At 36.7% G+C, this 104658-nt stretch overlaps 1 protein-coding gene and 2 long non-coding RNA genes across 3 annotated transcripts; 1 reads left to right on the top strand and 2 right to left on the bottom strand.

Annotated features, from left to right (window-relative positions):
* Positions 1–21140: 21140 nt before the first annotated feature.
* Positions 21141–82198, bottom strand: FAM120A (family with sequence similarity 120 member A). Its single transcript, XM_026677225.2, has 18 exons — positions 81340–82198; positions 74731–74977; positions 70739–70821; positions 50850–50978; positions 50461–50557; positions 49020–49117; positions 48617–48897; positions 46235–46322; positions 44279–44503; positions 43415–43589; positions 41722–41971; positions 40616–40730; positions 34047–34256; positions 32930–33110; positions 31129–31266; positions 29711–29852; positions 23593–23689; positions 21141–23039 (listed from the first exon to the last, which is right to left on the bottom strand). The coding sequence occupies exons 1-18, from the start codon at positions 81811–81813 to the stop codon at positions 22728–22730; spliced, it is 3342 nt and encodes a 1113-aa protein (XP_026533010.1). The 5' UTR covers positions 81814–82198; the 3' UTR covers positions 21141–22727.
* A 13015-nt stretch (positions 82199–95213) lies between these two features.
* On the top strand, positions 95214–96282 carry LOC148132026 (uncharacterized). Its single transcript, XR_015747516.1, has 2 exons — positions 95214–95470; positions 95545–96282. It is a non-coding gene; the product is annotated as an uncharacterized LOC148132026 (long non-coding RNA).
* On the bottom strand, positions 96225–96825 carry LOC148132025 (uncharacterized). Its single transcript, XR_015747517.1, has 2 exons — positions 96742–96825; positions 96225–96361 (listed from the first exon to the last, which is right to left on the bottom strand). It is a non-coding gene; the product is annotated as an uncharacterized LOC148132025 (long non-coding RNA).
* Between the last annotated feature and the right edge of the window lie 7833 nt (positions 96826–104658).

Raw genomic sequence — 104658 nt, 5'->3', positions numbered from 1 at the left:
AATGGGATAACACGTGAGTAGGTGATAGATAATGTATCATCTTTAAGGTGTTTCCTTTTTTAAAAAAAATAAACCCATCTATTCCCTTTTAATATGGGGACCAGTGTGGTGTGATGGTTAAGGCCTCAGGTTAGAAAATAGGAATCTGTGAGTTCTCATTCTGACTTAAGGCATGAAACCAGCTGGATGACCTGGAGCCGGTCATTCTCTATCAGCCCTGGGAAGCAGACAATGGGAAACCCCTTGTGAAAAGCTTGCCAAGAAAACTGCAGGAATTTGTCAACACTGATTTAAAAGCACAGGCACAGCCCCACACAGAGTCCCCTTTTAAACAACAGTTCGAAAGTATGCAGATGGGAAGGTAACAGTATTCCTGGCTGGCTTATTGAAGACTGCGTTCTTGCTGGATCGGGAGGAGAAGAAGTGTTGGATTACTTTGAAGATATTTCTCAACGGAGAGAAGATAAGTTTTGGACAGATTTATTATATGTGTACTGACACTGGCTATTCGACACGGACTTTGCAATTAGAGTATCCTCGACAAGACTTGACTGAATTTGGTATTTGACTAATGGACTGTTTATAATGACTATGCTATAATTCTTAAATGGAATAAATTATAATTTTGATAGCACAAGCGTATCTGTATTTTTACTGCGTGTTAACTTGAGAAGGCTTATCTCACACATTTACCTGTCTTCCTATCTGACTTCGCTGCACATTCTGTTTAGTTTGTTTTCCTTAACACCGTTGGGGAATCCAGGCTTAACAGCCTCCTCCAAGCAGCCTGCCCGCCCACCGGGCGGAACCCTTCCCGCTCCTCGGCGGAAAGACGCCCGCCTGCAAACTTTGCCTGTGCAAAGTTTAAGCCTGGAAGCCCCGAAACCCAAGCAACTTCCCAGCAACTTGCGGCTTCCGTTTTCCTCGCGGGCGCTCGCACCTGCACACCGCCGCAGCTCTTCCTTTTTGCCTTTCCCTTCCCGAGGCAACGCGGGACTGCAGCAGCGCGGAACCGCACCAGCGGTAGCAACTCCTGACTCAGGGGCCTCCGAGGGGAGGGAAGGAGGAGAAGGGGGGAAGGGGCGATTCCCAAAAATCTTGTGCTGACCCAGCCCGTCTGTCAAATTTTAAAAGTCAATACGGCCCCCAAGCCAAAAGTTTGCCCACCCCTGGCGTATAGTCATGCTGGCCACATGACCATGGAAGTGTCTTCAGATAATGCTGGTTCCTTTGGCTAGGAAACAGAGGTGAGCACTTCCCCCCTTAGACAGGGGAAACCTTTACCTTTACCTTTTAAACTAATGGCCAATTCCAGCTATGCAATGGGTAAAAAATGTTTATTGACTGGTCCTAAATTTTCCCATATTGAGTTTTACTGCATGATCCTCCTTGTTACATTGTCAGAGATGGATACAGTCTTGGATAATTAAACAAAGTGCAGTCTGCTCTTTTTACTTTTTCTAAGTTGTGCTATCCCTCCTCACCAGCTTTATTGTATTTCATTTTATCTTTTTTTTTTCTTGTAATAACTATTTGGGTTTTTGGCTTTGTTGGAGCTTGTCTTTGTTTTTCTTTTTTTTCTTTGGAAGTCCAATCTCTACGTTTGCTTTTTATTTTAAAGGGAAAGCCTTTAAGTATTAATGTTTTTTTTTTTTTAAGGGAATAGCCTTTTTTCCCCCTTTCCTGGTATTTTTGTTTTTTCATCTACCTTTCTGGTTTATTCTTATGCACTCTTTTCTATTTGAGACCTTTCAATTGGATTAAGGTGTTGAAGAACCTGAAGAATTTTTCCTTTTCCTTTTTTTCTTTTTTCTTTTTTTTCAAGCCTTTTTCTTCATCTAACTATTGATTGGATTAACGTATACAAGAACCTGAAGAAATTTTGTCCTCCCTTTTTTTTTTTTAATCGTTATTATTGGGCTTCTTTTTTCTACTATTTTTATTTTGAACTATAATTGGTTACTTCACAATTGGATTAAGGTTTAGAAGAACCTGAAGATTTTGAATTGCTTAAAATGAGTAGGAAATTTACAGCTCCTGGTTCTTCAACTTCTACTTCTTCCTCTCCACCATCTGGAGGACAACGTTCAATACAGACAATGTTAAAGCAAGAAAAAGAAAAAGAAAAAGTGCAGATGATTATGCAAGGAATTCAAAATATTCAAGCAAGATCAGAGAATATTGAAAAGAGAATAGAGAACATTGAACAAAGAACAGAGAACATTGAACAAAGAACAGGGAAAACCGATGAAAAAGTGAAGAACATCCAACAAATGATGTTGAAGTATGATGAGAGATTCCAAAAAATTGAAGAAGATAAACAAACAGACAAGAAGATTGGAGATATTGATAATAGATTAACAGTGGTTGAACAAGATAAAAGTGGTATGATGAGATGGGAGATGGATAGATCAGAATTCTATCTTAGATTCCAAAACGTAGAGGAAGAAAAAGGACAAAACCTAGCTGAGATAATGATAGAAATACTGGCTGAAGCTTTGGAAATAACCCAAGAGAAGATGATGGATGGAATAGATGAGGTTTATCGAGTTTTCACAAGATATGCAATGAGAAATAGCTTACCAAGAGAAGTTCACATTAGATTTACAAAGAAAGCCATTAAAACGCAAATATTGCAAGTGGCAAAAGAGAAAACATTGAAATATAAAGACAAGGAGATTGTGGTCTTGAAACAAATACCCAGAAGAGTGAGAGAGATGAGAAGAGAATACCGATTCCTGACTAAAATGCTACTTAAAAAAGAGGTGAATTATAGATAGCTGATTCCAGAAGGTTTAATGTTCACATGGAAAGAACAGAGACATAGAATTGACTCAATTGAGAAAGCAGAATTATTTTATACAGAATTTTTTGGAGGGAAAGAGGAAGAGGCAGAAAAAGAGATCTCACTAATTGAATTCCAAGAGGACTGCCAAATGGCGACTGAAAAAGAAGAAGGTGCAGTAGGTGGAAAGGTGGAAGCCAAAGAACAACATGAACTAAGATCTACGAGAGCTGCTAAACTTAACTACAAAATATAACCATGGAAGAGAAAAAATTGATTACAATTAATATAAATGGACTTAACTCAGCCGTTAAAAGAAGGAAAACCTTTCATAAATTAGAGAAATTAAAATTTGATATAATTTGTCTACAAGAAGTACATATTAAAAAACAACATGAACAGTTGTTGATACAGCCAAAATTAGGGAAAATATTTACTTCTTTGACACAATGTAAGAAAAGAGGAGTAGTTTTATATATTAAAGAGACCACCCCAGCAAAATTGATTTATACCGATGATGATGGAAGAATACTAATGGTGGAAATAATGGACAATAATACGAAAACACTCCTGATTGCAATCTATGCTCCGAATGACAAACAAGAAGAATTCTACAAAAAATTACATATGAAAATAATTGAACTGGACTATGTTAATATAGTTATGATGGGAGATTTTAATGGAATTGTAGACAATAAATTGGACTATACAGCACAGAAAACAATAAAGCAAAACAGAAAGACTCTCCCTAAATCTTTTTTTAAAATGGTAGATGAAATAAACTTAAAAGATACATGGAGAAAAAGAAATGCTAAAAGTAAACAATATACCTTCTATTCAAATAGACACTTATCATGGTCCAGAATAGATATGATATGGATGTCAACAGAATTAATATCTAACATTCAAGAAATAAATATTGAGACAAGTATTTGGGCAGATCATAATCCAATGACAATTAAATGGAAAGGGCAAAAAAGAAGATCTAGATGGATATTAAATAATACTATTTTAAAGGAAAAAGACTTCACACAGTGGATGGAGAAAGAATTGGCTTTTTTCTTTAGAGAAAACAAAAAAAGAAGATACATCAATTCAGAATGTATGGGATACAATGAAGGCATATGTCAGAGGCTTGATAATAGACTATACAAGGAAAAGGAATACTATGAAAAGGCTAGCCGCTAAGGCCTTAGAGGATGAGCATAAAAGACTTGAAAAAGAGCTACAGAAAATGCCACAGAAAAAGGACATCAAGCTAAAAATGGATATAATTAAACATAAAATGGGTCAAATAGAAAAAGAAGAATTAGCATAGAAAATTAGAGGTGCTAAACAGAACTACTTTGAAGACGCAAACAAACCAGGTAGATGGTTAGCATACAAATTGAGAAAGGAGAAAGAATCAAGGAAAATATTGCAATTAATAGATGACCAAGGCCAAGCACCTGAATTTTGATCACATGATCACGGAAGATGCTGCAATGGTCGTAAGTGTGAAAAACGGTCCTAAGTCATTTTTTCCTGTGCTGTTGTAACTTAGAATGGTCACTAAATGAGCAGTTGTGAGTTGAGGACCCCCTGTTCTGCACTTCTATCAGGTCAACAAAGCCATTGCTTCTCTATGTCAAAAGCCCAACTGCTGTACAGGTAATCCTTGACTTACAGCAGTTCATTTAATGACTGTTCAAAGTTACAACATCACTGAAAAAAAGTGACTTATGACCATTTTTCACACCCTTATAGGGTCCTCCTGTGATTTATCTTCGGATGCAGGACAACCGATTCACATTTATGACAGTCTCAGTGCCCCGGGGGTCATGTGATTGCATTTTGCAACCTTTCAACAAGCAAAGTCTTTGGGGAAGCCAGATTTATGTAACCATTGCGGTACTAATTTAACAACTGCAGTGATTCACTTAACAAATATGGCAAGAAAACTCGTAAAACGGGGCAAAACTCACTTAACAAATGTCTCACTGTACAACATACATTTTGGGCTCAATTGTGGTCGTAAGTTGAGGAGTACCTGTAGCCTTTCCTTGTAGTGGAATAATTGTGTCCATACTTTCACAAGTTCTGCAGGATCCTTTTTTCAGTTGCTGTTGCCAGAGCCATGCACAGTATTCCAAATGCGGTTGCAACAAAATTTACAAGGTCATTACTACATTGGCAGTTTTATTTTCAATATATTTCCTAGCATTATTTTTTACAGCAGAGGCACACGCTATTGGCTTTTTTCTTCAGCTCTTCACCATGACTCCAGGATTCTCTTCCTGACCGGTCACTGTCAACTCAAACCTCCATTAACGCCTGTGTGTGATTTGGACTTTATATGCCAATGTGCCTCACTCTGCACCTGATTACATTTGAGTTACATTTGGCATTATGAAGCCCATGCATTCAGCCCATTTGGAGAGGTGCTTTTAAAGACCCTTGCTATCTTTTTTTTCCCCTTCTGAGTTACCATCCCCACTAATGTAATGTAATGTAATGAGCAACATTATTCTTCACTCCAGGTCGTTTACAAACAAGTAAGAAACCGTGCTGGTCCTTGTGAAACTCTACATTTATGCATCTTTCCTACTGTCTGTTTGCTGTTTCTTAAGGAAGTTGCTAGTCCATAGCAGTATCTTTTCTTTAATTCCAAGGGGTGCTGAGTGTTGACAGTGAAGGTTTATTGAGAGGCATTGCAAACAAAAAACAAAAAAACCCAACCTATTTGAAAGTTCAAATGCCCTCCCTTTTTTCACCTTTCTTTTGATAACTCCAAACGAAATCCAGAAGAGTTAGTGAAATACTTATTTTGAAGAAGCCATTTTAGTTATTCTTCAGTGAAATTCATTCTTCTATATGTTTGATTTCTTATCTTTAATAATACCATGTATGATGCAAACACTGACAAATCATATTACAACACCATTGTATTACATACAATTTTCTGACCTGCTTCCTAACTGGTTGCACAATACGACTTTTTCTTAATGTTGCAAATTTATGATTTTTAAAATGCATGTATGCCACTTGCCCTCCCATCCATTAGCTAAACATGTTATCTTGGGTGTTTTTATTGGTAGTAAACATTACACTGCAGGACTGCAGGGGATGTTTTATTTGATAGAGTAAAGCCTAACAGTTATGGTGCTCTTAAAAGTAATTCTCCTGGGAATAAGAGCACATAAATTCCTCCTGGATTCACACAGGGGATGTGATCGAAGATTTCTGACGGATGGCTTCACTGTAGTTTTCCACTAGTATCACTGATTTGGTGCCTAACAGAATTCTAGATTTACTGACATGATGATCAGAATTGACTAACAGTGGAAATCTCTCTCGTCTAACCCAATAGGCTGAAGATGCCAGTTGGAATTTTATGACTAAGGAATTATCGTTCTTTGTGCCGTGTCTTATAATTTTAATGGCAAAGACTTTCATTGGTAAAATGGATCTCTCTCTCTCTCTGTCTTCCCTCCCATTTTCTTTCTTTGGGATAAGTTTACTAATCCGTATGTATTAATCGGTGGTGGTATTCTACTGGTTCGGTCTGGTTCTGCTGAGCCAGTAGTGCCGATGAGCAGTGGAGACCGAATCAGTTCTCTCCAATGCTCTGCTCTTGGGCCCACCCGCCCACCTGGGCTCCCATACTAAGCTTTATTTCCTGCTTTTGAAGCGCAGCTGTTTTGCGCGACACAGCAGATTGCCATGCATCAGCTGCTGAAGTGACAGGGAGAGTGCAGGATTGCAGGAAGCAAACCAGAAAGCATCTGCGCCTGCGCAAAGTGCACGTTTGGTGCGTGCACACAGGCAAAGTGTGCGCGCATGCACAAAGTGCGTCCACCAAACCATGCCCACTAAACTGGTGGTAAAAATGTTTGAAACGCATCGCTGGTATTAATCCAATAGCTAAGTTATAAGATGGTGTCACCCTTTTAATATAATATGATAGGGGTGGCAGAATTTCTGGACTTCTATGACTGTATTATAATAAAAAAAACAACCCAGTAATGATTTCATTATGACTGGCTGTGAGAAGGAAATTGATAAATGGATTTTACATAATAAGACTAAAGGTGAACTTTAGTGTGGAAAGAAAAGACTGAATGTAGTCTTTACTTTATATTTCTTCTTAGAATAAATGCTGCTGAAGCTGTTCTTTGATTCAAGCGCAAACTCACATGAATTGCTGATCCACGGTATTTTGCATCAGTTTCTGTCCTTCCTAGTTCATAAAACAGACTCTGATAATGCTCGGCAGCCCTCTTCAGGTTCCGCATGAGAATTAATGCATTTCTTTTTTTTTTAATTAAAGTTTTTTTATTTTATTTAAAAAAAAACCAAATCCATCTTTCAGTTATACAGTGTGTCAAGTGGGTTGACATATGCACATATTATTTGTACACATTTCTTACTAAGTTTACATTCATATTACAACCTATTCAACATTATATAATCATTATAACAATATCATTTAATTTCTTACTTTATTTTCCAACCATTTATAAAATAAATCCCAAATCATATAATACTCCATTTCTTCTTGTTCTCTAATTGCCAATGTTAACCTACTCATTTCTGCACATTCCAATATTTTCTTAATCACCTCCTTGTCCATCGGAACCTTTTCATTTTTCCAATTTTGAACAAATACAATTCTAGCTGCTGTTAATATATGTATAATTAAATATGTTTTTTCTTTACTATAGTTCTCGGGTAAAATCCCCAATAGAAAATAGAAAAATAGAAAAATCTCAGGCTTTAAATCTATATGTTGTTTTATTATCTTTTCCAACCATGTCTGCATTTTTGTCCAATATCTTTTAGCTTCTGTGCATGTCCACCACATATGCTAATACGATCCATCTGATGGCATTTCCAATATTTCACTGATTTGTCTTTAAACATTGCCAGTCTTGCCGGGGCAAATTGCAATCTGTAAAACATCTTATACAAATTTTCTTTGTAAGCTGTTAACATTGTTAGAATTAATGCATTTCTAATCTATGCTTTTTCATTATTTTATTTATCCATTCATTTGAGGCATTATTGCATCTCAGGAGTTCTTCTATGTAAGAGCTCCTGAGATGTAGCAAGAGTCAGGGATTGGAGCTGAAACATTTATGAGTCTTTTAAATTCTTCCTTGCCTTTTTTAGCCGTAAGTGCTAGCTTTCTACCTTTTACAATAACTGTTTCATCTAATTCCTTTTAACGGCTGTCAGCCTGATGCTGAATACATCAGCAGAAATTTCCAAAGATACTCCATTCTACTTGAAGTTAAGAGATAAGCTGTATGGGTGCAAACCATCTTAATGTCCTTAAAACTAAACAAAAATGTACTTGCATTCTGAAAGTAGTGTGTGGAGTGCAGGAATAGGAAAGAGAAACTTTCCTTTACTTTTATCATTTTTCCCACACAGCTTCTCTTCTGCAGAAATACAAAAATCTGCCTTATTTTCTACTCTGTCAAACTTTGGCTGGCAGATCAGTAGCTGCTATACCTAGAAATGAAGGATCTTGCACAAGTAATTCATGCTCTTATCTCCATGTGTGCAGACTAAAGGTAGCCCTTATTTAGCAACAACTGGGACCAGCAACTCAAGTGACATAGTCATTAAGTGAAACTTCAACTGTGCTTATGATCTTTCTTCAGTTTTCCTTTGCTTTACAGAACTACAAAGGTCATAGATGTTAGGATCGGTCACAAAGTTACTTTGTTATTACCACTGTAACTGTGAAGAGTCACTAAACAAAGCAGTTGCTAATCAAGGACTACTTATATTGCAAAAAAAGAGCTCCAATTGGTACTGACTATTACTACAGTTCAATTATTGGCAGGGCTTAATCATTAGGAACACATTACATTGGTGTTCATGGCTCTGTACTGATTACTAATATGATTTGGGTGCAATTCAAAATGATATATAAATACTACATGATTTGGCTCTAAGATTATTCAAGGCCTTCCTTTTGCCATCCAAACTGTCTCATGTAATATATAGGATCAGGAAAGAAAATTGTGACAATCCCAGCTTTTAGGGTAGAATTTTCAATATTTTATTAATTTTAATATTTTTAATAAAGTAAAATAATACTTAGAAAACTTTAGACCATCTTAGTATTGCTGTAATCTTTTATTTTTGTATTTGTAAATTTTTATTTTTATTTATTTCTTTATCACATTTATTTGCCACTCATGTCATATCCAATGACTCTGGGTGACTTCTAACATAAAAACATTATAATCATCCATTCTAAAAAAACACAGTAAATAAAAACATTAACAGATAAAATTATGTACATAAGATGACAGGAAAGGGAGCTGGGCATGGGTGGGTAGGTGGGAAGGTGGTGGTGAATTTTAATTAGTCAACCATTTTCAGTATGAAACTCTCCCATTGAGTTCCAAGCCATCTGGCAGAGCCAGGAGCTAATATATAGATAGCTAGATAGATGATAGCTAGATAGCTAGATGATAGCCAGATAAATAGCTAGATAGTGAGATAGATTAAAAACTAAGACCAAGTAATATATAACAGCAGTGGTCAGTATCAGTTTTAAAATAAGATTATTATTATACACAAAAAATGACAGTGTACACAGCAAACAAGATAACCATGCTGGGTTTCGTATCACAAATCACTAGTTGAACACTTCCCAAGCGTTTAGGATTGCGTGATGTATCAGTGGATTATGCGTGCAGATCCCAGTAAGGTGGCCTTCTGCAGCCGACCAATGGTGATTTTGTCAACGTCAATTATTTTCAAGTGCTTGTCTAGATCTTTAGGCACAGCATCCAGTGTGCCGAGTACCAATTTATTATTATTATTATTATTATTATTATTATTATTATTATTATTATTATTATTATTATTATTTCTTTCGTGAGATTCACAGCCTTTGGGGCTGGTTGGTAGCTCAACAGCTCAAGTCCTAACCAAGGACCTAGGAACTGTTCAGATAGCGTCAGAGGATATAAGCTGTTCCAAGTAGGGTGGTTTTTTTGTAGAATCAGGGTATTCAAGTCTGATAAATTCAAGATTTCCAAATAGCGAGGCAGCTCTTTAGGTATTGCTCCAAGGGCTCCAATTACAATTGGGATAACATACGATTTCTTTTTCCAAAGTCTCTCAATTTCAATTTGTAAGTCCTGATACTTTGTGATTTTTTCTTGCTGTGTGTCTACAATTCATGCATCACGAAGTATTTCAATGTCAATGAACCAAACCCTTTTCTTCTCAATTATTGTTCTGTCAGGCATGTTGTGGGCCAAATGCCTGTCTGACTGAATTCTGAAGTCCCACAAGATCTTGACTTTTTCATTTTCCAGAACCTTCTCAACCTGATGTTCCCAGTAGTTGTTACTATACTCAAATCCAAACTTTTGGCATAGTTTCCAGTTAATAATTTTAGCAACTCGGTTATGGCATTATAAGTAGTCAGTTTGTGAAATTTTGCTGCACCCACTGATTAAATGGTCAGCTGTTTCATCTTTCTCATTACAGAGGCGACATTTGCTGTTGGTGGTGACATGCTGAATCTTTGCCTTCATGCAATTTGGGGCTGAGGCTTGTTCTTGAGCAGCCAAAATAAAGCCTTCAGTTTCTTTTTTCAGTATCCCTGATTTTAGCCAATTCCAATTATTATTATTATTATTATTATTATTATTATTATTATTATTATTATTATTATTATTATTATTATTATTATTATTATTATTATTATTATTATTATTATCCCTAAGAGGTGAGACCACTCCATCCCAGACAGAAGTATATTTATCTTATATTGTTATTTATGCAGTTTATAAACCAGTAACTTATCTGACTTCCCAAAGTATGTATGTTTAGCAAAATCCAACTTTTTATAGGTCCTGTTTACTTCCATTAAATTTTGTTGATTGGGAATCACTGTTATCTTTTGTTCTGAGTCAAGTTAAGGCCTGTTTGTGCCTTAATACTAATTGCTTCAGTGTATTCATCAGGTGGTCTTCTGATTTTCCATCTCTTTCCTTCTAATTTATGTCAGAGAACAAGCTTCCCATAAATGCTTTGCTGGGCTCCCAGACCATAGATAAAGAAAACGTTATTTTGGAAGAGTCATTCCACTTGGCAGTTCAGTTTGATGCCTTCCTTTAATGATAGACATTTCTTAAGTCTTTACTTTTTTGACCTGAGGTATCCTCTGTTTTTCTTACAATGATTAGATTGTAATTATAATCTAATAATATGATAAGAATGAGATGCAACTTCCATGTTTATAAAACTGATGAAAAGTGAGGTAGAAATTCACTACACTTATATACATACATATATGCCTTAAATTTGAAAAATCACCAACTATCATGAGAATTCACGCAAAATGAGGAAATCTTACAAACCTGCCAATAGACAAAAATGTATGTTTTATGAACTGAATAGTAAAAATGTACTTTTTTTTCTCTACAGCTTGTTTGTATGTCCACACATCAAAAATAGGGACATTTTGAAGGAGTTTCTTCTGTATTTGGAGGCAAATAATAAATTCATATTTTTCTGACAGCGAAGTTGGTGGGGGTTGATGGTTGAACAAGTAGGGGATATTTTCAGTCACAGTATCATCACTTGAAATAGCCCCCCTTTAATATTAAATTAGCCCCACTGTGATGGCTTTCCAGGAAATATTAAAAATAGTTTTTAGTTAGAATGGTAAGAAAGTGGTGTCTTCACAATAATGTAGCAATATTATTTCTTCCTATGAAGCTCTGGAAATTGAGTGACAGTGAGACAACAAAATGGGACTGAATACAATGCTGAAGCTAAAGAAGGACTTCTATTAGATCTTTTTCTTATTATTGCTAGTCAATCATTGTTGCTATCAACTCAGTGTCAAGACCTCAGCAGAGCTTCCCACAGAAGCTTTGGTGGCATGGCCTGACATAACTTGGCTCTTAGGCTCTTGATCTCAACTGAATGCACAAGGCACTGTATGGTTTTGGGCAGGAGTGGGATCTACTAGTTCACACCTATTCACTAGAACCGGTTGTTAACATTCTAAGCAGTTCGGAGACCAGTTGTTAGAAGAAATTACTAGCCCAATCCTGTAAGGAAGGCAGGAAGGAAACATTCTGGTGTTGCTTACAGAAAGTGCCTTTCCGTTAACCCTTATTACATTCTTGGCAGGACTAGACTTCCTGTCTCAGGAACTTCTCTGGAGTTTTTTCCCCCCTCCTTTGCTTGTGTGGAGTGACCATTCAAAGTTACAATGGCACTGAAAAAAGTGACTTATGACCATTTTTCACACTTACAACAGTTGCAGCATCCCCACAGTCATGAGAGGCCAGGTGAGGAGATGCGTGTCTCGATATGAGTGATGAGTTGGCCACGCCCAGCCAGTCACATGACCACCAAGCCACGCCCACCAACTAAGCGATGCTCATGGAACTGGTTGTTAAAAAATTTGAATCCCACCCCTGGTTTTGGGTAAGAAGCTTTATTGTCTACTAAAGAGCCACTTGGAATAATATTTTGCCCTCCATTGGTACAAAACTGTAATCCCTTCTTATACCTATTGGATATGTTTCTCTTCCCCTCTCCCTCCATGGATTAAAGATTTTTGTGTTGTGATTTTTAAACGTGAGGCTGGCATAATTGATATCACTGCCCAGAGATTGTAACTTCAAATGGTCACTAAATGTATTATTATAAGTTGAGGACTACTTGTACAGTACTCCAAGTGGAGTCTAATCCTTTTGGTTCATGTTGGTATCATGCAGGGAGCCATGCCCATGATTTTGGAAAAAGTATTCAGAGACTGCTGCACAACAACATGTGCAAAAAAATGCTTTGAGGCCAGGAAATAGGGAAAGTAGGAAAAGACTCAGACTGGCCTCTCCTCGATGCCCGAAATATTAGAAAGGAAAGAGAAAATTTAGTCAGGCATATAAGATTGTCTTAAAATAGCCTATCTCAATAAAGTATAATTCTAATTGTCTTATGGAGTTTGTTTCTTCAGAGCTTTAGGGTTGATGTTATTTTTTTGAGACAGGCCTATAGTTTTTTGTAATTACCTTGAAGATTCTCTGATTAGGTACTACTTTTTCCATTTCCCACATTTGTAAACATATGTATATGGCTGAAATTTGAAAAATCACCAATTTCATGAGAACTTTAAACAAAATGCAGAAGTTTTGCCAGCAGACAGAAATCTCAGGAGGCATAAGTCTTGTAGGAATGATCTGAGATTTAGCCATCTTACAGATTTCAACTAATTGTTTTATGACTTGGATTTTTAATGCCCTGGCTATGATAGTCATAGTTAACAGATAACAGATAATCAGAGTTGGAAGAGACCTTATAGGTCATCTAGTGTTCAACCTCCTGCCCAAGCGGGAGACCTTACACCATTTCTGATAAATGGCAGTCCAATCACTTCTTGAAAATCTCAAGTGATGGCGCTCCCACAACTTCCGAGGGCAAGCTGTTCCATTGGTTGATTATTCCATTGGTTGGTTGATCCATTGGTTCCATTGGTTGATAAATGTAAAAATAAATGGGGTTTCTGAACCTTTGTTTATGTTTCACGTTTACCTAAATGTATATGCATTATTAATTGTATTGTGGTTTGTAAATTGCATTAGAAGGCCTTTCTTGAAAGGCTTTTTGGAAATGTGTTAAAATAAAGATGCAAAGAAATAGTGAGAATGATGCTCATAAAATTAATTTACATATGTGTTTGCCACCTAGCCAATCAAATCCTTCTACTGCTCCTTTAAAGCCTCATCAGGCAGCAAAAACAGAATTGTAGATTACAATGATTGACAAAGTAAAAGAAAAGTTCACTATAAGATGGTTAGCAGCATAGCTCAAAACAATTAACTACTAATTATTAAAGAAGTTGGGATAGCTAAAACAGCTAAGTGCATCCAAGATCAGTTAAGGAGCTCCTGCAGGTTGATTGCTGTCTTGTTAAAGAAAACATTATTCTTCTATCCTGCTAACATCCACACTCCAGCTGAATATCCAATCATGGTGAAGGCTCTTAGGGATTCTTCTTCCAGCATCATATGTAAGCATGAACAATTTATCAACATAACATGGAGATTTATTTAAATCTTAACTCTGCCTAAGGGGTACTGACATGCTGAAGTACTCGCATCAACCGCCTTTATTTTATGTTTCCTGATATGCTCAAAGATCATAATGCAGTTTTTAAAAAACTCTAAAATTTTAAAATGTTTTTTCTAAAAGAAAAAAGACTAATGGTATCATAACAATTCTTATAAACAAAATAGATCATGATTTCTCTTCCATGGTTTGTGTTGTCAGTCTCAGTATTGAACAATAAATCCGGGTCCTTTGTTTAAAAGAGTGCAGAGAAAAGGGCTTGCCAGCGAAATCCCATTTTATTGATTTGATTTTGACCGTCTTTATTATTTTTATAAATAATTCAAGGTGGTGAACACACCTAATGCTTAATCTTTTCATTTAATTTTTGTAATAACCACGATCCATGTCTTTTTTTAAAATCAAAGGCCCATATTCTAAATTCAAAGAAAGGGGAGAAAAATAGAAGCTGAAGTAAATAGGGAGAAAAAATGGATGTAAGGTCTTCCATCTTTGGTCACTTGGTCATATAGATATTAGTTGACCATATTGTTTCTATTCTAAATGTTGGCTTTGAAATGGCTTTCATTATTTCACAAAATTGCCAGAGATGGAACTTGAATAGATGTTTTCCCAACTACATTGTTGTCTTGAAATGACATTTCAGAATGGTATTTTCAGAAAAATCACAGAATCTCCATGGTTAGGTTATTCTTAATCCATAGGCATTATGTAATTATTAGGCCTGTCTTTTCATATTTTTTTCCTTTTTGGTAAAAAGGAAAAAAGAAGAAGCAATGCAATGAAAAAACAAGGAAGGCTTATGAGTGAAGAACAAGCATCATAACCCTGTGAAATGTACTGTTTGCACAACAATATCAACTGAAGCATTTTGTGTCAACCCGGTTGCTTGTTTGCTTGATCTTAATTATCTCAGGGTTTGAAGAGAGAGGGATTTTCCTCTTGCTAAGTGCTTCTCCACCTATCCTTGAATTAGAAAAGAACTACACTAGCAGGAACTTTTGTTTTTTTCCATTATTGATCTCTATCCTCTTATTTTTCCTCATTTTCCTCAAAAGTCATGGGGGACAAAGACTAACAGAACTGATACATCATCAGGATACACTTGGTTTCTCATGATGGAAAATATCAATTGAGTTAGAACAATGTAAGTCTCTTGTGTGTTGGCTGAGGCCAAAGTTAAGGCTAATGTGTGGCAATATGACAGAAAAAAAGATGCCAGGGCATATCCTCCATGCTGCAAAACCAGTGGTTCCCCCCCATCCATGAAAGTGGTACATGTTGGTACACTAAGCACAGCCTGCAGAAACTATCCTTACATCTCAGCAACACCTTGGCAGAGCTTCCTACAAGTGAATGAGGAGTAGTGTCAAGGCAGTAATGGATGGGTTCAAACTGTCTGTTTTTCTCCCTTCCTGTGTTACCACCAATCATACTACTAAATGCAAGAGAGGTGAGGTTGGACTACTCCCAAGTGGGGCTGTTAATCATTGGCTGCTTTTCAAAAAAAAAAAAAAAAAGGTCTCCATCAACTAGAATATATTAAAAGGCCATTCCATGATTTTCAGCCCTGTAGGCCAGGCCTTCAGGATCTTTCTATACTACTGAGCCTTAGTGAATTTGGTCAATTTCACATTTTTCCTCCCCTTTTTATATCTGCAAGTGAAGACGGAGTGAAATGAATCAGACAAATGCTTAGATTTATATTACTACTTGGGTAAGCGAGAAGCGTGAACCCGTAAAATAAATTCAGAAGTGCCAAACTAAGAAAGCAGACAGTACTTTAAAAGGGGTTGGGGTTGGGGAGTGAAATTGGAAGGATCTTTTTTTCAGAAAAAAAAAAAAAGAGCCCTCAAGTAGCAGATTTAAGAGAAGACCAACCTTTTCTCCTTTGCAGAAAGTGCATGCAGCTACAGTAAGGGATAATAAAATTGACCAGGCAATACATTTAAAGAAAATGTTCCTTTGACTTCTGAGCGGTTTATGATTTCAAATCCTGCCATGTGACCCTTCCTGAACCTGGGACAGCCGCCAACGGCATTTGTAAGATTGATCTAGTTGCAATCCTATACGTATGGCTATGTGCATGTAACACATTTATATACCACAGATTTTATATTAGACATTGAATTTAATATCACAACATTTTACTTGTGGCAATGGCAACAAATAGCAGCAACTGGGGAGCAGGACTTGCCTCAAAGGACTAAGTTTAATGGTAGGTCCGGGACTAATTTCTCCAGCTAGAAGTGCTTCGCAATTGCTGGGACACCTCTACCAATTCAATGCCTTTTTTTTCCTTTTTCTTTTGAGCCTTATTGTACTCTGCAGATGCATGAGGGCATTGGCTGATTCGAAACTTTGGAATTCTTTCCATGTATATATGTCAAACCAACTTACATAAACACAATATGCATTGAATTCTCCCAATGATGGGCTAGTCAATTTTAAGGCTTCACAGAATATCAGAATAGATTAACAGAGTTCAAAGGGACCATGGATGTCTTCTAATTCAACCCCCTATAGGAAATTAACCCTATACCATTTCAGAAAAATGGTTGTCCAAACTCTTCTTAAATACTTCCAGTGTTTACAACTTCTGGAGGCAAGTTGTTCTACTGATTAACTGTTCCAGCTAAGAGTAATATATGGGGTCTCTCGCCAAATGATTGATCAGTTGAGCAACACATGTAAAAAAGAAGAAAGCCTTCCTTGCACCTAAACAGCAGTGTGAAACCAAGTGTACGTCCAACCAAGGGAATGATTTCACAGCTGATTTCACAGACTACACACAGGGCATTAAATAAATAAATAAATCTCTGTAAAGCAGCCAATATTTCCAGATTTGTCTTTAATAAATGGTTAGAATCTGGTATGCTACAATGACTGACTATTCCTTGAAAGGAAGAGGCTATTATTACCAATATATACATTTCAGTAGCATAAACTTTCAAGTTAATGAACTCATGAAAAGACTTCGTAGACCATGTCAGAATGGTTTGAAAGATAATGAATGGCTTTTGTCTGTTGCATCCAAACAGTGGTGGGATTCAAATATTTTTACCACCAGTTTGGTGGGCGTGGCTTGGTGGCCTCGCTTTGAGCGTGCGCACACACTTTGCTTGCGCACGCATGCCAAATGCACATTTTGCACAGGCACAGAGGCATTTGCGCAGGTGCAGAGGTGTTCTAACTCACCTCCTGCAAGCCTGCACTCTCCCGGTCGCTTCAGCAGCTGCTGCGCAGCACTCTTCTGTGCCGCGCAAAGCAGCTGCGCTTCAAAGTCAGGGGATAAAGGTGAGTATGGGAGGCTGGGCAGGCAGGTGGGCCCAACAGCAGAGTGGTGGAGAGAACCGGTTTGGTTTCTGCTGCTCATCGCTGCTACCGGCTTGGCAGAACCGGGCCGAACCAGTAGAATACCACCACTGCATCTAAAGTCATATAATGAAAATCATGTAAATCAAGAGTTTACCACTCAACTATGGCATTCTAACAGAGATGAATTGCATTGCACTCCAATATCCTTTATTAACATGAATCCACACAAACTGAGAAGTTTTTTTAACAGGACCAGATTTAACAAGCAAACATATTTAAATTGAGTTCCTTTTCCAGATATTGCTCCTGGTCACAAGAGCCTTTGTCAATGCATTCTCTACAAGTAACTCTCAAACATCTGAGAACCAAAATTCAGATACAAATTTCTTTTTAAAATCATTATTTTGTCACATCCCCATTGCCAAAAGTAATGGAAGTAGTCTTGAGAAATGGATTTCAACTTTTGGGAAGCAAGAGAATAGTAGAATTGTGAACTTTGAGGTTCCCAATGTAGCTCAGAATATGCCTCAGCTGTTCTTTTTATTTTAAATTTTGAATCTCACATCATTTTCAGCTCTATATGGGCTGAATAATTCTTTAAGTGAATTAATCTGTCACTTTCAGTAGTTAAGAGACCAGCCCTTTCTTTAGAAGCATACTTATTCAGCCAGAATAAAGATCAAGGTAAGTCAAAACTAGTGGGAACTTACAGAGGATGTTTGAGGACTATCTTTACCTCCCATATCTTCTGGTTAAGTATATTTTGTGACTGGCAACACTCACAATGGTAACCAGTAGGTGACTGGACAATTCCAATATTGCCATCATAGCATGTTTTTGGAATGCTACAAGAATTTGTTAAGTTGGTGAACTTTAGTAAAATTATTATCTTCCTCTGAAAATGATTCTGTACAGTAGGAAACAGTATAAGGAGGGTCTTAAATTAACCTGACATCTGTTGAGAGGCAAATTCTGCAAAGTTTGGTTCTTCTAGGAAATTCTTGATTTATCTTCAGGGGTGGGATTCAACTGGTGTAACAACCGTTTTGGTGAGTGCATGTGCATTTGAAAACCACCCATTTTCAGCTCTAATACTTACCTTCTACTGCAGCCCCGGTGAGTAAAACAGCTGAGGCGTGGCAATCCGCGCAAAACAGCTGAGCTGCAAAACACAGAAATAAAGGAGACTAGGGCAGGGGTGGGTGGGCAGGGCCAAATGATCACCGGAACTACTGGTTCGCCAAAACCGGTCCAATCCACCTCAGCTTGTCTTGCTGACAACTTTCACCTTCAGACTAGAGAAAAACACAACAAAAATAGCTATCCTTCACTGACACTAACCCAAAAAGACTTAGTTGAGGATATAAAGTAACAGGAATGTTGGGGAAAAAAATGACCATGTAATGCTGGAATTATTAACTTTTAAGGGGAACAAAGTTGGAGTGCGGTTGAATTTTTTCCCCCCAAAAGAGCAATGACAGGAGATTGGGAAAAGAAACTTAAAGAAACAGTAAATACTAAAGCAACAATTACAAAGGAACTCCAAAGGATGGATCGGTGATGGGGGGATTTCAGCAATGCATATCATTGAAATCTCCCTTTCCATCATTCTAGAGTGTAAAACAGTGATTATTTTATTTAACTTTTATTTATAAAATTTAGTCGCTGCCCATCTTACCACAGGATAACTCCAGATGGTTTACCATCATATAAAAGAAAAATATTTATACATCCTAAAAAAATAAACTAAAACAATCCAAATGCTACGATTCAATAAAAGATGGGACGGTGGGAGCCAACCTCATTCCAGGGGGCAAGATGTTTCAGAGGGCAGGTACAACAGCAGAGAAGGTCCTTCTGGACTTCGCCAGCCAGAATAATCAGGGCCTGCAGCATACCTCTTCTGCCGGCACAGGTGGGACAGGCCTATCCCAGTCGGATGAGATGGTCCTTCAAGTAGCCTGGATACATGTCATGAAGGGCTTTAAAGGCGATTACTAACTCTGGATACATGTCATACTAACACTTTGAATTGCACTGGAAGCAAACTAGCAGCCAATGCAGTTTGCAGAGCAATGGTGTTACATGGACCATTCTTTGGGTCCCAAGAACTGTCCATGTTGCCACGCCAGCTGCAGCTTCCGAAAGCTCTTCAGAGGTAGAGAGCATTACAATAGTCTTAACTGTGAGATGACTAGGGCCTGAATGACTTGAGTTATTTTCAGTTACAGGAGAGCAGATTCCAATGTTAATGTTAATTCAAGTTAATTCAAGAATAAAATTAGCCAAGAGGTGAAAAGTTGGGTCTCACTGGATATGTTCAAGAGATAATTTGGGTAGCCATCTGGTAACACTTTACTGAGCATTTGACTGGGGGACCTAAGCAAACTCCAGGATTTGTTCTATTGTTGTCATGAATCTATCAGTTCTAGAGTATTTGTAAGCAGATTGTTAATTCACTAGGCAGCATTTAGTGTTGCTTGTCCACAACAGAATGGTTAGGAACAAAAAGAATGGACTTCTCTTTCACCTTGTAGTGCCACCTCAAATATCTTCACCAAATGGTTAGTGATTTGCTTCAGTGCAGTTTGAAGCAAGGAACAAAAATAGTATGACTGCTGTAGAAACTATACTGCTCTAGTTTGACACAGTCAGCACAAAAATAGCTACTAATGTTTTAATTGAATGCATACATACAAATAGTAACAATTTGGGGACAATGAAACAGAGATATAGGGGATGGGACAAAATACACAATTGAGAATCAAAAACAATATATGGAAGACCATGGGAATGGATCTTTAGCAGTCTTTCCCTTCCTGTTTTTCTCCATCGATAGTCAGAAAACAGAAATGCACTGTACGCATTTCAATCTATTTTTTTCTGACCTATGTTTTTTCTATCAGCCTTAGAAAAGTAGCAGAAAGTAGACTAATTCCAGACAATTATTTATCTATCTAAAGAAACAGCTGTCTTCTTTTTACAGTAAAGATGAGATTCTCACTACCAGGCACTACATTCGTTAAAACTTCTGGCATCCCCAAGAACACCTCCCTTTGAAAATGGCAGCTGCTGCTGTGTAATTAAATTCATTTTCTGTCCCAACCCTATGCACATTTAAGATGTTATCCTCTCCCCAAAATGAGTTCCACATAAGATGAGAAACTAAAGGATCAAGAGGCAATCTTCTGTACCTAGAATTTTTGCAGGTTAGCCTTGTTTCATTGAAAACCATTCACTAGGAAAGTTGCACTTGAGATATGAGCAAAGAAGTCCTTTCTGGATTTCTTTTGAGAATGCCATAGCTTTGCTATTGAATTAAATATAGGAGCACCAAGGCTGTTTTCCGAAATGGAATCAGAAATTGAATGTTTGTTTAGCTTGGGTTCCATAGCAAATTGTGCCGATATGACATGTCCTCTCAAAATCACTGGTTACTGCCAGCAAGATGCTTTATGGCACGTTACGGGACTCAAAATAGCAAGGTTTATTATGCATTAGATTTCCTAGCGTTATGAATTCTAATAGAGAGGTAATGTGGAATTCATTTTTATATCCAGGATATTCAATAATTTTTTTCCAAAATTGCAACTCCAATCTTTTGCTTTGAAGGATGACAAAATAAAAAGTGATTATTCTGCAACAGGAACTTTTATTATTTACACAAAACAACACGGAGAGGTGGTGTATTGATGACCACCCACCATGTTTGCTCTCAAGACAAAAACTCATCAGTTGCAACTGACATCTTGGAAGCTGAAAAAAATTTAACATCTGCTCAACATGGATCTACCTTGTTGTCATTACAACCTTTATTTCTAGAGCTCATTATCAATTACTAAAATTCCTGATGTTTGAAGACTTCAAATTTGTGTGGGAAAAAAATGAAAAAGAAAGAAAATTATTGGGAACAGAAGTAAGACACCATACAAGAAGGTTATACTAAAAGAATAAAGATTTTTATTAAGCATTGTAAGTTGCATTCAATAGCCTTCAAATACACCACACCACAATCCATCTACAACCAATCAAACCCAACAGTAGTTCATTCTTGCACAATCCATGAGTTGGGGCAGAACTCCCTTCAACTTACATTAAGATACCTACTTAGCTCTTGCGGGCAGGGAATGGGGAATTACACCTCATTTCTGATCACTAATGTGTGATGAAGAGCATCAGGAGAATTATATGAAAACGAATATAAAGAAATGATTCTGATTCTGAAGTACATTAAGTTTGGAAACACTAACAAAAACATCAAAATGATACAGGTATATTTGCTTATACTAAATTCTTGATGGGAAAGTTCTCAAGAACAAGCCATTTGTTTCCTGCTACAGAAGGGGGGTATTTCTTGAAGATCAAAGCTTTTTTTGTGTTTTTCCACAGAATTTCATATTTGCTAATATGAAGGCATAAAACAGCAACAGAGAACAATAATGCATACAGCAATGAGTACACCAGGGTAACGTTGATATTCAAAACGGCTAGATAATTTTTTTTTGTTTTAGAATAAATGCAACAGAGGTCAATAATCACAAAATTTTAAGGTTAGAGCAAGATCAGTCAATGACTAAACATAGTTAACATCTTTTATAGGACTATTACTGATTATTAGCTTTTTTTGTTTTGCAAATGGGCACAGTACTTGTAAGAATGGAAGAAAGAGGACAAGAACATGCATAATATTAACTACACACTTTAAAATTATGAACCATGCAGAAGTTTAGCTCAAATAGTAGTACTAATGGTCTACGTCTGATTCAAAAACCACATAGTTCATTGATCACGGATGCATGGTATTAGTCACAAAAAGTATCAGAACACATTGTGTTTCTTTTGAAAAGGTCATTTGCATCTTCTATGATTTTCAAGTTAAATCCATTTTAACTTGCTTGTAAAGTATTATGATGTATATTTAAAATCAGCAGAACTCCAATATTACTCTATAATTTTTTTTTGATAGTTTGCACATTTTAAACATAAAAAGAAACCACATCAACGGTGATGAAATTTAAGAAAAGAAAGAACTGTGGTTGTGCCTTTCCCCCCCCCATAATCATGAAATCAAAGCCTTAAGGAAAGCTTTGTGACATAGTAATGCAAAATCAAATATAATGGCATACATATGGTGCCAAGTACTAAAAATTATACTTTAAGCTATATATACTGAAAGACTGCCAAAATTTGTTTTTCTTTTCCTTTTTAATATATTTCAAGAAACAAAAACTACAAGCTTTTGTTGTAACCAGTTTAAACTTTGTGTATACATCATTTTAAGTGCGGGAGTCAAATGCTCTTCATTCTCTTTCATTTTTATTGTATTGTAGCATTTTGACTACAACTGGTTAAAACTAAAAATGTGTTCTTTAAATCTCTGACATCCAAGAGGGATCCAAATTTCCAAGTCCTCATTTTTCTCTTACGGAAAGGAAAAAATGTACGTAACTGTAGGCTCTCTTTCTTTCCAGATATTCCTAATCCTGACCCTTCCAACATCCTTCACCCTCTATAAAAAATAAGTTTACTCTTCTTTTTTTAAGACAGTAGCCTCAAGAGCATCATCTTTATGGCAAATACTGTCTGCATTTAGTGCATTTAAGTGAGGATTTGTATTGCACATTTTAGAGTCATTACTCAAGGCACTTTCAGACTGGTTGGAAGCCCTGACATCTGCTGTACTCCCATTCATATGGGAAGCTGGTTTCTCCTCATTTATTATGCCATTTTCAGCCAGGGATCCTTCTGAAGACACAATAGAGGACTTGCCTTCCTCTGATTTTGATTTAAGTTCTTTGGCCACTTCCTCTGCTGAAGCAGCATAAGGAGGTTTGCCCTGTTTTTTAAACATAGAAATAAAATAATTAAAGAGAAAGAAATAATGAAAGTAGTTAGCAACATAAGTGAAAGAGTTATCAACTTAGGAAAATTACTGAAATTCAGCATTTCTTGGGATTTTTGTTACACAAAATATGATGCTTGCCACTTTTTGGTTTGGGAAATTTGAACTATTTGAAATCCACATCATCAAGGGTATTAACTGTCTTAATATCTGATAATAAAACATCACCTTTTGTAAAACAAAGTTCTTTAAACAATTACTATATATTATAGTATATTACTATACTAAACATAGTGGAGAGTGTGCTGGTTTATCTAACTGCTTTGTGTGGAAATAGAATACTAAGCCGGACATTGATCTCACTCAGCAATTTGGCACTGGTTTTTTTTATTCTTTAATGAAAACCACAAGGAAAATGAATTTGTTAACTTTCCGTTTGGCCTAATGCATCTAAAACACAATCGTGTTTTCTAAAACACAATCCCAATGCAACATTAACCTATGTACAATAACAAAAAGAGCTGATCCCTGATTTTGTTTCCATTACCTGAATAACTCCCTGGTTCTTATAAGCTCTCCCATAGTATCTTCCTCCTCGGCCAAATGTTCTTATCACTGGCGTGGAAATAACTCCTCTAGGACGTCTTTATAGAACAAGAAAAAGGTAAACACATTTAATTTCATAAATTTATTTGGAAATACAGCAGATTTCAATTTTCCATGCATAACCAAAAAGGCAGTTGTGTTTCTTATTTTCAGAAAGCAACTAAAACATCATTTTAATAGATTGAATTCTAGCTTTGCAATATTTCTTCTCCTTATATCATGCATTTCCCACTTACCAGCTATTTAACCTAGCAAGAGAAAAGTTTTTATTTGAATAATTATTGATAATATAATTTATACTGGAATAAAATTATCCTCATTGCTAGAACATGTTCTTAAGCAAGCTAAACTGTAAGACTAAAGTTGAAGAAACTTCCTATGAGTAGATTCAATTGTACTTCTTTATTGATTCTTAATTGCCACTCTATTTTTACAATCTCATTTTAGTGTTGCTATGTTTTTCCAACTGCAATAGGGTTAATTTCCTAATTATGGTAGCATTAATTTCCTAATTATAATGCAATATACTTTTAGTTATTTATTGGATTTTATGTGGCTGCACATCTCAAATATGTAACTGGCCAATGAATAATAATAAAACTGCAGACAAGTATCACATTAAAAACACATAGCAGGAAATATTTTTTTTTAAAGATCATACAATTAACATAACCAGGTAATGGCACTGTCACCCATCGGGACCCCAGGCTTGAGATAGAACTGGGTTTCCAAGGCCTTGCAGAAGGCCATTAAGGTCAGGATAATCCCTCTCTGGAGGAATGGCATTCCAGAGGGCAGGTGCTACAGAGACAGTCCTGTAAATTTCCTGGCTCCTAGCCATGAAAGGCTTTGAAAGTGAATACTGGCACCTGGAATTGCACTGAGAAACATTCCAGTAGCCTATGCACTTTTTGGTGTCCCATGCGCAGTAGTCCAACGTAATGAGACATTGCAGGGCGAAAAGCAAGAAGTATCAACCTCCAATCCCAGAGGCTCTTCATACCATAACTCCATCTCCTGTACACCTTCTTTCAGGTAGTGGCCAACCGCTATCTTTTGGGACTACCATACTTGATATCCATGTCTAGCATGGTATGCTGCGAGAGACAAAGCTCACCCTACCTGAGCTGCCACTGTTACAATTTAAAAGTCAAAATCCAAAAGTTACAATAATGTCATCTCCTAACCATGTTGCATAACAGTCATCATTAATGTTCTCTAGAGAACCCAAAGTGATGATAGTCTACTATAGATGAAGAAGTCTCTGCCTAAATATTATGAATCACAATGTAATTCTAAATAAAAAAAGTGTTTTCATGAAACTAGCTTGAAATATGTATGTTGGATTATACTGAACATGATAAAGTCATCAGAAAAAAAAACCCTAGCACAAATTCCTGGCCACATACATTAATCTACATCTATAGAAACAGAAAGACTCCTGAGTAGTCCTGTTTCAATTTTTTGACTTGTTCAGCTTCTTGGAGATTCCAACATTAATCAGATGTTCCAAGAACAGCACAGATCCCCCCCCCCCCCCCCCCCCCCCCCCGTCATTTCTGCCCCAAATCCCCCCCCCCCCCCCCCCCCCCCCGAACGACCGTCTGAAGAACATAAGATGTCATGATCTTTGCCCAGCTTCTGTGCTCATTTTTCCAAAAAGAATTCCTTTTCTATACCCAAAAGTGATGTAATCTACGCTGTATGTGACAAGAAGCCAGCCCTCGCTCACAGGAATGAGGACTTTGTTCGGGTATTTTCCCACGTCATTATAGTTGTGCTTTTAAAGTTGTAGCAACGTTTTGGCAGAATCTCATCTGTGATCAGTGATTTTCATCTGTGAATCACAGAATTTCATCACAGTGAATCTCATCTGTGATCATCTGTGATTTTCCATGGGATCACCCCTCTCACCTGTCATCGCAAACCTCTACATGGAACACTTTGAAACACAAGCTCTAGAAAAATATGATCACAAACCCAAACTCTGGCTCACATACGTAGATGACACCTTCATAATCTGGCCACATGGGAAAGAAAAACTGAACAACTTCCTCACACACCTCAACAGCCTACACCCCAAAATACAATTCACCATGGAAACAGAAGCTAACAATCAACTTCCCTTCCTAGATGTCTTAGTATACAAAAAATCCAATGGCTCCCTAGGACACACCATCTACCAGAAGAAAACACATACAAACTGCTATCTACACACACTCTCACACCACCACCCAGCACAGATCAATTCCGTAGCCGAGACACTCATCTCCAGAACAAAATGCTTAGCCGACGAACACCTAAAAACCGAACTACACACTTTCACTAACGTACTAACAGCCAATGGATTCCAAAGAAAGAAGATTACCCACCTAATCCAAAAAGAAACCCCAACCAAAATCCAAGACAGAGAACAAGAGAATGGCAAAGCCCTCCTCCCATATAGAAAAGGCACTACAGACAAAATCATCAAGATCCTCCAAAAACACAACATTAAAACAGTATTCTGCACAAACAGAAAAATATCCACCATCCTAAGAAACCCTAAAGACAAAATCAAGTTAGAAAACCAAGGAGTATATGAAATCCCTTGCACCGCCTGCCCCACAACATACATCGGACAAACTAACAGAAGAATAAGTGCACCCATTGAAGAACACAAGAACTTAATCAAAAAAGAAGAACCGACCTCTTCCCTGGTCCAACACCTCAAAGCCACAGGACATGAGATTGACTTTAAAAATACCAGAACTATCACCAAAACCGAACACTTCAACAACAGAATAATCAGAGAAGCCATAGAGATAGAAAAATGCCCACACAGCATGAATAAACGAGATGATACCTCCCGCCTACCAGCCATTTGGAAACCCGCCCTCATTAACAAACGAGTACCTAACATGAAGAATGACACCAGACCCACACCCACGAGGGCCACACAAGATGCTACCACCACACTTCCACGTAGAAAGCAGACTCACACCCACACAGAAGATGAGACACGACCACGGACCAGAAGCCGTACCGCAGCTGCATCACTACCCACTTCAAACCCCTCCGACCCATACAGGAAGCGAACTGACGCCCACCATGAAGATGTGGCACGACCATGAAGCCAAACAACAGGATCACAGCTCACCAGCTCAAATCCCCCAGCAACTAAGACTAACCTGAGCACAAACAAGCCCCCACCTGAACAGGACACACCCCCAGCCAATCAGAACACAGCCAACCTCCCTACCAATCAGAACACAGCCAAACCCCCAACCAATTTGAAAACACCCCCACCCAATCTGAACACAGCCAAGCCCCCACCCAATCAAGTCACACCCCACTAGCAGTTAAAAGGAAGAAGCAGCTGCAAGCTCACATTACTCCGAGAAGCACAAAGCGAAGACACAAGCCTGAAGATGATGAATGAGACTTCATCGAAACGTCACCTAGATACTTCCAATCTTATGCGGGAGAAAACCCGAATAACCATATATATATATATATATATATATATATATATATATATATATATATATATATATATATATATATATATATATATGTATATATGTATATATTATATATGTATATATGTATATATGTATATATGTATATATATATATATATATATATATATATATATATATATATATATATATATATATATATATATATATATATGTGTGTGTGTGTGTGTGTGTGTGTGTGTGTGTGTTTTCTTAAGTTTTCGGTACTTACATGTATGGTATTCAGCTTTGTTCGGGTATTTTCCCACGTCATTATATTTGTGCTTTTAAAGCTGAATACCATACAGTTAAGTACCAAAATTAACTGTGTGTGGTGTGTGGTCGCTTGTTTGGGTATGTCATAGCGCTTTTAAAGATAAAATTTTGGCAGAAACATCTGCCATCATCAGGCTTCTGTATAGTGTTCGTCTGTGAGTCACAATCTCGTCTGTGAGTCACAATCTCTCTCTATATATATAGATTGGTTTGCATCTTCTCATTACTTAGCATGAAATATTTTTAAATTTCTCTTTAAATTAGATTCCTTTTCTTTAAATATTTGTATATAACAATACTTTTAGAATTACAGGTGAAACTCGAAAAATTAGAATATCATGCAAAAGTTCATTTCAGAAATGCAACTTAAAAGGTGAAACTAATATATGAGATACTCATTACATGCAAAGCAAGATAGTTCAAGCCATGATGTGTCATAATTGAGATGATTATGGCTTACAGCTCATGAAAACCCCAAATCCACAATCTCAGAAAATTAGAATATTGTGAAAAGGTTCAATATTCTAGGCTCAAAGTGTTCCACTCTAATCAGTTAATTAAGCCATAACACCTGCAAAGGGTTCCTGAGCCTTTAAATGATCTCTCAGTCTGGTTTAGTAGGAATCGCAATCATGGGAAAGACTGCTGACCTGACAGTTGTGCAGAAAACCATCATTGATACCCTCCATAAGGAGGGAAAGCCTCAAAAGGTAATTGCAAAAGAAGTTGAATGTTCCCAAAGTGCTGTATCAAAGCACATTAATAGAAAGTTATGTGGAAGGGAAAAGCATGGAAGAAAAAGGTGCACAAGCAGCAGGGATGACCGCAGGCTGGAGAGGATTGTCAGGAAAAGGCCATTCAAAATTGTTGGGGACTTTCACAAGGAGTGGACTGAGGCTGGAGTCAGTGCATCAAGAGCCGCCACACAGACGGATCCTGGACATGGGCTTCAAATGTCGTATTCCTCGTCAAGCCGCTCCTGAACAACAAACATCAGAAGCGTCTTACCTGGGCTAAAAAATAGACTTGGTCTGTTGCTCAGTGGTCCAAAGTCCTCTTTTCTGATGAGAGCAACTTTTGCATCTCATTTGGAAACCAAGGACCCAGAGTCTGGAGGAAGAATGGAGAGGCACACAGTGCAAGATGCTTGAAGTCCAGTGTGAAGTTTCCACAGTCTGTGTTGATTTGGGGAGCCATGTCACCTGCTGGTGTTGGTCCACTGTGCTTCATTAAGTCCAGGGTTAAAGCAGCCATCTACTAGGAAATTTTGGAGCACTTCATGCTTCCTTCCGCAGATGGAAGGAAGCTTTATGGGGATGCTGACTTCATTTTCCTATTAGGACCTGGCACCTGCCCACATTGCCAAAAGCACCAAAACCTGGTTCAATGACCGTGGGATTACTGTTCTTGATTGGCCAGCAAACTCGCCTGACCTGAACCTCATAGAAAATCTATGGGGCATTGCCAAGAGAAAGATGAGAGATATCAGACCGAACAATGCAAAAGAGCTGAAGGCCGCTATTGAAGCATCCTGGTCTTCTATAACACCTCAGCAGTGCCACAGGCTGATAGCTTCCATGCCACGCCGCATTGAGGTAGTAATTGCTGTAAAAGGGGCTCAAACCAAGTACTGAGTACATATGCATGCTTCTACTTTTCAGAGGTCTGATATTGTTCTATGTACAATCCTTGTTTTATTGATTGCATGTACTATTCTAATTTTCTGAGATTGTGGATTTGGGGTTTTCATGAGCTGTAATCCATAATCATCACAATTATGACAAATCATGGCTTGAACTATCTTGCTTTGCATGTAATGAGTCTATCTCACATACTGGTTTCCCCTTTTAAGTTGCATTACTGAAATAAATGAACTGTTGTACGATATTCTAATTTTTCGAGTTTCACCTGTATTAAAAAGAAAAAAACTTGAGTTTCCAATAAATTCAGACAGCAATGTGGCCTTCTATGTTGAGAAATGGTTCACAGATTCATGCCAATTTCATTGTCCCATGAAGGAGGCTCACAAATAAAACCAGTAATATTTTCACAGCAATCAACAACACACCTTGCAAAATGCCCAAAGTCATACAAATGTGATGGGCTGCATAAAAATTTGATAAATAAAATTAATCAGTCTTTACATTTACATTCTAACAAAATAAACAGCTGAGCCAATACACTCTGAATTGGACAATTACCACTGCTGTGTCATAAGTCAAAATCCAGCAGGCATCTCTTTTAATTAATCCAAACATAATTGCAATGTTGGTATTTGCTTACCCTCTTGGCCCTCCAACGGAAACCACCTGCAGAGGAAATGGCCCCCTGCTTCCTCCTCGACCACGCCTGCTTCCAGCCCAGTGGCCCACCACAGTGCCAGCTATTTCAAGCTTCCCTCCCTGAGAAGGAATGGGTTGGACACCTAAACCAAGATTTAAAAATGTGTTATTCAGGAACAGGAATTTAAATGGAGGAATGTTATTATCTCTGAAAAAAATATTTTTCTTTTTACGAGTGAAATCTGGCACATACCTGCATAGCCTTTGTGTAGGATTTAAGGCCACTGAGATAAGTGGCACAGCAAACTCAAACAAAATCCAATTCATTCATTTTTGTGAAATGTGATACAATGTAACTTTATCATTGGGTAAACTACTTTTACAAAACTTTGTAAAACAAATTTTGCTTCCACAATCCTCTTCCTGTTGTCAATAAAGAGTATTTTGGGGTTTGCTGGCATGTAAGTGAATAACTAGGGGCTACTAAGATAGACTCAATATTTCAAAGAAAATATTTGGATTTTTAATCCAGTTGTTTCAAACTTTCTTATTGAATAACTTGAAAAACAAAACAAGATGTTTGAGAATCTCAAATGTTTAATATTTACCAAAAAAGGAGAGTTGCATTAACTAATATTAAAAACACTGAAACAAGGTATAAATGCATTCTAAAACCTCCAGAAAGCTTTTCTTTCAAAATGCATCTAATTTTAAATTTGAACATTTGTATTTACCGGTATTGCTACAATTTGCTATTTTATTTTCAAACAAGCATTTCCAATGATCCAAGGAAGGAACATTAGCTATACCTCACTAATTGAGCTAATGGCAAAAAGGTTAAAAGTAGTTAGAATCAGAAGTAATGTAAATGTAAATTTACTGATGACTGCAATGTTGATATAGTCAGAGAATTTCATTCTTTTTTTGTATTTTATTATCTGGTAACAACACACAGCAACAAAGCCACTAAGGCTACTAAGCAATAAATAGCAAGTGCAGCATCTAGCCAACTTGATTTCAAAAGATAAGCAAAGTTAGGCTAGTTAGTTCCCAAATGAGAGATTACCAGGGAATTTTCAAAGCATCTCACAAAAGATGAGTGGCAAATCATTTTCATACTACCAAGAAAACTGCATGGCTGTAATCACTAGGGCCGAAGCTCATTCTGAGGACAACCTTAACTTTAACTGACATTAAATGGATCTTTAGTTTAGAAACCACAAAGCAATATGTGAAAAATAATTCAAATGCAGGAATTTTCTATTCTACCTTTTCACATACACTGAAGAAAATGGGAGAACTCTTTCTTTAAAATATGTGCTTTATTTTAGAAAGACAAACTCATACAATGAATGTTGGAAAGTTCCAGTCAATGCACTGCTGCTGTGAGCAAGAAGAAAAGGGGATTGTTGGTATTACCGCCCTGAAACTTGCTAGTCCTGTTGCCATCACTGCCAGAGAAATGTCCACAGTGTCCTCCTGTGGCAGTCACTCGGAAGGTCCGATATGCACCTGCTGCAACCGTTTCCCCATATGGGCCCCCAAAGCCATAGACTCCTGTGAATAGGAAAGGGACAGACCCTCTGTAAGGATTAATTCCCAGACTAAAGGTCTTTATAGGTAATAACTAACACCTTGAATTAGACCAGGTGGAGACCAGCAGTTTGTGCAGCAAAGGTGTTACAATGCACCACTTGGTTTGCCTGAGTAGCCATATTTTATACTAGCTGAAGCTTCCAAATTTCTTTCTCTTCTTCTCTTTCTCTCTCTCTCTCTCCAGATGCTGTCTTATTTATTTATATACAAGTGCATATTATATACACACTTGGCCATTCTGTATTGTACTATGCGCTTTTAAAATACTGCTATTTTTAAAAATTGTCAGCTGCGCAGACCCATTTTGGAGCCAGATGGCACATGAATCTGATTTTATCAATCAATCAATCATTCTCTTTTGCGATGTCAATTTCTGATGCATGTCAATGTTATATATAAAGAGCGATTAAAATCTGAAAATATATTTTTTAAATGTCTATTCTTAAATGATGAGATGGATAATTTATATTTTATAACTTAAAGCATAATTAAATTACATATGGAGTCCTTAGGACCTTGGTTGTTTTTCTGCAATGTTTCATTGCACAACTTGGTAACTTCTTCAGTGCGAGAAGGGATTTGCTGTTTATATGTAGTGGCCTGCCCTGTCAGTGTTGGGGGGGAATGCTATTTTCTCCTCAGTTGTCCCTTGGTTCGGCTGCTGTTTACTGCTTGATCGTTTGTCTGGTGTTAATCCTAGCTTACCTGGTTGTTGATTGCTGGTGATATGTTTGTTTCCTCTTTAGCTTTTTTATCAACTCTTTTGAATGGTATGTAAATGTTGTTTATTTCTTATGTATAAATATGTGTGTGTGTGTGTGTGTGTGTGTGTGTATATAGGTATGTAGCTCTAAGTGTGTTTGGGTCTTTTCCCGTGTAAGATTAAGAGCATCTTGGCGACGTTTCGGCAAGGTCCGAAACGTCGCCAAGATACTCTTAATCTTACACGGGAAAAGACCCAAACACACTTATACCTACACACACACACACATATATTCTTAAGTTTTCGCGGGTATTTATATGTACGGTATTCAGCTTTGTTTGGGTATTTTCCCACGTCATTATATTTGTGCTTTTAAAGTTGTAGCAACGTTTCGGCAGAATCTCATCTGCCATCATCAGGCTTCTGCCATCATCAGACGAACACTATACAGAAGCCTGATGATGGCATATATATATATATATATATGTGTGTGTGTGTGTGTGTGTGTGTGTGTGTGTGTTCTTAAGTTTTCACGGGTACTTACATGACCAATTTATTAGTATTAGTATTTATTATTTATTATCTAATCTCTCTTTCTATAAATAACTTTCAGGGTAAATTTCAATTGATTATTTTTGCCAGTTCAAATTAAAGTTCAATTGATTATTTTTGCCAATTGTTTTAATCTGTATTGATCTGCTTGACTGATATTCCACCATTCCATTAGGAGCTGTAGGTGATAGATGTAGGGTTTCCCCCTCCATTTTCACCTCAAAACTATGAGTTAGGTTGGTCTGAGATGTGAACCTGAGACTCCCTAGTCTAAAATCTTAGCCAATACATGCTTCCTGCACAAAGGTCCTAATATAACCTCTCATTAATTTATCTTGGATTAACTATCCAACAGTGACGCAATCTTACCAGTGAAGCCTCGGCCTCTGCCCTGAGGTGGAACTGGCCCAAAGTGCCGAGGATAAACAGAAGCTGGATAGAAAGGCATGGCAGGTGGTGGTGGGAAAGGGAGTGGATGGTTTTGCCTGGAGAAATTTAAACCTTCAAGGATGCTCTGGCGCATCTTTTCTACCTTGGCAGCTTGTTCAGCCTACAACAAACAATATGGCACAACATATTAATACTATGAATACAAATCAAGTATATTCATACATTTCTAAATGGCATTATTGCAGGTAGCTAACCAAGTTATTGACAGTATTTGCAAACATTAAATATTAGGGGACAGAAAATCAAGACATCAACAAATTATCTCCCTATAACACAAAATTGTTTCCCATATAATGTTTTATTTTCTTAACAAAATATTGAAATCAGTATATCCTCTGTACATTTTGGAAAATAAAGAGTATCAGAATACCCAGAATGATTTGAAAGCTTTAAAAATCTTTCAAACTAGTGTACATAAAATTTGGATAATTTGAATTTTAGCTAATATATAGGAACATCAAAGAAAGACATGGTTCTCCAGAATGTGAAAAATGCCATCTCCACCTGAGAAACCTTTTTTTAAAAAGAAAAAAAAAAGAAACAATGCATCCCAGTTAACAAAAAAGAAAGAGCAGATTCTGGATCACTTATGTGGTAAAAAGTAAGCAAATATAAAATTTGTAATGTTTCACAGATCACCTATATATGTCTGTACTTATAGCAAATTACTACAGATTAACTATTGTTAGTACACAGAATCATGAATTTTAAAAAAGTAAATTAAAAAAAAATCCAAATCAACTCAAATCACTGCAGCACAAAATAATTATCATTTTAAGGATTTGAACAATTAAGGATTAACTTCTTTGCTTGCACACAGATATACTTATAACAATCTACATTCAAGCAAGCTTTCAGCATGATATCAGGTAAATATACATTCTATTATATATTTAATTATATTTGCCCTTAGGCTAAAATCCTCTGCCTACAAATGAATTTGAGCTCGTTGCCAAAAGCAATCATACAGACTACCTATTTGTCCATACACATACACATTCAATTAAACTATCACCCACCGCAGGACCAACATTACCTGACCATCACAGAGGTCAATGAGGGGAGCTTTCTCCCGACTTGCTTTGATGAGCTTCGTCTGGAACAACTTCCCATCAAAGTACATCCATGGACAACAATGCTCCCATGGAATTGGCTGCCCACAAGCATCATTGGCAAACAATGCCATGTCAACACCACTCATGAATAATGCTGAGAGCTGAATTCCTCGAGGATCTAGGTTTTCAATCTTAAAAACAAAAGTGTAGAACTTTATTGATTAAAGTGTACATAAGGATACAAGATTAAAGAATTAAAGTATAGACAAAATGTTAAAATAGATTTAAATAATACTTTTAAAAAGATATAGCATGAATTTCTTGCAGTCATTGCTGTTAAGCAGTTAGTCTTGTTTAGGAATTTGTGAAACAACCTATAAATCATATACCGTATATACTCGAGTATAAGCCGAGTTTTTCAGCCCATTTTTTGTGCTGAAAAAACCCCCCTCGGCTTATACTCGAGTCAGATTCCCCTCTGAAAAAAAAATGGTGTGGAGCTCCGGAGCTGGGCAGGCGCTTCCCTGCTTCCGTGTTTCCTTCGCAACTTTTAAGCATGGGGGTAATCGGAAGCAGAAAAGTTCTTGCATGAGGATATATTTTTTCTTTTTTTAACTGTTTTTAGGGGGGGGAAAGACCCACCGTCATGTGAGAATGCTCAGACACGAAATCTATCCGCCCGAAAATAAGTGTGTGTGTGTGTGTGGGGATTTTAACAGAGGGAAGATGTAGGGAGAAGGCAAAAGCGACGGAAGATCCTTCAGGGGAAACTGAGGGGGAGACTCACCCTTGGTCCAGATGAGCCCCCTTCCCCGCCCCTAAGGAAGCAGAGGCAGCCAGCAAGGGCAGGCAAGCCCCACTTCACAGACTCCGTCTGTCCTCGCTCCCACCCAAAGCCACAAAGTCCCCCAATCGCGCAGCCCAGAATCGCCCTCCCCTCAGGGGGCAGCGACGCCCGGTTTTTCCTGAGACAAGAAGCTCCGCCGTGCAATGAAAGCGCCCTGGCTCTAGGCTCGCAGGCTCAGAAAACAACGTGAGCCGAGGTGGCTTCGGCTCCGCTCGGCTTCTCCAACATCCGGCGCCACCCTGTTCTATGTGCCGGGCAGGGCAAGTCCGAGCAGCCAGCACATAGAACAGGGCGGCACCGGAGATCATTAGCCGCCTCTTTCGCAGCACAAGAACAGGGTGGTGCCGGACCATTGGAGAAGCGGAGCAAAGCCGGAGATTAGTAGCTGCCTTTCGGCGAAGAAAGCTTCCCCCAACCAGCTGGCTGGTCGTCTCCTCCTCGGCCATACAGAACAAACAGGCAGAAAGGAGGAGAGCAGCTGGCCAGTTGGGGAGGCTTCTTGTGCTGCGAAAGAGGCGGCTAATGATCCCGGCTCGCTCGGCTTCTCCAACATCCGGCGCCGCCCTGTTCTATGTGCCGGGCCCGGCAAGTCCGAGCAGCCAGCACATGGAGCAGGGCGGCGCCGGAGATCGTTGGCTGCTTCTTTCGCAGCACGGGAGGCCTCCCCGGCTGGCCAGCTGCTCTCCTCCTTCTCTGCCTGTTTGTTCTGTGTGGCCGAGGAGGAGGAGACCGGCCAGCTGGTTGGGGGAGGCTTTCTGCGCCAAGGGAGGCGGCTGCTGGTCTCCGGCTTTGCTCCGCTTCTCCGATGGTCCGGCGCCGCCCTGTTCTTTACTTGGGCAGCCGGGCGCCCGCAGCGGCGCCCACGGCGGCAACAGGCAGTTCCGCCCGGGCTCCGCTCAGGTGTCCGGCTGGGGCTGTCGGGAGTTGCTGCCGCCAGTGTGGCTCCGGTCCCGCGTTGCCTTGGGAAGGGTGGGGCAAAACCAGGAGCCGCTGAGCCTGAGCCTCCGGTGCCGCTGCTGCCGTTGCAAAGCACTGCCGCGGCTCTTCCTTTTTGCCTTTCCCTTCCCGAGGCGATGCGGGACTGGGGCCGCGCCGGCGGTAGCGACTCCTGACTCAGGGGGCCTCCGAGGGGAGGGGAAGAGAGTGACTCCTGCCTCCCGCTGTCATCATCATCATCTTCTTTTGGGTTAGTGAATCAATTAAACCTTTCATGATAGTGAGATCGTTTCCCAAATTAATTATTTTTATTTTTGAAATTTACCAGTAGCTGCTGCATTTCCCACCCTCGGCTTATACTCGAGTCAATAAGTTTTCCCAGTTTTTTGTGGTAAAATTAGGTGCCTCGGCTTATATTCGGGTCGACTTATACTCGAGTATATACGGTAGTTTGCTTAGCTATTCTCTGTATATTAGTGAGAAATACCACAGAAATCTGTGAGTGCACATGAATTAGAAATTGCATATTAATACTCACAGCATTTAGCCAACTACAGCTCATTTCCACACCTCACCCAAGCTAAACAGAATCAAATCGGTTAGTACCTAGATAGAGAATCACTAGGAAAACTATACCAGAGCTATAAGGTAGACTGAGAAAAACTATTATAGAGAAGACATTATGGCATTTCAATATTGCCAAACGAAATACATGAATGTGTCTGTGGAGTTACACCTAACTTAACAGAACCTTTAACATTCTTCTATCACTAATCCAAAAGAGGCATTTGCACAGACATCTAAAATAGCAATGCATGTTATTAGGATGTCTGTCTTTCTCTTCTGCCAATCCTGCACAAGACTTGACTTTAAGAAGAGATGCTTGTCCCTCCTCCATCACAGAAGAAGTCCCAAGTTCTTTAAATGATAGACAGCCTGAAGTACTGGAGCTGCGTGAGGTTCCAAACTCTGTTTTTGTACCCACCCAAGCTCACTTTCACCATTGCAGCTGAAAACCAACACCTCAAAAATAAACAAATTAAAAGTTCAAAAATAAAATCCCTATAAGTTCTGTTCATATCTGCAATGTTGTTCTCTGCAGCACTTGATTCTCCCCAAATGATACCTGGAGTCTGTAGATACTGAAAACTCACCTATGCTTGGATTAGGTATTGAAATATAACATGTTTTTGCCACTTTAAAAAGAATAAAATTTGTCCCAATTACTGACAAATGTGAACAGTGAGTGGTGTGATTAGTTTAGCTATAGCACTACTACCATGATAAAGTTGGAGAAGAAAATATCCCAAAGGCAGGGGAAAATGCAAGAATGCCTTAATAAGCAAGAAAAAAATAAATTGATTTCATTGTAGAAAAAGCTTGTACAGACACATTATGGAAATTAATGATGCAAATCATTATCCAACTAACAGAATAGCAAATAATTGCAGTAAAAGTTGAGGCATATCCTTTTTTGTTATCTTAAGTACAATATTTAGCAACATTAATAAACATAATGCATGTCTTCACATTTTTTACAAGACTGTTATTATAAAAAAAATTGGGGTAGCTTTCTAGCCAAACCCAATTATTTCTCTCCTTTTCTCAGTTAAAAATCAGGAGCTGTCACTTAGTACAGCTGATGGATGATCCACTGTTCAGACTCCTCAGGAAACCCAAGATATGACTGGATTTTCTAGATAGAGAAAAAATAGCTTAGAACTATTTTATATGTGAAAGAATTCTAATAGTCTATTACAGGGATAAGCAAGCTTTTCAGATGGTATGGGGATGTTTTGACTTTTGCAACTTTGCTGCATGTATTCTCAAAAACTGGTTGCCATGAGTAGAGGCTTTCTTATTTATAAATTGGGTGTCAAAGGTAAAGATTTGCCTAATTATAAAATGGCTGCACCATTGGAGGGCTTGTCTAATCACAAACAGTATGATCAGCAATATCTCTGTCAAACAGTATGATCAACAAAATCTCTTTAGGTTTGGGTAATAGGAAGATACACGTGTAAATTTAGCACAGAACTACCTTTAACTGCCATTTTTGTTTTCTAAGAATGTTTGTGGAGTTTGCGTGGAGGACAGAGACATGATCCTAAATAAAAATGAAGCTAAAGGTGGTGCTTTCATTTCTTTAAAATGAAAGGAATCCTTTAAAAATTAAAGAAAGGAAGATATCCATAAACATTGGTAGTTGTGAGTACCATAACTAACTCTGATATAGTTTACAGAACTGAATCAACAAGTGTATTATCATGTTTTTCTCTGGGAAAGAGAGGAGGAAATATTTTGTCTGTTTGTTGCCTTGCAGTAGCTCTGGAAACACACATTGAAGGATTTGTACAGAATGGGAAGTAGCTTTGGGAAGCAGGAGACAAGTAACAACCACTTTCACTTTCCATTAGCAAAAGTTTCCAGCAGCCCAAAGTCTCTTCCATCGTCGTAGGTGTATATTTGGATTCTACCTATCAAATGTTAATTTCATTTACACTGGTACAACAATCCATCAACATCAGCCTATGTTTTGAAACTGGATAGTAACTAGATGCTATCAAAACGTTTTAGACTTCAACAGCCACACATCCTAACCAGCATAGCCACTGACCATGCTATCTAGGAAATACAAGAATTGGAATCTAATACATTTGAAGGGAAAAACTGACTGGGCCAGAACATTCAAAATTTTTAAATGTAAATTTATATATGTCAGGGATGGGTTTACCGAAAAAGAGCAGTTAGATCAGATTCTCAAGATACATCCAATGTGTCCTATAGAAACAAACTTATGGTGACAGTGTCATAACTGCAATAAATACAGTAGCATTATGAAAATGAAGTCCTATATGATGTGCACAGCATGCCATAAATCTTATATAGCATGCATTACTGTTGACCGAAAAATTTATTTTATTTCTGTCAAACCTAACTTGCTAATAAAATAGACTGTGTATACATAATTATTCTACATGCTTGAATTTTGAAAATGAAAGTACAAGTCAACAAGATGAATTCAGCCTTTTATTGTTGGACAAAATTTGAGATTTACTGTCATCCAGTATGGTTCTTTTCCAAGTCACTCACCTGTAATTCTAAGCTCATACTGATTTAACTGGGGTAATTTACATTCAGAATACAAATACTGCCTTACTGGGTCTGGCCAATGATCAATTTAGCCCAGCATCCTGTCTTCAACTCTAGCCTATATCAGACGATAGAGCCATGGTGTGAGGTAGGCCTCCCTAAGGAAGTACAAGTTGTTAGCAGGAAAGCAGTGAGCGGTTGCTGAGAAAAAGACAGAAAAGTGGGGAAGGGGAGGAAAGGGAAGTTCTACAGAAAGAAGCAAGACAAGCAAAAACAAAAATTACCTATATAGATGGGACAAAATCTTCATCAAAAAGTGCAGTTTAACAAAAAAAAAAAATCACAAACTCTTTCTGCTGAATGATTTGAATGTTATTATTTTCTCAGTTTGAGAATCTTTTGAGATTATACATTAATTATGTCATATGAAACTTTCCAGAATAACCTTGGGAACGGAAAATGATATCAATGGTTTCCACAACATGGGTATAATCGTATTTGGGTTCCTTGGTAAAATGAGCCAATTCAAATAATCTTTTAAAAAACGGACCAAAAATACTGATTTGAATAAATCCACCAAAAACTGGATGAAGTCCAGGGTGGAATTCTCTCCTCTCTGCTGCCTATTTCAGTAGAGGAAATGCAGATATTTTCAGCTGAAAGTGCCAAATACTTGTACTTCAACCTTTTACTTGAAATTCAGATATATTTTTTACCGGTAATAAAAGCTGTACACATACTCCGGTACAGATCCTTTAGCCTATCACATATTTATTTAAACATTGTAATTATGAATGTCATTTCCATTAAGGAATTGTATATGGTTGTTGACAAAGTAAGGAGACAAATTAAAAATTAAATTGTTATTTAACTTTCAATACAAAATATGTAGGGACTTTAAAGCAAGCCACATGACTACATCTAAAGCTAAAATGGGTAAAATTGTGTTTTCTATGATGGAAAAAGTATGTCTTGGATATATCATTAATACTTAGGTGATCTGCTAATTAAACAACAGTTCTTAAATGCAACAAAATCTTTCAGTATCTATCATGCATCCATCTATGAATACTTTACTGAAAATGGATGCTTAATCTATTTGGACAAGGACGTGATGAATTTTATAATGTGGTAGTAAATTATCATTTTAATAATATTAATGTAATTGCTTAAGTGGAGAAATTCAAATGACAATGAAAACTGGTAATAGGATTGAATTCTACCCATCCCATTACTGGTAATCATGATCAATATGCTTAAGTAACCATTTCTCTGATATTATTTATTTAGAAGTACATATGTAGAGGTGGAATCTTGTGAAGACATGCAGGTATTCTTTAGGAAAAGATAAAGTAAAATAAAATGAAATGAAATGAAAGGGGTGATTTAAAGGTTAGAGCTCTGAAAGCCATGATATAAAACAAAAATGAATACAGTATCAGGTAAAGAAAAGCAAAAACCAGCACATTTCCTTTGAAAATTGAAGCAGATTTCATTATCTGCAAGTTATTACTGAGCTGGTGTTGAAGGCAGAAATTCTTCCTGTCCACATACTATTTTGATGAACAAGTGGATGAAAATAGAAAATACTGACAAAAGAAAATAATACTGCTTTGCAAAGCACTTGAATTAATAAGGATTAAATGCTCCATAAAGACCAACTTCAGAAGTCACCTTTAGTTCCTGCAGTTGGTCAGGTTCATAGAGTTTTGGAGATAAAGCTTGAGCCAAGAAGGCATCAAGTTCTTGGCGACGAAGTATCCGAACTCCAGGCCACTGCACCATATATCTACAAAGACAAAGAACCCTGGGTAAACCATTTCTGAAAAGCTATGTAATACTTATGATGTCTGTATACAACAATGCTTAAATAAGGTATAGCATTAATAAAAGCACTGTAATTACATCCAAAGTAGATCCAAACTATAGATGTAGAAAATTAAGCCATTGACAGCAAGAGGCAGAAAAGTCAGAAACTGCTCCGGAGCCCATATTGTAATCTAGAACAGAAGTGGTACCAGAGAGGAATCAATGGATAGCTTTTTTCTTTCTTTCTATGAAATGGAAAAAAGGCCTTGAATTTGTGTGAGACGTGTTCTGAATTTAATTCATGATTTTACAAAACTGAAACTTAATTACGTTATTTTGATAGAAAGTACTTCTATAGGATGTATTTAATAAAATTTAGAATTTTTGTGTTTTTTTACATTCTAGATCCTATGTAATCTTCCTGTGCTAATTTTAAAAAAGCCAATGAATATTAAAATTAACTAATCTAACTAAAATTATGGTAGAAGGGGCTTAGAACAGTCTGAAACTAAAAGAAGCACATTATTTTCAATGCTAGAATGAAACCGGCATGGCTGAAAATCAAGGACTGTTCACCCTGGGAGTCTTAAAATTGCTTTTGGTAAACTGCTTTCTATTTTATTCACCCAACATATTTTCAATCTATATCCTCCATATTTGAATGGATTACATCCCTACAATTATTCTCTTTTAACTAATCTGTTCTTTCCATTGTCCCTAAAAAAAAGAAATGATGCTTTGCTGCTTTCTCCACCCCAATAGGTATTTCCATGTACTTGTCTTAATTGTTGTGTAATGTAAACTGAGTAACAAACTTTTAAGTCTTAATTTGTGTTTAGTCTAAAAAAAAAGTCAATTCTACATGACAAGTTCTATCAACAAAACAATAACATTCTTACATAATTATACATATACAGCATTATCAAGAAGAATTTTTACCATATGCTAATATTAATCAACAATATACTCACCTTAATACACAACAGAGCACCATTAGGTGAGTGGGCACATTAGCTGGATTTAGCATTGCTGGTGTGTCTGACCTCATACAGGCCAAGAATGCCCTCATTCGTCGGTTCTTGTCCTCTACTGCTTTCCCCAACCAAAGCTTCTTCAAATTAGGGCAGGTCCATTCCCTAAATGCAAGAGCTTCTACTAACTCAGGAGTCTGGGGAGACTTTCCTTTGTAAGCAGCCCATTCCTTAATTATCACTGGCGAGACTGCAGAATTGAAAAAAAAAAAAGGAAACAAAATAGTTTATGCACAAATACCATTTCGCCAATACCTTTTGTCAGTGTATTTTATTTGCATTTATAACATTTAGACTTATACTAGGAATCAATCTCAAAAGATTTGCTTTCTTACACTGAACCTGAACTCTATTCATAACTTGCAAAATGCATTCTCATTGATACTGCCTAGCCATTACTCATATTAAAAGCCTCTCTGTTTTTGATGAATTTTCAGAATCTTAGTCCACCAAGAAGCTAGAAAGACATAAAATGCAGCAACTGCATTTTAGAACATTTAAAATCTGCAGTGTCTTTATAAATAATTGCCTGATCATATCATGTGAATTTCAGGCATTCCTGCTTGAGGATGATATTTTCTAAATATGAAACTACAGTGAGAAGGTCTATGGGAAATCCTCTGAAGATGAAATTAAGAAACACGGAGGAGACTTTTCACCAGATAGTTGGCAGTTTAGTTGTTTCTGGCTTTAACAGTTAGCACTAACATTTTGAATTAGGCCTGGCAGCCAGTATATGGAGATTACAATTGCAGAAACCACTCTCGATTAATAATCTGGCAGTTGGATTTTGAAGTAACTAAATTCCAAAACCATATGCACAAATAGCTAAATATTCAAATGTTACTTGCCCATGCATAAATTACTCCAAGTTATCCTGCCCAAGAGGGCTGCAGCTTGCGTATCAAAACTTGCATATCAAATTGAGCTGATAAAAGGCAGCTCTAACCACTGAGACCATTTGTATCTCCACTGACAAAAATTTCTCCATAGCAGAATCAAGAATATGGATGGATGAAAATACAATAACAACCTATCCACCTCAAGGAAGTTTACACTGAGCTTTACTTTATTAGCCATCATGAAGCCCATTATCCTACTCAGGGACCAGCTTAAGAAATTCACTACCTCTCCTTGATTATAAATGGCATTTCATACTGATAAGCAGGAGAAAACTAAACCCTGAAGTACCTTGTGAATGCCATAGAACAGAATAATAATCATCCAGCTTCACCTTCTGTACAGTGAATCCAAGTAGAAATACAAAATTTGAATGCTATCTCTCCCTGGCTATGGACAGCCTATGCATAATTGTCCACATTCCTGATGAATATTCAGCAATTGCAACCAATCCAGTGTGATGTTTACTGTGTTTTATTAATTAAAAATATTTTAGTGCTTTTAATTTGTCCACAGCATGATTCAAAATGCTAAATATTGCTTCACATCCCCAAATCCTTGCACTATAGGTACAGAAATGCTGAGCAACTGAAAAATGAATTACTTTGGCAAATTATACCTTTTTTATATTTGCAAATTTAAATCACTGTTATCCTACATCATAATTGAGGCAAAGAATAGATTAGTGATGTTTCAAGTTAATTCACCATTATAATAAAAAACAAATACATACATTCAGGAGGAAGTCTGTTCTTTCTAAAAGCAAGCCTCTCTGTTTTTTTCCTGCTTTCTGCCAAACTAAACAGGACTCCATAAACATACTGACGAACTGGCCTATAAAGAAGAGCAGCAGGAGGCAGGTCTTTGTTTGCTTCATCTTCAATAGAAACTGAAATTTTAATCTCACCCTGTAGATGAACAAAATGATGAGCAGGTTTTAGGGATCTTATTTATGGTATGGTATCTTACCTGCTGAAATATCCACAACTTGCAGGAAATAACTGTATGACATATACATTTGGTTCCTTTAGTATTTACACAATAACTTTAATACCCTAACCTCATTCACCCCTGCCCTTTTAATTTCAATTCAGTTTACCTAATTTCATGTCTTTTTTGTATATAAATGTATATTTATAGTTTAGTTATATTTTTAAAATCTCATTCTATGAAGCCACTGTTTTCAAATATATCAAAAATTTTGATCTCATTTGATAGAAATGTGATTTCCAAGGAGTATCACGAAGTAACATGGTAGCATGTAAGAAACATATTATCATACATGGGCAAAATTTAAAAATATGTGAAATAACACATTTTAGATAAACTGAAGAGGGAGCTTTGAGGACTTAAAAACAACCTAACACAAAATTTGTTTTGTACAAATGCTTCTTATTGGCATCGAGCTGGGAATAGGATTGATCTTGTGCACTGTCAAAAAAAGCCCAAGTTCTTTTAAAAAGTACTGTGTAAAGTGAATAAATGTGAATCGAATATATTGTTCATTTTACTAAATCAAAGTTTTTCCCACATATGAACTAAAAGCAAGAGATAACAGTAATCTCTTTGGAATTCTTGCCTTGTCAGAAAATCTTACCTTGGTTAGGATATGAAATATGTAGGGATACATTAATCCTTTTTTGTGTCTGTGTTCTGCTACTCTTAATACTTCAGGTGCTACAGGAGGTAATGGAGGAGTGGTAATATCCATATGGTTCCTGGTGGGCATTGACAACAGACATGGGATTTGTGTGCTACTGGTTTGGTTCCCTTTAACTTCAGCTGCCTGATTCCCTGAAGAAACAGTAGAGGAACCTTCCACCTACAATATACAATAAAGTCATTTTTGAAATGGGGAAACATTTTTGCAATGAGAATTACAAAATATTATGAAATTTTAACGATCCAGAAAGCTTTATGTACATTCAATCACATTTGCAACACATTTACAGAAAATAGAACAAACAACCCAATTCACGGTCTCTTCATTCTCACCTTCACCTCTTCTATACTGTAAAACTAAATCGGGTTATTCGTTCTATTTTCTCTAAATGTGTTCCAAATGTGATCGACTTCTTTCTTCTATAACTGAATAATATTCATGAACGATATATCTGGAACAAAGTTCAAACTGTTTGAGTTCCTTTAGATTTTTTTATAAATGGCTTGTTTCAAATCCTGCACCTGAAATAAAGTTCCTAAACCTTTTAACATTTTAATATTTTATCAAAATTAATATTTTGATAAAAATTGAATTGCCATTTGTATATCAAATGCTATTGCTTTTATTCTGTATTCTTTATTTTAATTTTTAAGAAGTGATCTATTTTTCTACTGACTGAACTATTATGGATTAGAGAAGTAGAGTTAGCAGTTCCCCTGCCAATGGAGGAAAACTTGATGTTACACAAATGCTAAAAGCCTTGACAACCCACGGTATAAGGTGAGGTCAGCACCTTTTTCTTTTCTTTTTTGCATTTGTGCACGTTTTTGCATTATGCATAGAAACTAACTGAAAACTATTGCATATTTTTCAACACTAGATTTAAAGTAGATTTAAAGTAGATTTAAAGTTATCCGTTCGAACCATTACCATATACATTAGAGAAGGAGGAGGAAGGGTATGAGAAGAGAAAAGAAAAACTAAAGCAGAGAGAGCCTCCTCTGTTTTAGGACAGTGTAATTTGCCTAGGGTGGTAATGATGCATCTTATACTAAGTATTTCTATATGTGAATCATGGTCGTTCCCACAACCTTTCTGTTTAATAGACAAAGTCTTCCTTTTTGGCTAGGTATTTTTTTTATCAGTAGAAACTGATTTTAAAAGCTTGTATTAGTCATGTTCTTTAGCAGGAACTGGGACAATTAATAAGATCTGATTTTATTAAGTAGTATTCTTAGATGCTAAATTAGCTAAATGGTTTATTACAGTTTTTGAATGAACCTATTGTGCTTTGTTTTCCATTTGTGCCCATGCCACAATAAACATTCTCAGCAGGAAATAAAAAATAAATCTAGTTACATACTGCAGTTATTAGTTTGATGCCATAAAGAATAAATATGTACCAGAATCTCAAGTCAATTCTTTTCCTCACCTCAAATTACATTCATTATTATGCACAGAAAAGTATATCACTTAGATGCAACCTGATTCTTCTCTATCTCAAGTAACGTAATTCATGCTTTTACTCAGAAGCAAACACAACAGATTTCAATGAGTTTAAAGTTCTACACCAGTATGCATAGAACTATCACATTAATTGGCAGTTTTAGGTTACAACTTGCTCAGCCTTCTAAGTATTCGTGAACACTAGGGACTACTTTTCTTCTGCTCTGCACTACTAGCCAAATAGCTGTCAGAGAAGATTATTTTTTCTTGCACAGAAGGAAATGAAAACATTGCTTCATTGGTCAGTGGACGCAGCCCAATTTGTGTCATCGAGGAAAAATGATGGCTGCATCTTCTAGGAATCTAAGTGATTCCATGTCCTCTACCATTAACCAAATAATCATAAAAACACATACACAAATTTCATAATGGTCAACACATTACCTTTGATTGGTGTCCTGGATCCCCACATGCTTGATTTTCTGACTGAGTTCCTATTTTTTCCCAATTCAATTTGTTTCCACCAACATGACTGGACAGAGAAAGAAAAGCCCAGACAAACAAAATATTGTCAGGATTATAATGCAAGACTCTATAAAACAGTATCCAGGCAAAGCACACATTCGTTTTGTGCTATGCTGACTCCAACTATTTCAGAGTAAAGTCAAAGTAATGTGTTCTTCTCTTTGAAAAGACTGTGATAGCTTGATTTTGAGCAACCAAAAGGGCACTCTCTCTCTACCTTTCTCCTTCAGTATGTGTGGCTACTGTTAGGAACGATTGTTACCTAACAGTTGGGTTGGCAATATATAAACCAGGATAGTCATTTAATACTGTTGTATCTTTAATAGAATGTTGTAATTGTGATTGGCTGAGGTTCCTCCAATGGCCATAAGATGGAGCCAGAAACCTGGCTTGTTCTTTTTTGCATTTCCTTTTGCCTTTTGCCTGATCGTCATTCTGCTTGAATTGCTGTGAGTCTTGCAACTATTCACAAACTCCATTTACTGAACTTTGTTTATGATACTGGTAAAGAAAAGGACTTCGTTTTTGGATTATCCCTGGACTGATTATTTTGAATACTAACTGCTTTAACCGTGTATGATTTGGACTGTTTGTTGGACTTTGTTTACCTGTTTACAGGAAGTAAAACTTACATTTTACTATTCAGTGTATCTTTGTGCTGGTTGTGTGTTATTCATCACCACTCTCACTATGTTTCCCTGAGTGCACGCATTCTCCTAACGGGGAATACCTCTACAGCTACATACTGAAAAGCCATGGACTTCTCTTTCTACAGATAGTCCTTGATCTATGATCATTCAGTGAGTGACTGATCAAAGTTATCATGGTGTTGAACTAGGAACTTATGACTAGTCTCCAAGTTATGGCTTCTGCAGCAACCCCATAGTCATGTGGTAAAAATTTGGTTGCTTGTCAATGGGGCTGTTTAACGATACCCACTGCCTATTTCTCTCCATCTATATCCTGCACTTCAGAGCCCTACAACCCTAGTTGACCTTTGCTGCCTTCTTGCTGTGCAGCTGCTAATGAGGCATGCCTGCCCTGGCCCTTCGCAGAAGGTTTTCTTTCCCAAGTAATGCACAGTAGTTTCCTTGCTGGATCTAGAGAAGATAGCCTTTATCTGGCGAGCAGCTGCTTCATAAAAGATCAAGTCAGGCACATTTCAGCAGCAGTAGAAGCAAAAAATGGCAAAGGTCAACTGGGACAGTGAAGTGCAGCATGGCACTTGGAGTACAAGGTGGTAAAGACAGCTGGGTCTAGGCTGGAAGTGGCGCACTTTCCAGAATGGCAAGAAGCTCCTTTGGCCACACTGATGGATCAGGCTGGGGCTAGGCTTCATGTATGCTGCAGTTCGAAGGCTCTTCTCAGGGCTTGAGAGCTGCAGAGTGCCAAGAAACCCATGAGCAGCAACACAGTCTTTTTCCAATCTTCCTGCACTGGAACACAAGCACGGATTCAGCATCTTATTTCCCCAGCCTCCCAGAGCTTGCATTGTACTGCAATATTCCAGCTAGCTTCCTCACCCCTATGGTGCTCCTGCTCACCTTACCTTGGATTTTCTAGTTCCTGCTTAATGATTTGTATGTCTGGAGTTACAACAGCAATTAGGACTGCAAGAATTACTGTTACTAAGCAATGCATTCATGTGAGGACATTGTTCTAATTGTGGTTGTAATTGTTCTAATTGTGGTTGTAAATCAAGGATGACCTACATTGAAGTTTCAGCCAGCAGATGTAATAGCATTTTCAATGACCATTATTGGTATTTTGTACCCAAGCTGATGTCATGATGCCAGGTAAGTCCTGATTTAAATATGCTTGTTTTACATTGTTCTTTTAGAGTGGCTGCTTTTGCATATTTGCATGATTTATTTATGTCATATTATTTTTCATTAACACACTCTGAGAATATGGAGGGGGATGGATTTAAATATCTATAAAGAATTAAAAGACAAAAATAGTTTAAGAAGTCACATTTGCACCCAAATTATAGATGCAAATATTCAAAAAAGCATTACAAATGGAATCTTCCTTATGCCATCTTACCAATCGCAGCATGATCTTCAGAAGTCTCCCTAATTAAGGAATTTCCACTCTATCTTCATCAAATTTTACAGCTCATACCATTTCCCCAAGATCCCTCTTCTACACTTCAATATTTTTCATGTTGAAGGTCTGCTGAGGAAAAACTGGGAAATCTTCTACCAGACAGTTATTTGCCCAGCTCTGGATCCATCTTAACAAATGTGATGCCAACAGCAGGTTGTTTTAGCCAACCCTGCTGTCTTCCGTTGTACTTACTTCACAGCACCTCCGCTGCCTTCATCATTATCTGAGGAAGATGACGTGGAAGAGGCAGGAAAGTATGTTGAATCAACATGATTGGGGCTCCCACTCTGAGCTGGGTTTATTGGAGAGGATCGTTCATATAATGGAGTATGTTTTCCTTCATGAGGGATGTTGCTGTAATTCTGCTCAGAAAGATTTTTTCCACTTGTGTCCAACGTGATGGCAGGTTCTGACAGACTATAGGGATATGGGCCCTGACCCTGGGCGTTACCATGACTAGAGATAGGCTGGGCCTAAAAGAAAGTATAAATTAAGCCATGTTTTCTTAAAGTTGTGCATATTGCCCACACGCATATACATGCATCATGGGTTCCAACAGCAGAAGGATTAGCAGAAAGGAGGGGAATGTACTTGCCGCGTGCTTTGCTTGCAGGGCAGACTGTGGAATGTTAAGCATCTGAGGAGACACATATGGTGGCATTATACCCGGCATTCCCAAATGATTTGGCCTGCCTGTTTAGAGAAGGAAACAAAAAGGTTTTTTCCCCTCTTATAAATCTGGATGATTATTTAATATGAAAACAAAAGATTTAAATCAGGGTGTTAGGCTTCCATTTTATGTTTTTAATTCCAACCTTATTTATTAAAGTGATTATTTATTTTTGTCTACTACAAATTTCAGAGCTTTTGTCAATTTCTGTTTCATTGCTGCCTCTTTCAGGAGAGATTTTCTATGCTAACTGCCAGTTTTCTGGCAATCTCATGTTCTTTCCAAATCTCTCTCCTTTTCTATTTACATAATAGATCCAGCCCCACCATTTTAGTCTACTGTTTGTTTGTTTTTCCTATAGAGAAGAAGTGCAGTGTACAGGTACTGCATCTGATTCTGTTTTTTAGAACTAGAAGCAGAAGTATAAACATAAAATCTAGAGAGTTTATTATAGCAGTAAAAGATTCATAACTCTCTTGAGTTGAGTAACGTTCTCTTATGGTGGTCAGAAATCAAGATTTAAAATGACAAAGAATAAAGTACATAAAGACAACTTTCTTTTACATACTGTGATCGAGCAGTATTTGTATAGCTACTGATGTTTTTGCTTTTAACTAGTCCACTAAAACTGGGGAAATAGGTCTTACTCCAAAGAAAATAAAGACATTTCCAGTTTTCAGTTTAAGATACAAAGACAATCCATGCAACAAACTAACATTGCATCCTTTGTCAATGTGACTTAACTCAGAATACACTAAATAAATAAATCTCAGAATAATCAGACTGTGAAATAGGAAGACAAGTGTCATAATATCTACTACAGAATAAATCTGTGACTACAATTTGAATTGTTAACTGAAGTAACATCATCAACCAATGAAAACTGACATTTACTCATTTGCTCCAGTTTTGTGCTGCTATTTAAAAAAAAAAAACCTAGTCTACTAATGCAATTAATAGTAAAAGCTCTAGCTTTAGATTTTCATGATTATATGGAATAAAAATTACTTTGTCTTAATTAGTAACAGATTTCATTCTGAACCTACGTAAAGTTGTTTGCCTTTCTTTCAAAACAAAGTTTACCTGACCAATGGGGCCAATATGGCTACTTTTTCATACATACACTTCAAATACAAATAAACTGTATTTTACATTCCTACATTTAAAATACTAGTAATGGTCAACCAGTTGACAGGATTAATGTGGTACAACTTATATCTTCTCTCTTATTTTACATGACATAAGATAATATTTCTCAATTTCAGACTGATCACTAGAGATTGAAGTTCTAATACAGCTGCAAATTGAAAAAAGTTCATTTTTAACCAAAATCCCTTCAATTTCTTACATGAATATAAGAACTTACCTAGGTAATGTGGTGGATGAAATGGCATAGGCTTATTAGTTGCTGAATAATAGGCAACTGCTCTTTTAAATCGTTTAACTTTGTCGTCCGTTCTAGACTAAAAGAATGTTAAAATTAACTTTTATTAAAATTAAATACACAAATGAACAATCATCAATCCTACCAGCATTACTATACAGTTATAAACATTTTGCAACTGTGTAAAGGCAATCAGCCAAAGTAAGGGTTTCTTTCATGAACAAGTAATAAGCAAATCTGTAGCAATTCTTACAAAGAGAATAATAAAACACAAATAGAAATAAAAGTGTAATTCATGTAATGCAATTCACAAATACTGCAACATATTCTTTAAGAACTATACACCCATGGACTTTTATTCTTCTTTTTACCTGTGAATGTTGAAAAACATCTTTAGCTATGGCATCCAAATCAGAGGTGTCTTGAATATTACGGACATAGTCAGCTACAGCTTTGATCACTACATCACAAGGTGGTAAAACTAACTGGTGTGCTCGTACCTAGAAACACAAACACATGTTAGAACTGCCCTACTCACACTCATACTTATAATAAGTAATGGGGTTTGAATTAAATTCCACTGTAAAATATGCTAGCAAGGAATTCTATTGACAACTTTAATAAATAATAAATAAATCATTTGAGATATTTCTGCAATATTTTTTAAAATAAGAGCAAATTATATTGTTGCTATTCTTCTGATTTGGCAGATTTGAAGCATGTTTCTATATTCATAGTAGTAATTTGATAATTAAGTGGCAGCTACTGAAGTATTTCCATAAGGGATATGTGAGCATAATCAAGTGGAGCCACATTTTAAAACTTGATGGCAATGAGCAAGAAAAAAGTTAATGGAAAAAGAGCAATATGAAAGTTTGCAAACCAGATAAAATCAATGCTTTTAAAAAAATGATTTTAACATTTCAATTATACAGTATCTTGTTTAAAGTTAATTCATTTAAAATGGAGTTAAAATACAAAGAGAGCATATTAATATCTAAATACGTTTTAAGTTCAGCCAACTACAAGGAGCTATTAAAAGCTACTTTTCTTATAAAAAAGAGACACATACAGGTGGGACAGGGAACATCTAATTTCTACAGACAAAAATATAGCGGCACAATAAGCAATAGAATGTACAGGTAGTCTCCGACTCATGACCACAACTGGAATGCAAATTTCTGCTGTAAACTGGTACAATCACAAAGGAAGATGTCACATGACTACACTGACTTCTGAGGGCAATCCTGGCTCTTCCTTTTGTGGTCGTTAACTCGGATTTGCAGGTAGTTAAGTAAACACCCACCCATTCTTGAATTGGTCCCTCTTAGCCTTGCCTGAGCCTCAGTACAGTAAAGGACTGTATTTAAGCCACCCAGAGTTACCCTGTAGTAAGATGAGTGCCCAATACATTTGATAGATAGATAGATAGATAGATAGATAGATAAATAGATAGAAAGAACACTGCCTCCAGCTCCCTCTACCTACCTATCTCCCCAACCTGCCATCTCTGCCCTTTCAGTCATCTTGCATACTGCCTTGGGCACAGGTTGTTAGATAGATAGATAGATAGATAGATAGATAGATAGATAGATAGATAGATAGATAGAACACTGCCTCCAGCTCCTCTACCTACCTATTCCCCAACCTGCCATCTCTGCCCTTTCAGTCATCTTGCATACTGCCTTGGGCACAGGTTGTTAAGTCCATTTTTTCAGCACCTTGATAATTTCAAACAGTCACTGAACAATCGCGTTAAGTAAAGGACTACATGTATTACTAATTTCATTTCATGCCTATAAAACATGCTGGGACTTCCTATTGGGGGAGGCCATATTGTTGGAGAAACAGGGTAGTACAATGCCATAGAATTTGTAATGTTTCTGAACTTATGTGAATGAACTTTTCCTCTTATCTGAATTACAGTCTTCATGTTTACATGTTAACTATCAAATTATAACTTTCCAAGATAATTTTTCATTGCCCCTGATGGAAATGCTATTTACCTACTATCTGCTTCTGAAAGTTCTGGATACTGAACAGTTGGATTCTATGTATGTTTCCTACAAAACTATCTCAATTTAACAAGTGTGTAATTTCAGATAAGTGATTTTGTTTAATAGTTTCAAGTGAATATAAGGCAAATCAAAGCAGATCTAATTCTGCAGTTCCTGAAGACAGATAATCAAAGATTTTAGTACATATTCCTGAATTCTATTATTTCATTTCCAACAGACATTTTAACTGATTTTAGCAACTACAGTATGCATAGTTGATCAGGAAATATATTACCTAATGAAAAACTTGGATTTAAAATTGATAAAGACACTCACAGTATTTGTAAACGTTAAAGTTTAAATACCAAAATTCATAACATGTTCTCAACACTTTCAGAGACAATGGAAAATTAAGATAATTCATACATGTATATACATGCACACATATGTGCAATTTAATAATTTTGACCAAAAATGTTATTCATGTTTCAATAATCTACAAACATCAACCTAATAGCAAATTATTTTTAATAGCTGTTGGCAAAATATGTAAATCAGAATGAAATTTAGTAAAGAATGGCATGGGCAACTGAGTACTTTTCAAAACCGGTTAATATTTAAGGGTGTATTGAATAAATATATTTCCTACTTTTCTGATTTTAACAGCATTAATGCAATTTTCAGAATGTTCCCCACTATTACTTATATAACTTCTACAAAGTTACTTAAATTAGGTGATTTTGGCATATCCATTATGCCTCCTCTATTTTCCTTTTTATTTCAACATCCCAACCCTATACAGAGGGTTTTACAAGCAAGCTGCAGAGATCAGATTACTCTTAATTAAGTAACTGTGGATAGGATTGCAGCCTAAAACATGTTTTCCATATTCTAAGCATAATGCATCAAGATATTTAAAACATAATGATCTGGCATATGGATAACATTGCACATTTTATAAAATTTCATTGGATTATGCATACTTTTTATTATTCAAAAACAGGAAAAAATAGAACCCTAAGGCTGCATTCCTATACAATTACCTGGTAGAGTAAAAGGTTTCACTGAACTTAGTGAGCAGACATGTACAGGAATATTACTATTGAAATTGTTCTAATGTAAGTTTTAATAGCCCTGTTAATGGCTTAACCCCAGTTACTAGAAGCCAGACCGAATGAAAACATCTTACAATGCTTCCGAAAGGTCCATGAACTTTAGCAAGTCTCCAAGAGAAGAAAATTCCACAACTGGTCCAGCAGCCACCAAGAATGCCTATTTCTGCATTCCTGTCATATGGATTCTGAACAGAGATGGTACAGTGAGGGGAGAACTTAAGCTAATAGTATAAATTGTTACATGGCATCGAAAATGAGGCAGAGTTCATAAATAGATCCAAAGCAACTGAGAGTTCTAAATAACAAGCTTATACTCTGGAATTAAGGTAAGATCTTGACAGCCGTTATTCTAATAACATAGTCACTGAACTGGTAGTAACACTGGTTGAATCCCACTCCTGTGCAAGTTATATCTATTTGCATACAGACGTATTTTAGCTGTTTTGTTATTTATTTCAACCCTAAAAATATTTCTATTTACAGAAGTGGTAGCCATTAAGTGAACGGAGTTGTTAGAAAATGTCTTGCACGCATTACTTTAGTTATATAAAACCACAAGAAGCCAAATGAATGAATGAATGAAGTCATTTTCAATCTGGTGTTAAAATGCAATTCAGAAAAAGTTGCAAACTCTCTTTGAGACGTTACAAATAAAAAGACCATGCAACTACAGTATTTACAAATGAAGGTGATTCTCAAATAGATCAGAGATACTAGATTTTATCATATCTCACATATACTTTATCGGTAGCATTTATTTTACATGACCACTTCAACATCTGCAGAAAACTCTGTTTCCAGAATTACTATAATTTTGGCAACATATATATCCTGATAAAAAGGGATTACATAATCATAAAAAGAAGAAAAAATGGAGAATTTACTGAAGAAAAGCTCATACGAACGTCATGAACAGTTTCTTTTTGAACTGTTTCTTCAAAAGTGTGGCATAAGAATAGTTAAAATGTATTTAAAACACATCATTAATAAACATAATTGTAGATGCTATTTTAAATTTTGATAGAAAATTCTGCAACTGTATTCTGCAATTCTGTATTAGAAATATATATTTATTACTATTGATGGACATTTACAAATGAAATATTCATCAATATTACATTTTTTCTACACCAATGATCTCCAGATATCTTAGATTGGGAAGGAACACCCATTCTTAAATTGAGAGAATGGTTGATTAGACAAATACATGAGTACTGGTCCTTGATTTACAACTGTTCATTTAACAACAGTTGAAAATATAATAGTCTTGGAAAGTGACTTATGACCCTTCCTTGAAGTTATGATTGTTGTAACATCCCCATGGTCAGGTGATTGTAATTTTGTAATTTGGTTGCCATTCGCATTTACAATAGCTGGAACATCTTGCAGTCATGTAATGATGATCTTCAATCTTCCTAGCTGGTTTCCAACAAGCAATGTCAATTCAGGAGGTCGGATTTGCTTAATGACTATGTAATTCACTTAATGTCAAGCCCAAGGCCAAAAAGAACACAGCAAAATCCAGTCAAGTCTAATCTTTTATTTGCTTATATCTAATGGACAGAATACTGCCAAACTAAAGCTATAACCTTCAATTCTACTAGATATATCCTGACAGATTCTAGGGTGTGGCTGCCTTGAAGCTTTTTAACCCCTCCTTCAGCTATTTTGGGACTGCACAGTCTCCTTAATTTGGACCTTTCTCTGGGAAAATCTATATTGTCCAACTTCTATCCACTGATTGCCCAGGTACATAAACTATCATACTTAATAACTGTCTTGTTCATTTAATCACCATGATAAAAATGGCAATAAGATTGGGACTGCTCACATGATAACTTGCTTTGTGATTGCACTGACTTATAACAGAAATTTCAGTCCTACTGTGGTCATAAATTGAGGAGTACCTGTATTGTGTTTATTTGATATCTGATAACAATATTACAAAATATATTTACAAAATAATTTAAATTTAATCCAACTATACAGATATGCTTCAGAAATGTAATGTTTTCAATTCTCACTCTAATTCATTGCCTCAGAAATGTACAAAACTTATGAAAACTCAATTTTTTAAAAAAGAAATATTAACACTGGACTACCAATTTTATTGTGTTGGAAATCAGAATGTATGATTAAGTAAATTAAAATGACTTTTGAAATATCTATAATTCTAGATATAGACAGATAGATAGATGGGGGAGGGAGGGGGAAGGGGAGGGAGAGAGAGAGAGAGAGAGAGAGGGGGGGAGAGAGAAAAACCTAGGAGAAAATCTTACCTGAAAAGCAAAGGGAACATTAGAACCCATTTAGAAAACTGGGTGGCAAGGCAACCACTATTCACCCTTAAGAAAAGAATTCTCTGTAGAAAATAGCCTACTGTAAGATTGCATTTTAAACAGCTTAGTGTGGCTATAAAACTATTCAGCTGTTCCAGCATAAAGTTAATGCCCAGAGGAGGGGGAGATCCTGTTAGTAATTATAGTTGCCAACATATGGTAATCAGAATCTTGCCTTATGTAAGGAGAAAGGACCCCAAATCACCTACTAGTGGATATATTCAGCAACAAGCAATGATTACTATTCTACACATTCAAGACTTAAAACCTGTGTTTGAGTAGTCATGCCTTCACATGTAGAAAGTTGCTATATAAGAATGTGATGAGTCACACAGCAATTTTTAAAGAAAATAGCACCTTTCTCTGCCTCCATCTTCGCCACATTAGATAGACAAATAGATAAACTTTATGGTGAAGCATTTAATCCAGGAAGTTACATTAGATAAGAAATTGGTTTTCCTTAAGAAAACAGTTCTACTTCCCATTTTCCAACTGCATATGTTACGAAGCTGTTGTATTTATTTATTTATACGTAAAATTTATTAGCCACCCATCTTACTATAAGATAATTTTGGACAGTTTACAATATTAAAATTACAAAACCTAATGATATAAATACTATACAAAATCCTGATAATTAACCTAGTTAAAAGACAGGTAGGGAGGAAGTATGATGAGAAGACAATGTGGAATATTGTTAATCTATCCACCACCCCAATCGTTCCATTAGAGTTGCAAGTCAACTGGCAGAGGCAGGTCTTCAAGCTCTTGAGGAAAGTCAGAAGGATTGGAGCCAACCTCAGTCCGGGTTGGGCAAAATGTTCCAAAGGGCAGGCACAATGGCAGAGGAATGCTCTTCTCCTGGACCCCACCAGTTGGAATACCCTGGCCAATGGGACCCATAGCATGCCTTTTCTGCTGGCATAGCGGGCCAATTCCAGTAGGATGAGATGGTCCTTCAAGTACCCTGGACCCATGCATTAAAGGCTTTAAATTCGATTACCAACACCTTGAACTGTACCTGGAAGCAAACTAAATGCAGTCTTTTTAAAGTCCAGATGGCAGGATTTTAGATCTTAGAATATTCAGTCATAACCATACCAAGTGGAAATTATGTGAATTTGTGACCATTTATGAACTATACCAAAAGCCAATTAATATGGTTACCGTGGTACTTCCATGAACTGACCAGTTTAGTTAACAGGGGCCAAGTGATGACTTAGTTTTTTATTTGTTTTTTTTTGTAAAAACTTGATAACAGGTAAATATTAAGAGTCTACAATAGCAATCACTTTCTATAGGGAAAATCAAATTTATAGATTTTTTTACATTTATATGGGATTATATATATGAGATTAACTTCAAGCTGCAAATTTTAAATTGCATTGTCCTGTGGCTGAAACTGAAGTGTGGAGCATTTTGATGAACCAAAGAACACTTGGACAAATGACATACAAAGTCAAAACTAAGAATTGTGTATTACTTGTACAAAGACTGTTTTGTACTGCTGTAAGTAACATCAGAGTAACTGTGCATTTAGTTCTACTTTTGCAATTCTACTGTTCTATTGAATTGAACTGTTCAAAAATTAAAGAATGTTTTGCATTTTAAATCACTGCAAATCTTACTTTCACCTAGCCAGATGGAAAAACTTAAATTAATCAATTTATATGGCCCCTCACCTCAAAAATGCTACATTGAATGGCTAAAAAAAGTTATCAAAGCATTTTTTTAAAAAAGCAAAAGCTAAAACAATGAGAAAGAACCTAATAAAACAATAGGCAGAAATCTGTCAAAAAGCCATCTAATCTTCCAACCCACAGGAACTAGAACACATTCAGGTCTTTAGCATTTTATGAGTCATGGCCAACCTGATCTCTAGTGTGTGTATATGTGTAATAGACTTCCAGACATTGGAAAGTGCTGTGATAAAAAGACACACTTTCAAGGTCCCGAAAGATGGCATTAATTGAAGATACCTTCTGGTGTGTCCCTTCTGATGAACCTAGTGGGACAAATGAAAGCAACTGGAGAGAGATGCTCAGGAAATAACTTGATCTTATGTCAGGGAGATCTTTATACTTGACAACCAGCACCTTTAATTCCATCCTGAAGTACACTAGGAGCTAGTGTAGCTTATTTAGCTGAAGTTTAATATAAGGTGCAGTCGAACTGCCTGTGCACTCTGGACCAGCTGCGGGTTTCAAATGGTCTTCAAGACGGCTCCCAAATAGGGCATAGAGATCACTAAAGCATAAGCAATTGCAAGATTGTACTGTAATTCCAGTAATGGGGTTTTGAGAGCAGCAATAGTAATACTGCTAATTTTTTCAAGGCATGAACCACAAAATAAACCTACTCTCAACTTCTGTCATGTTTAATTCTGCTTTTTTATTAACTGGAAGCAGACTGGAATGAATAGTAATAGACTGGAAAGAAAAAGATTTGTTTAGGGACTTATACCTCCACAGATTTAGAACCTGTAAGGATTTTTTAGGGTCCAATTCAAGGTATGGGTTTTAATCTTTAAAGTTCTTCATGGCATGAGACCAGATTATTTGAGGGACAATCACTCCCTGGTTACATCAAATCATCCTATTAGATCTGGAGAGAAGAAATCTTGTGAATCCCATCTGTTAGTGTTACCCTTGGTGGATCCCAAGAGACGAGCCTTTTTTACCATTGTGCTCACCATATGACATTCTTAGATGGCTCCACTGTAGTTGATTGTTTTATTCTTTTCATGTGTTTGTACATTTTAGTTTTATAAAACTTTTTTATTATTTTTACTTTTTATATTTTAATGTTTTTTGTTTGTTGTTTTACTGATTGTTAAACACTACCCAGAATTTCTTGCTGTGTGATTAATACATAAATATTTAAAATAAATAAAATGAAGATCATTTGCTTCCAAATAGTCTTTTTATAGTCATAGAAGTAGAACCAGGAACCATAATTCTTAGTTATTAACTCATCCATGAGGTTGCAAAGCATTAAGTAGTTTGTGGTAGGTTTTGGTGAGGGATATTGAAGTTTTCCCCACTATCATCACATCTACAATCCTAGTGAGGCAACAAAATCAACAAAATGTTTATATTGTATGCTCAACCTGAGCCCTTTCCAAAACTATTAACTTAAAGTTGTAGGGCCCGAGAGACCCTGATACCATCTGCTTGGAGAAGATCTGAGCAAGATAGCATAGCAATAGTACTTAAGACTTATATGCCACTCAACAGTGCTTTACAGCATTCTCTGGGTGGTTTATAACATAAGGATTATTTTCATATTGTCCCCAACAATTTTGAGTCTTCATTTTACCGATCTTGGAAGGATGGAAGGCTGAATCAACCTTCAGCTCTGTTAGGATCGAACTCCAGATTGTGGGCAGAATTTGCCTGAAATATTGTACTTTAACCACTGTACCAACAGGCACCTTTGCTTGAAATGAATGAAACAAAGTTAATTTGTTTTACTAGGAATATGACAAACTATCTGCCTGCAAACACAGTTTTCATATTACTTTTCAAAGAATGGAACTGGGAAAGGACAGACCGTCTGACCAAATTCGAAGCCCCCAAACTCCTTCCTCCCATTCCCTTCTTGGCTCTCCCCATCAAGGCAATCTAGCTGCCAATCAAATAGCACACAGTTGAGCAGGAGGCCAGAAGGAAGAAAAGATGGCTACCCGGGAACTCTGCCACCATAGGCTTCTATGCTAATAGCCTGAATAAACAGAGCCAAAGTAAAGAGGCAAAATAAAAGTAGTCAGCTCTCATTAGAAGAGGCAATAGGCAAGGAGGCAGAAATTCAGAGAATCTGAGGAGACATAGGCATTTGCTCCTTTCCATCATAACAAGTCTGAGGTAAAAGTTCTTCACACTGTTTCCCTCATATGGAGTAAAGTTTGGAAAAAAGAGATGAAGAATCAAGGAGAAAAGATGAAGAAAAAGTAAAGACTTTGACAGCAAAAATAAAAAAGTTTTATTAAGATTGATTTTTACACTTGTCTTTTTTTTAATTTGTAAGCTTTCCTTCTGTAAAATTAGATTCCCACATCCCCAGCCATTGAAGGGAGATACAAAACTCTAATCAATTATCCAAATTCCAGTTATTTATGTTTATTGAGTATGTATGTATGTAGGTAGGTAAGTGGAAGGAAGGAAGGTATAATAGCAACCACAAGCTCCTTAATGTCATACTTTACTAAACTAAATACCATCTGACCCACCAAACATGTTATTGTAAGAATGTTATCTGCTTACAATTATGATTAGCACCCTCTTTGGGATTGATGGTAGTCAAGTTTTCTTCAAGCCTTTTCTGATGAGATTTAAGAGACAGTTTGGTCTAGTAGAGTGATGGCTAACCTTTTTGGGCTCCTGTGCTGAAAACTGTGCGCTTGCTCACGCATGTGCACTAACATGCCAGCACCCAGAAGGCAATGTGCACGGTCCCCCCGTCCCTATGCATGCGCACAATCCCCCCGCCACCCCTTTATCTGCACTGCGCATGCGCACGCCTCCCAGCTGATTTTCAGCCTGTTTGAGGCCTTTTTCGGCCTCCCAGAGGCTCGAGGGAAGTCTCTGCAGTCTTTGGAGGATGAAAAATGGGCCCGTTTCGTCACTTCTGGTATTTCTGGAATACTGCATGCGCAGTGCAGGTAAGTTTGGCTGGGGCTCGCGTGCCTGCACAAATGGCTCTGCATGCCACCTGTGGCACACGTGCCATAGGTTCGCCATCACAGGTCTAGTAGTTTAAGACACTAGGCTTTCTAGTCCCATCTTAGGCATGAAAGCCACTGAGTGACTTTGGGCCAGTCACTCTGTTAGTCCAACTCACCTCACAGGGTTGTTGTGGGGAAAATATAAGGAGGAATGAGTATTAGGAATGTTCACCAACTTTAGTGTGTGTGTGTGTGTGTGTGTGTGTGTGTGTGTGTGTGTGTGTGTGTATGCATATTGCTCACTCACTAAATACTGAAAGGGACAGCATGTAAATTTAATAAATAAAACAAATAAGTTGCTTGGATTTGCTTCTACCTAGCCCCACATTTGCACAATCAAATAAAGTACAGATAGTCCTCAATTTACAACCACAACTGAACCTAAAATTTTCATTGCTAAGCAAGACAGTTTTTAAATGATTTTTTCCTTTATTTTAAGATTTTTCTTGCCACAGTGAATCACTACCATTAACTTAGTAAAATGGTTAAATGAATCTAGCTTTCCCATTGACACTGCAAAGTCGCAAAAGGTGATAACCTTACCACAGGACACTGCAACTGTCATGCATACATACCAGTTGTCAAGTGCCTGAATTTTGATCACATGAGTCTCACAGGAGTCTCCAACGGTCTTGTGAAAATTGGTCATAGGTCTCTTTTTCAGTGCCGTTATAACTTTGAATGGTCACTAAACAAATGGTATCAGATGAGGATTACTTGTAGTCAGGACTTTTTGCAAGGTCATCGAGATTATTTTGAATTTTTGGATTAAATACAGATAGTCCTTGATTTACCACCACAATTGAGCCCAAGATTTATGTTAAGTGAGACATTTGTTAAGTGAGTTTTATCCTGTTTATAATCTTTTTTGCCTCATTTCTTAAGTTAATAATTGTAGTTGATAAGTTAATAATCCGGCTATTAAGTAAATCTGGCTTCCCCCAGATTCACTTAACTCACTGATTTTGCTTCTCAGAAGCTTGCAAAAGATGATCACATGATCTTGGGACACAGCAATTATGATAAATATGAATTAATTGCCAAGCATCTGAATTTTGATCACATGATCATGGGGATATTGAAAAGGTCGTAACTGAAAAACAATCACATCACTTTTTTCAGTGCCGCTGTAACGTTGGATGGTCACTAAATGAACTGTTATAAGTTGAAGACTAGTAGATAAGGTTCCTTTTGAAATAATTTTTGCTATCTGTGAGCTACATTCATCCATTTGTGCCTTTGTTATCTCAAAACTGGATTACTGTAACTGTACCTATTTAGAAATTTCTTTAAATATTACCGAGAAGCTGGTTCAAAATACAATAGATCTCATCTTGTGAAAGAAAAGCCACTTATTCATTTAATACCAATATTTGGAATGTTATGCCGGTTGCCCCTGGGGACTTAATTCAGTGGAGTGATTAAAGTGCTGGATTAGCAACAGGGAAAGCCAAGTTCTAGTCTTCCCTTAAACATGGAAGCTATCTGAGTGATTTTGGGGATGATCACTTTTTCTCAGCATTAATTAGGAGGCCAGTTAACAAACAAAAGCTCTTGTGATAATTCAGTGATAAATGATTAGCTCTAAGAACTAAGCAACCTTAATGCAAAAGAAGCAGATTCTGAAATACACAGAGCAAATGCTAGGAAAAACAATACTGATTGTTATTAAGTTTCCAAGTACAATTCAAGTTATTGGTGAGGATGATGACTTAGAAGGCTCCATGTCATTTGGGACAAAGGATCACTGCAAATGCAGTCTATCTATCCTGCTAGGCCAATTTCAGGAATGCTGTAGGTCTCCTCTATGAAAGATTAGTGAGTATATTGGAAGCTATTTTTCTCAGTGGCATCCCTGTCCTTCTAGAACAATCTTCCCAAAGACAGCCAGATGTCACCTAATTTCTAGCACTGAGACAGAAAGCACCTGGCTTTTTCTACAGCAGTTGGAACTTGAGTAATATATATGTTAATTCTGTCATGAGTGTCATGTTTATAATGATGGGACTATATATATATTTAATTCTCGTATTTTATTTACATGGGCTGTTCAGTCAAGAAAAATATATGCACAATTTATGTAAGAAAGACAAATTATACCATGAAGTTACTATTATAGAACAATGTTATGGTTGAAAAGCACTATACATACACTATATTCCAGTCTTCTACTGTCAGGGTTCCAGCAACCCTCCATTCCAATCAATAACTCTGAGACAAACATATCTCAAAAGTACCTTTATTAGGACAGTAACTGGCACATCTGTGGAATCCTGAATCTGAAAGTTTCCAGGTTTCCTACAATTTCCCAAACTACAAATCCATCCCCCCCCTTGGCCGCCATCACATCACATGGCCCAATCATGATCCTTCCAAAAGTAAGATCCTCATTTCATCCTGCACCATACTCAATGACCTTGAACAAACAAAATAATTTTATTTTGTCTACTTAGAGCTGCTCAATTAAATCCACCCCCTTCCACTTTCTCAGGCTTGTGGCAACGTGGAATTCCAAAGCTGACATCTATATTAGAGATGTCCCAGACAAAAATTTAACAAACCATAACAAACTTCAAAACCACAAGCCAATTGCAGTTTTGTCAACCAAATAAAAATCTTAAACCTATTTCTGAATACAGAATTTATTTACATTCCCCACAATGGCACATCTCTTTTCCAAATCTTGTGTAATACACTAAATCTACAGTTCTTTTTCAAGTGCCACTTTTTAAAGTTTTAAACCAATGTGGAAGAAAGCTCACAAATATCAAAGAAAATAACTATTACCATAATCCTGAAAAATAATAAAAAGCAACGTAGGGAGAATTCCTAAAGCATGGCATAAAAAAGACAAATTATCTTGGTTCAAGCCAGATATGTATATATCTTTTTAGAAGCAGTGCTGTTAAACAATACGATTTAAAATATGAATATGTGCATTCTGTCAGCTCCTATTACTCTAATAGTTTGATATTAACTTTTATTAGAAAAGGGGGCTTACACTGAAAAATGAATGGGCAGTAAGACTGAAAATATCTCTCATAGCAAGGAGAATTGTGATCACAATGCCTTATCTCAGCAAAAATTAAAAATAATCTAGATAGCTGCCTAGTAAGGCTGTCTTTTCAATGAACTCTTAGAACTTATTCTATGGATATCTATTTGCAAACTATTTTGCCATGCCAACATGGTGTGATTCTTGTGTGAATTTATGCTTACAAAATAAAATTATTATTACCAAGTATGCTGAAAAATCATTGGTTTAAGTTCATTTTTGAGCTTTAATAACAGTTTAGAACAAAGTAAATTCTGTAAGTACAAGAAATTTTAAACAGTTAATGTAATAATGTAAAATTATTTAATAACATAAAAGTGAAGAAATTATTTTTGAAAGAAAAGAAAGGGAAAAAAAAACCCCAAAGCCACACTGAATGATATCAAACACTGAATGAAGTGGGTTCTATTCTTCCACAGCTTTTCTTTCCTCTTTCCCCCTTCACATTCTCTTCCAGAGTGCATATTTCATACAGAATGCAGGAAAATAAATCCATTTCAATTACTGATGCCATTTTACCTAAAACACACAATTTGAGTAGTACCAACTGCATTTAATATAAACTCTTTTTAAGCAATATTTTTGTTAGAAAAGTATAGGTTGACAAGTTTTAAAATTTTAATTGCCAAGTCACTTCTTTCTCTCCTTTTTTAAAACCTCCAAAATAAGGTAGCAATGAATGGAAAAGAACTTCTAATAAATATTACTATGATCAGATTAAAGGAAGGGAATAGCCTAGTCTTTAATTTTATTTGGGACATTTTTAATGAAATACCACTTAAAAATGCTCACTGATTTAAGGGTTCTTTTTATTTTTATTTTAAAAAGATACTATACTTTGTCCATTATTACAGTTATCAGAAATTCAACATCATAGGAACAATTTTTGTCAGTCATCAACTTTAGATTTACTTCATATTGTAATCAATTCTGAAAACACATTTCTGTTGGAATTGAAAGTCAGAATTTATTACGGTACACTTCTTACAGCCACAACAAAGAGAAGCTGTAACAAAAGCATTTAATAGCATAGCAGTCAGTTACAAAGCATACTTAAATGGGTAGTGATTTATTTTTTAAAAAGAAATCTAACTGGGTAGCACTATAATTATGGTGGAGGAAGTGACATCACACCTGGACAATGGAAGTTTGAAAGGAGAATTCTGCAATCCTGGAGAAGATTTAATTTTTTTACCCAGTAACTGGAACCGAGAAGTCCACAAAAGAAAGTAGCAGCAGCAGCAGTTTAAGTGGCTGAAAAAGACAGGCAGTGAATAGAGTTTTATTCTATAACTACTAGAAGAAATACCTCAAAAAGTTCTGCTAGCACAATGAGGATGCTCTGAAGTTCATAAAGGACATAAAGCACAGCCAAAGAGAAGATCATGTAAAAGAAATTTGTAACAGATTTTTTAAAGGAAAAAAAAAACATGTATGCTCATGTGTAAGCTCAACTAGATGATTTTAAAATGCATGTCAAGTTTTAATAAGGTTATTGAGAATGTAGCCAAAATCGTTGTCTAAAATGTAAAACAGGAAAGCAAACTACAACAAATGTGGTTTAAGAATAATGAGAAACAAATTTGATTGCAATTTGCTCATTTGAGTCAAACAACTTCCCAAAGACTCTCATATCACAAGGTCTAAGTATATTTAATCACTGCACCAATACCAAATATTATTTTGTCTGTTTCAAAAAAAATCATTATGTCTTCTAGCCTTGACTAGACTATATGCTAACAGTTTCCTAAATCAATATGCATGTTGACAAGCATAAGCAACTCTTCCACCCTACACAAGCGCAGAGGGAGGGGGGAGGGAAGGAGGGAGGGAGGGAGGAAGGTCAACTGAAAAGTTCTTGATGTCAAAATCTTTAATTTAATTTAATTAATTAATTACATTTTTAAATTCAAACATATGTTGGCTCTCCTTTTCTGCAAAAATAAATGAGCAAGCATGTTCAAAAACAAAACAAGACTGTCATGTGTTCATTGTATTATCTCCTAACAGGCATATTTTACATAGAAAGTAGAATCCTTCAGGGCAACTTCTTCATCCTGTTTTGTATAAATTTCCCTATTTATTTATCCTTATCCAACTTTTATCCTGTCCTGCTTACAACAAACAGCACATGATAGCATTCATTTGACTTCATTTAGTACAACTATGCTATACTTTTTCAAACTCCAGATAGTGGGCTTCATGTTCTGTAAACTTCTCCATATAAATAATTCTGCATTCAAAGTTACAGGTTTGAAAGATTTATAATTTAGTGTTTCATGTTACATTATTTTATCTTGAATATGGAAGAAGATACAAAACATAAAATCCCATACCTGCAATGTGAACTGATAAAATCTTACATATTAGATACTTCCTATTAAGGAATGGAAACATTTGCACTTGCCTTCTATGTGCAAATCCATTGGGATATTATTTGGGCAGCAGGACTCCTCCAAGAGCCATTTCCAGCAATGACATTATGGAGGAAGAAGACTTGCATATATATGTGTGGGTATACATATATATGTATATTTCATCACAATGCATATATGGTTCTTTTTTTTCTCAAAATGTCTAAACAAACAGCATTATGTGCCAGCAACTTAAGCATTAAAATTTTCAAGTGGACACCTTAAATAGACACATGAGGAAAAGGCAGTGGTTAAAAATGGTAACAATGAGAGATCAGCAGAAGAATCACACAGTAAAGAAATGAGTTTTCATCACTCATTTAAAAATATGGAAGGAATTAGACATATGTTGTACTGGTAAAAAGTTCTAATGAAGCAGCAAGGCATAAAAACACATAAAAAGAATAAATATTTAGTTTACAGAGAATGTAAGTATTAGAGGAACAAAAGCAACAACATAAAAATATGGGTAATAAAAAGGAGCAAAAGAACAAACACATTCTGAAGTTAACAGAAGCTTAAAAACAATATAAAAAGACAAAGGAACCAACAGAGGTAAGGAAAACTAATACAGTACAACCAATGACAAAATGGATTAATTTTAGAAATGAAGATAGAGGATAAAGGTTACATTCTTGTATAACTTTTATGATAATCTACACACAGGTTGCATAATTTCATATACAATGTTCTTACTATACAATAAAAATGGCACTTTGAGGGAGCTATAAGTAATTCAAAAATAGCAGGAACTGCTGTAATCAGTCAAACAGGAGCAACACTCTGATTCATATGATCTTATCATGATGGCATGAAAATCAATGCATGCTATTTCATGCCTTTCCAAATCGGACAAGGGCTAGACTGAGTACTTTAGGACAATGTTGCTAAAATAGAATGTCCATTTGTTCATTACAAAGAACTTTATAGTAATGTTAGAAGATAGACAAATTGCAGCACCAGTTCTATTCATTAATATGTTTTGTTTTATAAATATTTATAGACTTTAGTGTGGAGGAGGTATGTGCCAATAGACTGCTGCTCAATGTATAGTAATCTATAAAGTACTGAGAGTCTGGTAACATATCACAAACTTGTAGACACTAAGAGTGGTCAGATCCAATAAGAAGACCCTTTATAAGCAAAATATATATATTCATAAATATTCTGTGATGTTGCTAAATTTAAGTATGTGTTTTCTTTTGTAAATGCAGAAACACATTATATGTAGAAAATGTAGAAAAATATGTCATGCAGTAAAAGTAACATGACTGAAATTGTCCAGGTTTGCAAAACACTAAAATACCTTATTGATCCTGAATGGAAAAAAAATGAAGTAATCAGATACCAGACAATAGCCATATTCATGCTTCTTTCTGAGCTAGTCAATTCAAAGGCGGCTTAGTGATCTAGTTAACACAATCTATTAAGTTATAAATCATGGTTTAGAAACAACAATGACTGTATTCACATATGGCACTAAAAACATATAATGATTTAATAAATGTGAATCAAGCCATTTTTTTGATGCTAACACTGCTGTAGCATAAAACAGTGAAAAATGCTATATTTTTGAGTTATATTAAAAAAGGGAAATCTAAAGCTATAATTTTAAAAATAATTTTAATAGCTATGTTATATTTTATATAGCTCTCTGCTGTATTGGGCAAGGGATAGAACAGATGGATGGGTGAGTAAACTTGCTGCCTGCATAAGCCAAATATACCATTTATTATTTCTGTCATATGCTGCTTTTGTGTTGTTACTTTTCTTTTAAATTTTGGTTCCATTCTTATTTTTGATTTTAACTTTTATTGTTGAACAAACCAAATAACTTCCATTCTTGGGTAGCACAAAAGCACAGTAAGATAAATGAAATGAATACATATAGCACAATCAAATCCATCAAATATCCCAATCTCAAACTACATTCAGCCTATAAATGGGCTGAAATAATCTAATAAGCTATATATCAAAACAAATAAAATAGTTATTCATTCATATATATATAACAATATTTTGATTAATTAAAATATAAGCATAGTAATCTTTGGAGTATAATTATTGTGGCTTGAAAAATATGTATTTTCAATTTTAATATAATTTATACATAATGCATTTCATCTTCTTAGAGTGACAAAATTCAGATTGCATTAAGCTTCCATTTTTCCTTCTTAAGAACCAATATATAAAAACTCAACTCCCCATGGTTTCTAGTTTCTTAAAAATTTATATTTCTATATTCTCTGTCTACATGATCCCAAATTTAAAAAAATAATGAAGTGAAATGAGTGCTATAAATCCCTTTTGGCATATTCCTTCTTTGTTAATTTTATAATGGAAAAAAGAATTTGCTGCAATATTAATACCTTTGTATCAGGCCTTCTTTACAACCTAGTATGCTTTTGCTAGGCAAGTTTCATCTTTGAAAAATACAGACATCCATAAATGTAAATCTCTAAATCTATATCTAATCATAAATGAAGACCTCTGTGGTATAAAATTCTAATATGACAATACAGGATATGGGCAGTTACTTTGTTTATTTGACTTGCTCAAATCTATGGGCACAGATTTAACTCATGAAATCACGGATCAAAAGTAAAATTGCACACAGTAAAATAACTACAGGAGGTAATACAGGGAAGGATACCACTCCCTAAAAGCAAACATCTCTCTTTGCTGTGATTGGATTTGCTCTACTCCATTTTGTACATCAGAGGAGACATATGAACATATATATATACATATTTCTACTAATTGAATCTCTAAATTAATAAACTACTTTTAAATCAAAACATGCCTTTACTGCTTCAAGTTCATTAACAAACAGTTAAAAGCTTTGTTGCAAAAGGTTTAGCCACCTTCTTGAGACATGGGAACTGGTATTCTTTTCTGTTCAGATTTACAAAAGAAGAAAAGGCAATTGGCTGCTGGATAGTTGCTAAAACTTGCTGATTTAATAAGTATAAAAGACAGATACATTAAATCCTGCACGCATTGGATCCCTTTTTCAGTAAGCTACAATGCATTGTGTGGAATTTCCCAGTAAAAGCATTTTATTGGTGCTTATGATCAGAAAGTAAATGCCTGAATCAATATATAGTAAAATCAAGTGAAGCAACCTGCATGCAGATTTGAAATATCCTATCTAACATGGGATGCCATGGCTTATCATGCTTGTGAACTTGTGATGCTGGAGGATTGGTCTAAGAGTACTTCTATTCCTTCCAAGATTTTTTTTTCTTAAAGAGAATGTAAAGTTGAATAAATAAAATAATATTAGTATCTATTTCAACTTGTGTTGCTGTATTAGTTATTGTATTATGCAATATTATATTATATTGCTTAGGCAACTATCATAAGCACAACTACTTGAAATCAAGTTCCACTATCATCAGTAGTATTTACTTTCAAGTAAATATGAACACACAATTATTAATAATTAAGATTGGTATTTTTCATATATCCTATTTAAAAATCATTCTTGAAATGGATGTTTTCCCACTATGTACCAATGATCATTACGGAACATAATAGTATTAGAAAAATTGAAATAAAGATTGAGAGAATCTGAAAACTATAAATGGATCTACAGTTCCTGCTATACTTTCGTTTACTATAAAAAATATGTCCAATTGAGAAAGTAGTAAAATTCTACAAAATCTGGATTAAACAACTAGCTATATTAGAAATACTTTGAAAAACTAATTCAGAAAAATTTCACTTTACTGCACTGTACTGCTGCTCATTAAAGAAACTATTTCTCAAATTACTGAATGAGGATAAGGAGGAAAAGCTGCAGCTGCTTTAAAAAAAATCTATCAGCTGCAATTTCTTCAAGTTCACTTAGAAGTCTAGAAAGCAATTGGCTTCTTTAATGAGCAGAAGATAGGTGCTAGTCTTCATGCAGGGCTCAAATGACTTTTCCCACATTATTTGTGAAACATGCCAAGCCTCAGTTTGCTGGTGTTTTTTTTAAAATGTTGGTTATAGATAACAGGAGAAATACTTCAAATATTTTAATTTAACTGAATTAATTTAACTTATCTTTTAGCTGACAAACCAGATTAAAAAGGAGGCATAATCAGTCAAATCCAATAAACCTAGTTCTTCCCAATCCACAGTTATTCTTCCAAATTTCAAATTCATGAACTCTCTGGTTCATCAACATACAAGCATTCTATTTTTTTTTAAAGGGTTTGGATTTTCATAAGACAGTTTATAGTTCCACAAATGTTTCAAATTTTGTATTTTATAAATATGTATAGTATACTTGAAAACATTTTTTCAGACTGTTTGTTAATAAAAGGGGAGTAAAAGTGAAAACCAAAAGGTCTAAACATACTGCTAATTCTAGAATGAGAACTGAAATGAGGGGGAAAAAAGGATTTAGAATACCCTATTAGTGTATGTGTGCCAAAAATACTTAAAGCAAGCAACTGCGATTTAATCTGTTATCTCAATGTTAGTACTCTATCAGTCTTTGTCACTTCTTTCAATTAAGTAGACTATTTTTCAGGAAACATCCAAAAATAATAAAAGATGCCTCACATTATGGATTATTTGTATCCTGTTATTTTTTTCAAAATGAAACAAATTGTATTGAAGTTCTACCTTAAGAGAGGCCAGTGGATGTTCTGGACCAAGTAAACTCCAATGAAATGAAGCCAAATCTTCATCAGGTAGAATGTGATTACCTAAAATATACAATACAATACATGCCCATATGAATTACATCAGTATCTGGAAAATTAAAATATCCTATTTACAGTATTAAAACCAGGGTCAATATAACTTTTAAAACGGTTAAGAATATGAATGAAATGTATTTTAAATAGTAAGTTTATATCGTTAGATAAATCTCCACATATGCGTAAACTTAAATAAGTGCTTGAAATTAATGAAGCCTGATTAGTTTTTGAACCATTCCAAGCTATGTAAACCTTTTAGTAGGAAAGAAGAAACAGGAGACAAAAGCCTTCCTTCTTCCAATGCTTCTCTACTTCTGTGATGGTATTATACCAAAACTGAATATAGGTTCTGCATCAGTGTAGAATAAGTAGCATAGCATAGAACCATTCCAATATGTGATCTACCCATACTTCTGGATTTAATAAATTTCCAACACTGTCAATCAACAAAGATGAAGTTTTGAGGTTCAACTTTTATGTTGACACCCCAAAAATCTATCTGATTAAAACATATGATGATATACGTAGTTTCATTATGGTAGTGTTGTTCTACCATGGAAACAGGTTACAATGCAACAGTGTAGGTTCAGATGGTAAAACATTGAAATCAACTGCAATTTTTTAAAAAAATTATTTTTAATTTTAATTATGAGAATACAACACAATAGATCGAACTTATCCTTGTTATACATTTTTACATTTTACTTCATCATTTATAATCTCATTTAATATATTAATTACTAATTAATCTAATCATAGACCTTGTCTACTATATAATCATTTATAAAATTTATTCCATGTTTTATAATATTTAGACTCTCCTTTGTCTTTTATTTCTAAAGTTAACCTATCTGATTCTGCACATGCCATAATTTTTCTTATTATTTCTGTTTCTGAAGGTATGATTTTTTCCAATATTGTGCATATAATATTCTAGCCGCCGTCAATACATGTACTATTAAATACATTATTTTCTGTCTTTTTCTCTTGTGAGACCTTTTCTATCAGAGTTTTGGGTCACACTAGAATGCAGAAAGCAAAATAGAGCTAGAGCCATCCCATAAAATATAAGCACCAGCTAAGTGGCTAGCCAGGCAATCATTCATCTGTAATTATGAGGTTGATGATGATCATAATGATAATGAAGACATTTAAGTTCACTGTCAAAGATGTTCCAGTTTTGAGAAAACAAATATAAAGTTGCTGAATCAGTATTTTCAGTCATATCAAAACATACTGAAATACTACTGACTACTTCCGTCAAAGTTCTCAGCAATTGTTGGAAAAACAGACAGAGTTAAGTGACCAAGACAGAAATAAGATGGAAGGCATTCTTGATGCAATCATTTCTAAAAGAGAAAGAAATTGTGCACTGGGTGGCAAGCCTTATCAATCGTACAAAAAATCCACTTTTGTTTAAGCAATACAGTATATTTGATAGGGATACCGGAGCCACTAATATCTTCAAATCTATCCTTTTTAGTCAGGAAATCCTGTATTGAAACATTTCTTGATCCTCATTTTCTTGTGGAAAACAGCCAAATAAGAAATACATCACTGACATGCTAAATTCAGTAATCCAGATGGCATCACTATTCCAAGAAAAAGTATATACAGTATCACTGCAGCTATGGGCAACTCATAAAATCAAGAAGAGCTTTATAACGCTTATACTAACTATATTCACAAAGTAAGCTACATTGTACAACTTATCTTCTCTAGAAGTTGCATTTTCTCTTTGCTGTTAGCATCAACCAGTTATCATTCTTGTCTTCATCTTTTAAAACACAAAACTGAAGAACTGATTGATTTGAAAATAATCTTTGTATATGTCCAGCTTTGTGGTTGATGCCTACATTCAAACACTAAACTAAAATTGATTTAAGATTTTTCCCTGTATCTCTTTTGCCAATACCTAATTGGTTACTCAAACAATCTGAACCAGTGTCTGTTAGAAGGTGTATTTGTAGAATGATGCTCTTAGTATGGAGCAGAAAAGGCTGTCTGAGGATACATAAGTATCTTTTTCTTATTTTGTATATTTTTATGTATCTGTTTTGAATAATATTTTTAGAAATAAAAAAAGTTTTTCTAAGCATCATTGATTTTTCTTCTGTGAATTGGGTAATTGTTTTGTGATTTGCGTGAGCCTTAACAAAATAGAATTTGTCTGTGGTAAGAACATTTAAATAGCGTTCTTTTTCCTCGTAAGGAACAGAATATGCAGATCTGACAGTAGGCCTTTTCTATGGTGCTCTCTACTTAAATGAGATATCCTTTTCCGAAAAGAATATCAGTCCCAACTCTCCTTATATTCCATAAGTGAGTTAAAGCAATTTGGGATGCTTTCAGTCTTTTACTGAGTCTGGAAATCTCTCATAGCTTATATCTTTACTTACAGACTTTCATTGGTATATAATTTGAATTTTGAAGTTTGTGATATACTATTGTTGCCCAGAATTAATATTGATTGGGGTGGGCTACAATATTAACAAATATTGTTAAATAAGTCAATCAATGAAGTATAATTATATGTGGGAATAACCTTTGGGACACAAGGCAACAAAGGGAACAGTCAGATAAAAGGCAGCTGGTCACAGCAGGAATGTGAATAGGGCATGAGACTCAATGAGCCCCTGCTAGTTTTAAGGCTATGAAGAGATGAAGATGTACTCTCAGACATGCAAGATTCTGCTAATATAACCTTACAATAAAGTAGAATTAGCTCATCTGGTTGTGTGGTGGCACAGTGGTTAGAATGAAGTATTGCAGGCTAATTCTGCTGACTGCCAGGGGTTCAATCCCACCAGCTCAAGGCTGACTCAGCCTTTAATTCATCCAAGTTTGGTAAAATGAGGACCCAGATTGTTGGGGGTAATACGTTGATTCTAAACTGCTTAGAGAGAGCTGTAAAGCACTGCAAAGCTATATAGCTTTTATTAGTGTTATTAGTATTAGTCTAAGTGTTATTGCTATTCCTATCTGGTCTACCTCATAAGGCTGACAAATACATTGAAACCATGATTTAAAATTAGGATGGTAACAATAAACTATCATTTGAAATTTTCAAATAAATTATATGCAAGCAAATACATCTTAACATCATATACAAGCTAAATCATTATCTCAATTTCCTATGTACTGTATATGTACACAAATTTGCTACTGTGGATACTAGAGAAAGCTTAGTAATTACAGCACCTTAGCATTTATACTGTAGTGAACAAAACACTTTAATTTCTAGATAAATAAGTAGCATTTGGTGGCAGTTACACCTAACTCTAAGTCAAACAGTAATTTGGGCTGCATGCAAAGCAGCACTTTCCTGCCCTTTTCACTGCCCAATCAGGACAAAATCCCACACATCTGTAGCCACTAACTTCTTCTCTATTTTAATATAGTTCTTATTTTGTTGACATTCCTTGTTTATCTTATTTTACTCTAGAATTATTTTATAGGACAATAGAATTTTCTATACAGATATGCTCTTCATTTTGAAAGTATCCAGAACTAAAATTCTTTCCTAGTAATCTTTCTTTTCTAGTAATCTTTATTTATTCATAATGACTGTACCTGAAAATATCATCCAATTAAATTAAGAAAAAATTAATTGCATGTACATTTCATATAACATTCAATTAAGTGATATGAAAATGTTGGTTTTGGTTTGACACTTACCCAATTAAAGTGGGCTGATTTCCAAATAGCTAAAACATGGATTCAATGGAATTTTTCAGAATATTCACTGCTTATGATTACAAAACTCCAAGTTTTGTATACATATAATGTATATATACACACATGTACACACGTGTTTACCTACCTAAAAGAGGATACATATACACACATGTACACACGTGTTTACCTACCTAAAAGAGGATACATATACACACACGTACACACGTGTTTACCTACCTAAAAGAGCAGCAAAAATAGGAAACCGATTTGGATTCAGGTCCAGTTGCTTGGCAACTTCATGCATCAGGTATTGGCTTGTTGTGAGGCTTTTTCCATTACGGCTCAGTTTTAGGGCATGGGCACTGAAATAGTAAGGGATGTTGCACAATGCATAATCTGAATCATATGCAACCAAGCCATGAAAACCTTTTTCTCGGCAAAAACCAATTACTTCTTGATGGTGATCTTCGATACTTTGTGCAACCTATGCAAAAGAAAAGGAAATGCAAAACAGTATATTAAAACTTGGCTTCCATTTGTATATATAAACCAAAATCTACATTAATATCACATTTTAAAAAGTTCATATGTAGAATATGAAGTCATAGTTTGCTAAACTTTATACAATTAAACAAAAAATAATACTCAGGCATCCCTCAACACTACACTGCTTTATATTCAGCATTCTTTTGGATGAAACTAGTAATCTTGTTCAGAAAGAACTTGCAAGGAAATCATTGTACAGGGACACTTCATATAATGCTTTAAGACCTCTTCCCCACTGACAAGTCAGTCTGCATTTTGAGAAAACCTGCCTTAGTAAGTTTATCATATTCCATCCTACTCTTCTGGTGGTAGAGCAATCAAATAACTTTTTCTGTGCTTGACATCTTGACCAACTTTCCTTGAAATTCACCTACAATTCTATTTCTACTCATTACAGAATGACCCTGGAACTTTCATTAGGTCAATTTCTATGGAGTAGTAACACCTTCAAAGGGGTCTATTTTAGATCATTCAAAGCGGAAAATTTTTAAAGATATTATGAAGCATTTCCTATTTTTTTTTTTTAAAAAAAATACAACTGTTATATTATACAAAATAATTTAGAACTAGAAAGGATAGGGAGGTCTTTCTCAAGAAAGGCAAAACCTCAATTATCAAGAGGTTAAAAATAAAGGGTAAGTAAAACTAAAGATTCAGAAATACTGATTATATGACATTTTATGTAGCAAAACATATATTCTCAACTTTGGGTCCCCGCACCCTTCATTACTCTCAGAGTCTGTTTTCCAGAAAATATATGCTTTCAATATTTGTTACATATATTAGAATTTAAAACTTTATTCACTTTATTACAGTGGTGGTGATTTTTTTTTCTATTTTGAAACCTTACAGCTAGTGGTTTCTCTTTACCCAGAAAAAGTAAGTAGATTCCACATTTCTAAGAATTCAACTATCTGTAATTTTATTTAGAATTTAAGAAAATTTAAATTATTTTAAACTAGCTATAAAACTAAAATTAACTTTCTAATAAAAATACATGCTCCACTGTTTCTTACAGAACACTTTAATTAGCATATTTCATACATTTATAAATTAACAGAACCTATCTTAAACTCTTCACAAACTTATGTATTTCATATATTTCCATTTTCCACAAAATATTGATCTACTCTGAACAGTAACAGTAATTTTTTTTCTAATTACATCAACATCTCTGGAAAATTTATACACCTAGAAAACTAGTTAGAAAATGATTATGAGCATGGATTCATTTAATGATTCTGAGACCCTCTTTATCATTTTACCAATTTCCATTCTTTCATGCCAAAGGAATTTCAGAATAACCTGACTTGGCATTTAGCAAGAGAAGTTTCCATAAAAATGCCACAATGTCAGATGTCCAGCTTTGTGGCAATTAGACGGGCCTTCTCTTGCATTGCTTCAAATTTATGAACTGTTTTCCACATTTAGATTCTACAACTTCATAACAGGAATTGAAACCACCTTTTTCCACCAATCCTTTTGAGAAGCTGAATTAATATGTGTAATTTACTGTATTTAACTGTTAAATTTACCCTACACTGCTAGATGTCTTAAATCAGGGGTCCCCAACCACCGGGCCGCGGACCGGTACCGGGCCGCGGAACAACTCCTACCGGGCCGCGGCTTGCTGGGCGCCGCCATCTTTTTTCATGAAAAAGTGCTTCCGGTGAGCTTTTCCGGTAGAAAGCTCACCGAAGCGCGTTTTCATCAAAAAGATGGCGGCAGCTATTCGTGAGCTTTTCGGGTAGAAAGCCATTTCTGCCGAAAAGCTCACCGGGCATGAGCGCCGCCATCTTTTTGATGAAAGCGTGCTTCCGGTGAGGTCACGGAAGCACTTTTTCATCAAAAAAATATGGCGGCGCCCAGCTGATGCCGGTACTGGGCCGCGGCGTCAAAAAGGTTGGGGATCACTGTCTTAAATGATGTATAAGTAGAAAACCAGTACTTATAGTACAATCATGCAGGTCACACTGAGTTTGTGGGACTTTTTTCTAAGAAGAATATCATGATGTTTCTTGTATTAAATATTAATAAGCTAATTTTCCTAATACAATATAATTCATATACAACTGAATAACTATTTTGAATATGGAGAACAGAACTGAGGATTTTTTCTTTAGAACACTCTCTCTCCCAGTCTCTTAAAGATACCCACACTCAACCTAACCATAAACAGAACTTCCTTTTCCTTTTTTAAACCCATATTTTCTATTAATCTTCTATTTGCTCCATTAAAAACTAAAAAGTAAAATTATAAATTTCAATTTCCACAATGACCATTCTTCTCAATTGCCCAGTAAACAACGCCAATTTGGTGGTGAGATCAGACTAGGTGCCCACACATACAACCAATATTGGGGGCGGGGGGGAGGACAGGATTGACAGTGGTTAATCAAGTCTTATGAGCAAATGCTAATTAAAATATAAAAGCAATGGAAAGACTCCAGTATTACAACTTTCCTCAGAGATTTAAGAATATCAAAATCCTGAAAAAGAAAGCAAATGTATTATGCATGATATCCTAAACATTTCCTTCAAAATAGCTTTATTACAGATTAGGTCTCCCAGATTTGATCCCTTTCAAATATAATGGATTATGTAGAGTCTTTGGTGTTCACTGTGCTTGGTTTCATTACCAAACAAGATAACATAATCAATTCTAGAAAATGTTTGCTTGTTTTATATAGTAGTGGTTGGTCTATGTAGGTGGGAGTGGTCTTGTGATTCTTTGATTAGGCTGTTGTTTACTGTTAGCTTGTTTGCCTGAGTTGTTGGTTCCTTGATTGGGGTATTGTTTACCTCTTGATTGCTGGTCTAGTGCTAATCTTGGTTTTAATCTTTGCTCATCTGGGTGTTGATTGCTGGACAAGAAGTATTTTGATTTTTTTGATTTTTTGTTTTGTTTCCTTTTTTATTGTCTCTTGAACAGCATTTAGATGTTGTTTATCTCTATATGACTGTGAATAGCAGATGTGTCTGAGTGCCAGGCTTCCAGTAATTCACTAACAGTTTTTGAGATTGGGATTTAGTTTGGTCTACAATGCTGAGTATCAAGAAATGATGGTCTGTCCATGGACTGTGAAATTAAGGAGTCATGTCTTCTGGCTGCTAGTTGGTGTTCATGGATGTCTAAACAACCAAGCACAAGAGAGTAGCAGAGATACCACAGTTCAATCCTGAGCTACAAGCATTCTTTTCTATCAGTAATGGAACATAACTGCTATAATCCTCATTAAGTACAAACTTTGGCCAAAGTAGATGGGTGACAGAATGTATAATCTGACACATTTGGATAAATTGGAGAAAAAGTCAAATAGGTAGTGCTGAGTGTCAAATCACAGAAACACAGTATTTCACTGAAAGTTATTTAAAATTGTATTATGTATCTTCCAGTATAAATCTGAAAGGCAGTTAAAATGCATGTGTCATGTATTGACATATTAGGTGTTCTGAATATAACTTCCCATGATCCTCTTATTGTTTAGACTCATATATATTCTCTATTTCTTATGCAACTTATTAAAATTATGCATTTGAGATTCCAATATAATGTGAATTATATTCATGAATCAGACATCACCGTACATATTATAACAAACTGTCATCATGATAGAATTTATTTTATATTTTTAATATTATCTTTCACTAGAACTTTATTCCACTAGAAGTAATGGTGTTAAGCCATTTCACATTTAAAAGATTATTGCATAGAAATAAATATCTTATTGCAACTTTCTGTAAATTTAGAGTAAGGAGTTATTGCTAACAGATTTTAAAGTTTCCATTACAATAACATATGCTTTTATTTCTATTTTACAAGAAAATTCTTATTAAGCATTGGAAAGAAAAATGTTTTAATAAAACCTTCAGAACATCTATACTCTTTGAAATCACTGATCCTTTTTCTTCAAAGACTACTGCAAAAATGGGTTTCTAGCTTCAAATTATGTATTCGTTAGAAATGTAAGTCACATCTGATTTACAGAAATATGATTGCACGTAGCAGCTTTCCACTTCTGATAGATGAATAACAAGAACAGAGCGATCTAACTTGTTCACTATGTTACACTTAATGTCTGTCACTTATGTAAGCCAATCATTATACCAGATTTGTCGGACTTGTAGGCTTACTAAATTTCTTACCAGTTACAACTGAAACAAGGGGAGGGACTTCCACCAGCAACTTAGTCTGAAGTATCACAGCCATTCTACCAACACAGAATGAATTCTAGACCTTAAACTGCTAAGTTTCAGTCAGAAAATAATTTAACCCACACTTCCAGAAAGAAGTGTCATTATGTTTTCAGTTTCACTGAACTTATTAAAAACTAACTTTTAATATCCATGTCTAAAAATATTCTGGGGGTGGGGGTGGAAAGGATCCTTTGTCTCTCTACAGCTAAGCTTTATATGCCACAAGGTAGAGCCTAGTAACACCAAGCTCCAATTATGAAACTGTACATTATCTGTAAAGGTCACATATTTACTCAACTATGCAACATAATTGACAAAACTCTCTATTTAGGAGAACTAAGAGTTCAAGAAAGATACCTCACCAGTAGATTTATTTTAAGGGCAAAATGAAATAAAATGAAACACTATTACAACTACTATCATGAGAACAATACTACATAATTATTTGGGGGGGAGGGTTAAGAAAAAAGGAGGAATGACTATGGTCATTGATTTACATGTAATGAAATCTCTAAATCAAATAATATCATAAATTTATTCAGCCATATATATAATTGTGTTGTTTTGTTGCTGTACAGTAACAATTTAAAACTTAGTAGCTTCTACAAAACTGTAATTAAATGATTTACAATGGTGATATTATTAGTCAAAAATTTCAAACTTTTGTGTAGTTCAAGCCACAAGTTCCCTGACCCTCTAAATCATAGATTTAAAAAAAACTTGTTGCTTGCATGCATTTTCTGTACAATTGACTAATTTCCCATTTATGATTTATACAAATTATAGAAATGATTCTAATTATTCTTAAAAGAAACAACTGAATCAAAAAATAACTGATTCAAAGAGTGGTTATTAGGTTTAAAGGTCATTTTACTAATCTGAGGGATCAAAACAATGGAATTAAAGCACCTGAACCTGATGTTTTCAAAAAAGAACACAAAAGACACAGTTAAAAAAATTAGAGTGCACCCGGAACAGAAATATAAAAAGATGGATTTTGTTCCCAACTGGCAATGCAACTCTCCTCCTGGATCAAGTATAATGATCACTAATTATCTTCCTTTATAGTTTAAATTATAGTTTATAGCTATTTGTACAGGGAAAGAATGGACTTGACCTGCACTTAAGAATTATGGCAGAAGGCCTGAGGAGAGATAGCAAAAAAAACTTGTATTAACCAAGCAGAAATCCTAGTTGGATTCTAGTTGGAGCAATGGAAAAAGAAAATGGGATTCCTTGAAATGTTTAATTGGTCTCTGGTCTAGGACTGTAACAAATTGAATTGAAATTCAATTTATCAATTAATCTTAGCAACTCACTAGGACTTCTTACATTGTGGATGGGAGCCTTTGGATGTTCCCTGTTCCTCTCATCTGATTTTCAAAGCTCTATATATAAATAGAAAAATCCCTGTACAGATTGAGGACATCAGTTTGCTTACTAAGTCCTCTCCTACGCCAGCTCCGCCACCCTGTGCCTCCCTGCCTCTTAGTGAGGACGCAGGGAGACTTGTTTCTACTCTGTTCCTGGGAAGGGAAGAGACAAACGCAATACTGTACAAACTTTCGGGGCAACCTTGGATGATTATTAACGATCAGCGGGAAGCACGCTGGATCCCAGGAAATCTCGTCTCTCCGCCCAAGGTTCTAACTCAGCTAGTTTTCGACGACATTTTGCGGATATGGGAAAACAGAACTTCCTTCTCTTCTTCCCTCTGGAATTAGTCAAACCATAACCGGGAGGGAAAAGTCTGCTGCCATCTTTATTTATGCTGCCCCTCCGTCCACCGCACGGAAGGGGGGGGGGTCTCAACCCAGTAAGGTGGCGAGGCGCTTCCATGAATAGAAGGGCGGCAGCGCAGGAGTTGGTCCCCAATGGGCGTCAGGCCCCTGCTAAAGGGCCCCCCTCCCCATGAGACGGGTAGCGCGAACCGGAGAGCGCGAAGAGAGTAGAAAAAGAGCGAAAAGCACGGGAAGAGGCTGGAGGGCAGATCCGGGCTGCAAGGGGGCCCTGGTGTCACGGGCCAGGGGAGACGCATGCAAGGGACCACTGAAGACGGCGGTGGGCAGCCCTCCGAGCAGGCCGTTGCTTTCGCTCGCTTACCTTGATGTGGAAGCGGATGAGGGCCAAGCGGATGCAGTGCGCCATGCAGACAGGCGGGAGAAACCAGACCTTGGGCGGCGGGGTGCCCTTGTTTTGGACGTGGCTGACAATCTGTTGGGCGGTCTGGCGCTCGTTGCCTTGCCGCTTCACCCACTCGTGGAGCCGGGCCTTTTCCAGGGCGCCGTTGAAGAAAACGAAGAGCTCGATGTTGCCGTTGAAGCAGGCCTTGGCTAGCGCCGCCAAGTAACCCAGCATGTGGTTCCATTGCCCGCCGCTCACCCAGTCCGTGTAAAAGCCGCCGTAGAGTCGGTGCAGGCAGTTGTCGGCGTCGATGAGGAGTCGCAGCGGGGTCTGAGGCGGCCTTTGGCGACCACCACCTACCAAGCTGCCCCGGGCCAGCTTCTGCAATTCGACGGGCACAACGGCACTCGGGCAGTGTTTCTCGATGTAGTCCTGGAAGCCCTGCACTCCCATGGCGACGGTGGGACCGGGCTGGTTGTTAGCGGGGCTTAGGTGGCGGCGGAGACGGTGGCGCAGGGAAGGAGCTGGCTGAGAAGAGCGTCTTCGGTCCGGGCGTGGAGGCGGCAGGAGCAGTTGCGATGGGTAGTGCTGGCAGAAGCTGGTGCTGCTTGTCTAATATTATTCAACTAAGGCGGACTGGTTGGTTGGTTGGTGGGTGAGCGGGCGGGCGGCGGCTGCAGTTACACGGTGGCTCTTCAGGGGGGAGTTGTATGGATTAGTGGGGGGTTCATGGCTGCTGCGCCCGCCATGTGCTGCTCTCACAGCGCCATGGCTCAGGGGATCCGGGCTACTGCTGCTGTGGCTGCTGCCGCTGCGGCTCCTACTGCCGGGGAAAGGGAGGGAGGGAAGGAAAAGCAAGGGAGGAGGAAGGGAAAGGAGGAAAAGAAGAAGAGGGGGGAGCGGCACAACGCGCAGGAAGCCAGCCCACTTGCCGTCGCGGAACAGGCGGGACTTGGCCCAGAATGCCGAGGCCGCCGCTGCTGCCCGCCAGCTCGCTCAGGCAAGCGGAAGGCAGCTGGCCGAAGGCCGACGGCCCACTCTCCCCTCTTTCCACTTCCACTTGAATGGCAGAGCGGGAGGGCAGGCTGGCCGCGCCAGGCCAGCTCCCCCTTCCGTCTCCTCCTCCGACCCTCCTTTTCCACCACCTCCACCCTCGACCAAGCCTCCTCTAGCAATTAGAACTGCCCCAGCGTCGCCGCCCTGCAGCTGGGACGCTAGGGCGCAGGGCCTGTTGCATAACCCAAGCATGCGCACGGCGGGACAGGCGGGAAGAAAGCGGAGAGGAGGATTGGACCAGCCGGGGCCGCGCAAGCGGAAATGAGGGAGGGGTAGGCGCGTGAATGGCGGGTGGCTGTAGGGAATGGGAGGAAAGGGGGCCCGAGAGCGGCGAGGAGGAGGGGACGTGGAGGGAGGGGGATTGAAAGGAGGAGCGGGCGTTCGGTGGCTGGAAATGTACAAGCCACCTGCGGCCGACCTGAACTCTAAGGCTTGCTCGGCCAGGCTTCCTGCCGGATAACTGGGCACGAGTGCTAATCTTTATTATACGTGCAAAATCCTCCACTTCGAACTCCACTCCCGAGGTTGCATTTGCGCCTGAGAACATGAACCCCGCTCCGTGAAAGTGCACGCCTCAGTTCAGGCACAATAACGTGTCACATTAGACAACCCAGTTCCACAGAATAGAAATAGAATAGAATAGAATACAATAGAATAGAATAGAATAGAATACTTTATTGGCCAAGTGTGATTGGACACACAAGGAATTTGTCTTGGTGTAAATACTCTTAGTATACATAAAGAAAAGGTACATTTGTTAAGAATCAAGAATCATAACGTACACTTAATGATAGTCATAGGGTACAATCAACAATCAAATCATATTAGGAAACAGTCAAGTAGGAGGGGATGGGTGATAAGGAGTGGTGAGAAAATTAACAGTAATAGTAGTGTACACTTTGTAAATAGTTGAACAGTGTTGAGGGAATTATTTGTTTAGCAGAGTGATGGCTTTCGGGAAAAAACTGTTCTTATGTCTAGTTCTGGTGTGCAGTGCTCTATAGCAGGGGTCCCCAACCACCGGTCCGCGGAACAGGTCCTACCGGGCCGCTGGCTTGCTGGGCGCCGCCATCTTTTTTTGATGAAAAAGTGCTTCCGGTGAGCTTTTCCGGGTAGAAAGCTCACCGGAAGCACGTTTTCATCAAAAAAAGATGGCGATGCCAGCGCTTCCGGTGAGCTTTTCCGGGTAGAACCGGGCCGTGGCGTAAAAAAGGTTGGGGATCACTGCTCTATAGCATCATTTTGAGGGAAGGAGTTGAAACTGTGTGTCTGGGATATGAGGGGTCTGTAAATATTTTCACAGCCCTCTTTTTGACTCATGCAGTATACAGGTCCTCAATTGAAGGCAGGTGGGTAGTAATCGTTTTTTCTGCAGTCCTAATTATCCTCTGAAGTCTGTGCCTGTCCTGTTGGGTTGCAGAACCAAACCGGACATTTATAGAGGTGCAGATGATAGACTCAATAATTCCTCTGTAGAACTGGATCAGCAGCTCCTTGGGCAGTTTGAGCTTTCTGAGTTGGCGCAGAAAGAACATTTGTTGTGCTTTTTTGATGATGTTTTTGATGTTAGGTGTCCATTTTAGGTCATGTGATATAGTAGAACCTAGAAATCTGAAGGTCTCTACTGTTGATACTGTGTTATCTAGTATTGTAAGAGGTGGTAGTATAGGAGGGTTTCTTCTAAAGTCTACCACCATTTCTACAGTTTTGAGTGTGTTCAGTTCCAGATTGTTCTGGTTACACCACGAGGCAAGTTGTACAACCTCCTGTCTGTAAGCGGATTTGTCGTTGTCTCGAATGAGACCAATCACTATTGTATTATCTGCAAACTTCAGTATTTTAACAGATGGATCGTTTGAGATGCAGTCATTGGTATATAGGGAGAAGAGGAGATAGCACACAGCCTTGGGGGGGCCCTGTGCTGATTGTACAGGTATTGGATGTGATTCCGCCTAGCTTCACCTGCTACTTCCTGTCTGTTAAGAAGCTTATGATCCACTTACAAGTGTGTCCAGGTACTGCTAGTTGGTTTAATTTACTTAGAAGAGTGTTTGGAATGATGGTATTGAATGCTGAACTGAAGTTTACAAAGAGGACCCTTGTGTAGGTATTTGGAGATTCAAGGTGTTGTAGGATATAATGCAGAGCTATGTTAACAGCATCATCTGTTGATCTATTTGCTCTGTATGCAAACTGCATGGGATCCAGCGGATCCATGATGGTTTTCAGGTGGGACAGCACAAGCCTTTCAAAGATTTTCATAACTGCAGATTCATTCATTCAGGGTGGTGTGTGAGTAAGTTCATTACTTATATATAAAGTGAACTCAAAATGCCTTTATACATAAATCATCAAGGCGAAACTTAAAGCACAAGATTTATTAAAAGAATGACATGTGTGTGCGCGCACATAGAGAGCTCTCTTAAAGTATCAAGAAATTGTAGTGTTGGAATTGACCTCAAAGATCATCTAGTCCAACCCCATTTTGTGCAAGGTTTGCAAAACATTTCAGGTAGATGTTATGCTGTTTAGTTGAAGACCTCCAGTGAAGGAGACTGTGCCAGTTCAAGGGGCAGCCTATTCCATTAAGTAACAAAATTTACCATCCGGAATTTCTCCTAATCTAACTTTAATTATTAGATCTGGTCCTACCCTCTGGTTTTGCTCATCCATCCTGAAACTCCTTTGCATATGTGATGTAGTAAGAATGTTGAAAGAAATAAGGGATATTAAAACAAATCTCTGACTTCCAAGAATTTTCTATGTAGTGGCTGTTAAACTGGGGATAATTTAGCATATCCTGGGGATAATGGAGCAATTTGTAATTGCCTTTTTGTAAATTGAGGATCCATTTTGGGACTAACATTGCTGAGATGTTTGTGATTTTTTTTATTTACAATATTCAAGACTGGGAAATGGGTTTTGGGTCAAACAGCTGAAGGACCATTTATGTAGAAGGTAGTTCTAGGCCTCCCTTAGGCATGAAAACCGGCTGGGAGATTTGGGAGGCCAGTTACCCTCTCTTAGCCCAACCCACCTCACAGGTTGTTGTGGGAAAATAGGACACAGCTGGAAGACCATTTGAACACCATTGGCATTGACAAAATCACAATCAATTACAAAAGGCAGCTTTACTTGAAACACATCCTGAGACAATACCTTTAATATTATTAAATAATAGCTTCTGCCTATCCCAGGTCCTTGGAAAGGACTCAATAGATGGAGAACAAAAGCCAAATCCAGTCTAAACATCTGGCTGACTATGGCAAGCCAAAGCCAAACAAAGACCCTGCTATCAACCAGATACGCCAATATTAATACAGTAAATACTTTAATCTTTCCACAAAGGACTGCAATCATTACAACACCATTCCTCTTGGTTTACCCTCAGCTAGGAAACCAAAAATCCAGGAAAAAATTTACAATTTTCTATATTTATTGATAATAAATGTATTAATTTTATTTATAACAATGTATATATCATCCAATTCTACATATCCTAGGTGGCTTATAAGATAAATGTGTGTATCAATACTAGTCAGCAGTATAGAAATATGGCAGCCTTTTTCCAAACTCTCAATTAGAGAACAGTAAAATTTCTTCCAGGTGAATAACTAAGGCAGAGGTCTTCAAATTTGGCAACTTTAAAACTTGTGGACTTCAACTCCCAGAATTTGAAATTGGGTTGAAGAGTTGTAGTCCCCAAGTCTTAAAGTTGCCAAGTTTGTGGACCCCTGAACTAAGAAAAGAGTATATAACCTTTTTTGACTCAATATAACCATATTCATGACCTACATATAGGTTTTGTATTGAGATAATGCTCTGGAATTCCTACTTTTCTAAGCACATTCCGTTGTCATGTTTTTTTATAAAAGTAATGTTTTTTCCATAATCAATGAAGCGTATACTAATTTTTAAAAAATATTGTTTGGCTTTCTCAGTTATCCAGTGTGCAATACAGTAACCTGTAAGCAATACCTGCCCCAAGGGACATAAAGAAAGAGACTGCTTTATCTTCTTTTTGACTGGCTTTCTGTGAACCTGTGAACTGCTGGGTCTTTACTGATAACAAAGGAGCTCTCAGTCTCAAAAATTAAACCCAGAAGTTTAAGGAGAAAAAACCCCCCAAAATCAGCCATTAGCACTTATCATCAGACATGGAAAATATTCTATTTGCATATTTTGGATGTTACTACATCCAGAAAACTGCAGACAACTTCCTGTTCTAGACAAACCATATTTGGAAATCCTGAATATCCTACTGGAGTGCTTCAATTGGGTTATTTTGGGGGCAGGGGGAAAACAAAATATGTGGAGGGAAATCAGGAACGTAAATGATATTTTGCATTGCATTTTATATAGACTGACCATTAGAGTATTAATTAAATCCATGAATATTTAAAACAGCACTATACAATTATTTTTTTAAAGTAGTGACTAAACATCTTAAAACAGCACCGATATTTATGCAATAATAGAAACGACTTCCCTTTTTCCTTTGTTTTTTGTGCCTGAAGAGTAAGCTGTAGACTTAATTTCACTTCTAATTGAAAATCAATCCATTTCAGTTCATTGACATGTAGGAAATCAATGAGTAGTGGATTAATTTCCTATTTTACTGCATTAAATTTCCCATATTCTTGCTTCATATGCTCCATATTCTAACTACAATCCTATTTTTGCAACTTTGGATTTTCTTTTCTTACAAGATCAGCATTTACACATTCTGAAAACTAACATAGCCATGTCACAAATATCATAAACTCCAATAGATCCTCAGATCTTCAAGTAGCATGTGTATGTGCCATTTGACTGGAAAGTCCATCAGTTGGTTCTGTATCACTTTGTTATTTTCTATCTTTTGTAAAATACAGAAGCGTTTTTGCCTTTTGCTGTATAGTGATCCCTGCCCAATATAGATTCCTGTTTGCTTTAGCTAGGATGCCTTGGGTGAGCCTGCTGGGAATATATTCTACCATTATACACTCAAGGCATTAATCACTCATATCTGCCACAAACATGCATATACACACATACACTGCTGTGATGAGGCACTGAAATAGGATAGCAGTCTTCCAATATTTAAGGGGCTGCCACAGAGAGGAAGGGGTCAAGCTATTTTCTAAAGCTCCTGTAGGCCAGATAAGGAATAATGGATGGAAACTGAACGAGAGATTTAACCTGGAAATAAGGAGAAACTTTCTGACAGTGAGAACAAACAACCAATGGAACAGCTTGTCCTCGGAAGTTGTGGGAGCGCCATCACTTGAGACTTTCAAGAAGATTGGATTGCCATTTGTCAGAAATGGTGTAGGGTCTCCCGCTTGGGCGGGGGTTTGGACTAGATGACCTACAAGGTCCCTTCCAACTCTGATTATCTGTTAGGATTTGAAGAGATTTCTTTTAAATACAGTAATTTAATTATTCGATTAAAACAATTTATTTGATGGCACTGCCAGTTTATTTACTGTATATATTATCTGCATTATAAAGAATATTAGCATTTAGTTATTTAAATCAGCGGTCACTAACTGGTAGTCTGTGGACCACTGGTGGTCCACGAGAACATTTTGGTGGTCCACAGAAAAATTATTTGCATTTTTTATTTTGCACTAAATCAGAGGTCCTCAAACTACAGGCCCTGGGCCGGATATGTGCAATGAACGTTTGTGTTGCTGCAGAGTGTCTCCCACTTTGGGGTCTTTTTGTGCTGGTTGGAGGGGGACAGAAATTCCAACTTGGGGTCTGCTTCAGCCTCCTAGTGTGGGGCTTTGGGTGAAGGTTGGAGGGAAGCACCGCTAGTGGCGAAGAGCTGGAGGGCCTCGTTCCAGTGGTACTGCATCATGGCCTGGAGCTGGCTGACCATCTCAGCCTACTGAGACTCCAGGCACTGATACCTGGCCTTGCACTCCCACAGGTCTTCTCTCTGCTTGGAAAGCCTATGCTCATAGTCCTCAGTGAGGTCCTCAGTGTTTTGCCAACTCTTTCTCATGGTGGCTGCTTAGCTTAAACAACTGCTTCCTGTTGTGGCCCTAAGGAGCCTGGGTGGGCAGGTGCAGAGTGGCTGGGAGAGAAAGGCGAGTAGAGGCCAGCGAGGCACTCCTCAACATAACATGAGTAACATCAAGTTGGCCATGCCCACCAGTCACATGACCACCTATCCACGCCCACGCAGCCAGTCATTAAACAGATCATATTAGTGGTCTGCGAGATTTAAAATTATGAATGTAGTGGTCCCTACGGTCTGAAAGGTTAGTGATCCCTGATTTAAATAATTGAACTGCATACATCCATTGATAGGCAAAATAATACGAAATATTTCGGTCTTGCACTTAAGCTATCAATTTATGAAATAACAAGAAGGAACAAGATGGCGTAAGAAAAAGAAATTCTAGTTCCTACTTTAAGTTTCCTTTCATCAGAATCATTGATGTTCATGTTTTTAAACAAATTCATACTTTTCTTAACTTGTATTTTGGAGGTAATATTACATTGGACTTTAAAGCCACATGCCAGGGGCCATACTGCAAAAACCAGATAGGGTCAGGATAAAGAAATAGAAGTATATATTTAATAATTTATTGCTATTCTAGACATCTGTTTTTAACAGTAATTATTTTTAACTATGGGATGGCAATTTAGAGAAAGGTTTTGTAGGCATTGGGATTATATAGAACCTTGGGGGCCTTAGGTTGTGGATCATGATTTTAGAGTATTTTTTTCATAAACGTATGAAATCAGCAAAAACACATTTTATTCTATGTGTTTCAATTGAGTGAAGTGTAAATATGATTTGCTATTTTTTTCTTTACATTAAAATAAATATTGAAATTCATTGTAGGAACACTTGGTTTGGGGGCACCTGTGAAATCAATTACATCTTCCATAATTTGGCTTTCACAGCCCTGTAGTACAGTCATTCTCATGCATAAACTAGTGCAACCATCCATCTTTCTCTTTCTGAACTTTCAGTTCATGTTAAAACGCAGCAATTAACATTATACTTCTTGCTAATTAAACCAAGACTATCCTTTAATTAGCTTGTAAAATGTTCCTGTCCATTGATGTCCAACACAATTTAATTATATTTTACAGTTTACTGTAATTTCTGCTTTTTTGTTTCTTATTAAAACTTCTCATGAACTTCATTTTTAAAAATGTACATTTTAAAAGTCTCTTAATGCACCATCTGTGCTGATGCTTTCTGCCTGGGTATGTTTTGTCAGTTTTCATGATTCAAAATTCCCTATTTCCACTAAGATGTTTTCTCCTGGCTTGATAATCCTAAAATAGCCATAAAATATATAGCCATAAAAGGACCAGCTCCTTGCCTAACCTATGGTCACAAGCCACAGTCATCCCCATCTTCAAAAAGGGAGACCCAAGCCTAGTTGAAAATTACAGGCCAATCTCCTTATGCTGCGTCACCTGTAAAGTCATGGAATCAATTATTAACCAATCCATCATCCTCCACTTAGAGTCAAACAACCTACTCTCCAATAAACAATTTGGTTTCAGAAAAAACTATCCTGTAATCTGCAACTCTTACACTGCAAAAACATATGGACGACACAACTCGACCAGGGCAAAGCAATTGACGCAATCTACATAGACTTCTGTAAAGCCTTTGATTCAGTGGTACACGACAAACTACTCCTAAAAATAAAATCCTATGGTATCTCTGGACAACTGAATAACTGGATAGAAGCATTCCTGTCAAACAGACAACAAATGGTCAAAATCGGGAGCGTTCTATCAAATCCAGTACCTGTCAGATAAGGAATAATGGATGGAAACTGAACGAGAGATTTAACCTGGTGTCTGACAGTGAGAACAAAATCCAATGGAACAGCTTGTCCTCGGAAGTTGTGGGAGCGCCATCACTTGAGACTTTCAAGAAGATTGGATTGCCATTTGTCAGAAATGGTGTAGGGTCTCCGCTTGGGCGGGGTTTGGACTAGATGACCTACAAGGTCCCTTCCAACTCTGATTATCTGTTAGGATTTGAAGAGATTTCTTTTAAATACAGTAATTTAATTATTCGATTAAAACAATTTATTTGATGGCACTGCCAGTTATTTACTGTATATATTATCTGCATTATAAAGAATATTAGCATTTAGTTATTTAAATCAGCGGTCACTAACTGGTAGTCTGTGGACCACTGGTGGTCCACGAGAACATTTTGGTGGTCCACAGAAAAATTATTTGCATTTTTATTTTGCACTAAATCAGAGGTCCTCAAACTACAGGCCCTGGGCGGATATGTGCAATGAACGTTTGTGTTGCTGCAGAGTGTCTCCCACTTTGGGGTCTTTTGTGCTGGTTGGAGGGGGACAGAAATTCCAACTTGGGGTCTGCTTCAGCCTCCTAGTGTGGGGCTTTGGGTGAAGGTTGGAGAAAGCACCGCTAGTGGCGAAGAGCTGGAGGACCTCGTTCCAGTGGTACTGCATCATGGCCTGGAGCTGGCTGACCATCTCAGCCTACTGAGACTCAGGCACTGATACCTGGCCTTGCACTCCCACAGGTCTTCTCTCTGCTTGGAAAGCCTATGCTCATAGTCCTCAGTGAGGTCCTCAGTGTTTTGCCAACTCTTTCTCATGGTGGCTGCTTAGCTTAAACAACTGCTTCCTGTTGTGGCCCTAAGGAGCCTGGGTGGGCAGGTGCAGAGTGGCTGGGAGAGAAAGGCGGTAGAGGCCAGCGAGGCACTCCTCAACATAACATGAGTGACATCGTTGGCCATGCCCACCAGTCACATGACCACCTATCACGCCCACGCAGCCGGTCATTAGACAGATCGTATTAGTGGTCTGCGAGATTTAAAATTATGAATGTAGTGGTCCCTACGGTCTGAAAGGTTAGTGATCCCTGATTTAAATAATTGAACTGCATACATCCATTGATAGGCAAAATAATACGAAATATTTCGGTCTTGCACTTAAGCTATCGATTTATGAAATAACAAGAAGGAACAAGATGGCGTAAGAAAAGAAATTCTAGTTCCTACTTTAAGTTTCCTTTCATCAGAATCATTGATGTTCGTGTTTTTAAACAAATTCATACTTTTCTTAACTTGTATTTTGGAGGTAATATTACATTGGACTTTAAAGCCACATGCCAGGGCCATACTGCAAAAACCAGATAGGGTCAGGATAAAGAAATAGAAGTATATATTTAATAATTTATTGCTATTCTAGACATCTGTTTTAACAGTAATTATTTTTAACTATGGGATGGCAATTTAGAGAAAGGTTTTGTAGGCATTGGGATTATATAGAACCTTGGGGGCCTTAGGTTGTGGATCATGATTTTAGAGTATTTTTTTCATAAACGTATGAAATCAGCAAAAACACATTTTATTCTACGTGTTTCAATTGAGTGAAGTGTAAATATGATTTGCTATTTTTTCTTTACATTAAAATAAATATTGAAATTCATTGTAGGAACACTTGGTTTGGGGGCACCTGTGAAATCAATTACATAAACTACATAATGCATAAACTAGTGCAACCATCCATCTTTCTCTTGCTGAACTTTCAGTTCATGTTAAAACGCAGCAATTAACATTATACTTCTTGCTAATTAAACCAAGACTATCCTTTAATTAGCTTGTAAAATGTTCCTGTCCATTGATGTCCAACACAATTTAATTATATTTTACAGTTTACTGTAATTTCTGCTTTTTTGTTTCTTATTAAAACTTCTCATGAACTTCATTTTTAAAAATGTACATTTTAAAAGTCTCTTAATGCACCATCTGTGCTGATGCTTTCTGCCTGGGTATGTTTTGTCAGTTTTCATGATTCAAAATTCCCTATTTCCACTAAAATGTTTTCTCCTGGCTTGATAATCCTAAAATAGCCATAAAATACCATGAATGTATGGCTCTCTCTTTTATTTTGTTCTTCTTCTGTCCCATCCTTATCTAATTTCATATTTTAAATTCTGAATAGGGCTATGGCTCAAATGGATGTCTATTCAATCAATTTCTACAGTAGACATTTTATAAATAATAAAAATGACACCTGTGAAGTTCCCAGATGAAAAACTCCTTTAGGCCTAAAAAAAGAAACCCAAACTCACAACAGGCTCATTTCCTTCTGGCATAATGGTTCTTTAGCATAGTCAGTGATGGATGTTAACAATCAGAGCTATCAGCTTTTCCTGTAACTGTTTCCAATATCATGGCTGATAACTTTCAACCACATGGCCTAGATAAAGCTTCAGATGGCATCTGGCATTGTGGTTCCACACCATTTATCACTGTTATCAGTGTAGTCTAATATCTTACTACTCCCAAATGCTGTCTCCTGATATCCCATACTAATATTTTATTCTAAAGAAATAATCACCTTGATAATTTTCATATAAAAATTGAAAATGTCTTCATTTTTACTCCCCTATACACTTTAAATTAAGGTTCACAGATTTTAAGAAATATTGCTTAGAAGATTAGTCATTTTGTAATGGAGGCCCGCAATTACTTCTTAGTAAGATAATTAGTAAGACTTTTATATCAAGGTGAAACTAGAATACAGAATAAACCCTTTCAAAATTACATTGCACAAACCTTAATATAAGTTGCATTCCAAAGTATTTCAAAGACTGTTATATTCTAATTTTCTAAAATAGGACTTTTATGCTAACAAATCAAGAAACCATGAGAATTATATATTATAGTCGTTATAGATTGGATTAGATGTCACAAACATTAGATACCTAAAATAAACCCCCTGCTGAGATGAATTCAGCATGGGAATATTGTTTAACACTTCTAGCTTTCATTTTTCACTACTCTTATTGTAGATATTATTTCAACTCTTGCGTCTAACAAGAGTTGGAACAGAAGTTACCTAGATAACAGGAACCTGTTTTTTTTTCCAGTTCTTGAGCCAGAATGGTTAACAAATCAGTTCTGTTATGATAGTATTTGCTATAATCACCCTCAGCTTTGTTCGCATTGATCTTGTTTTGTTGTCTTAGTTTGATATTGTATCTTTTTTCAAATTTTGATTGTTTTATATTTTCATTGATGTACTCTGATTGGGGCTTGTCCTATAAATTCTATAAATATAAAACCATAATCATTTATAACTTCAGGTTTCAACTCAGATTATTTCTGGTTTTCTAAAGCAAGGTACCTAGGGGCTGAAAGACCATTTTATGTCAGCTTTTAAGAAAAGAACATCTGTCTGCCTTCCCCTTTTATACTAAAAACTGATCCGATTTGCTATATTAAAATGTGGAGTTTGTATGTTTATTCTCCCATTTCATGTCAGCAAACTAGAATTAGGCAAAGAACAGAACTGTTCAAAATAGAACGGTTCAAAGAAATATTAACTTTTATCAAGGTTAGAGTCTGTTGTTTGTACTGGGAACTTTTTTTTAACTCTAGGCAGATTTGCATCTTATTACAATGGCTTAGGAACCAATTAAAACAACTGTTACGGAAAAAACGCTTTGTGGTACACAAAAGACTAACATTGTGTTTGTGGCAAACTTTTTCATTATTCACTGAAAGGTGGTCTATTTCAATAACTTGAAGCCACCATAGCATATCCTTAAAATGCAACAATACTATTTTGACTGTTCTGCAGTAATTACTTGGCTATCAGCCTGGAAGTTAAATGTTATGAAATTGACTGGTGGAAGATTGAAATGAGATAGAAAAATCCCTGTGTACTTTTTCCCCCAGTGGTTCATTAAGATAAGCATGGTTGGACTTGATTATACTTGGAGACCACCAGAAAATCCTAGGGCCGTAAACTACTCTAATAAAGGAAACATTTTTTAAAAAAAATGCAAAACATCTTTCTTATCATTGCCTCAAAAGCAACATGAACATGTCCACCAGCTCACCAGGAATCCGACATAGCTGAAATGAGACTTTACTTTAAAATTATATTGAGTTGGAAACTGCAGGGGGGAAAATAAATAAAACTAACAAACACCAAGTCAATTTTTGGAGGCATTTCAGTATTGTTAATCAACTTGTAGAATTTTGGGTAAAAAATTCTAAGTTTCTCACTCATTAATGGCACTGGATGGCTCTAGCAAGTTAAGGAGATAACTTCGCTGGAAATAAGAAAAGAAGGATGAAGTATTCCTTAAGTCCTGGAAACAAAGATAGTATTCTATACAAGGGTCTACCTGATTCATATGGATATAAAGGGGAGAGGAGGTAAATCACAATCAAATTCGCAAGATTTTCTTACTATGACCTATCACAGTAAACTTTAGTTCTAATCTAAAGTGTCAAACACGTGGCCCATGGGCCTGGAAATGCCCACGCCCAGTTTAATGAAGAGGGAAAAAGTCACGATACATCATGGAACAACACCGTGATGACGCGAATTTGACACCTCTGCAGTAATCTGGTCTACCTTGAAAGAATCAAATAGTGCTTTCTTTGGTATGGTTTGGCATTACTGATGAATTTTCACTGAATTCACTAAAAGTTCCCTGCAGTGAGTATAAAAAGCTTTAATTTTGAGGTTCCATTTCATTATTACCATTTTTATAATGATTTTAGCATCCGCATCACCACTATGCCAGTTCCTTTCCAAATAGAAAACATAGGTATTCTTCAACTTACAACTACAATTGGGATCAGAATTTCAGTTGCTAAGCAATGTGGTTGTTTAGTAATTCATCACATGATCAGACCAATTTTATAATACTTTTAACTACAGTCTTTAGCAAATCATTAAGTGAAGCTAACTGCCCCAATTGACTTTACTTGTCAGAAGTCGACAAAGAGAAGGTTGCAAATCATGACCATGTGACCACAAAACATTGCAACCATTGTAAATGCAAGCCAGTTGCCAAGTGCCCAGCTGCGATCATGGAATCATGGGGTAGTTTGACAATCATAACCAATAGGTTGGAACACAAACCTAACAAACCTTGAAAGTAGTACAACATCCCATGCAACATCTGCAAACAAGACTTCTGGATGTTTGAAACACAAATCTGTAAAAACTGCAGAGAAATCTGGAAACTCAAGCAAGCAGAGCACCATAGATGCCTGTTACAACACGGAGTAAAAGCAAATGTAAGTATAAAATACAATTGGGGTTATGGGCATATAACAAAACAAACCTATAACATATCAATATTCTTTTATAGCATTAAAAGACTACTTTCCAGTGACCAAACTAAGAAAAAGACCAGCTCCAAGACATATCTTCATCAATCAAGCAAAGAAGAAATCCAAACAAACTAACCAACAAGAAGATCCTCAAGAAGGAACATCTCAAGATTATACTAACAATCTTACAAATATGGACAATGCTAACACATTACAACAGACAGAAACTACTAATGAAACTAATACTGGAAACAATGGAGCATCGGTGGGGAGGAGGTGTTGGTTTATCTACCGGAGGTATGCATAGCAGTGTTGAATGGAAACATTTAGGAGATGGGTATATTGAAATAATATGCCATTCTACTAGACTAATACACTTAAACATGCCAGAATCTGAAGAATACAAATTATTAACTGTTGATAAAGAAACTGTCCAAGAAGGACAACATACTGACTTTACAGCTAGAAGTAATATGCATAACCAAATACTTCAAACTGTCATTAAACATTTGATCATAAATCAGAGACCACCTTAAGAATGTGACAATATTCCCCATCATAGTAAAATTTACCACAAATATCAGAGACAGAAAAATCTGTTTTCTGTTTGGAAAGGAATTAGCATAGTGGTAGTGGGGATGCTATCATGTTCATGTCTTGTTTAAGGATTTCCTGTTCAGTGGGGTTTTTGTTATGACACTTACGAAGTCAAAGTTGGATGACTTAGGTGGCTATACAAATTGAATAAAATAAAATAAAATGAATAAAACTGTTAATATGAAGTTAGTTAACTTTTGCAAATCCTTGCATATTTGCAAAAAGACAGGTTTTTTTTGGCATTGCTATAATTGGTATCTATTCTTTAAAGCAGTGATCCCCAACCTTTTTGACGCGCGCCCGGTACCGGCATCAGCTGGGCGCCGCGCCCGGCACCGGCATCAGCTGGGCGCCGCCATCTTTTTTATGAAAAGTGCTTCCGGTGACCTCACCGGAAGCACGTTTTCATCAAAAAGATGGCGGCGCGCTCGTGAGCTTTTCGGGTAGAAATGGCTTTCTACCGGAAAAGCTCACCGAAGCAGCGCCGCCATCTTTTTGATGAAACGCAGCTTCGTGAGCTTCTACCGGAAAAGCTCACCGGAAGCACTTTTTCATGAAAAAGATGGCGCCAGCAAGCCACGGCCCGGTAGGAGTTGTTCCGCGGACCGGTACCAGTCCCCGGACCGGTGGTTGGGGACCCCTGCTTTAAAGGCTTTCCATTCATCCCTTGAGGCTTCTGACAATAGGAGATCTCAGATATATTATATAGGAAGTCACCAGAGAGCTCTCTCTGACTATTTCATTACTTCTGACAATTCACATTTTTAAGGGGGAAAACTTGTGATGATAGGATGCTGCCCATTTGCATGAGTAAAATTGTATTTACCAATTGTCAGTGAAGGGAAGTGGCCGCATACCTAGATACACAACTGCTGTCTACTTCAAAAAGATACAAATGGTTTCTTCATTAAATCCATTAAAGTCCAACCGCTATTATGTCCTTGAAGTAACTTCTTTTTTCTATCTATATCTTACTGTAGAAATGTGCAATAATATCAGAATAAAGTTGAATAGGAGCTGATACCCAAAAAATGTTACCATGCTTTCAGACATCATGTAGTCACCTTATTTTCCAAAATAGTGTCTAAGTATTAGGAGGAAAGTAACATTTTCCTGTAAACACATACGTTTATGTAAAAGTAAGTCAATTCTGAATCCTATGCAAAATTTAGAATTGTATTCTAGAATGATTGCTATATTTATTTTACTATAATAAATAAAGTGCTATTTTAATCTAATATAGTACTACTATACTATATTTATTATTTAATTTATGGCAGTTTACATTACAAACATAAATTCATCAGAATAAAAATGGTATATTTATGCATCTGTAGTGCTACCCAATTCATTCATAAACTATTAGGCTTCAGATGCCTTGGAGGAAAGCTTTGTCTTCAGGGCCTTTCTGAAAAACTCCAAAGTAGATGCAACCGAAATATCGGGGGGTGATGATGGTGCAACAGAGAAGCACTAATTTCAGCTTTCCCCCATCCTCTGACTATGAGATAGCTTAAGTTTTTCCACCTCAGAAAGTACACTAGATTGAAAGTATGCTTTCAATCTGCAGCACCTGAAGGTTCCTACATGCCAAAGTACGTAGGGTTTTAAAAGTTAAAATTAGCTCCTTTAGTCACACACAAAAATCTATTGGCACAACACCAGTTTTGTATAGCTATAGTAGCTTTCACCTGCCAGCATGCTGGTTGTTTCCTTTTGCCACTAACTATGGTATATCTTCAGAATGGTCTTCAGGCAGGTCTCATTCTTCTGGGTGGTGGTAAAAGCATTGGACATTATCACCATGGCCTTCCATCACATTAAGATTGCAACTGGTGCACTAGCCCAGACTAGGCAAAATCTCCTTTGCATCTATGCATCCTAGAGCTCCTGGTGGCATGGTGGTTAGAATGCAGTACTACAGGCTAGTTCTGCTGACTGCTGGCTGAGTGTAGTTCAGCAGTTCGAATCTCACTAACTCAAGGTTGACTCAGCCTTCCATCCCATTTCAAAGTTGGTAAAACGAGGACCCAGATTGTTGGGAGCAATATGCTGACTCTGGAAACTACTTAGAGAAAATTAAGCACTGTGAAGTGATATATAAGTCCAAATACTATTGCTATGCTACTTGATCTTAAGAAAAAAATATACAGATTTTGACTGAGATTCAACTATTTCCCTGCCAATGTAACAAGAATCAACCATATGTCCCAAGATAAAGAAGACTATAAAATAGCAGAGCAGTTTCCTGACAGCCACAGATCTTATTGCACAAGTGTGCTGGATGGTAGTGAACTTTGTCTTCTGAGAGGTAGCATCTCCTTTTGCCTTTAGAAACTTACTTGCTGATATGCTTCGGGTGCCTGTAAATATCCACATGCTGCCACTTCAGAAGAACTGAGTATCTTTTGTCACACATATAAGGATCATTCTTCCTTTCTGAATGCTCACTTATTACTTACTGTATCGTTTCATTAGAGGGGTTATTTATTTTTTCCCCTATAGGAAATGTTCCTTTATCTTCTGGATTTGAAGGAAATTATTCTGATTTGGTTGTGTAAGTATATATGCGGCTCTCATCTGTCGTCTGCCTATGAATGTAAGGTTAAACAAACTGGAAACTGGCATCATCTCCAGGGTGTTTTTTCTCCTTTGGGTTTGAAATATGAAATAATAGTATAATTGGTGCTTAGCACTGTCCATATATATAGCCAGGTTATTGCAAAGGAGTTTGGACTGGACAAGTGTGCCACTCTCACAATAAACAGGAAAAATAGTCAAAACTGAAAGAATCAAGATGCCTATGAAAATAATATCAAAAGTCAGGATGAAGAAGGTCACTACATATACCTGTGCATCTTTCAATCTCAAGCACTCTGAAGACAAGAAGAAAGTTATTAGTGAGTACATCAGAAGAGTGAGGAAGATCTTAAAATCCAAGCTTGGTGACAGAAACACCACCAAGGCTATTAGCACCTGAATCATGCCAGTCAAAAGGCAGCTTTACTTGGAACAGCTTACATCCTGGGACAATACCTTTAACATCATCAAACATCAACCATATGCTTATCCCAGGTCCTTGCGAAGGTAGATAGGTGGATAATATGACAAATCCAGCTTAAACATCATAAGTGATTATGAAGGAGGAGGAGCAGGAGCAGGAGGAGGAAATAAAAAAAATAAAAAATAAGAAAGACAAAAAAGTCTGGATAGTGGATGTGGCAGTGCCTGGAGACAGCAGAACAGAAGAGAAAGAACTGGAGAAGATAACAAAATACGACCTACAAATAGAAATAGAACGACTATGGCAAAGGCAAGCAAGGCTGGTACCAATAGTAATAGGCGCCTTGGGTGCAGTCCCAGAACAACTGGAGCACCACTTGAACACCATAGGCATTGACAAATTTGCCATCAGTTAATTGCAAAAGGCAGCTTTACTTGGAACAGCTTCCATCCTGTGGCGATATCTGTAACACCATCAAATATCCAGATTTGCCTATCCCAGGTCCTTGGTAAGGATCTGATAGGTAGACAAAAATGCCAAACCCAGTCTGAACATCTGGCTGATTGTGCGAATAATAATAATAATAATAATAATAATAATAATAATAATAATAATAATAATAATAATAATAAATAATAATACAACCCAAGCAGTTCTTTAAAAATATCCAATGAAATAAAGTATCAAACTGTAATAAGGATGTTTTAATTATGAAGTCATCAAATGTATTTATTTGATCAAATTTATTGAACACATTTTTATTTTCTAGTTTTACAGGATCTTGATGCTTTTCTGTTTCTATCTAATAATAGTGAATGCCAGACATATTCACTTCCTTGATTGATTTCATTGATCTTAGTTTAGCAATTTTTAAATGCAGGTTTAAACCACCCAGTTGTTTTTTAAAATAATGAATTATCAATAGAATTAGATGGATCAAGTGTTTCAAATGGTTCAGAAAAATCCTGTAATAATAACAGAAATGGCAGCAACAATTACACACTTTTACTAAGATGTGGTATGAAACAGCATTCTCCAAATAAATACAAATAAAATTATCTCATGACCCAGTAAATAATCACTGAACATTAAAACAACCAATGCAACAATATATTAAAAGCTAGATCTATAATAATTCTTTTAAAATGTTACCAGTATGTTATATAAGAATAGTGTGGACTTCAACTGCCAGAACTGCTCAAGCAGTGTTTCTCAAATTTGGCCACTTAGGTATGTGGACCTCTGATTGGAGAATTCTGGCAGTTAAAGTCCATATATCTTAAAGGAGCCAGGGTTGAAAAATACTGGAGGCCAAACTCTAGAAATTTTGACCCTGGAGCAAGGAATAAAAGAAGGCAGTGCTCAGAGAAATGTTAAAAGTGGATTATAAGGGAAAGTACAATCCAAGGAATAAAAGGAAGGCATTGCTCAGAGGAATGTTAAAAGTGGATTGTAGGGGAAAATAAAGGAAAGTTGTTACAGCACTGTAAACCTTACGATCAGAGGCCTCTAAAGAAACAGTTGTGATTTGAACAAAGCCCTGGCTTGGATGGGGACATCAGTAAAAAATCCAGGCCACATGAGAATAACATGCAAACAGCACTATTTTGAACTAACTGAAAACACCCACTAGAAGACTTGTACAGTAATCTAGACATAAGAGAATCATGATAGGGACCCATAATACTGTATCAGGAAGTTAAAATAAATTAATAAACAGAAAATGGGCAGAGAGACCTGCAAACAAATGGGAGGAAACTCAACTGAGGATGGGAAAAATGAGCAGACTGAATAGAGCAAGCTCATTTTTGTCCACTTTTAATTTGAAGCAGTGGTCCAAGAAGAAGGCATCCCATTACACAACTGACCATGAAGAGCCACAGAAGTTCAATGGACTTGAACATCATCAGTTTAATAATAATACTGAAAACCCTGATAGTGGATCAGGGCACCCATATAAAGGGAAGTATATCAAGAACACACAAATAAATGACTAATGTCTGGCAGACACCACTGCAAGAGGAAATTCCTGTGACTGAGACCCATCATGCGATACTATCCTCAGGGTTGCAGGCATCCAAGATTGCAGAGATTTGGCTTTCAGCACACATCTGCAGCCCGGGGGCAACCCAATCCAAAGCAATCTATGTAGAATGAATAACCATTTCCTTTTGAATTTTGGAAGAATGAAAGCACTTTGGCTCTTGGGCAGAATGAGAAATTGTTAGCTATGCACTTCCAGGAAAAAAGGCTGAGATGAAGAATTAAGAGTAGTCTGAATTACTGTATGTGCCCTTTTGGTACACAACTGAACAAATAAAACCAAGTTCTGCTGATCTCAAGCTGGTATCAAAAATAAAATATATAACAAAAATAAGATAATGTTTTCATGGAAACGGTTAGATGAACTGGGGGCAAACTACTTAAACTTTTCAATCTCCCTTCAGGAGGAAGGGAAAGGGAAAGGAAGGAAAGGAAAGGAAAGGATAATGAAAATAGAGTTTTTAATTCCAACCATGGATGCTACAGTGAGGAATAACTCATTCTTTAAATAACACGCCACCCTTATATGCATAAGAGGTAATAATCTGTGTGAACAGAATCTGTAAGTCTGAAGCTATATTTCTCTCCCTTCTCCTTTACACCCTGAGAAACTAAGGAGGGTTCCTTCTGTGCCTCTTGTCCCACCTAGGGCTATCCTGTCTCTTATCTGACCATTCCCTAGGCAGCATCTCTTTGCCCTGTCTCCCAAGGTCTTTTTCACATACTATTACAACATTACATGTGTAATTTCTACTGGGTGGTTTAACATTGTATGTGGGCTAGTGGGTTATAGATTAGATTGAGACCTAATCCTATGGTGAAAGCTCATCTTATAAAAAGATAAACAATAAGTACACATAGAAAAAATACATATTAGAAATAAAGATTCAAAATATATTCTACAATACATTTTACTTTTTGAAATATTGAGAGAATATTCAGACATGCAGTACCCTACCTCTAGTATAAACTTGACGTCTCCTTTTCTGGTATCTCCTTTTGTGAATGAAGACAATAATTAAAATTACTTCTAGCCAATGCTCTGTTGGACAGGAGCAAAGGTGAGTCTTCTGTGAATATGCTAATAATATTACATTCATTCTTAAAGTGTTCTTGAAAGTTTACAGCAGCTATTACTTGAGTAAACCTTAATGTTCTTAAACTTTGAAGAAGTGTTTGGAAAGATAATCCAATGATAATAACTAAAACAATTTTGGACAAGGAAGAACCTTACTTTTTCTGAAATTTTTGGCTTGGGGATGAAATATTTTTTTCCTTTTCTCCATGCAAGCCCCATAGACAATTGGAAGCTTTCTTCAAGTTCATTTATAAAATAAGTAAAAACTGTGGGTGTCTTTGATCTATTCCTCTTAAGTAAACTACAGAAGAGAGAAACATGTTGCTAAGCAACCGTGTACAGTAGAATAAAACTTGTGGAAATCAGGAAGGTGGGGGAACTGAGGTGAAGAGGGAATGAATGAGCCAAAAGAATGAAACAGCAATTCAGCAACAAGGGAAATGAAAAACGTCATTAAGGAAACAGTAAGCGAGGAATGCAGATGTAGAAATTTATTACTGATGCAGCTTCAATCTTTGCTCAAACAGCTCCAGTAAAACGCTCAGATTACAGTTAGTGTAACTTTGTATTTAAGGGACCTCAAATTTTATTCTGGACATTTTACAATAGGGTAAGTTATTTTTAACTGTCCATATTTAGCAGATTGAACTGACAGGAGTTAGCAGATGAAGAATTGCATACCCCCACACTCAAGATGCCAGTGTATGCATTTGGTGATTTGGGTTCAGCAGCATTTATTTGTTTGTCTACTGACTTATTTACTGCATATAAAATGCTACAATCAGTTGTCAGATAGACCGATAATACACCAAGTTTCCTAAAAAGGAAGCACAATTCTACTTACTTTTATCATCAGAGAAGAGGAAAGTTTATTTAGTCTCGTTTAGTACCATAGTCTGATAGTACAGACCGTTATATGTTGTTATTTTATAAGATCTTTTCTTATTCCATGGAGCTATTAAGATGCTTTCTAAGAAAAAAAAATATGAGTGCAAAACATTTAGTTAGCAGTCTTATTTCTTACTGAATTTGAAAGGATTTAACCCTGAGAAGACAGGAAGCAATCTACAAAAAGCGCCTGAGATCTGCTTTTCCCAAAGTAAATAGTATCAATCTTGCAAAATAAGTCTAGCATTGTGCCCAAACAATGAGATTTATACTTTTTTATTTTTTGTAAAAGTCCTTTGTCTCTCATCCCTCCTTTTACAATTTTCTCTGCAGTAGATCATGAATGTGAAAGAAAATAATATGGGAACTTGTTGACTTGATAAAACAGACAATACCACTGCAAATATACAAGCAGGGGCAAGGAAATACATTTTTAATGATCTGCTTGATCATACTCTTCCTGGGAAACAGAAAATCAGAACAACTTAGTCCTAGTTGACAAAGGCAACCAGGAACTCTATGCTAACCTGCTAGTTTTCTTTTTACAAAGAGAGTAATGATATATCAACCACGGGCAGTGTTGAAAAAAATGCCTATCACTTTCATTTGTGAAGTGAAGAGAGTGAATGGATGATCTTCCTAAAAAAAGTGTCACCATTATACAATATCCTTAATTTTGCATGTTAACAAAATAATGCTTAGAATAGTAACAACAATATAAGATATCGTATGAAGCAGCTGCAATCAATGAAAGATTGAGGCCTATCATAACAAGCATAAATTAAAAAAGAAAAAAGAAAAACAAGGCAAAAGTGATGCATGACTGTTTTTCACACTTATAATCTTTGCAACATCCCCATGGTCATGTGATCAAAATTCAGACACTTGCCAACAGAGTCATATTTATATTTAGTCATATTTATGACTCAGGGTCAGGTAATCACTTTTTTGACCTTATGACAAGCAAAGTCAATGGGGAAGCCAGATTCGTTTAACAACTGTGTTACTGCTTTAAATAACTGCAGCAATTCATTTAACAATTGTGGCAAGAAAGGTTGTAAGCAGGGGCAAAATTCACTTAACAAATGTCTTAACAACCGAAATTTTGGATTACTAAATTAATGAGATTACTAAAGCTATGCCATGTCTAAAAGGGATGTAATACAATATGCAGAAATACAAACAAAATATTTTTCAAATGTTTATAGTATTTCCTAAAGCTTACATGCTTGTATAAGAAGCTGCTCTTAGGCATCTTAGGCATCTCAGCAGATAGAAAGGCTAGTCCTCATTTAACAACCACAATTAGGACCAACAATTCCATCATTAAGCAAAGCTGTTGCTAAATTAAGCATCCACTTTATGGTCTTACTTCAGTTTTCCTTTACAGCCCTGTGAAGGTTATAAATCTGTGGACTGGTCACAACATTACTTTTTTATCACTGTTATAACTGCACAGTCACTCAACAAGGACTACCCATATGCCTGAGAGAGCAGAGACAATTGGGATTAACTTCTAAAGCAACCAACAGGAGTTTTGGA

The sequence above is a fragment of the Notechis scutatus genome, chromosome 2 (assembly GCF_049901735.1).
Source record: "Notechis scutatus isolate UNSWTSFEM ecotype Mainland chromosome 2, rNotScu1.2, whole genome shotgun sequence".
NCBI classification, from domain to species: Eukaryota; Metazoa; Chordata; class Lepidosauria; order Squamata; family Elapidae; genus Notechis; species Notechis scutatus.
This window is presented reverse-complemented; position numbering and strand designations above follow the sequence as displayed.

What these genes read in the sequence shown, in the direction of transcription:
- FAM120A (XM_026677225.2), bottom strand. Translation starts at nt 81,813, where the DNA reads ATGGGAGTGCAGGGCTTCCAGGACTACATCGAGAAACACTGCCCGAGT. An exon ending in TCATCCACCACATTACCTAG is followed by an intron (nt 49,118 to 50,460) that starts GTAAGTTCTTAT and finishes TTCTCTAAACAG; the next exon opens with GCAGGCCAAATCATTTGGGA. An exon ending in ATCCAGGACACCAATCAAAG is followed by an intron (nt 44,504 to 46,234) that starts GTAATGTGTTGA and finishes TGTATATTGTAG; the next exon opens with GTGGAAGGTTCCTCTACTGT.